This window comes from Carcharodon carcharias, chromosome 33 (genome assembly GCF_017639515.1).
Source record: "Carcharodon carcharias isolate sCarCar2 chromosome 33, sCarCar2.pri, whole genome shotgun sequence".
Taxonomy (NCBI): Eukaryota; Metazoa; Chordata; class Chondrichthyes; order Lamniformes; family Lamnidae; genus Carcharodon; species Carcharodon carcharias.
This window is the reverse complement of record NC_054499.1, coordinates 3,618,674-3,762,852: the sequence shown is the minus strand read 5'-3', so window position 1 is coordinate 3,762,852 and position 144,179 is coordinate 3,618,674. Positions and strand designations below refer to the sequence as shown.

The following is a 144,179-nucleotide window of genomic DNA, read 5'->3' as shown; positions in this document are numbered from 1 at the left end:
GACCATGCTGTAGGTGAGACTGCATTATCTCATAGCTGTGTGGTTTGCTGATGCCTAGTGCTCAGCCTTCATCCCTACAGTTTCCAATTCTTGTGCTCCAAGATAAATGAATAAAGCAGGTGCTCTGCAAAATCAGCCAAACAATTAAATGACTGCTTTAATTTTTCTTTTTTAAAGTGGGCGACAGTGTTCATAGTTAGGGAGAGGCTTGTGGCCGCATTTGCGGAATGAAAAGTTTGGAGTCCCAGGCAGATGTTTGTTATACCAAGTTTCACACAATTGTGGACTGCATTATAACAGGATCCCAGTGTTATTCCAATTGGGAATTCAGGAGAAACTTCTTTACCCAGAGAGCGGTGAGATCATGGAGCTTGCTACCACAGGAAGTGGTTGAGGTGAATTGTACAAATACATTTAACGGGATGTTGGATAAGCACACGAAGGAGAAAGGAATAGAAGGATATACTGCTGGACTGAGATGAGGATGGGTGGGAGGAGGCTTGTGTGGAGCATAAATACCAGCAACTAGCAGGTGGGCTGAATGGTCTGTTTCTATGCTGTAAACTTTATGCAACTCTGTCTTGTAAATTTAGCTGATTAGACAGTGAGGAGTAATAAATTAAATAATAAAAACTCCGGTTTCTCTTTACCATTTATTCTTCACAGGTAAGCTTGCAAAACCCCCACAAACATCAACCCTGAGAGCTGTGGGTGCTGCCTCACCAGATTCTGGTAAAAGTGTAATTGAAGGGGAAACATATGCAAGCCAGCCTGAGCGGATCATTGACAACAATTTCTGTAGAGACAACTTTGGCTGTTCCGCTCCTACAAACCAGCAGGAGAGGTTGCCAACTATTTTAAGAGCAGAACGTTCTAACTCGGAGGAGAGAGAGCCTCTTCGTGGGACTACACACAGCAACACTACACTATCACCAAACAAACAGAGTTGCCGGGCGTTAGAGCAAAGGCAGCATTTCTGCCTTAAAGGTGGCGCCAGCGTCGATATTGTTTCGCAGGAGCCAGTATCCTCACATGGTAGTGCAGGCGAAGTGTCTGCCTCCAGTGATGCTCTGAGTGTGCCTCCTGACGATTTAACCCGGCTGGATTTCACTCAAGATTCACAAGGGAACCGAGTTATCTCGCACAGGAAGGCGACGAGATCACCTGCTGTAAATTGCCCATCGGACAGGGGAACTCCTGTTGTAGGAGGGAAGTCGGATGACTGGCCTCCAGCCAAGTCAGCAATTCTGTGCACGCAGAGTTTCGAAGCAGGGTTATTTGGCCCTCTCACCTCCACGCAACGGACTGCAAACAGAGAAAAGGGGTTATTGAAAAGAAAGGCAGTGGCGCATTCACCCAAGAAAGTAAACTCAGCGCAGGACAAAGGTTTATTTCCAGAGAACAAGGAAAATATCTTTGGGCAACTGATGTACCCAAATTCAGCATCTTTAAAAAGACCCCTGGTGTCACATGGAACCACACCACTCCTGCACCGTCGGAATTCCCTGCACGATGCTGAATCGCTGGCTTTTAAATGGCCAAAAACACCACGCAGTGATCAGAGCACGTTGTCACTTTTATTCAGCCAAGATTCACAGGGAAACAGGGTTATCTCCCACCGGTGCCCAGACAACAGGTGTGGGGTGGCCTTTCCCGACAGCTTGAAGCTCCCATTGGACCATTGCACTAATTCCTTTAGCGGGGGCAAAGGCTGCAGTGTTCCTCCAATTGTGAAGCTGCCTTATTTGCCCTTCGTGGTAGAGCCCAAATATGATGACACATTCTGTCCACAAGCAGATTTACTGTTTACACAAGATTCCGAAGGCAATGCAGTGATCAGACACAGTTAACTCAGTGAATCGACTGTCGTTTTTGTTTTGCTTGAATGCTTTTCTCCCTCTTGCCCTGTAGGCAAATTAAAGACATTATAAAGGAATAAAGATTTTTCTAATCAAACAAAAAATTCTACTTCATGTGTGACATTTGAATTGTGCTGAGATTCAACAAAACTGGTGCGAGAGCAACTGAGTGTTTTTCTATCTGCCTTAGAGAAGCACTCTTTCACAGATGCTCCATTTTTAACCTGGGAATTAATGCGACAAATACCAGATCTATACAGGGTGCAAAAATGCAGGGACGTTTGCTTACCTCTACTTATCTCTCTCCCTATAGTTAAGAATGTCATTTGGGCTGACACCCCTGTGGTCAGTACTGAGGAAGTGCTGTACAGTCAGCGATGATGTCTTATGAATCAGTTGTTAAACTGAGGCCCCGGTGGACATAAAATATCCCACGGCACTGTTTTGAAGAAGAGCAGGAAAATTCTTCCCCAGTGTCTTGGTCAATATTTATCCCTCAGCCAACTTCAATAAAACAGGCTATCTGGTCATTATCACATTGTTGCCTGTGGGAGGTTGCTATGTGCAATTTGGCTGGCATGTTTCCTATGTTATAACAATGACTACACTTCAAAGGCATTGCGTTAGCTATGAAATGCTATTGGACGTCCTGAGCTGCAGCTCTTTCTGAGGCTGGCTGATGTTAGAAGTAGAAAAATGCCACTTTGGCGCAATATATATGAACAACAATGAACAGAAAAAGACTTCCTGGTCCATCCAATAGGAATGTCTTGTGTATCTTCAGTTACTTTGAAGGATTGGAGAAGCCGGGTTGTTCATTTTGAAGAGGAGAATGTTGAGAGATTTGATGGAGGTATTCAAAATCATAAGGTGTCTGGAGAGAGTAGACGGGGAGAAAATTGCCATTTGTGGAAGGATCGTGAATGAGAGGGCACAGATTTAAGGTAATTGTCAAAAGAAGCAATGGCGACATGAGGAAGAACTTTTTCACGCAATGAATGGTTAGGAACTGGAAAGCACTGTCTGACAGAGTGGTGGGGAGACGGTCAATCGAGTGGTTAGGATCTGGAATGCACTGCCTGAGAGTGTGGTGGAGACAGGGTCAATCGAGTGGTTAGGATCTGGAACGCACTGAGAGTGTGGTGGAGACAGGGTCAATCGAGTGATTAGGATCTGGAACGCACTGAGAGTGTGGTGGAGACAGGGTCAATCGAGTGGTTAGGATCTGGAACACACAGAGTGTGGTGGAGGCAGGATCAGTTGAGGCTTTCAAAAGCAAATTGGATCACTACCTGAGAAGGAAATGTTTGCAGGGCTATAGGGAAAAGGCAAGGCTGTGGCACTAGGTAAATTGCTCCTTCAGAGGGCCAGGACAGACATGATGGACTGAATGGCCTGGGCTGTAAGCATCCCATTATCACAATAAACGCACTCCCCACCCCAGCTGCTGTATTCTGGAATGGGGCGAATAAACCTATCCCCGTGTGGGGAGAATGGGTGACGGTCCCTGAAATGGAAGGTGCTGAATCCCTCACGCTGAGTGACACCAGCAGAGTCAGACATTTCAAATCTCTGAGGGGGGAAATAGTAGGATCGCCAGTGAATCTTGATGACAGTGTGAATCATCGTGAACAACAGTGCAAGTCCCCGTGAATAATAAAAGTGAAAGCAAGTCACAGCAAGGAATCATGGCAATGCATCATAGTGAAGTGAGTAATTTATGTCCCGCTGTGTGAAAATGCAAATCTAAAATGAAAATAACTTGACCCATGATTTATTGAACTACAGCAGGAGCCAAACGAAATCAATTTTTCTTTTTCAATTCTCAGTCATAGAATTTCACAGCATTTGGACCATCGTGCATGTACGGGCTCTTTGAAAGAGCTATCCCATTAGGCCTACCCCCCTCCCCACCACTCTTTCCCCCATAGCCCTGCAAATCTAGTTTTTAATTCTGCTGCGTGGGTCCATATTTTAAAAGCTGACCCTGGCTGCTCTACCTGATCCACCTATACTTACACAGTCCAGGCCGTGGGACATGTGCGGGATCTATCTCTCCACCTTCCAGACAGCGCGTTTCAGATCACAACTCGCAGTGTAAAAGAAACTCCCCCCTCTTTCTCCCCTGCACCCCCCCCCCCACCCTCACAACAGCTCTTTTGCTAATAACTCCAACAGGGAATTTGGGAGAAAATTCTTTTACTTAGTGGCGAGAATGTGGAGTGATTGAGGTGAATCTGATGGATATATTTAATAGGAAGCCAGATAGACACATGAGGGAAACAGGAACAGGAGGGTATGCTGATGGGAGTGAGATGAAGAGGGGTAGGAGGAGGCTCATGTGGGCTGAATGGCCTGTTTCTGTGCTGTACCCTTAATGTAATTCTGTGTGTGTCATCTTACTAATTTCTGATTTTTTTTCCCTGAAGAGTGCAGTTTCATGAATGCCACCAGCCTTCAGAACTGTGTGCGGTATCATTCTTTTAAGTGGAGGGGTGTTGGCAAGCTACTCAACCTTGTGAAATCACAACCATGTCCAGTCCCGTAATCATCTTTGCTTAACTTTGACCCAGGTGCACTTTCTTCTGTAACGAGGAACAAGATTTGTGACTGCATCACCACCTCCCCGTCCCCCCGTCCCCCGTCCCTGCCCAACCCCGGCCAACTCTAGGCTAGTGGTGGCCCCCTCTAATCCTGCCCAGATGAGTTTGTATTTACCTGTGACTGTTGTAGCCAACCCACTCTTGTGATGTGATACTGCATCGTTCGAGTGCTACCACCAGGTAGCCTTAGTGAGCTATTTGTTCAAGTTCTCTTCAGTGGCAGTAAATAGTTCATTTGAATTTACTGCAACAACAACTTGTATTATGTAGCGCCTTTCGTGTAAGATGTTACTTCACAGGAACATTATCAGACAAAATTCGACGTCAGACTACATAAGGGAATATTAGACCAGGTAACCAAAAGCTTGGTCAAATAGGCAGGCCTTAAAGAACAACTTAAGGGAGGGAAGTCCAGAGCCAAGACTGCTCAAAACACAGCCTCCAGTGATAGAAGTCGGAGATGTGCAAGAGGCCAGATTTGGAGGAGCATAGAGGCCTCAGAGGGACGTAGGCAACAATCCCGCCATGTTGCCCGGTTATCGGGTATGTGTCAGGCAAGGGACAAACAGGCTGTGCACAGGCAGCGTTCCTTTTAAGATGTGCGGCCACGCAGCAATCTTAAAGGGACTATGGAGTTGGGCTGTGCACAGTGAAGGAAAATTGCAGGGAACGTGGGTTTTAAGGTTGGAGGAGTTTACAGAGATTCGGGTAGGGGAGGGCTGGGGGTGTGAGGCCTTTGGAGGAATTTGAACATGAAGATGAGTATTTTAAAATGGAGGCATTGCTGGACCAGGAGCCAACATAGATCAAGAAGCACAGGGCGTGGAGAGATAGATCCTGCACAGCCTGGACTGTGTAAGTATAAATATATCAGGTGGAACAGGCTGAGTCAGCTTTTAAAATATAGACCCACAGAGCTGGACAAGACCTGGCCTGGAACAGTAGAGACGTGATCTCATTAACTAACCGTGAGTAGGTATATGAGATTAATAGGGATGTGTTATAAATATACTTGGACAAGATAAGGAGCAAGACTGTAATTGATCCATGATATCTTATTGATCAGAAAAATAGATCTTATTGCGCAGACTCATTGATGGGAGATTAACCAGATGTGGTTAAAAACAATTGGACACAGTGGCATTGCATAGTAGAAACTAATCATCCATTTAAATATGGAGAACCTGGGACTCCTTGGGGAATTTTGATCAATTCTTGCTGAGGCTAGCATAGGCAGTTAAAAATGACACATAAATATAGAATACAGCACAGAAGGCCATTCAGCCCATTATGTCTGTGCTGGCTCTTTGGTAGAGCTGTCCAATTAGTCACGCTCTGGTTCCCTTTCACCATAGTCTCAGAATTTTTTTCTCCTTCTGTAAGTTCCTATTGAATCTGCTTCCACCGTCCTTTCAGCCAAAGTGTTCCAGATCACAACTCACCAGTTAAAAATAATAATTTCTCGTACCGCCTCTCGTTATTTTTGTCAATCACACACTTACAACATCTTGAAGGAGTCCCTGGTATGTGAGTAGTGGTACTTATACAAACATACGAAATAGGAGCAGGAGTAGGCCATTCAGCCCCTCCGAGCCTGCTCCACGATTCAACAAGATCATAGCTGATCTGATCGTGGCCTCAATGCCATTTTCCTGCCTAGCCTCCATAACCCTTTGATTCCCTTGTTAATTAAGGATCAATCTATCTATCTCTCTTCAAATATTCAATGACCCTGTCTCCACCGGGGGAAGACAGTTCTACAGACTCACGCCCTCAGATAGAAAATAATTCTTCTCATCTTCGCCTTAAATGGGAGATTCCTTATTTCTAAATTGTGTCTCCTAGTTCTGGTCTCTCCCACAGGTGGAAACATCCTTTCAGCATTTGTCTTGTCAAAGACCTCAGGACTTTATATGTTTCCATAAGATCAGCTCTCATTCTTCTAAATTCCAATGGATACAGGCCCAGCCTGTCCAACCTGTCCTCATAACACCCCCATCCCAGGAATCAGTAGAGTGAACGTTCTCTGAACTGCTTATATCTTGCATACACCGTTAGGAGTTGTGTTTTATCAACTCATTAACTTGATTTAATAGAGACTATCATCCATACTTTACAATGTTTCCTAGTCCCTGAATTTAGTCGAGATATGAAGTGTATGACGATATCCTGTAATACCTCCACGTAAGGACAAGGATCCCGGATATTTTTTAACAGCCTTATCAACTCTTCCAACCACTTGAGCAGATGGGTGGCAACTTTAATTGCTTTAATGTTCGTACCTGAGGTTGGTGCATCCTGAGAGAGACTAGGCAGCACAATAATAAACAGGGCTCTTGTGAGCACACTACATTTTATGAAAACAGTTTCTATTTGATTTCAATACCTGCAACATTTACTGTTTCATTTGCACGTATCTTGGCAACACCCAAGATGTTGCTTTTACTCATGGTAACTTAGTGAGCTGGCCAAAGAAAGCGTCTTAACAATCTGAGATAAGCGCCCCTTCACTGCATCAGGTCGCCTACCCATTTCCCAAACCACTCAGGTTTGGGAAGTTGGTGGAGGCAGTGGTGTAGTGGTATTGTCACTGGGCTAGCAATCCAGAGACCCAGGGTAATGCTCTGGGGACCCGAGTTCAAATTCTACCGCCACAGCAGATGGTGAAATTTGAATTCAATAAAAATCTGGAATTAGAAGTCTTCTGATGACCATGAAACTGCTGTCGATTGTCGTAAAAACCCATCTGATTCACTAATGTCCTTCAGGGAAGGAAATCTGCCATCCTTACCTGGTCTGGCCTATGGGTGACTCCAGACTCTTAAGAGGTTGACTCTTAACTGCCCTCTGAAATGGTCAAGCAAGACACCCAATTGTATCAAACTGCTTAAAAAGCCTAAAAGACATGAAGCCAGATGTATCACCTGGCATCAATCTAGGCACCAGAAATGACAATGAACTCAACTCTGTAAAAGCCTCCATACAAACAATTGGGAGAGCTGTCTCACAGACAAGTCACCTCAAGCAACAACTGACAGTCATATTCCCAGAATCATACCTTACAGATAATGTCCCAGACACCACCATCACTATCTCTGGGTATGTCCTGTCCCACCGGCAGGACAGACCCAGCAGAGGTGGCGGCACAGTGGTATACAGTTGGGATGGAGTTGTCCTGGGAGTCCTCAACATTGACTCCGGACCTCATGAAGTCTCATGGCGTCAGGCCAAACATGGGCAAGGAAACCTCCTGCTGATTATCACATACCACCCCACATCCCCCACCTCAGCTGATGAATCAGTACTCTTCCGTGTTGAACAGCACTTGGAGGAAGCACTGAGGGTGTCAAAGACATAGAATGTACTCTGGGTGGGGAACTTCAATGTCCTTCACCAGGAATGACTTGGTAGCACCACTAGAGACTGATCTGGCTGAGTCCTAAAGAACAAAGCTGCTCGACTATGTCTGTGGCAGGTGTTGAGGGAACCAATAACCTCATCCTTACCAACCTGTCTGCCAAAGAAGCATCCGTCCATGACAGTATTGGTAAGGGTGACAACCGCACAGTTCTGGTGGAGATGAAGTCTCGTCTTCATGTTGATACCCTCCTTTGTGTTGTGTGGCACTACCACTGTGCTAAATGGGATAGATTTCAAACAGATTTAGCAACTCAAAGCTGGGCATCCATGAGGTGCTGTGGGCCATCAGCAGCAGCAGAATTGTGCTCAACCACAATCTGTAACCTCATGGCCTGGCATATCCCCCACTCTACCATTACCGTCAACCCTGGTTCAATGAAGAGTGCAGGAGGACATGCCAGGAGCGGCACCCAAAAGTGAGGTGTTAACCTGTTGAAGCTACAACACAGGACTACTTGCATTTCAAAGAGCATAAGCAACAAGTTATAGACAGAGCTAAGCAATTCCACAAAAAACAGATCAGATCTAAGCTCTGTAGTCCCGCCACATCCAGTCGTGAATGGTGGTGGACAATTAAACAGCTCACTGGAGGATGAAACTCCACAAATATCCCCGTCCTCAATGATAGAGGAGCTCAGCACATCAGTGCAAAAGATAAGGCTGAAGCATTTGCAACAATCTTCAGCCAGGAGTGGAAGATCAATCTCGGCCTCCTCTGGAGGTCCTCAACATCACAAATGCCAGTCTTCAGCCAATTCGATTCATTCCATGTGATATCAAGAAATGGCTGAAGGCAATGGTTATTTGGGCCCTGACAATATTCTGGCAGTAGTGTCATTGAAAAGCAGAATACAGCCACGATTTACATACGGGCATATTGATGACTTGTGTGTTTTTTTAAAGAAATACAGCAATGACACTGAGTAAAAGATGGTCGATAATGTAAAGTGAACACATTTTGGAAAATTCTTATTTGGATTATACTGACAGACCTGTCCTGAAAGAACATGGAATGTTGCACCTGAAAGGGTGTCATGACCTTCTTCAAGCAGACTCACTTGAAAGGGAGATAGGAAAGACACAAAAGACTTTAATCTCCTGTGGCTGTGGAGACAAAAGACTGATTTGTACATCTTAGCAGTCACCCAAAAATCCATCTCCTGTTGACTTATATCTCAGAATGTGGAAATAGTTCTGATACGAATGCAGGACAACTATTTTCTCTCCCGGAATACATTGGGAAAATGGGTTAGAAAGCTAGTTGCAAAGCAGTGCAGTGTGTAGTGGTGCGCTGTGAGAGTGACAGCAAAAGAAGACCAACTAATCACCCCTGCAGTTGCAGGCAAAGTCTCTCTCTCTCTCTCTCTCTCTCTGTTGCTGGAGGCAAGGCTCAGTAAAAGCCACAATCAAAATGGAAATATGACAACTGCTTCAGTTCTCTGCAGAACCAAGTGTCTCCAAACCAACTACAAAACTGCCAAAGTCAACTCTCCGGACTCACCCAACTTAACGGCTGCAACATAACGCCATCTACGCTTCATGGACAAGCCAAGGACTGATTCGTATTTTCTTTTAACTTTTATTTGGACTCATAACATCTCATTTCTGATCTGGGTGTAGTTGTGTTGTGTTTTTGTTATTTTTCTTGGGTTTTAGTAACTAATAAACTTACTCTTTCTTTGACTCAAGAAAGCCTGGTTAAATTGGCTCCTTATAAAAAATAAATACATTTGGACTGGGAAAAGGTATCCAAGGGGGAAGGGAAGCCTTTTAAATTAACCTTGTTGCAACCAACCGAGGGGGTTGAATGAAGAATGGGAGCCAGCTCATTCCTCCTCACCCGGGAGCATAACAAAATTGGGGTCTCAGTTTGGGAAGTTAACAAATTGGGGACCTTGTCCGGGGACCAGTCGTTACAATAGTACTGAAGACTTGTGCTCCAGAACTTGCCATGCCCCTAACCAAGCTGTTCCAGTACAGCTACAACTCCGGCATCTACCCGGCAATGTGGAAAATGGTGATATGTCCTGTACACAAAAAGCAGGACAAATCCAACGCGGCCAATTACCGCCCCATCAGCCGATTCTCCATCACCAGTAAAGTGATGGAAGGGGTCCCCACATTGCTATCGAGTGGCATTTGCTTATCAATAACCTGCTCACTGACGCCCAGTTTGGGTTCCGCCTGGGCCACTCAGCTCCTGATCCCGTAGGCAGGACTAGCCACAGTGCCATGGCAGAGCAATCCTTTTATATATCACATGGTGTTACACTCATTTCATATAGCGCCTAATCTCATTATCAGTCAAGGCAGAGCTGCTGGTTTACTAAAAATACCACAACGCAGTACAAACTGACGTCCTTGCTAATCTACTTCCAACATTTCATCCAAGCTCTGTGTTTGCTTATAGATACTGGGCTGGTCTTCACTGCAAAGCTGTTTTCAATCATAGTCTCACTTTATTTTGTTTCTGTGGTGGTCACTGACACCAGTCAACTGTGAGTGGCAGTTGATGGGAGGCTTTCCTTATAGGTCAAGGCAAGGGCTTGGGAAAATAAACAGGGGTTGATCACATCGTGGCTCCAAAGAGTTGTGGTGATGAAGGGGATATCATAGAGATGAAGAAATTCCCCTAAAAATGTCCCAATGTTTTCAAACTCCCACACCCATCAGCTAATTTTACACTGGTGAGGGATTTCCAGAACAAATGGGTCACAAGCATGATTGCCACTAACATTGAAGAAAGGGTTTCAGAAGAATTTCTTTACACAGAGAGGGAGAGGTGAGATTGTGGAACTCACTGCCGTATGGAATGGTTGAAGCAGAGAGCTCTGGCGCTTGGAAGGTGAAGTGTCTTGCTTAGTATGAGGCAGAAGGAAATAGAGGAACATGAGAGCAAAATAGGAAGAGGTGCATTAGAGAGGGAGGGAGGCTGGTGTGGATTACAAATATGGCCTGTTTCAGTTCTTTGTAATATTTACTTGCAACTCAGGTTAATATAGTACACTCTCATACTTTATTATTGCTCTGTAGCTGATGGGGCAGAGACAGCTTGGCTTTAATAGGCTTTCAATGCCAAAATTTTTCCAGAACAGGTGCGATCCCACAGAGTGAGCCAAATCAGGACCGGATTGCTTTTACCCAGCCACAATCCCAACACAGGTCAGCTGTGGTGCCTCTGAATTAGGTCATGCATTCAGGTACCATTTGAGAAATGAGGGAGTGTTGTATTGTTGAAGGTCAGTACTGAGGGAGTGCTTTACTGTTGGAGGGTGAGTACCGCTCTGTCCGAGGGTCAGTACTGAGGGAGTGCCGCACGGTTGGATGGTCAGTACTGAGGGAGCACTGGGAGTGCTGCACTGTCGGAGGGTCAGTACTGAGGGAGCACTGCATTATCAAAGGATCAGTACTGAGGGAGTGCTGCACTGTCGGAGGGTCAGTACTGACGGAGTGCTGCACTGTTGGAGAGTCAAACCTAGACCTTCCTCTCCCCACCCCAGCACACCTTCCTCTCCACCCCCTTGATGATCATCCATAGCAGCCCTTGGCCAACACTGCGATGTCCCAAAGCAGACCACAGACATCAACGGAGACCTCCCATCTTCCGTGAGCTGCTTTGTGGCGGAGCCACGTCCATGAGCATCCACCCAGCAAGTGATACACGTGTTCCTCCAGGGTCCGGTAGCTGTCGGGCTCCAGCATCTTCTGCTCCTCGGATGTCCGAGGTGTGAGCGAGGCCCTGAGGGTAAGTCCCGACTTCTGCCCGTCACACTTGTCCAGACGCGTTCTGGACCAGAGTGTTTTCCCGCCGACGGGCAGTAAATTTGATGTGGGCGGGGGAGGTGATTCCGGTGGGCAGGCAAGATGATGAGATACAAATACGTTGAAATTCGGTTCTCGACATTGGGCGGCAGGAAAGGCGACCCACCATTGATGGGCAGAGCGGGCTGACTTCAACTGGTTTCACAAAGGCATAAAACCAATTTTTGGCCTTCTTGCCATTTTGTCCACTGACGCCCTCCGTCGGCAATGAGCACAGGAAATTCCGGCCGCAGTCTTTCAGATAAGAATTTAAACCAAGGGCCTCATTTGCCCTCTCAGGAGGAATGGAAAAGAAGAGCAGGATAGTTCCTCCTTGTGTCCTGGGCCAGTATTTATCTCTCAACCAACATCGCTAAAACAGAGGACCTGGTCGCCTATCACCTTGCTGTTTGTGGGAACTTGCTCCGTGCAAATTGGTTGCCACATGTCCTACATTAGACTTGAAAAGTTGGCTGTAAAGCTCTTTGGGATGTTGTGAGGCTCTGAAAGGTGAGGTCGACAGGGGAGCAGTGGCAGATGGGTAGTTCGACTAGAGTTGGTATACCTGTTGCGCTAACCCAGGCTTCCTAAGGTGAATTAAATTGGCAACAACAAAAAAAAAATCAGCATCTTTTGTTTCAGTCTAGATATGATCTGATTTTAATATGTTTGACAAATAGACTTGAGACACAAATATAGGCCAGATTCCAGAAGAAGCATTTAGCCAAAGAACTGTCAGGAGACGGAGGCGGGGGGGGGGGGTGGAATTAACAAAAACAAGATTATTCTCAAATATTTCAGTGACAAATCTTGCATTTGTGGACACTGGGTTTATAATATGCCAATCTTATTCAGAACATAAATCCATGCAGAGACCTTTAAATGAGTAGGCTGGCCTCTCTGTGCAATAATCTGAATGTTGCTGCTCATTTCAGATTATTTCACATCGTCTTTACTCCTCAGCAGTTAATGACATTTACAGAAAGAGATGGAAAGTAGTTTCAATTTTGATTCTTCATGAACCCATATATTTGCATAAGGTACTTACCACGAGTTCAGCTTTGCTATAAATGTGTAGCGCTGTTATATAACCTTATCCTGTTCAAGCAAAGATTAATTTTCATTTTCCCTTGCTTTGCCCCCTTTTTGTGGAAGACGTGCACTAGTTTCAGTTGGAGAGGATGACTTGCTGAGTGACTAACTTAAAGTTGGCCTTTCCTGCTTTTTTTTCTCATTTCCGCAAGGTGTTTGTGATCCTCTGGCATCCTTACCTCAAGTGATCAGCGTCTGACAGGGATACATGCAAATCCAATCCTCCCCTACTGCCCTCCGCCCCACCCCACTCCACACAGAAGGCTACTGAATGGTAATTATGGGCGGGATATTCCGGTGCCACACACCGCGGGACTGGAAATCCCCGCCTGGTCCCATCCAATTATCCGTTCCACCTACGGCAATACCTGCGTCGGACAGGGTTGGAAAACCCCGACCCAGGAATGGGAACCTCGACTAACTTCACAAGATTCACTGGGACCAATTTTTAACCAATTCACGGGACTTGGGCTTCGCTGGCATAGCTAGCATTTATTGCCTGTCCTTAATTGCCCCTTGAGAAGATGGTGGTGAGCCGCCTTGAACTGCTGCAACCTGTGTGGTTCACTGCGCTCACACTATGCCGTTAGTTGCGGGGGAGGGGAGTTCCAGGATCCTGACCCATCAGCGATGAAGGAACGGTGATGTGTGTGTCCAGGTCAGGCTGGTGTGTGACTTGGAGGGCAGCTTGGAGGTGGTGGTGCCCCCATGTTCCTGCTGCCCTTGTTCTTCTAGACGGAGAGAGGTAACGGGTTTTGGGAGGGCTGTGCTTTCTGTAAAAAAATGAGGAAGGAGTGGTGTGAGCATGCCGCGGAGCTGAGAAAGACTCCAGGTGAATTCCCATTTACAGTACATGCAGCAATCAGGCAAAAAACAAACCACAAAGAACATTTTGAATCTTTGCATCTTAACACGTCACGGCGCTATTTCTCGTATCTACAGTCATTCGGTACTTATGGAATTGCTCAGAACTGCTTTCTCCCCACCACTGACCCCCCCAAACCCCAGCAAAATATTTGTCTGAAGCCACATTGGTGTTTCTTTGTTAGAAATTTTCAGCTTGTCAAGCTGAGACAGGTTAATACTGGACCAGTTTGGGCACTCTCAGGGACAGACACATCGAAGTCAGATAGAAGATGATTCGATGCAGAGGAATACTGTGCTTTTAACAAGGGTTTAGCAAGGGTTTTGTCCATAACATGGGATGCGGTGATTTGCAGAATACACTGATATGGGAGAAGGCCACATGGAGTCCACTTTCTTGGCCCCTACTTTACCTCCAAAATGGTGGCAGGAAGTTCATTATAAGCCAGGGGTGCACCATGTGCCAAATTGGTAAAGGCCATTAAAAAGGGGTGTGCAGTGCCTCAAACCTGGAACAGGAATTAGCCCCTTTGCTTAGGTCTGTTTGAAGGCCCATTGGTGTCGTGGGACAATATATCCCTCAAACAGCATTACTAAAAATGGATTGTCTGGTCATTATCACATTGCTGTACGTGGGAGCTGTGCACAAGTTTGTCAACTAACTCATTGCTACTTTGTGCTCCTCGCTGCATCAGAGAACTTAAATTTATAGGGTGCCTATTTTGTCCTTAGGAAATCCCAAAAGTGAAATGACATTGAACTGTAGCCATGTGGGAGGCAATCTCAGCAGCCAATTTGCACACAAGATCCCATAAACAGCAGTGAGATGAATGGCCTTGAAATCTGTCTTGGTCAAAGGGGTAATATTGGTCAGGACACAGTGAGAACATCAAACAGTGCAACAGGCATTTTCACATCACCTCTCCTCAAAAAACCAACTCTTGACCCCACCATCTTGCAAACTGCCATTCCAAGTCCAACCTCCCTTTCCTCTCCAAAGTCCTTCTACATGTTGTTACCTCCCAAAATAGTGCTCACCTTTCTTGCAATTCTGTGTTTGAAACTTAGGTTTCCTCCCTTTGCAAAGTAGCGAAATAGATCTTTTTAAAGTCACAAATGACATCCTATGTAACTGTGAAAAAAGCAAATTTTCCATCTCGTCCTTTCTGACCCCTCCTGGCTGGTCTCCCTCAGACTACCCTCCATAAGCTTGAGTTCATCCAAAACACCGTTGCCCACGACTTAACTCAAACCAATTCTCGTTCCCCATTCCCCCATCACCACTGCACTCTTTGACCTACTCTGGATCCCAGTCAAGCAAGGTCTTGATTTTAAAATTCTCATCCTTGTTTTAAAATTCCTCCATGGCCTTGCCTCTCCCTGTGTCTGTAATGTCCACCAACTTCCCAACCCTCCGAGATCTCTGCATTCTGGCCTCTTGTGCATCCCTAATTTTAATCGCTCCATCATTGGCAGCTGTACCTGCCACAGTCTCAAGCTCTGGAATTCACGACCTAGAATTCTCTGCCTCTCTCTCTCTCTATCTCTCCTCCTTTAAAACATTCCTTAAAACCTAACTCATTGACCAAGATTTTGGTCATCTGAACTAATATCTCATGTGACTCGTTGTCATATTTTGTTTTATAATGCTCCTCTGAAGAGCTTTGGGAAACATTACATTGTAAAAGCACAACACACTTTGTTAAATGCAACAGCTGGAGGCATCAGTGACTTTCCACAAAGTAGCACACAATCCTCCCTCAGTTGTGCACAGGGAGCAACCACTTCTTCAATCTTGCGCTCAGGGTATTGGGAAGATTCAAACAGACACTGGCGTAGTCTATATAAAAATGTTCACTCTTCAAAGCCAAGCCGCTGCTTGTGAAGAGCTTTCAGCCGTCGGCGAGATGTGGCTGTGCAAAGGCGAGGTCTTTCTGCATTTTGCATAACAGCTCCTGGTGTAGTTGGAGAAACTAGTACTAGGGTTGCTAGGGGGAAATGTACCTTTTCTGAACAAGCGTCTCTACGAGGCTTGATATTCACTCAAGTCACACTTTAAACAAAAGCCCAATCTGCAGCTGCAGTCTGCCCAGGGCAGGTGGGCGGGAAAGAAGATCGAGGCATTTTATAAATTCACAGTAAGAACCCGTTTGATTCGGATTACACATTTTCCTATGCTGTCTGCCCACTGAACAATCTTGTTCTGATTCATCGTGTTGAGATGCTGCACTGTGCATCAGTTGCCACTGTTGTGGTGCACCAGATTAAAAATGGAATGATCTGAAATATTTGCATTTCTCCTTTGCCTTTCACAACCACAAAGCATCACAAGAATGTTTTTCGGGCAATGAAACACTATTTGAAGTGTAATCACTATTGTACTGGAGCATAGCCAGCTCCCACAAATGGTAACGTGATAATGACCCAGATCATCTGATTCAGTGGTGTTGGCCCAGGACAATGGAGAGAACTCCCCGGCTCTTCTTCAAAATAGTTGCAGTGGGATATTTAACCTGAGAGGCCTGATGGGGCCTCTGATTTAATGTCTTATCCAAAAGACTGAACCTCAAAGAGTGCAGCCTTGGAGAGTACTGGCTTACTGACAGTACAGCACTCCCTCAGTACTGACCATCCAACAGTGTAGCGCTCCGTCAGTTCTGATACTTTGACAGTGCAGCACTCCCTCAGTACTGACCTTCCGACAGAGCAACACTCCCTCAGTACTGACCTTGCGACAGTGCGGCACTCCCTCAGTACTGACCTTCCAACAGAGCAACTCTCCCTCAGCACTGACCCTCCGACAATGCAGTACTCCCTCAATATTGACCCTCCGACCGTGCAGCGCTCCCTCAGTACTGACCCTTAGACAGTGCAGCACTCCCTGAGTAGTGACCCTCTGACAGTGCGGCACTCCCTCCGTACTGACCCTTAGACAGTGCAGCACTCCCTCAGCGCTCTACCCTCCGACAATGCAGCACTCCCTCAGCACTGACCCTCTGACAGTGCGGCACTCCCTCAGTTTATCTGGATTACGGGCTTGAGTCTCTGGAGTTAACCTTGAGCTCACAATCTTTTGACTCAGAGTTGAGAATGACTCTCTGAGCAGGTGGGAAACACATTGTCTAATGCCATACATACAGATTATTGGAGTGTTGGTTGGTGTCATCTGATCTTAGCCAGGGGAAAGTATGAGGTTTGCCTAATTAACCTCCTAGTGTAGTCAGGGAAGTAGATTAGCTAGTAGCCCTCCACTGCAGTGACTGCCTCTGGATAACTTGTGGTTGCATACATCTAGCCAGGCTTGATACCACTACACAATCGAAAAGCCCACCAACATTCAAACATTTTCCTGGCCCCTCGAATAAAACTGACCACTTGAGCTGTCTGCCAGACAGCTGGTGCTGCTCACCATACCATACGGCAGCTTTCAGCACCTTCAGCTAAAGAGGGCAGTTAACTGGTGATATAAGGACAGCGTCACACTCCAGGATTACACAGCAGCAGCTTAATATCCAGCTAACGCTCGACTTCTCATTCAGTACCCTTGGCAGCTGTGAGTCTTGTGATCCCCTCATCTCCTGCCTCAGAGGGAAGTAAAAAAACTCACGTGGGTCAATCTCAGGAACTTGCCATTGACTGCGAGCAAAAATATAACTAAGAGGAAACAGATTGACATGTACCTCCCTGCCACTGCTGCACACCAACTACCTTACACAAACCTCACTTTAGTATACATGCAAATTGAAACCATAGTATCTTCGGTTAAAAACACTAACCTTTAACCAAGATCTCAACCAAGATATCTTAACCAAGATATATGAAACATTGCTCTATGTTTTAGCAAATGCCATTAATAATCCATGTCAGCCTATGTTATCTGGTGGTCTGTCAGAACCAGTGTGTTATCCAATGTCTATTGTATTCTGTGTATTGTATTAACAGAACCTGCATGTTATCTAGCGTCTGTTGGACTGTTTGGCCATAGCAGATCCAATCACACAGTACGTTGTAAACTAGTGAGCACTGAATACCTCATGATTTGTGATGTCAGCTTATCTTAATTAGGTTCCAGTCAGGAGTGCAGTAGTTCCTCAGTAGTTTGCATCTTGCAGTGTGATGCTCACTTGGTACTGCCCTTTGATAAGAGCAATTGGTAGCTGATTACAGGGCTCAGTAAAGTTCCCTCTACAGGCAGGATTTCCAGTCCCACCAGCGACGAGCGTTGTTGTGGGCCAAATGTGAAAATTTGGAGATCAGCCAAAAGTCAGTTGACTGTTGTCAGCTCTCCAAATTTTCCTGTACCACCCACGATGATGCATGCCTCTCGCAGGACCCAAAAATCCAGCCTACACTGGCCTCATCAATCAATCACTCCCAGGACAGCATGGGGTTAGATACAGAGTAAAGCTCCCTCTACACCGTCCCCATCAAACACTCCCAGGACAGGTACAGCACAGGGTTAGATACAGAGTAAAGCTCCCTCTACACCGTCCCCATCAAACACTCCCAGGGCAGGTACAGCATGGGGTTAGATACAGAATAAAGCTCCCTCTACACCGTCCCCATCAAACACTCCCAGGACAGGTACAGCATGGGGTTAGATACAGAGTAAAGCTCCCTCTACACTTTCCCAATCAAACACTCCCAGGACAGATACAGCACGGGGTTAGATACAGAGTAAAGCTCCCTCTACACTGTCCCCATCAAACATTCCCAGGACAGGTACGGCACGGGGTTAGATACAGAGTAAAGTTCCCTCTACACTGTCCCCATCAAACACTCCCAGGACAGGTACAGCACTGGGTTAGATACAGAGTAAAGCTCCCTCTACAGTGTCCCCATCAAACACTCCCAGGACGGTACAGCATGGGGTTAGATACAGGGTAAGATTCTCTGTACAACTTTGTTCCTCTGGGTTTTAGGGACCACATTTAAATAACATCATTGGAAATAGCTTACAAAGAGAACAATAACATACTGAAACACTTCTTAAAGTTATCTCTTTGACCAAGCTTTTTGGTCTCCTGTGATATTAGCTCCTCAAGTGACTTGACATCAAATTTGTTTGATAATCGCTCCTGTGATGTGTTTTGGGATGTTTCACTGTGTGAAAGATGCTTTATAAATACAAGTTCCTGTTGAACTGAACTGAATCTCATTTCATATTAGATCCTTATGGACAGTAAACAAGGATCTCAAACTTGCTGTATTTGTCTAGGGACCACTGCGATGGGGGAAATGACCCTGTGGATCCCCAACAATCCTACTCCACCCGATTTCACTTATCAACGTAAAAGACCTCATCAGATTTAATGGGAAAAATGGAGCTGCTTTTGATGAGACGCCAATGGAGTCATGTCTGGCTCCATGCTAGATAGCTTCTGTCTCATGTCTGGCTCCATGCTAGAGAGCTTCTGTCTCATGTCTGGCTCCATGCTAGAGAGCTTCTGTCTCATGTCTGGCTCCATGCTAGAGAGCTTCTGTCTCACGTCTGGCTCCGTGCTAGAGAGCTTCTGTCTCACGTCTGGCTCCGTGCTAGAGAGCTTCTGTCTCACGTCTGGCTCCATGCTAGAGAGCTTCTGTCTCACGTCTGGCTCCATGCTAGAGAGCTTCTGTCTCACGTCTGGCTCCATGCTAGGGAGCTTCTTTCTCACGTCTGGCTCCATGCTAGAAACTTCTGTCTCACGTCTGGCTCCATGCTAGAGAGCTTCTGTCTCACGTCTGGCTCCATGCTAGAGAGCTTCTGTCTCACGTCTGGCTCCATGCTAGAGAGCTTCTGTCTCACGTCTGGCTCCATGCTAGAGAGCTTCTGTCTCACATCTGGCTCCATGCTAGAGAGCTTCTGTCTCACGTCTGGCTCCATGCTAGAGAGCTTCTGTCTCACTTCTGGCTCCATGCTAGAGAGCTTCTGTCTCACGTCTGGCTCCATGCTAGATAGCTTCTGTCTCATGTCTGGCTCTGTGCTAGAGAGCTTCTGTCTCATGTCTGGCTCCGTGCTAGAGAGCTTCTGTCTCATGTCTGGCTTCATGCTAGAGAGCTTCTGTCTCTTGTCGGGTTCCATGCTAGAGAGCTTCTGTCTCACGTCTGGCTCCATGCTAGAGAGCTTCTGTCTCACATCTGGCTCCATGCTAGAGAGCTTCTGTCTCACGTCTGGCTCCATGCTAGATAGCTTCTGTCTCATGTCTGGCTCTGTGCTAGAGAGCTTCTGTCTCATGTCTGGCTCCGTGCTAGAGAGCTTCTGTCTCTTGTCGGGTTCCATGCTAGAGAGCTTCTGTCTCACGTCTGGGTCCATGCTAGAGAGCTTCTGTCTCACGTCTGGCTCCATGCTAGAGAGCTTCTGTCTCACGTCCGGCTCCATGCTAGAGAGCTTCTGTCTCACGTCTGGCTCCATGCTAGAGAGCTTCTGTCTCACGTCTGGCTCCATGCTAGAGAGCTTCTGTCTCACGTCTGGCTCCATGCTAGAGAGCTTCTGTCTCACGTCTGGCTCCATGCTAGAGAGCTTCTGTCTCACGTCTGGCTCCATGCTAGAGAGCTTCTGTCTCACGTCTGGCTCCATGCTAGATAGCTTCTGTCTCATGTCTGGCTCTGTGCTAGAGAGCTTCTGTCTCATGTCTGGCTCCGTGCTAGAGAGCTTCTGTCTCTTGTCGGGCTCCAGGTTCAGCCAGCTCCTCTTTGTTTTTAGCTCCACAGGTGTTGAAAATCCAATCTCGCAATTGAAGTTATAACAGTAACATAAATCTTGCTCCGTAAAACTACATTGTGGGGAGATGTGACATAGTGGTAACATCACTGGACTGGAAATCCAGAGGTCCAGGCTCATGCTGTAGGAACATGGGTTCAAATTTCACCACAGCAGCTGGTGGAATTCTAATTCAATTAATAAATCTGGAACATAAAGCTAGTCTCAGTAATGGCGACCATGAATCTATCATTGATTGTTGTAAAAAGCCATCTGGTTCACTAATTTCCTTTAGGGAAGGAAATCTGCTGTCCTTACCTGGTCTGGCCCTACATGTGACTCCAGACCCACAGCAATGGGGTTGACTCTTAACTGTCCTCTGAACTGGTCTCGCAAGCCACTCAGTTCAAGGGCAATTAGGGACGGGCAACAAATGATGGCTTTGCCAGTGATGCCCACATCCCATGAAAGAATAAATCATGTTGTTCTGGCCCACACTTACGATGATTTATGTCACGCTTGCAGCAGCCAGTCTTGTGTGATGTCATGCAAGTGGTGGGGTTAAGGGTTCTGGCCTGTGTTCTCATGTGGTCTTCAGGGGTGGCGTTTTGGGTTAGTGACTTATATTTTGGAACCTGGGGGCCCCTTGCGGACCACACCACACTTTGAGAGACACTACTCTAGCCAGAGTTTGAATCCTGAGCCCAGTGGTGGAAGGCCAGTGCACCAACTCACTTGCTGTTCATGAAATCAATGGTGCAGTATTGGTAACCAAACCACACAAAGTGCTGATGAGTCAATGAAATAGTTAACTGCTGTCTTGAAGTTGCTCCATTGTGGTTAAGCGCAGAACGGAAATATTGTGTGTGTATGTGTGTGTGTGTTTGTGTGTGAGAGAGAGAGAGTATCAGCCAGCCAGCAGGGGAAGGAGAGACTTGTTTTAGTTTCGAGAGAGCTCTGATCCAAGATACATCGTTGTTATGTCGGACACTGGAGTGTGTTTAAGCGTCTGAGAATGAATGAATCAGGGAATGGGACTGCCAGCGAGGTGCACCTCATCGAAGTCAGGGTCTTTGCTTCCGTTACCTCCTTTGTCCTGTTGGCTTTCTTCAACCTTGTGATCAATTACACTATCCTGGGTGAGGACCGTCTGCGATCTCAAGCCAGGTTTGTCTTGCTGTTCCACCTTTTGGTGTCCGGTCTGATCTACTTTGGCCTGAGCAGCACCTTCTACCTCCTCATTTACCTGGAGGTGGCCATATCAGCCTCATCTTGCGTGACCCTCCTCCTGTTCCTCATGATGAGTGGCTCCACCATTCTCCTGACCCTGACGGTGATGGCGGTCGACCGATACTTTGCCATCTGCCATCCACTCAAGTACAGCTCCTTCTGCACCCAGTGCAAAGTCTGGATTCTCAGCAGCCTGACCTGGGTGGTCTCAGCCATCATCCCTCTCATCCTGGTCTCCGAGCATATGAGGAGGGAGCCCAAGCTGGGAGAGACTGAGAGGTGCTCAGCCAGCAACCTTCCTTCCAGCTACAACATGAAGCAGACTTCCAAAATTCTGCTGATCTGCATCTGCACGGTCCTCATACTGTATAGCTACTTCAAAATACTGGTGGAAGGCAAGCGCATTGGTGTGCTGAATCGGCGCAACAAGAGGGCGCGAAGCACCATCTTAATGCATGGGGTGCAGCTGGCGGTATACATAATCCCCACGTTCATCAACTTCATCCTCCATTTGGTAGCACACGCTGGGAAGCTCCATGCAAACACCAAATCCCTCTTTGAGGTGCTAAACTTTGCCTTTTTCAGTCTGGCACAGTGCATCAGCCCTGTCATCTACGGCCTCCGGAAAGAAGAGCTGTGGGAGCTCACCTCCCACAAGTTTCCCTGCTTCCTATGGGATTTCAAGGGAACCCTAGAGTGGCTGGTTCGGACGACCCTGCTCCTGCCCATGAAATCGAGCCCACCAGCTGCAGTCCAGACCTGCTCCGAGGGACTAACCCTGGTGGGCGAGGAGACTGCAGGAGCATGCACTAAGTAACGCTGCCTAACCCGTTTCTAGATGTCCCTTGGGATTTATTGGGATTTTCCCACCTCTCACCAGGCCTGTGCTTGTTCAGCACATAAAGTCCTCGATCTCTGGGAGATGGGCAGCAAGGACTCTGACTTTTATTGCTGGATATTTTTGATAACTGTGACTAAACACGATGACTGAACATTGATGACTAACAACTTCTCTTTCACCTCCCCTAAATCCACCCCCCGCCGAGTCTCAAATAGTTTCTTCCGCTCTTGGGTCAAACACTTCAAAAAATAATTGGAATTACAGTCCAGTGGGGGATTGGGAAGAAAACACTTCAAACTTTAGCTCTTTTAAAGAGCTGGCACTGGCACGATGGGCTGAATGGTTGCCTCCTGTTGTTCTGACTTTCAGAAACTTCAAGAAAAAAATAAAGACCCTGGAGGGATTAAAACAAGGGTTTTAAAAAAATCTGAAGACAGCTTGATTTTCTACATGGAGAACATTGGTTTGGGAAATGGGAGTAAATAAGAGAAACTAAATGCAGTTTTAAGAAGAAAGGTGTGAATGAAGAAAGGCAATTAATGCGGTGAGCTAATTCAGGGCATGATATTAATGTTTTGGATATTTTATGGCTCACAGCTTAAAATAAACACTGCCTAAAAGCAAAGAGCATCAGTGCAAAATGTGAAAACTAACACTGCTTTTGGAGATGTCGAATTCCAAAGGAATTCAATGAAGACAAGGTGGAGATATCTGCACAGAGGGCTGACTAGGAACCGGAGACAACGTTCAAGCTGAACTCCCGGGAATAGCTTGAGATTTTCGGTGATGTTCTGGCGAGTATGAAATGTTTGAGCGTCACGACCTTAAAGTTGTCCATATGACAGTCACTGTGGTGATTTTGCGGATTCGTTCCCCAAAGCGCCTTACAGGAATGGGACTGAGTCTCCACTTGGGGCAATCAAAATGGCTGCCATGCATGCAGGACAACTAAAATGTCTTAAAAACAGAAAATGTAAATATTCAGCAGGCCTGGCAGCATCTGTGAAGAGAGAGAAACAGAGTTAACAGTCCAGGTGGAAAATGTCTTGTTGCTTTGCACCTGTCTTAGGATAATCCAGGAAAATAAAAAAACTGTGCAGAGGAACATTACTTTTCCTGTTGGCTTAATTGAGGCAGGAATTGACACTCTTTTTGTTGTCTTAGACTCAAAACTGCCAATTAGGAAGTCAACAGAACCATGTGCAAGAAACTCTTGGTCTGGGAGCATGCAACTAAGTTAATAATGTTTTCTTTAAGTTGCTGTGAGGCTGTTTCATGTAAAATAAGGTTTGTGTGTTTCATGTATGATTATGTTTTTTTAAGATTAAAGTAATCTGTGAATTGGAACTGCTTCAGGTTACATTGAAATCGGTCACTATTTTCTTTAAGGGATTATATGCTAAAGAAATTGGTGTGTAATTTATTTTGAAGTGGGATGTTTAACGGTCCACTTTTTAACAGTCATGGTTCAGTGGGTAGCACCCTCACTCTGAGTCAGAAGGTTGTGGGTTCACAATCCAACTCCAGAGAGCTGTGCAGGTGAAACACAGCTGACATTCTGAAGGGGCGCTGCACTGTCAGAGGGTCAGTACTGAGGGAGTGCTGCATTGTTGAAGGGTCAATACTGAGGGAGTGCTGCACTGTCAGATGGTCAATACTGAGGGAGCACTGCACTGTCAGAAAGTCAGTACTGAGGGAGTGCTGCACTGTCACAAGGTCAGTACTGAGGCAGTGCTGCACTGTCGGAGGGTCAACACTGAGGGATGCTGCACTGTTGGAGAGTCCGTACTGAGGGAGTGTTGCACTGTTGGACGGTTAGTACTGAAGGAGTGTTGGACTATCTGAAGGTCAGTACTAAGGGAGTGCTGCACAGTTGGAGAATTAGCACTGAAGAAGTGCTGCACTGTCAGAGGGTCAGTACTGAGGGAGTGCTGCACTGTCGGAGGGTCAGTACTGAGGGAGTGCCGCATTGTCAGAGGGTCAGTACTGAGGGAGTGCCGCACTGTCAGAGGGTCAGTACTGAGGGAGTGCCGCATTGTCAGAGGGTCAGTACTGAGGGAGTGCCGCACTGTCGGAGGGTCAGTACTGAGGGAGTGCTGCACTGTCGGAGGGTCAGTACTGAGGGAGTGCCGCACTGTCGGAGGGTCAGTGCTGAGGGAGTGCCGCACTGTCAGAGGGTCAGTACTGAGGGAGTGCCGCACTGTCAGAGGGTCAGTACTGAGGGAGTGCCGCATTGTCGGAGGGTCAGTACTGAGGGAGTGCCGCACTGTCGGAGGGTCAGTACTGAGGGAGTGCCGCACTGTTGGAATGTCAGTACTGAGGGAGTGCTGCACTGTTGGAGGGACAATACTGAGGGAGTGCTGCACTGTCGGAGGGTCAATACTGAGGGAGCACTGCACTGTCGGAGGGTCAGTACCGAGGGAGTGCCGCACTGTCGGAGGGTCAGTACTGAGGGAGTGCCGCACTGTCGGAGGGTCAGTACTGAGGGAGTGCCGCACTGTCAGAGGGTCAACACTGAGGGAGTGCTGCACTGTTGGAGGGTCAATACTGAGGGAGTGCTTCACTGTTGGAGGGTCAATACTGCGGGAGAGCTTTTTAACAGCAACTTGGATTTATAAAGTGCATTTAACATAATAAAATGCTCCCCAGACACTTCACCACAGCACTTATCAAACAAAATTTGACCCCATGCCTTATAAGGAGACATTAGAATGGTGACCAAAATCTTGGTCAAAGAGGTTGGTTTTAAGACGCCTCCTAAAGGAGGAGAGAGAGGTGGAGGGGTTTAGGGAGGGAATTCCAGAGGTTAGGGCCCAGGCAGCTGTAGGCCCAGGATGCCAATGGGGGAGTGGAGGAGTAGTGGGATGCTCGACAGAACAGAATTCCACTCTCCTCACATGAGACTCAGCACAATGTGATACCTCAGTTTCAGGAGTGTAAGCAGCACTTTAGATTTTTTTCACATCGTATATATTTAGGAACAAATTTTAAGTTGTCAGCGTTTCTCTGGGCAATTTATTTTAGACTTTGTTAGCGGTTTGATATAACTGAGTGTCTTGTTGGGCTGTTTCAGAGGGCGTCTGAGAGTCAACCACGTTGCTGTGAGTCTAGAGTCCCATGTAGACCAGACTGGGTAAGGACGGCAGATTTCCTTCCCTAAAGGACATTAGTGAAGATGATGGTGAACCTTTCACATGTAAAAAGTTACATGTTTCTGTAACTTTTGGATTGTCTGGTAGTTGTGTAACTTAGCGTGTCCGTCAGTGTTTCCCTGAGCTTTCCTCCTCTCATCCTGCCCAAAATCTAAAGCCAACAGCCCCCAACCGTCCAACCCACTCTTCCTCCTTCCTGCACTCTCACTGTTAAAATCAGGACTGTCTTAAACTCTTTCCCTAAGAATGTTCTCATCTCATTAATCTCCCTTCCTCCCTACAGGCTTTAAATCAAAACTTCCTTTCATTTTACTGTTACTCCCTGTTTGGCCTCAGATCTCCATCCCTACACTTCTCAAACTTGATGGGGTCCTGCACTCCTGTTTGTTCAGCTAAAGAATCTCCCCATAAGAGGACCTGACTGCTACAGTTACACAGGGTATTGGTGAGACCACTTCCAGAGCACTGTGTATAGTATCAGTCTCCTTATTTAAGGAAATATATAAATGCATTCGAAGCAGTTCAGAGAAGGTTTCGTGGACTAATACCTGGAATTGGCAAGTTGTCTTATGAGGAAAGGCTGGATAGGCCAGGCTTGTATCCGCTGGGGTTTAGTGAGATGGAAGCTGTTAATAAAACAAATTATTTTTTCAGCTTTGTTGTTTAGGAGCATTAACCAGGCAGTGAAGAGCTGTGTAATTGTAATAAGGTTAGTTAATGCAGCATGGCACTCCACTGAACACCTTAAACACAGGTCCCTCTGGTTACTAACCCTCCTGCCAATGGAAACAGTTTCTCTTTATTTACTCAATCAAAGCCCCTCATGACTTTAAACACCTCGATTATATCTCTGCATAATCTTCTTTATTGCAAGAACAACCCCAGTATCTTCAGTCTTCCACAAAGACAGACACACCACAGAAGAAGGCCATTTGGCCTGTCATTCCTGTGTCATAACTGAAGTCCCTCATCGCTGGTACCATTCTTGTAAATCTCCTCCGTACCCTCTCCAAGGCTTGGCATCCTTCCTAAAGTGTAGGTCCAAAACTCTCACATAATGCTCCAGCTTACCCAACACAGACACGATGATCGAAGGGCCTCCTTCTGTGCTGTAAGTTTTCAATGTTTCTATGTTTATGTTTCTGAGACCGAACCAGTGACTTATGAAGTTTTAGCGTACGTTTCTTGTTATTGTCTTCAATGTTTCTGTTAAACCAAGGAGTGTGAGCTTTTCTACAAATTTCTCATCTTGTCCTTCCACCTACTGTATCAGCAAATTATTCCAAAGTGGAATATACAACCTAACCAAATGCCAACCTTTGCCCGTATCCTCACAAGTAGCAGAACAGGAATCAGAAAGGAAGACTTCTATTTATTATGGTGCCTTGTTTCATCTTTCAGAGACATCCCAAAGGGCTTCACAAACAATGAATTAATTAGCAGTGTGGTTACCCAGTCAAGGGTTTTATGCCCAGGGATTTTGAAGGTTAAGGGGATGACTTGATCGAAGTTTACAAGCTATTAAGGGGAACATAGACCAGTTAGGTAAGAGAAACTAGTTCTGCTGATTGGGGAGTTTGAGGCTCTGGGGCAGAGTCTAAAAATGAGAGGCAAACCTTTCAGGAGTGAAATTAGGAAACACTCTACACACAAAGTGGGGTAGAAGTTTGGAACTGTCTTCCGCAAACAGCGAATGATACTGGATCAATTATTAATTTTAAATCTGAGATTGATTGACTATGTGAACCAAAGCTATTTGGGGATGTGAGGTAAAGGCAGTATAGGGAGTTAGGTTACAGATCAGCCATGATCTCATTGAATGTCAGGACCAAGGGGCTGACAACCTCCTTCTGTTCCTGTGACTGTTACTATTTGAGCAAACAAGTCACAGCCATTTTGTGTACAATCAATCTTAGAAATTGCACAGAACAATGAAAGTAATGAACAGTTAATCTTTGGAGGATTGTTGGGTAGGATGCTGGCACAATTCACTGCTCTTCAAATAGTGCAAGAGGATCAATAGCATCCAACAGAACAAGACAAAACCTCAGCTGGATACTCTGGAGACTTCAGTACCATAATCCAGGCTGGCACTTCTGGAGACAGTACTGAGAGCTGCACTGTCGGAGAATCAATACTGAGGGAGCGCTGAACTGTTAAAGGATCATTGGAGATGGCATGATAAACTCTCAGGGGGGTCATTACTGAGGGAGCACCACACTGTTGGAAGGTCAGTACGAGGGAATGTTGCACGGTCAGAGGGTCAGTACTGAGGGAGTGCCGCATTGTCGGAGGGTCAGTACTGAGGGAGTGCTGCACTCTCGGAGGGTTAGTACTGAGGGAGTGCTGCACTGTCAGAGGGTCAGTACTGAGGGAGTGCTGCACTGTCAGAGGGTCAGTACTGAGGGAGCGCTGCACTATCTGAGGGTCAGTACTGAGGGAATGCTGCTCTGTCAGAGGGTCAGTACTTAGGGAGTACTGCACTGTCAGAGGATCAGTACTTAGGGAATACTGCACTGTCAGAGGATCAGTACTTAGGGAGTGCTGCACTGTCAGAGGGTCAGTACTTAGGGAGTACTGCACTGTCAGAGGATCAGTACTTAGGGAGTACTGCACTGTCAGAGGATCAGTACTTAGGGAGTACTGCACTGTCAGAGGGTCAGTACTTAGGGAGTGCTGCACTGTCAGAGGGTCAGTACTTAGGGAGTACTGCACTATCTGAGGGTCAGTACTGAGGGAGTGCTGCACTGTCAGAGGGTCAGTACTGAGGGAGTGCTGCACTGTCAGAGGGTCAGTACTGAGGGAGCGCTGCACTATCTGAGGGTCAGTACTGAGGGAATGCTGCTCTGTCAGAGGGTCAGTACTTAGGGAGTACTGCACTGTCAGAGGATCAGTACTTAGGGAGTACTGCACTGTCAGAGGATCAGTACTTAGGGAGTGCTGCACTGTCAGAGGGTCAGTACTTAGGGAGTACTGCACTGTCAGAGGATCAGTACTTAGGGAGTACTGCACTGTCAGAGGGTCAGTACTTAGGGAGTGCTGCATTGTCAGAGGGTCAGTACTTAGGGAGTGCTGCACTGTCAGAGGGTCAGTACTTAGGGAGTACTGCACTATCTGAGGGTCAGTACTGAAGGAGTGCTACACTGTCAGAGGATCAGTACTTAGGGAGTGCTGCACTGTCAGAGGGTCAGTGCTGAGGGAGTGCCGCACTGTCAGAGGGTCAGTACTGAGGGAGTGCTGCACTGTCAGAGGGTCAGTACTGAGGGAGTGCCGCACTGTCAGACGGTCAGTACTTAGGGAGTGCTGCACTGTCAGAGGGTCAGTATTGAGGGAGTATTAACATTTTTGGAAGGTCAGTACTGAGGGAATGTTGCACTATCTGAGGGTCAGTACTGAGGGAATGCTGCTCTGTCAGAGGGTCAGTACTTAGGGAGTACAGCACTGTCAGAGGATCAGTACTTAGGGAGTACTGCACTGTCAGAGGATCAGTACTTAGGGAGTGCTGCACTGTCAGAGGGTCAGTACTTAGGGAGTACTGCACTGTCAGAGGATCAGTACTTAGGGAGTACTGCACTGTCAGAGGGTCAGTACTTAGGGAGTACTGCACTGTCAGAGGGTCAGTACTTAGGGAGTGCTGCATTGTCAGAGGGTCAGTACTTAGGGAGTACTGCACTGTCAGAGGATCAGTACTTAGGGAGTGCTGCACTGTCAGAGGGTCAGTACTTAGGGAGTTCTCCACTGTCAGAGGGTCAGTACTTAGGGAGTGCTGCATTGTCAGAGGGTCAGTACTTAGGGAGTACTGCACTGTCAGAGGATCAGTACTTAGGGAGTGCTGCACTGTCAGAGGGTCAGTACTTAGGGAGTACTGCACTGTCAGAGGATCAGTACTTAGGGAGTACTGCACTGTCAGAGGATCAGTACTTAGGGAGTACTGCACTGTCAGAGGGTCAGTACTTAGGGAGTGCTGCACTGTCAGAGGGTCAGTACTTAGGGAGTGCTGCACTGTCAGAGGGTCAGTACTTAGGGAGTACTGCACTATCTGAGGGTCAGTACTGAGGGAGTGCTGCACTGTCAGAGGGTCAGTACTGAGGGAGTGCTGCACTGTCAGAGGGTCAGTACTGAGGGAGCGCTGCACTATCTGAGGGTCAGTACTGAGGGAATGCTGCTCTGTCAGAGGGTCAGTACTTAGGGAGTACTGCACTGTCAGAGGATCAGTACTTAGGGAGTACTGCACTGTCAGAGGGTCAGTGCTGAGGGAGTGCCGCACTGTCAGAGGGTCAGTACTGAGGGAGTGCTGCACTGTCAGAGGGTCAGTGCTGAGGGAGTGCCGCACTGTCAGAGGGTCAGTACTGAGGGAGTGCTGCACTGTCAGAGGGTCAGTACTGAGGGAGTGCCGCACTGTCAGACGGTCAGTACTTAGGGAGTGCCGCACTGTCAGAGGGTCAGTACTGAGGGAGTGCCGCACTGTCAGAGGGTCAGTACTGAGGGAGTGCTGCACTGTCAGAGGGTCAGGATTGAGGGAGTATTAACATTTTTGGAGGGTCAGTACTGAGGGAGTGTTGCACTGTCAGAGGTGCTATCTTTCTGATGAGAGTTTAAATTGAGGTCCCATCTGTCCTTTCAAATGGTGATTCAAAGTCCAATGGCACAATTATCCTATTGCTGTTTGCTGTGCACAAGTTGGCTGCCACCTTCCCCACATTACAACAATGGCTACACTTCAAAAGTACTTAATTGGCTGTAGCACATTGAGATGTCCTGAGGTAGTGAAAGGCACTATAGAAATTCAGAGAATAGATGGTGACATACTGGTAATGTCACTGGACTAGTAACCCAGAGGCCCAGGCTAATGCTCTGGGGACATGGATTCAACTCCCACCATGGCAGCTGGTGGAATTTAAATTCAATTAATAAATCTGGAATATAGAGGCAGGCTCACTAATGATGACCATGACAACTATCATCAATTGTTGTCAAAACCCATCTAGTTCACTAATGCCCTTTAAGGAAGGAAATCTGTCATCCTTGCCTACACATGTGACTCCAGACCCAGAAATGTTGACTTTTAAATGGCCTAGCAAGCTATTCAAGGGCAATTAGGGGTGGGCAACAAATGCTGGCCTTGCCAGTCACGCCCACATTCCATGAAAGAATAAAGAAAAATTCTTTCTTAACCAAAGTACAACAACTCCATCAATGCACCGGACTGTCAGAATAGATAAACTGTTGGCTTAGGGTTCAAAGCCTCTGAGCTAGAGGTGAGAGTGCTCCAAACTGATCCAACATAGCAAACAGGAGCAGGGCCTGCTGTCTGATCCCCCTCTCCACTAGATAATGATGCTGTGGCTTATTGGGATAATCCAACTGCACCCCAACCCTCAGCACACTGTCAAACCTAGAACCTCTTTGGTCTGTGGGTCTCAGAGACAGAGGAACATGCACCCACTGAGTCACAGAGGATTTATATTAAACCTATAATGGGACTGTCAATGCGAAGGAGTTCCAGGGGAGCCAGTGGGACTAATTAGATAGCTCTTACAAAGAGCCTGCACAACCACGATGGGCCAAATGACCTTCCTGTGATTAATCAAATTGGCTATATTGTTGAAGGGGCTATTGGGAAAAAGGCAGAAAGGGAGAGCACAAGAAAGAGAAACAGGGCCATTCGACTCTCTTGAGCCTGCTCTGCCACTTAACAATCTTATGGTTGATCTTCTAACTCAACTCCACTGTCCGCCCTATCCCCATAGCCCTCGGTTGCTGAAGTATTGACAAATATCTGACTTGAATGTACTCATGAACTGAGCATCAACGTCCCTCTGGGGCAGAGAATTCCAAAGGTTCACGACCCTTTGAGCAGCGGGGAGGGGTGGGTTTAATTGGGTAGCTTTTTTGGAAAGCCAGCACAGGCAGAATGGGCTGAATGGCTTCCTTCTGAGCTGTATCATTCCATGTATATGAGAAGTGCATTTTTTAATCTTATTGGTGGAAGCAGCTGCCAGTAATTTCTGAGACAAATCTGTCTATTTTTACCATGCACTAAATATACTTTAACACTTCCGCTGGATTGCTTAACTCAGACAGCCATCCACTGGAAAACTGTCAGATCTTTTTCCACTTATAGTGTTCCATTAACCCTTACAAAGGCGGTTTAAAAAAAAACAGCAAGAAAGAATTCACATTAATACAGTGCCTTTCACAGCCTCAGAATATTTCAAAGTGTTTCACCGACGTTGAAGGACTTACTTTGATGAACTGTATTTCTGCATCTTCAGGAGAGGCGAGAAAGCTGAAAGATGAGTGTTTCCCAGCGCACAAGTATCTGGGAGTCTAGCATCAGGCGAGATGTTAAACTAGGGCCTTGTCTGCCCTCTCATTTGGGCATAAAAGATCCTATGGCCACTAACGGAATACGAGCAGGGGAGTTCTTCCTGATGTCCTGGGGCCAATGTTTTGCACTGAACCAACACCGGGAGAACCAGCTTTACTGGTCATTCATCCCAATTTGTGGATCGAAGTTGCTGCCTTACTGCAAAAGTAAATTTTTTAAAAATTCATTAGCAAGATGGGGGCATTGATGGCAAGGCTGGCACTTACTGACCACCCCAATGTCCCTGAGAAGATGGTGGTGAGCTGTCTGCTTGGACCGATCATAGTGCTAGAATAGAGTGCCTAGCCAGGCCACCTCAGAGGGCAGTGAAGAGTCAACTACGTTGGAATGGAATCACGTACCATCCCAGACCAGATAAGGACACCAGGGCCAGGATTTTTCAGTCGGCGTGCGGGGCTGGGCCCGATACGCCAGCGGGTAAAATGACGCGCGATGTTTCGTTCGGTGGGCGTATGCTGGGGTAGGCTGCGCTCCTGCCTATAATCGATAGGCCTATTAAGGCCTTTAACCAATTAGTTAACGCCAAGTTAAAACTGCCCGTCCAACCTTTCGATTGGCGGGCAGGCAAAAAAGCCAAGCGGCCTTTACCTTTTCTTAGGAAACCTCATCCACAAGCGGGATGAGGCTTCCCAAAGCTTTTATGAATTAAAGAAAAGGTTTTCCTGAAAAGTGAAAACATGTCCCATCTTCACGTGACACAGTCACATGAGATGGGGACATGTTTCATTAAATTTTTATTGACTTTTATTTATTATTTTCGATCTCCTTGAGGCAGCTCCGTGCGCCCCAAAGAGCGCTGGTCCCACACTCTCCCTCCTCCCCGCAACCCCCTCCTGCCTGCACAGGTAGTGCTGAGCATTACCGCTTGTGTAGGACGCTGGGCGGGCCTTAATTGGCCTGCCCGCGTGAAATGGCAGTGCGGAGCCGATGGCGGGCAGCAGTCAGCTCCTCGACCGTCCCTGCCTGCTCCCACCAAGCCCGAGCGACGGGGAAAAAAATTCAGGCCCAGGTTTCTGCCCCAACAAACCCGAGTGAATCAATTGCGTTTCGACAGCTTTTCATGATTGATTTTTACTGGGACCAGAATTTTTATTTCCAGTATTTGTTTCAAGCTGAATTCAAATTCTGAAGCTGCCTCATTGTAGAACTTAAACTCGCTCCCTTACAGGATCATAAGTCCAGGCCCCTTAGGTTACTCACACAAAGCGGATTGGTGGCTGCAGATGCTGGAAACCTGAAATAAGTTTGAAAACGCTGGAAGTACTCAGCCAGTCAGACAGTGTCTGTGTAGAGAAACAGAGTTAACATTTCAGATCAATCACCTTTCCCCCAGTTACGTGGTATCACCATGACACCACTGTGCCCAGAAATGGATTGTCTGTGAAGCATTTGGAGGATGTGAAAGGCACTAAGCCAGCGCAGTTTCTTCCTTGATACAGGTAACGTTCTGACTATGTGCTCCCTACACCTTGATCTCCAAAAGTCTGAATGCACCAATAAGAGTCCCCAGTGGAAACATGTCAGAACATTACCATTCTTAACATCTTAGCAACTGCAAACCGCTCTTAAATAGCAAACTCTCATTCTGACAAAGCACATCCCACACTTTATCAAATGTTTAAGCAAATGTGGGTTCATTTTCCATTGTATTATTTCACAGCCCCGTTTGAAAAGTTATCATTCATAACCTCTGCTTTCTACAAACAAACAAACGAACTAGGAGCAGGACTAGGCCACTCGGCCCCTCGAGCCTGCTCCGCCATTCAATAAGATCATAGCTGATCTGAATGTAACCTCAACCCCACATTCCTGTCTGTCTCTGATAACCTTTCACTCCCTTGATTACCAAGAATCTATTTACCTCTGCCTTAAAATATTCAAAGACTCTGCCTCAACCAGCTTTTGAGGAAGAGAATTCCAAAGACTCTCAACCCTCTGAGAGAAAAAGTTTCTCCTCATCTTTGTCTTAAATGAGCGACCCCTTATTTTTAAACAGTGACTCCTGCTTCTAGACTCTCCCACAAGAGGAAACAGCCTTTCCACATCTGCGCTGTCAAGACCCCTCAGGATCTTATATGTTTCAAGCAAGTCGCCTCTCACTTTTCTAAACTCCGGCAGATACAAACCTTTCTTTTTATCATCCTTCCAATCTTTGCTTGTGGTGCAATTGTACCGCCTCGTTTGTGGTATTTCAGTTTGTTATCATTAAGTTTTTGAAAGTTCCTATTGAATCTGTGTCCGCCGCCCTTTCAGGCAGCGCCTTCCAGATCACAACTCGCTGTGTGAAAAAAAATCTCTTCATCTCCCCCTCTGGTCCTTTTCCCGATTCTCTTCAATCTGTGTCCCTCTGGTTACCGACCCTCCTGCCACTGGAAACAGTTTCTCCTTATTTACTCTGTCAAAACATCTATGATTTTGAACGCCTCGATTCAATCTCTACTTAAACTTGAAAGATAACTTTTGAAAGGGAATTGAATACCAAATACCTTAGAACCAAGGATATAATCTCAGGATAAAGGGTTGGCCATTTAAGACTGAGATGAGGAGGAATTTCTTCACTCAGAGGGTGGGTGAATCTTTGGAATTCTTTACCCCGGAGAGCTGTGGAAGCTCAATCATTGAGCATGTTCAAGACAGAAATTGATAGATTTCTGGATAATAATGACATCAAGGAATATGGAGATAGTGTGGGAAAGTGGCATAGAGGTAGATGATCGGCCATGATCGAATTGAATGCCGGAGCAGATTCAATGGGCCGATTGGCCTACTCCTGCTCCTTTGATAAATATTTCAAAAGGAAATATTTGCGGGGACAGAGCAGGGGGTGAGCAGGACTAATTGGATAGCTCTTTCAAAGAGCCAGCACAGGCACAATGGGCTGAATGGTCTCTTTTTGTGCTGTATGATCTCTGGTTCTACCTCCAGTAGAGTTGAGAAAAATAGAAGGAAGAATAAAAGGACCTTCACTTAAAGCTGAAGTCCAAACTGATAAAAGAGAGACTTGCATTTCAACAGTCCCTTTTACCACATCGGTGCCATCCCAAAACACTTCACAGCCAATGAAAGTACTTCGGGAAGCCTAGCCATTGTTGTAACAAAAATAAACTGTAATCTGAATTTGAACATGCCTGTGAATGATTTATTAACCATAAAATGGTAACTTGGCGTGTTATAAAAGCTCCTGACATGGAGGCCATCTCAACAGAGCTGAAGGAAGCTTCAGTTTAAAATGATGAGTCCCATGGGACCAATGTCTCGATGGGAGTAGGAACCAGAACCCTATAATTTGGTTCTATTTTTTAATTGTGGTGGAGACAGGCTGCTGATTCCCGATCTCCCAGGGTTTGTGAGGCCTGCGAATTGTTGAGCTCCACCAGGTCACATGAGCTGGTCTTGGTTTAGCTAAACCTGCAGTTTACTATTATCTCAACTGTTTACACAAGCCTGAGGCCAGAGAGAGAGAGAGAGAGAGAGACATCAGCCTACCCTGGGAAAACTCTTGACCTCTAATTGTTAGCTGCAGCTCAGCTGCCATTAATGCTGTGGGTTTTCCTATTTTACAATGTGTACTTTTAATTCACAGTCTGTTTCTTGGGAATCTGGTTTCTGACTTGCCAGAGAACCTGACTGCGGGAAAACTGTTTATTGACTTCTACTTTGATTGTGCTGTTTTTCTGTGCTTTCACTACCAGCTCATGCTCTCCCACCAGTCTCCCCTCTTCTTGCTCTCCACATGGTCTCTATCTCACTCTTTATGTTTCTGTGTGTCTCTCTGCTCTCTCCAATTCATTGTATCCTAACTATGATATTTTTCTTTCACTATCTGTTGTTCTATTTGTCGCACCCTCTGTCTCATGCCTCACTATCCTCTTTCTTCACCTTCCTCAACTCCTTCCACTCTCTCATCTGTTTATATTGTCCGCTTCCTGATTCTCTCTGCTCCCTCTATCACAGTCTATTTTGATCAGCTGTGGTCCAGTGGGTGGCACTCCCAGCTTTGAACCAAAAAGATTGTGGGTTCAAGTCCCAGGGCAGAGACAGGAGCACATAATCCAGGCTGACATTAAATTAGGATTGGGCAGCGGATGGTGCTGCACTGTAGGAGGGTCAGTACTGAGGGAGTGCCGCACTGTCATAGGGTCAGTACTGAGGGAGTGCTGCACTGTCAGAGGGTCAGTAGTGAGGGAGTGCTGCACTGTCAGAGATTCAGTAGTGAGGGAATGCCGCACTGTCGGAGGGTCAGTACTGAGGGAGCGCCGCACTGTCAGAGGGTCAGTACTGAGGGAGCGCCGCACTGTCAGAGGGTCAGTACTGAGGGAGTGCCGCACTGGCAGAGGGTCAGTACTGAGGGAGTGCCGCACTGTCGGAGGGTCACTAATGAGGGAGTGCCGCACTGTCAGAGGGTCAGTACTGAGGGAGCGCCGCACTGTCAGAGGGTCAGTACTGAGGGAGCACCGCACTGTCGGAGGGTCAGTACTGAGGGAGTGCTGCACTGTCAGAGGGTCAGTCCTGAGGGAACGCCGCACTGTCGGAGGGTCAGTACTGAGGGAACGCCGCACTGTCGGAGGGTCAGTCCTGGGGGAAGGCCGCACTGTCGGAGGGTCAGTACTGAGGGAGTGCTGCACTGTCAGAGAGTCAGTACTGAGGAAGCGCTGCACTGTCAGAGGCTCAGTACTGAGGGACTGCCGCACTGTCAGAGAGTCAGTACTGAGGGAGTGCCACACTGTCAGAGGGTCAGTACTGAGGGAGTGCCGCACCGTCAGAGGGTCAGTACTGAGGGAGTGCCGCACCGTCAGAGGGTCAGTACTGAGGGAGCGCCGCACTGTCAGAGGGTCAGTACTGAGGGAGTGCCGCACTGTCGGAGGGTCACTAATGAGGGAGTGCCGCACTGTCAGAGGGTCAGTACTGAGGGAGTGCCGCACTGACAGAGGGTCAGTACTGAGGGAGCACTGCAGTGTCGGAGGGTCAGTACTGAGGGAGTGCTGCATTGTCAGAGGGTCAGTCCTGAGGGAACGCCGCACTGTCGGAGGGTCAGTACTGAGGGAACGCCGCACTGTCGGAGGGTCAGTCCTGGGGGAAGGCCGCACTGTCGGAGGGTCAGTACTGAGGGAGTGCTGCACTGTCAGAAGGTCAGTCCTGAGGGAGTGCCGCACTGTCAGAGGGTCAGTCCTGAGGGAACGCCGCACTGTCGGAGGGTCAGTACTGAGGGAGTGCCGCACTGTCGGAGGGTCAGTACTGAGGGAGTGCCGCACTGTCGGAGGGTCAGTGCTGAGGGAGTGCTGCACTGTCGGAGGGTCAGTACTGAGGGAGTTCCGCACTGTCGGAGAGTCAGTACTGAGGGAGTGCTGCACTGTCAGAGGGTCAGCACTGAGTGAGCACTTCATTGTCGGAGCATCAGTAGGGAGGGAGCACTGCACTGTGAGGGGACGAGAATGGCGTTAGGTGAACAGCCCTTGGTGTGAGTTAGAATGCAGGCAACAGAGTTTGGGATGGGCTGAGGTTTACAGCGAGTGCAAGTTGGGAGGCTGGCCAGACTATAATGTGTCAAAATATTCAGAAGAGGAGATAAACTGGGAGAGAGAGCGCGAGTGGTGAGGAACAAAGTTTGTTCCTGATACCTAACAACGTGAAGAAATATGTGACAATATTGAAAGTGGCTTTTGAAAATTTGCCAAGCAGGATGTGAGATATGCTGAATATGTATTTGTGTGATTTGTTTTTTTTTTCTCGCCTTATCAACGACATCTTTTGCTGTTGGGTGTTAAATTTACTCAGGCTCTCAGAAAAGCCAAAAGATAGGCAGCACCAATTCCAGGAAGCGAGGTGGCATCTTCGGATTCCAGTAGCAGCGGATGCTCACTTTACATTTTAAAAAATCCCCATTCGTTGTGGGACAACTCCCCCTCGCCTAGATCACCTATCACACCCCTGTGCACCCTGACCCACATTGGCTCCTGTTCCGTTAACACCTCGATTGTAAAATTCTCATCCTCGTGTTCAAATCCTACCGTGGCCTCGCCCCTCCCCGTCTCTGTAGCCTCCTTCGGCCCCTACAACCCTTCGAGATCTCTGCGCTTCTCCAATTCTGGTCCCTTGGTCCATCAACGATTTCCACCGCTCCACCATTGGCGCCTGGCTGTTCAGCTGCCCAGGGCTCAAGCTCTGGAATTCCCTCCCTTCACCTCTCCACCTAGAACCTCCTCTTTGACCAAGCATTTGGTCCACCTGTCCTGATCCTGATATCTCCTTATATGGCTCAGCGTTGGCTTATATTTGATCACATATCAGGAAGCACTTTGGGATGCTATACTAGGTGAAAGGCAGCATATAAATGCAAGGCTTTGTTGTTGAAACATTAAGCTATTCTGTTGGATGCCTGTTGAATAATTCTGTTTTTTCTCACTACTTCCGTATCAGGCCAGCCAGATGAGACTAAAAGATATACAAGAGGGAAGTGAAAGAGGCCAAGCAACAATTAATGGTCAGGCAGCGACTGACTAATAACCAAATGGAAAGCTCAGGAGTGCAAGTGCCTAATGAGAGAAACTAAATTTAGTTGTTTGTCATATGCAAGGATAAATTGCAGAACTCACAACAGGGTGAGCCACTCAAATTTATCCTGATGTACCCTGATCTTGACCCTTTGTGTATAACTTTTAGTTCGAAGTAGATTTGGATGAAGAGCATAAAGGGCTCCCATTCTGCCCTGAAGCCTTTAGGGTCTGGAGGGACTTATCATACCCCTTTGGAAACAGCTGAAAACACACTGCATGATTGAACCAGTTTAAAGTTCCAGTCACTGTTGCTGTGTAGGTGATCGTACATGTGGCCATGTCAAACTCAAAAATCCAAAGCAACATTGAGGTGAATAACTTGTTAATACACAGCAGGACAACTCACTGCTTTTTGAAAAGCACCGTGGGGATCTTTAACATTGATCCAAGCAGGCAGACAGGCCTTCAGTTTGGTGTGTGTCAGTGTAAGTGCTCTTACCTCTGAGTTGGAAGGTCACGGGTTCAAAGATAGGGAAAGGTGAGACCAGGTCAGGATATGAACACATGGAGGATCATTTTAAAATTGAGGCATTGTCACTCCGGGATCAATGTAGATCGGACAGCAGAGGGAGCGATAGGCTAACGGCACTTAAGTCAACAGAGGGTGGAAGATGGGAGAATGGACAGGAGAGTGTTAGAAGAGTCAAGTCTGGAGAGTTTCAGCAGCAGATGGGCTGAAGCAGTGATGGAGACAGATGTTGCAGAGATGGATTCATATTTATAATGGAAGCTAAGGCACCATCACAGGCAGGAGGAAGTAATTACAGTGTGACATGTTTACACAGACAAATCCTACTATTAATGTTGGCACAGGAATTGATAGTGGAAATTTAAACATAATGTGTGTGCCTGGTCCAAATATCCCTTGTGCTGTTCCCCTAAAGACTATACTGCTTCAGTCTTCTGCAAGGAATCAGATGTATTTAAAATAAAATGAGAAAAAGAAGATTGATTAATATCTAAGATTTAGGAACCAGAATCAATGTCATATCTTTTCCTGCATCACTCACTTCCTAGATAGGATCTCTCTGGGCAGATTGATTTGCATTTTAAACATTCAGAAGAGCAATAAAGGTTAACAAAAAAATTTAAGATTATATATGCAGATATATGATCGAGCAAATTGTTGAGTTGAGTCATAACATTAGTGACCCTAAGTGTAAACAGGTCTAGTGAGGAGCCCAGCACGCTGCATCTCAGACCTGGTCCTGTTGGACCTACAAATCACTTTGCATCTGGTGGGCGGGTAGCAGTTCCCACTGGTTGCAATTATATCCTTCTATACTTAGAACGGGCATTCAAATAGCTTGCAAGCCACTTCGAAGAGATTGCAGGTCCCCCAATCTTCCACTTCTGAAAGTGCTGACTAATTCTGGAGTATCCAGTTTGTTACTGTCACCAAGACCTAAATCCCTTGCTCTCAGGCGGTGCTATTATAATCCTATGTAACAAAAGTTAAAATGGATTCTGAAATAAATAGCACCTTTCACCACTTAGAACATCCAAAGGGCTTCACCGCCTATGAAGCACTTCAAGTATAGTCACTCTTGCAATTTGGGAGAAGCGGCAGACAATTTACACTCTTGCCTTCAAGTCGGAAGGCTGTGGATTCGAGGCCCACTCAAGCTGTTTGAGCCCTATAATCTGAGCCAACTCTCCCAGTGCACTACTGAGGGAGAACTGCACTGTCGGAGGGTCAGTAATAAGGGAGCACTGCACTGTCGGAGGGTCAGTACTGAGGGAGCACTGCACTGTCGGAGGGTCAGTACTGAGGGAGCACTGCACTGTCGGAGGGTCAGTACTGAGGGAGCACTACACTGTCGGAGGGTCAGTACTGAGGGAGCGCTGCACTGTCAGTCAGAGGGTCAGTACTGAGGGAGTGCTGCACTCAGAGGGTCAATACTGAGGGAGCGCTGCACTGTCAGAGGGTCAATACTGAGGGAGAGCTGCACTGTCAGACGGTCAGTACTGAGGGAGAGCTGCACTGTCAGAGGGTCAGTACTGAAGGAGTGCCGCACTGTCAGAGGGTCAGTACTGAGGGAGTGCTGCACTGTCAGAGGGTCAGTACTGAGGGAGCGCTGCACTGTCAGAGGGTCAGTACTGAGGGAGCGCTGCACTGTCAGAGGGTCAGTACTGAGGGAGTGCCGCACTGTCAGGGGGTCAGTACTGAGGGAGTGCAGCACTGTCAGAGGGTCAATACTGAGGGAGTGCCGCACTGTCGGAGGGTCAGTACTGAGGGAGTGCCGCACTATCGGAGGGTCAGTACTGAGGGAGTGCTGCACTGTCAGAGGGTCAGTACTGAGGGAACGCTGCACTGTCGGAGGGTCCGTACTGAGGGAGTGCTGCACTGTCAGAGGGTCAGTACTGAGGGAGTGCCGCACTGTCAGGGGGTCAGTACTGAGGGAGTGCTGCACTGTCAGAGGATTGTCCAAAGCCTGCAGACAAATCACTAGAAAATGTACTATTTGGCAACATAAAGCTGATAGTAAGGAAAGAACCTTTTTGAAAAGCATAAAATATAAAATGACCAAGTCACGTTAAATCCTGAATATTACTTTATAATAAAGCCAGACTATGAAAGTAGAAGATTAAAATCAAAGTAGTTTTGAAGCAATACTACGATTATTTTAGGGGGAGATTGTGGCATAGTGGTAATGTCGCGGGACTAATAACCCAGAGACCCAGGTTAAGGCTCTGTGGACATGGGTTCAAATCCCACCATAGCATATGAATTAGGAGCAGGAGTAGGCCACTCGGCCCCTCGATCCTGCTTCACCATTCAATAAGATCATGGCTGATCTGAATGTAACCTCAACCTCACATTCCTGTCTGCCTCTGATAACTTTTCACCCCCCTTGATAACCAAGAATCTATTTACCTCTGCCTTAAAGTATTCAAAGACTCTGCTTCCATTGCCTTTTGAGGAAGGGAGTTCCAAAGACTCACAACCCTGAGAGAAAAAAATTCTCATCTGTCTAAAATGAGTGACCCCTTATTTTTAAACAGCGACCCCTGGTTCTAGATTCTCCCACAAGAGAAAATATCCTCTCCACATCCACCCTGTCAAGACCCCTCTTCCTCTTCTAAAATTCCAGCAGACACAAGCTTAGCCTGTCCAGCCTTTCCTCATAAGACAACCTGCCCATTCCTGGTATTAGTTTAGTAAAGCTTTGCTGAACTGCTTCTAATGTATTTACATCTTTCCTTAAATAAGGAGACTAGTCCTGTACACAATACTCCGGATGTGGTCTCACTAGTGCCCTTTACAACTGAAGCGTAACGTCTCTACTTTTGTAATCGAATCCCCTCATAATAAACAATAACATTCTATTAGCTTTCCTAATTACTTGCTTTACATACATACTAGCCTTTTGTGACTCATGCATTAGGACACCCAGATCCTTCTGAATCTCAGAGCTCTAAAATCTCTTACCATTTAGATAATAAGTTTATTTTTAATTCTTCCTGCCAAAATGAACAATTTCACATTTTCCTTCATTTGCCAGATCTTTGCCCACTCACTTAACCTATGTCCCTTTGTGCTCTTCACAACTTACTTTCCTATCTACCTTTGTGTCATCAGCAAATTTAGCCACCATATCTTCGATCTCTTCATCAAAGTCATGTAAGTAAATTGTAAAAAGTAGTGGCCCCAGGAACGACAGCTGGTGGAATTTAAATTCAATTAATAAGTCTGGTACATAAAGCTAGTCTCAGTAATTGTGGCCATGAAACTATCATCGATTGTTGCAAAAACCCACCTGGTTTGTCCTGTAGGGAAGGAAATCTGCCATCCTTACCCAGACTGGCCTACATGTGACTCCAGACCCACAGCAATGTGGTTGACTCTTAACTGCCCCTCTGAAATAGCCTCAAGGTCATTTCAAGGGGAATTAGGGATGGGCCTTGCCAGCGACGCTCACATCCCAAAAAATAAAGAAAGAAAAATGATTTGGCATACGATGAACTAGAATAGTGTGGCAGGCAGGGCCAGAGAGACCAACCTGCAGGATGTTTAAAACAGAGCTGGGAGGCTGGATGAGTTATCACTGTGAAAGGAAGTGAATTCTGAACATGTCACAGATACACAAGACTTGCAGAGGAAGCAGTTTTATTTAGAAGCCATTTTCTTTTGAATAAAAATCACAAGAATCCAGGACAATGTTTACAAGGAAGAATTAGCAGGCATATTATCACTGAGAGGTGGTGGGGAATCTTGAGGCTTCTGCAATTCTTAGTCCACCCCTTCGCATTCTCACACACACAGGCAGTGCAGATTACAGACTCTGAATGGCATTATGAATCAATGGAGAGCAGCGTCGTTCTACCGCTCAGCAAAAGAGTGAAGGCCGCACTGTGGCAACAACACAAGCTGCTTCCACTTCATACTGATGGTTGGGGGGGGGATGTAGTGTAAACCTGCCTCACCATACAGCAGAACGAAGGGAGACTCATTTCCAACTGGAAAGCCCTAACTCCAGGTTGATGACTATAAGTTATCAGTGCCAGTGACTGCTCTATACTGATGCTATGGTTCGGCTGTGAATACAGCCTAACACTCTGTGATCACAGAATCACACAGCACAGGAGAAGGTCATTTGGTCCATCTTGCTTGTGCCAGCTCTTTGAAAGATCTGTCCCTATAGCCCCACTGCCCCCTGATCTTTCTTCACAGCCTTGCAGATCCCTTCCTTTGACCAAGGATTAGATTATGAGGAGAGATTACATAAAACTGGTTTTATATTCCCTGGAATATAGGTTAAAGAGTGATTTGATTGAGGTGTTAAGCATTTTGAAAGGAATTGATAGGATAGAAAGTGGGAAGTGTTTCTGCTGGTGAGGGAGGCTAGGAAAAGTGCGACGTTATCTTAAAATCAGAACCAGGCCCTCCTGGAGAGAAGTTCAGAAACATGTCTTCATACAAAGGGTGACAGAAGTGTGAACTCTCTCCCTCAAAAAGCAGTAGATGCTGGGGCTCAACTAATCATTTAAATCTGAGATTGATAGATTTTTGCTAGATATGGGTTAAAGGATATGGAGCCAAGGTAGGTGGACGGAGTTAAGGTGCAAATCAGCTGTGATCTTATTGAATTACAGAACAGGCTTGAGGGGCTGAATGGCCCTCCTCCTGTTCTTATGAACTGGAACAGAGTCCTGAGCATCCCACCAGAGCTGGGTTCAGCACAGAGCTGCCAGGGTGAGGGGCTGCAATATATCACAGACAGGGAAGCATGCCTGGGGGAATGGTCTGTGAGGAGGGCCTTATGCCTGGGCCAGTCTTTCTCCCCATGTTCGGGTTAGCCCTGAGCTGGAAGCAGGCTTCCTTATCTCTCCAAAACAAAAACAGAATTACCTGGAAAAACTCAGCAGGTCTGGCAGCATCGGCGGAGAAGAAAAGAGTTGACGTTTCGAGTCCTCATGGTCATGAGGACTCGAAACGTCAACTCTTTTCTTCTCCGCCGATGCTGCCAGACCTGCTGAGTTTTTCCAGGTAATTCTGTTTTTGTTTTGGATTTCCAGCATCCGCAGTTTTTTTGTTCTTATTCCTTATCTCTCCTCTCTGCTCCCAAGCTTCATGTTAAGGAAAGCAAGAAGGAATAAATCAGAGAGTTAAAGCTGACTCAAAAATACACCTGATAAAAAGTCTTTGATTCTTTTAAAAATACAAACAGCTCCAGGAAGAACACTGATTACTATACTGTTTTTATGAGTGATTATCTTACAAAGCTCTGACACATTTATGTGCAGCGTTAGAAATCTGAATTCTGGGTGAACCTTTCCTGAGTATGATCAGTGGCTCCCCAGGAGAGGGGAATATTATTATAGTAATGCTCTCCTGCTAAGTCTGATGAACAGGGCAACAGGACAGGGGACGGACAATCTTCCCACACTCCTCTCCCTGTCACCACCCACCCTCCCTACAGAGGGTCAAATGAACTCTCACACTGGCCCAACCACTCTCTCTCTAAAGTACATACTTGGGCTGCACCCCCAATATTAAACAGATTTTTTCAGGTTTATAGAAGTACGGCTTACGGTTAATGCAGCACTCGTGAATCTATATTTTATAAAACACAGGGGGTTTCAGCCTCCGATCTCACTGGTCTGAGAAGAGCTTGGGAGTGACAAGAGAACAGCCAAATGAGGACCTGCTTGATTTAAGCTTCTCTCATCAATGGTGGTCCTGCTTGTTCTGATCAGCAGGGGGACCGCTGACAATCTCCAGCTGACGGGGAGCTCTGCTTCTTGGACATGACCAGACTCTTGTGAGGTCAGAGAGCCGGGAGGCTGCTCCTGGACCGTGAAGCTGTGAGGAACTCCTGGGAGGGGGATACAGCTTACAGGGGGTGCAAGGAACCATTTGAAACACCGGTAAAAATGTAGAACAAGGTGGAACTAGAGGTTTCTTCAGGGAGGTAGTGCAGGTTCACTGTGCACTGGAACCAAATACCCCTCTCAGCCTCACCTCATATCTCAGATACTGTGGGCTCAAAAAGCATTAAAAAAAAATTCACCATTTTGAGCGATTGATTTATTGTCACACTAAAGGTTTCCAGCTCACTCATTATTAATTTACAGCTTTAAAACCAGTAGATATTAAACATTCGTCATTCATCTGAGAAGTTGCATAATGTTTGGGCCATTAGTGACCTTAAACACTGCCAATTTCCGGCAGAGCGACAAGACCCTGTTGGGACTTTGCATTGAAATGGCATTACCAAATGAGGGCAATTAGGGATGCGCAATTAATGTTGGCCTTGCCAGTAACACCCACATCCCAAGAATGAATGAATATAAAAAAAATCACCTGTACATTCTGAGGGTTCCAGCTGCAGGTATAGCTTTACAAGACAGCAGGAGATACAATAACAGGAGAAGAACCTGCTACAGCTCCTAACAGAGCCTCATCGATAACTTTTCAATTGATGCAAGGGACATTAATTAAGTTCAGGCACCAGTAAACATTCACATCAAATACTCCCAGGACAGGTACAGCACGGGGTTAGATACAGAGTAAAGCTCCGTCTACAATGTCCCCATCAAACACCCCCAGGACAGGTACAGCACGGGGTTAGATACAGAGTAAAGCTCCCTCTACAAAGTCCCCATCAAACACTCCCAGGACAGGTACAGCACGGGGTTAGATACTGAGTAAAGCTCCCTCTACACTGTCCCCATCACACACTCCCAGGACAGGTACAGCACGGGGTTAGATACTGAGTAAAGCTCCCTCTACACTGTCCCCATCACACACTCCCAGGACAGGTACAGCACAGGGTTAGATACAGAGTAAAGCTCCCTCTACCCTGTCCCCATCAAACACTCCCAGGTCAATGTACCCAGACTTCTATCTACCAATACTGTACCCCAGTGTTATACCTTGTTATTGGATTGGTTATTAAAATCCTAGTGATAACGCTCATGTCTACAAGTGCACAGATAAACTTGATTCAAATAGGACAACGTTACTTAAACTTTTGCAGGAATTAAAACTGTAGCAGCACCAATCAAGGCACTCCTGGTTAACAGTCTGAAACTGGGCAGGTGGGATTAGGCTCTGTAATTAAACCTCCAATTCACAAAAAGTGAGGTGCTGGTTTCTAGCAGATGTGGCTGCAGATTTACATTCCAACCTGGCAAGCAGGGGTGTGTTCCCTTCTTAAAATCCCAAGGGATGAGGAGTTACAGTGCCACCATTGCTCACCACCGCTGCTGAGATAGCACGCATGTTTTTGAAGACTTGCTTGGCAGAGCTGGAGCTGAGGGCGTTCAGACTGTCCATAATGCGAGCATAAGCCTAAAAATAAAACATACAAATCCTTGTTACCAGCATATGCACGTTCCCATTTTGTACTGAATACGACACCTGGATATTTAAGGTGATTAAAGGATTCGATAGGGTTGATAGAGAGAAACTATTTCCGCTGGTGAGGAAGTCCAGAACAAGGAGCCAGGCTGTTCAGGTGATGTCAGGAAGCAATTCCTCACACAAAGGGGAGCGGAAATCTGGAACTCTCCCCATCCATCTAAAAAAAAACACTGTTGAGGCAGGGCATAAATTAAAACAGAGACTGATAGATTCTGGCTGGGTAAGGGGATTAAGGGTTACGGAGCTCAGGAGGGTAGTTGGAAGTTAAAATAGATCAGCCATTATTGAATTGAATGGAGGAATGCTGGTCATTGGAGTATTGGAATAGTCAAGTCTTGAAGGTGGCAAATTCAGGGATTGGGGGTTTCACCAACAGGTGAAGTAGCATGAATAGGTTCCGGGCGGACAGGAGTGAAAGCACCAACCTCAATGCACCAGGTTTCACAAAGCAGTTTCTCATGTTGAGCAGTCGCATGTCCCTGGCTCAGAGAACGGGAGGCCCTGTAGGTGACCAAATCAACAACAGTTTTAGACAAAGGTACTTGGCATAATCGAGCTAAACAGGAGCTGTAAAAGACTGAAATAAAAACAGAAATACACAGCTGAATAGAGAAAAGATGGGTTAACATTTTGGGTAGAGACTCTTCTTCGCAGATAGAGGGAACCATTCAGCCCCTCAAACATTTTCCACTATGCAATTAGATCATAGCTGATCTAAATCTTAGATCCATCTACCCACCTTGATTCCAGAAGCCATATTCTCCTTACCCAAATCTATCAATCTCAGTTTTGACTTTCTCCATTTTCCCCCAGTCTTGACAGCTTTTTTCCAGATTTCCACTCCCTTTTTTGCGAAGAAGTGCTTCCTGACATCAACCCTGAATGGCCTGATTCTAATTATAAGGTTCTGCCCCCTTATTCTGGACTCCCAGCACCCCTGCAGAGGAAATAATTTCTCTCTATTTAAGCGTCTTAAGCATTTCGGTTAGATCACACCTTGATCTTCTAAATTCATGTCTATGCAGCCTGCCCTCCTAATTGAAACTTCATTAGCCCTGGTGAATTTATGCTGCACTCATTCCAGGGCCAGTACATCATTCCTGAGGGCAATGCCCAGAACTGAACTCGGTTCAGTAACAAGTGATCTGGTAGCTCAGGATTTACCCTCCCCCTTTTCAGAGGCTGAATGATCAATTGTGCAGTTCAAGCATCTTCCTCGGAGGTTTTCCGACGAGGGTCTATGAGGAGACCCTGGATATCTGCCTCTCTCAGGCTGGGCACATACTGACTGTCACTTGTGCAGCTTCCTCAGACTCGGCTGCACAAACATTATTTCTCATTGCTCGATACTTGGCAAAAAGATAATCTCCTCGATATCACAAACGTGATATGGTTCAGCAGCACAAGCTGCTGCCACATTGCTGATTTAACCTCAGTTTTGATATTTAACGGCCCGCTTTCACGTTGGAATATAAACCACGGACTGAGAGAAAATCAATTTTTTTCCACAGACCCGGCATGGTTAGTCCCATTGTGGACCCTACCTGTATACTAGCAGTAGAACCTCAGTTTGGCTAGCGTAGTAACTAAACAGTCTCTCTTAACTCACCTCCGTATTAACCGGGAAGTTCTCTGGGCAATTTTCCCAGTTAGGCCAATCCTTGCCCTACTTTTTTTTAGTGAACACAGCTCTGCCTCACTGCATTCGATCCTCTCAACTCAGTACGCTAACCATTCTCACTGACTGACTCAAGATTGGGATGATGGTGGCCAGAAGGTGATCATTTTGCAAATAGTACAAAATGTTGTGAAAACAGAATGACACCGCACAGCAAGAGGCCTTTCACCCCACCGTGTCCGTGTCAGCTCCTTGAATGAGCCATCCAATTACCCCCCACTCCTGCTCTTTCCCATATCCCTGCAAATCTTTCCCCCTCAAGTATTTCTCCAATCCTCCCTTTTGAAAGTTCCTATTGAATCTGCTTTCACCGCCCCCTTCAGGCAGCGCCTTCCAGATCACAACTCGCTGTGGAAAAAATCTATTATCTGTACTTTTTGCCAATTATTTAACTCAGTGTCCCTCTGGTTACTGACCCTCCAGCCAGTAGAAACAGTTTCTCCTTATTTACTCTACCAAAACCCCTCATGATTTTGAACGCCTCGATTATATCTCTGCTTAACCTTCTCTGTTAAGGAGAACAATCCCGGCTTCTCCAGTCTCTCTACATAGACCCTCATCCCTGGGGCGCTTCTCTTCTACACTCTCTCTAAGTCACTAACATCATGTTGGGTTCACATGTTGTTTTAAACATAGAAAAAGTTGCCATTAATGGAAACTTTAAGCACAGGAAGAAATTCTAAAAGGAATGAGCAGCTTTGCAAAGTAGATCGACACTGCAGTGCCTTTTAAAAAGAAATTTCCATTCAGCAAGGTGCAAACCACATTTTAAGCTGGTACTGTGTGGGAGGCAGTGTGTGGACAGCATTCTATGGTATGGAGGAGGTGGATGGAAAGAAGGGTCCATATATAATGAGGGTGTCTTCATACTGCAATCAGGTTCAATCCCACTACCGGTGCTGTGTGTTTAGAAGCCAAGGAAAGAAAGAAAGACTTGCACAACGCCCCCGTTATTCTTTTCCATCTACTAGAGGGAGCAGATGGGGCCTTGGTTTTTACTGTCTCACCTACAAGACAACCTGCCCAGCAGTGCTGCAACTCCTCAACACTGACCTCTGGTGCAGCAAATAGGGACAAGCAACAGAGGTCATTTTTGTCCCTGTCTCAGCTCATCTGAAACCCTGACTTATGCTTTTGCTACCTCTAAACTTGCAGCTAGACTATTCCAACAGATTCCAGGCTGGTCTCCCATATTCTCCACACTGTAAGTATGATGTCATCCAAGCCCTGCTGCCCACGGCTTAACTTACACCAAGTTCTGTTTATCCATCAGCCCTGTGCTCGCTGACCTACACTGTCTCCTGGTCAAGCAATGTCTTGATTTTAAAATTCTCATCCTTGTTTTCAAATTCCTCCACGGTCTTACTGCTCCCTATCTCAGTAATCCCCTAAAGTCCCACAACCCTCTGTGATCTCTGTGCTCCTCTAATTCTGGCCTCTTGTGCATCCCCGATTTTAATCGCTCCACCATTGGTGCCCGTACCTTCAGTTGCCTGGGAATAAGTTCTGAGATTCCCTCCCTAAACCTCTCCGCCTCGCTTCCCTCCTTGAAAAAAAAATTGCTTCTTAAAACCAACCTCTTTGATCAAGACTTTGGTCATCTGATCAAATATCTGCTAAGGTGGCTCGGTCTCATGTTCCTGAACGCTCCTGTGAAGTGACGTGGGGCGTCTAATTCTGTTAATTTGCGTGTTAACATCAACAAAAGAGTTAAAATCAAATTTTGGAGCCCAATTTGAAGAAGGATGAAGGTCACAGAGCAGGGGGAACAGAGGGAATCAAGACTTGGCCTTCCCCAACACAAGGTACAGGGAGCCCCCACCACCTCCCCAGTGCAAAAATTGCCTTTTCAGGAAAAGGAAGCTCACAGTGGGACTAATTGGATAGCTCTTTCAAAGAGTCAGCACAGGCATGCTGGGCGGAATGGCTGTGCTGCATGATCCTATCATAAATATTAGAAGCCCAGATTTTTCCAGTCCCTTGATGTGCAGATGATCATCACTGAAGTTGCTCTGATCAACTTTCATCAACAAAGTAAACATCGAAATTTGATTCTTGCCACCTGAAGATTTAGGAATAGTCAGAAATGAGAGTGTGTCCCAGTCAAAGACACACTTGCAAATAGAGAAGCGACAATAAGCGAATCACCCACTCCTGAGTCCTTACCGTGACAGAACAACCACCATGGCGTACAGGTCAATGGCACTGTCTGCTACCCTCTTCAGCAGGAACTGTTCGTCTATAAAAACACGCAAATCATGAGTGTTAGGAGCTGCTCGAGGGCGATTGATTCCTGCCGCTGGAGGAGAGGCTTCTGCCAAACTTGCTAACTTACTGGCGCTCTTATTGCTGAGCCAGAAGCCGGGACTCGATACAACACCATAGACTTGAGCACATAATCCAAACTGACACTGGGCCAGCAGCGAGGGAGCACCGCACTGTCGGAGAGTCAGTACTGAGGGAGTGCTGCACTGTCGGAGAGTCAGTACTGAGGGAGTGCTGCACCATCAGAGGGTCAGTACTGTGGGAGCACCGCACTGTCAGAGAGTCGGTATTGTGGGAGTGCCATGCTGTCGGAGGGTCAGTACTGAGGGAGTGCTGCACTGATGGAGGGTCAGTACTGAGGGAGTGCTGCACTGTTGGAGGGTCAGTACTGAAGGAGTGCCACACTGTCGGAGGGTCAGTACTGAGGGAGTGCTGCACTGTCGGAGGGTCAGTACTGAAGGAGTGCCGCACTGTCGGAGGGTCAGTACTGAGGGAGTGCCGCACTGTCAGAGGGTCAGCACTGAGGGAGTGCCGCACTGTCAGAGGGTCAGCACTGAGGGAGTGCCGCACTGTCGGTGGGTCAGTACTGAAGGAGTGCTGCACTGTCGGAGGGTCAGTACTGAGGGAGTGCCGCACTGTCGGAGGGTCAGTACTGAGGGAGTGCCGCACTGTCGGAGGGTCAGTACTGAGGGAGTGCTGCACTGTCGGAGGGTCAGTACTGAGGGAGTGCCGCACTGTTGGAGGGTCAGTACTGAGGGAGTGCCGCACTGTCGGAGGGTCAGTACTGAGGGAGTGCCGCACTGTCGAAGGGTCAGTACTGAGGGCGTGCCGCACTGTCGGAGGGTCAGTACTGAAGGAGCGCCGCACTGTCGGAGGGTCAGTACTGAAGGAGTGCCGCACTGTCAGACGGTCAGTACTGAGGGAGTGTAGCACTGTCGGAGGGTCAGTACTGAGGGAGTGCCGCACTGTCGAAGGGTCAGTACTGAGGGAGTGCTGCACTGTCGGAGGGTCAGTACTGAAGGAGTGCTGCACTGTCAGAGGGTCAGTACTGAAGGAGTGCTGCACTGTCAGAGGGTCAGTACTGAAGGAGCGCCGCACTGAATGCTGCCCAGCAGCGAAGATAAAAAGGAAGCTTTACGGAAGGACGCAACCTTAACTCTTCTTTATCTACAGAACGTTTGCGCAACTTCAACCTCGGCATTTAACAAATGCTCCTCACCTACAATTCTCTTCCCATACTTCAACAGCAGGTCTTCCGTACAGCCACCAAACTTTTCGATAGCTTTCACCATCTGAAAGACAAACACGGCTGCCATTACCCAAAGGGCACACCTCGTAATGTCAAGCCAGTTAATCAACAGTACAAAGGGAGAGGGAGGAGGCCATTCACCCCTTTGAGACAGTTCCGCCGTGCAATGAAACCATGGATGAGCTATATCTTATCTCCAGCCACCTGCCTTGGCTTCATATCCCTCAATACCCTTGTCTGGCAGAAATCTATCAATCTCAGATTTGAAACGATTAATTGATCCCCAGCATCTACTGCTCTTTTTGGGAGAGAATTCCACAGTCCTACCACCCTCTGTGTGACAAACTCTTCCCCTGAATGGCTCTGAAATTAAGGTTATGTCCCCTTACCCTAGTTTCCACAGCCAGTGGATAATGTTTCTCAGCCCCATCAATCCCTTTCAAAATCCAAAATATCTCAATCAAATCTCCCCCATGTTTTAGGGAACGGAAGCCTAATGGTGTCATAATTTCTCCTCAGGGAGCAGGTCCCCCCAGGTTGTTGAATTTCTAACCAAAAATATCATTTACAAGGCTATTGGAACGTCAGCCTTTATATCAAGGGTACTGGTGTGAATGGGGAGGAAGTGATGCTTCAGTTGTACAGAGCCTTGGTTAGACCCCATGGGGAGTAACTGGGTTCAGGTCTGGGCCCTGTTCTCAGGAAGGAGATATTAGCCTTGGAGGGATGCAGCACAGATTCACCAGAATGATACCAGGGCTCAGAGGGTTAAATTAGAAGTACAGGTTGCACAGACGAGGCTTATTTCCTCTCGAGTGTAGAAGACTAAGCGGAGATTGAATTGAGGAGAGATTAAAGTTGTTGGTGAGGTAGATAGAGCGAAACTGCTTCATCAGGTGTGCGTATGTGTGGGTTGGTGGGGAGGGTGGTTGTGGGGGAGAGTCCAGAACAAAGGGGCATAACTTAACATTAGAGCTAAGCTATTCAGGGATGATGTCAGGAAGCATGCTACCAGTCTCTTTGGAACTATCTAACAGGGGTGTTGTTAGGAAGCCTCTGACTTGAAGGAGAAATGATTTGAGTCAGATTAAAATACCCATCTTTTTTATTTCTTGAAAATCCAGATTTGTTATGGGGAATAAGTAGGACTGTTCCCTCCACCCTGACCCCAGTAACCACATTAATGATTTAAACTGGTGACAATTTAAGGGTGAAATAAAAGCAAAATACTGCGGATGCTGGAAATCTGAAATAAAAATGGAAAAATGCTGGAAAAGCTCAGCAGGTCTGGCAGCAACCATGGAGAGACAAACAGGGTTAATATTTTGAGTCCAATATGACTCCTCGTCAGAACAGTTGCAAACAAAAGTCATATTGCACTTGAAATGTTAACAGTTTCTCTCCACAGTTGCTGCCAGACCTGAGTTTTCCCAGCACTTCTTTATTTTTATTACAATAAGGGTGAATCGGGAAACTTGAGTTAGATCAAGGTGGTCAGGAGAAGCTGAATCAAATGTTATAGTAACAAATCAACAGCAATAAACTCTGCCGTTTATTATTGTCAACTGTGGTGGTGAAGGGACTCTTGGGCGGTGGGGGGGGGGGGGGGGGGGGGGGGGGGGGGGGGGGGGTGGAACCAGGGGGGATCTTTAGCAAAGTTTTCAGCAACTGATATGTTTCACAAGTTTTGTTTCAAAAAAGGAAACATTGACATGTTAAATTAAAAATCTGTTACTCATTTCAGAACACCTTTCAACTCAGCTCTCCACTACAAAATAAAATCGTATTTTAAGTTTTAAAGAACTATCATTTCACAAACCAGAGTAATTCAGAAAGTAACTTAGCTGTGGTTTAAAGGTGGCAAACTCTTGATCATTAGATTGGGGCTTTGAGTCCTATTCAACAGACTTGAGCCCATAATCCAGGCTGATTACTGAAGGAATGCTGCACTGTCAGAGATGACATTTGCCAGATAAAACGTGAAACCGAGTTCCCATTCATCCTCTCGGATTGATGTTAAAGATCCAACGGCCACTATTTCAAAGAACAGGGAGTTCCCCCGGGTGTCCTAGGCCAATATTCGTCCCTCAATCAACATCACCAAAACAGATGACCTGGTCCATACCACATTGCTGTTTGTGAGACGTTGATCTGTGTGTTTCCTGCATTACAACAGTGGCAACACTTCAAAATACTCCACCACTTTGAACCACTTTGGGGTCTCCTGAGGTTATGAATGGTTCTGTAGAAATGTTAATCCTCTCCTCCTTCCCTCACTGATAAGGTTTGTTTTGTTTTTTTCTCATACGATTGAATCCTAAATAAAGATCTTATTTTTTCCCCCAAGCTGGAGGACCTGTGTTGACTGGGTGGGTTCAGCCATTGGATAGCTGAATCACTCCGTGCCGTGTGAGCTGATTTCAGGCCTGTTTGACGGCAGAGTCTGTGCGAACAGTGTCACAGTGACAGTAACGTACTCACCAGCTCCCCGCTCGGTTTCAGCTCTGGGTGTACAATGTTGCCCAGGCTGATGCCTGTACTCAGCCCAGCCTTCCTGCAACAATAGAGGAGACAAAGAGATCAAGTTAGGAAGGGAGAGCACAGGGAATTGTGACTGCCTCATCTTAACACTTCACCCCAGAGTACTGAACAGGGCACCAACCAGTGCACTATCTTCCCCTCATCCTCTGCTGAAGCACGAACCCATGTCGGGCCCCATTCACACTCCAGCACCGGTCACCAGATCCTGTGAATGGGTATACCAGCTCTCTGATAATGAAGGCGTATCAAAGCCAAATCAGATCCTTGGGGGCACTGGATAGCAATCCAAAGTCAGTATCCCGGTTGATTTTTATGCCATCACTTAACCCTTGCACAGTTCCTCAGCTATGGTAAACTAACCCAACAGACAATGGAGTTTGAACTCAGACCCTTTCAGTGTCACCATGGAGCTAACACACATCCTTCCATGTTTCTCAGTTCTGACCGAGGGTGTTTACTAACTATCAGTGAACCTCATGAATCTTCCCTCAACACAATTCTTTTTTGGAGTAACAACTGTACATCAGGCACACCATCAGGTTCAGTTAGGCCCCGGGTTACTGCACTTATTGATTAATGTAGACTTCAGAGGTGTCAGCTGTGGCTCAGTGGGTAGCACTTGCTTTTGAGTCAGAAGATTGAGAGTTTGAGTTCCACACCAAAGACTTGAGCAGATAGTCAAGACTGAAACAACCCTGAATGAGCGCAGCACTGTCAGAAAGTCAGTACTGAGGGAGTGCTGCATTGTCAGGAGGAAATTACTGAGAGACGTCTGCACTATCGGAAGGTCAGCACTGAGGGAGCGCTGCACTGTTGGAGGGACAGTAATGAGGGAGTCCTGCACTGTTGCAGAGACATAATGAGGGAGTGCTGCACTGTTGGAGAGACATAATGAGGGAGTGCTGCACTGTCAGAGAGTCAATACTGAGGGAGCACTGCACTGTCGGAGGGTCAGTACTGTGGGAGTGCTGCACTGTCGGAGGGTCAGTACTGTGGGAGTGCTGCACTGCCAGAGGTTCAGTACTGAAGGAGCGCTGTACTGTCGTAGTGTCGATACTGAGAGTGTTGATAGGATACAGCATTAGAATTTGAAAGGAAAAATCAAAGAAGCGATTTTCTTTGGTGATGGGCTTGAACTGGCCTCTGGCACCAGGGTGGGGTCACTAACCTTCGTGCCCGCTTGTTGAATTCACCTATTAGCAGGGTGGCATTTCCAACAGGATTCTTCAGTGCTCCCTGCAGCCTCTTCAGGTGATTTCCAGCGGTCTGCGTAATTAGGAGCAAGAGTATTAACCAGTCTGTCAGTCACCTTTACATTCACATCCTTCACACAAAAATAGCTTCCCAAATGCTTCAAACAGATAGAAGGGGAAAGGAAACAGAGTTTGAATTATGGTCTTATGGTAGATTTTCAGGAAGTCTTTGGAGGAGGTGTGAAGAGGTCGGAGTTTAGGAAGGTGCCACAGCTTGAGCAGGCGGATGGGATGGTGGGTGGGATGGTGCGGGGATAGAGGGAGGATTGTTGATTGGCAAGAGTTCAAGGCTGTGATTGCAGGTGGAGCAGAGAGGGCGATAGATACAAATCTGAGAGCATTCAGGCACATGTGGATGTTGCAGGAATCGGGAGGATGGGGGCAGCCTCGAAACGCCCACAATGTACCTGCCTTTCTAGCCCATCCTGCTTTCAGAAATCTCTCCGCTCACTTGGGATTTCAGTTCCCCAGCTTCACTACCCTCCGTACGCTCCTACCTTCCTTCTCAGCCATCTTCCTCCTCCACCTTGTAAAAGACTTCTGCTTGTACGATCACATTACTGGGCATACACTCTGAATGTGACTGTTACTAAAAAGAGAGAACCACTGCTGAAGTGTTTTGTCTTGCATTCATTAGGACAAATGCAAGAATGCCAAATTTCAAATGATCACAATTATAGTATAAATTGCTCTGAGCTTTTGAAACTTGGCATTCTTGCGTTTGCCCTGATGAGCAATCCAGAGTAAGAATGATTAACTGCGGGACAGCCAGCGTCAATGGGGCAAGAATGGAGCTGGGCCGGATAGGCTGGAACTAAAGGTTGGCAGGAAAAACTGCTGAACAATGGGCTGCCCTCAAAGAAGAAATGGTTCGGGTACAGTCAAGGTATATTCCCTCAAAGGGAAAGGTAGGGAAAACAAATCCAGAGCTCCCTGGATGAGAAAGGAGATAGAAATTAAGATAAAGAAGAAAAAGTGTGTCTATGACAAGTGTCAGGTAGAAAATACAATTAAGAGCCAAGCTGATTACAGAAGGTTCAGAGGAGAGGTGAAGAAGCAAATAAGAGAAGCGAAGAGGGACTATGAGGAAAGACTGGCAGCCAACATGAAGGGGAATCCCAAAGTCTTCTTCGGCACATAAACAGTAAAAGGTTGATAAAAGTAGGAGCTGGGCTGATTCGGGACTAAAAAGGAGATTTATACATGGAGACAGGGGGTATGGCTGAAATGTTAAATGAATACTTTGCATCCGTCTTTACCAAAAGGTAGATACTACCCAGGCCGTGGTGACAGAGGAGGAAACTCTGTCACTGGAAGGGTTCAAAATTGATAAGGAGGAAATATTGGATATACTTAAAGTTGACAAGGCACCGGGACCAGATGAGATGCATCTAAGGCTATTGAAGGAACATAAACATAAGAAATAGGAGCAGTAGGCCATTCGGCCCCTAGAGCTGAACAGAACGAGACAGAGAGTGGAAATTGCAGGGGCAAGAGCCGTAATCTTTCAGCCTTCCCTAGACTCAGGGGAGGTGCCAGAGGACTGCAGAATTGCAAACATTACACCCTTGTTCAAACAAGATTGTAAGGATAAGCCCAGCAATTACAGACCAGTCAGTTTAACTTCGGCGGTGGAGAAGCTTCTAGAAACAATTATTCAGGATAGAATTAATAGTCACATGAAAAAAATGTGGTTTAATTAGGAAGAGCCAGCATGGATTTCTTAAGGGAAAATTGTGTTTGACTAACTTGCTGGAGCTTTTTGAAGAGATAACAGAGAGGGTTGATTAGGGTATTGCTGTTGACTTGGAGTGCATGGACTTCCAAAAGGCATTAGATACAGTGCTGTATAACAGACTTGTGAGAAAAATTATAGCTCATGGAATAAAAGGGACAGTAACAACGTGGATACAAAATTGACTGAGTAATAGGAAACAGCGAGTAATGATTAATGGCTTTTTTTTGGATTGGAGGAAGATTTGTAGTGGAGTTCTCCAGCCGTCGGAATTGGGACCCCTGCTTCTCCTGATATATATTAACGATCTAGATCTTGGTGTGCAGCGGACAATTTCAAAGTATGCAGATGATACAAAACTTGGAAGCATTGTAAACTGTGAGGAGGACAGTGTAGAACTTCAAGAGGACATAGACAAGTTGGTGGAGTGGACAGATAGGCGGCAGAAAAAATTCAGTGCGGAGAAGCGTGAGGTGATTCATTTTGGTAGGAAGAACATGGAGAGAAAATATAAAATAAGGGGTACAACTCTAAAGAGGGTGCAGGAGCAAGAGGCACTTGGGTGTGTATGTGCATAAGTCATTAAAGGACAGATGGAGAGCAGTTAATAAAGCATACAGTGTCCTGTGTCCTAGGCTTTTAAAAAAAAAACCTTCTGCTCATCTCCCCCTCTCGTTCTTTTCCCGGTTCTCTTCAATCTGCCTCCCTCTGGTTACCGACCCTCCTGCCACCAAAAACACTTTCTCCTTATTTACTCTATCCAAACCATTCATGATTTTGAACACTTCTATTAAATTTCCCCTTAACCTTCTCTGCTCTAAGAAGAACAATCCCAGCTTCTCCAGTCTCTCCACATTAACTGAAGTTCTGTATACCTGGAATAAAAGCAAAATACCGTGAATGCTGGAAATCTGAAATAAAAACAGAAAATGCTGGTAAAACTCAGCCGGTCTGGCCGCCTCTGTGGAGGGAGAAACAGAATTAACTTTTTGAGTCCAATATGACTCTTTGGAACCCGAAACGACAGATTCTGCCACTGAGTTTTTCCAGCATGTTCTGTTTTTATTCATTATACCTGGCGTAGTAGTATTGTTGCTGGAATAGTAATCCAGAGACCCAGGGTAATGCTCTGGGGACTCGGGTTTGAATCCTGCCCCGGCAGATTGTGGAATTTGAATTCAATTAAAATCTGTAATTAAAAGTCTAATGATGACCATTGTCGATTTTTGTAAAAACCCATCTGGTTCACTATGTCCTTCAGGGAAGGAAATCTGTTGTCCTTACCTGGTCTGGCCTACATATGACTTCAGACCTACAGCAATGTGGTTGACTCTGAAATGGCCGAGCCAGACACTCAATTGTAACAAACCACTACAAAGTCACAAAAAAGGAATGAAACCGGATGGACCACCCGGCATTGACCTAGGCACCAGAAACAACAACTGTTGACCCTGCAAAGTTCTCCTTACTAACATCTGGGGGCTAGTGCCAAAATTGGGAGGGCCGTCTCACAGACTAGTCAAGCAACAGCCTGACATAGTCATCCTCACAGAATCATACCTTACAGATAATGTCGCAGACAACACCATCACCATCCCTGGGTATGTCCTGTCCCACCAGCATGACAGACCCAGCAGAGGTGGGGGCACAGTGGTATACAGTCGGGAGGGAGTTGCCCTGGGAGTCCTCAACATCGACTCCATATGAAGTCTCATGGCATCAGGTCAAACATGGGCAAGGAAACCTCCTGCTGATTACTACGTACCGCCCTCCCTCAGCTGATGAATCAGTGCTTCCTTCATGTTGAATATCACTCAGAGGAAGCACTGAGGGTATCAAGGGTGCAGAATGTACTCTGGGTGGGGGACTTCAATGTCGGTAGCTCAGTAGCACCACTATTGGCTGAGTCCTAAATGACATAGCTGCTAGACTGGGTCTGCAGCAGGTGGTGAGGGAACCAACAAGAAGAAAAAACATACTTGACCTCATCCTCACCAACCTGCCTGTCACAGATGCATCTGTCCAAGACAGTATCGGTAGGAGTGACCACCGCACAGTCATTGTGGAGATGAAGTCCCGTCTTCACATTGAGGCTACCCTCCATTGTGTTGTGTGGCACTATCACCGTGCTAAATGGGATAGATTTCGAACAGATCTAGCAACTCAAGACTGGGCATCCATGAGATGCTGTGGGCCATCAGCAGCAGCAGAATTGTACTCGAACACAATCTGTAACCTCATGGCCTGGCATATCCCCCACTCTACCATTACCATCAAGCCAGGGGATCAACCCTGGTTCAATGAAGAGTGCAGGAGGGCATGCCAGGAGCAGCATCAGGCATACCTAAAAATGAGGTGTCAACCCGGTGAAGCTGTAACACAGGACTACTTGCACGTCAAACAGCATACGCAGCAGGTGATAGACAGAGCTAAGCAATCCCACAACCAAAGGATCAGATCTAAGCTCTGCAGTCCTACCATATCCAGTCGTGAATGGTGGTGGACGATTAAACAACTCACTGGAGGAGGAGGCTCCTCAAATACCTCTATCCTCAATGATGGAGGAGTCCAGCACATCAGTGCAAAAGATAAGGCTGAAGCATTTGCAACAATCTTCAGCCAGAAGCGCCAAGTGAATGATCCATCTCAGCATCCCCCGGGAGTCCCCAGCATCACAGATGCCAGTCTTCAGCCAATTCGATTCACTCCACATGATATCAAGAAACAACTGAAGGCACTGGATACTGCAAAGGCTATGGGCCCTGACAATATTCTGGCAATAGTACTGAAGACTTGTGCTCCAGAGCTTGCTGCGCCCCTAGTCAAGCTGTTCCAGTACAACTACAATACTGGCATCTACCCAGCTATGTGGTATGTATAGGTATGTCCTGTACACAAAAAGCAGGACAAATCCAACCCAGCCAATTACCGTCCCATCAGTCTACTCTCAATCATCAGTAAAGTGATGGAAGGGGTCATCAACAGCGCTATCAAGCGGCACTTGCTTAGCAATAACCTGCTCACTAATGCTCAGTTTGTGTTCCGCCAGGGCCATTCAGCTCCTGACTTCATTACTTCAGATACTGAAGCAGTCCATGTCCAAATGCAGCAAGACCTGGACAATATCCAGGCTTGGGCTGCCATTGGCAAATAACATTCGCACCACACAAGTGTCAGGCAATGACCATCTCCAACAAGAGAGAATACAACCATCGCCCCTTGACATTCAATGGCATTACCATCACTGAATCCCCCACTATCAACATCCTAGGGGGTTACCATTGACCAGAAACTGAAATGGATTAGCCATATAAATGCTGTGGCTACAAGAGCAGGTCAAAGGCTAGGAATTGTGCAACGAGCAACTCACCTCCTGACTCCCCAAAGCCTGTCCACCATCTACAAGGCACAAGTCAGGAGTGTGATGGAATACTCCCCACTTGCCTGGATGAGTGCAGCTCCCACAACACTCAAGAAGCTGGACGCTGTCCAGGACAAAGCAGCCGCTTGATTGGCACCACATCCTCAAACATTCACTCCCTCCATCACTGACACACAGTAGCAGTAGTGTGTGTACCATCCACAAGATGCATTGCAGGAATTCACCAAGGCTCCTTCAACAGCACCTTCCAAACATACAACTACTACCATCAAGGGCAGCAGATAGATGGAACACCACCACCTGGAAGTTCCCCTTCAAGTCACTCACCATCCTGACTTGGGAATATATCTCTGTTCCTTCATTGTCACTGGGTCAAAATCCTGGAACTCCATCCCTAACAGCGCTGTGGGTGCACCTACACCACATGGATTGCAGCGGTTCAAGAAGGCAGCTCATCACCACTTTCTCAAGGGGCAATTAGGGATGGGCAATAAATGTTGGCCCCCCCCAGCGACGCCCACATCCCGTGAATGAATAAAACAAAACATTCTGATAAATCTCCTCTGCACCCTCTCAAAGGCCTTTGGTGCCCAGAATTGGACGCAATACACCAGCTGAGGCCTAACCAGCGATTTATAAAGGTTTAGTACAACTTTCTTGCTTCTATAGACTTGTTCTGTCACCTTCATAGGTTTGTGTGCGTGAAGTTGATGTGGTTTTTAATTACAGGCACTTCATGAGAGGACAGGACCATTGGTTTGAGACATTTAGTCATAAATCAGGACAAACTCAACCTTGGTGAGCTCCTCCCTTCACAGCTCAAATTCCAAAACAGAACGATGACAGGCCTAACGTGCAAACCTTTACACTTTCACCAAACTCAAAACATAGCAGGTGAGAGTTTAAGAAGTAAGGGAGCTGGATGGTGCAATTGTTACAAGGGCTTGCGTACTGATACAGCACTGCTCTCTCCCCCAACACCCCCCAATTGCTGATCTTTATCCCAGCATCCCCGCACCATGGAAATCGAGTGGGAATGGGATCAGGCTCTGTTGCAAAGCTCCCTGTCAAATGACGCAGCGACATACACTGCCATGGCAAACGCAAGCAAGAACGGGCTGTGTAGTGGAGGTGGAGTAATGAGAGTGAAGCCCTAGTCAAGAGCACTCCAGCAACATTGAGAGAGACAGATGCAGGGGATCGAGCACATACCTGAATACCATTGAGTGCAACGAAAAGTCGGAGAATATCATTTGTTCCTTCAAAAATGCGGAAGATCCGAAGATCCCTCATCACCCGCTCAACCCCAGCATCCTAACAGCAGATAAAATGGGTCAGAACACATCACTAATCACTGCGGCACCCCCATTTTAGAATTCTCATTGTTGTGTTCAAATCCCTCCATGGCCTCAGCATCCCAACCCTCCCAATGACATCTCTGTAACCCCTTCCAGTTCCACAACACCGTCCTCCCACCCCCACCAAGATTAATGGGATGTCAATTGGTTAATTGAAGGGCATTGATTAAGTTCCTTGAGCACATATAAAGAGAGGCTGCTGGTACACGGCATTAGTATGTAGGAGGCAGACATATACGATGCTGCATTTGGTAAATAAACCAACTATCAAGAATAGGCTTTGTGCCTGGTTTCATACTTCAGCATCTGGCTTGCCACTTAACAAAGATCTCTGGGCTAATGGGATAGCTCATCCAGAAGAACCAGCATAGGTACAGTGGGCCAAATGACTGCCTTCTGTGCTGTAAGATCCTAGTTGTGAGTTCTGGCTGTTTTCTGAATTCTATATTTGAGCCAGCTAACAGTACACAAGACTTGGAGTACTGTGTATGGTTTTACTCTCCTTATATAAGGAAAGGTATACTTGCCTTAGAGTAAGTACAACAAAGCACACATTGATTCCTGGGATTGGAAGGTTTTCCTACGGGGAGAAAGTGTGTGGAATGGGCCTATACTCTCTGGAGTTTAAAAGGATGAGAGATGACCTCATGGAAACATACTAGGTTCTGAGAGAGCTTGGTCGGGTAGATGCTAAAAGGCGGTTTCTCCGGGTTGGAGAGCCTAGAACTAGAGAGCCTAAACTCAGGATAAGGGGTCATCAATTTTGGACTGAAATGAGGAGAGGTTTCTACACTCAGAGGGTTGTGAATCATTGGAATTCTTTACCTCAGAGAGCTATTGATCTCAATCTTGAATACACTCAATAACTGAGTACACTCAATAACTGAGTACACTAAGGGTATCAGGAGTTAAGTAGATAACCCAGGAAAGTGGAGTTGAGCTAGAAGATCAGCCATGATCTAATTGAAGGCAGAGTAGGTTTGAGGGGCCAAATGGCCTCCTCCTGCTCCTATTTCTTAGTCTTTTTGTGACCTTTGCTCTAGTTACAAGACTTCAATATGGACAAGATGGGTACAAAGGCAAAAGACACATTCAGAATCTGGCACTGACCTTCATGAAACCCATTCCGCCCATGAGCTGAATACATTCGTCAGTTACTGTCCAGGCAGCCTCCTGTAGAGAGATAGTGAGCAGGTTTAGTGTGATTGTATTCTGATAATTACACATGTCAGCAGAGTGACACTGTTCCCCGTTAACCCCCCCACCCCCCAACCCACCTCTTAATCTTGGCATTGGGCAGCAGTCGCCCAACCATCAGAGGGGGTGGTTTGCAAACATGAATAGATGTGCTAAATGTATAGCAACAGGCCTGAGCTGAATGGCTGGTGAGAAGACTCACACTTAGCTCACTTGGGATTCCCCAAACATCTTGGGAAATGAAACCGACAGCAAAGAATCACAAGGCACTCGCCCAAAAAAGTGACTGTCAAATGAGGAGAGTCAGCCAGGGCTCAGCGGGTAGCATTCTCATCTCTCAGTCAGAAGGTCGTGGGTTCAAGTCCCACTCCAGAGACCTAACACATAATCCAGGCTGATAATCTCAGTACCAATACTGAGGAAGCGTCGCACTGTCAGAGGGTCAATACTGAGGGAGTGCCGCACTGTCGGAGGGCCAGTACTGAGGGAGTGCCGCACTGTCGGAGGGCCAGTACTGAGGGAGCGTCGCACTGTCAGAGGGCCAGTACTGAGGGAGTGCCGCACTGTCAGAGGGTCAGTACTGAGGGAGTGCTGCACTGTCGGAGGGTTAGTACTGAGGGAGTGCCGCACTGTCGGAGGGTCAGTACTGAGGGAGTGCCGCACTGTCAGAGGGCCAGTACTGAGGGAGTGCCGCACTATCAGAGGGCCAGTACTGAGGGAGTGCCGCACTGTCCGAGGGTCAGTACTGAGGGAGTGCCGCACTGTCCGAGGGTCAGTACTGAGGGAGTGCCGCACTGTCCGAGGGTCAGTACTGAGGGAGTGCCGCACTGTCCGAGGGTCAGTACTGAGGGAGTGCCGCACTGTCCGAGGGTCAGTACTGAGGGAGTGCCGCACTGTCCGAGGGTCAGTACTGAGGGAGTGCCGCACTGTCCGAGGGTCAGTACTGAGGGAGTGCCGCACTGTCCGAGGGTCAGTACTGAGGGAGTGCCGCACTGTCCTAGGGTCAGTACTGAGGGAGTGCCGCACTGTCCGAGGGTCAGTACTGAGGGAGTGCCGCACTGTCCGAGGGTCAGTACTGAGGGAGTGCCGCACTGTCCGAGGGTCAGTACTGAGGGAGTGCCGCACTGTCCGAGGGTCAGTACTGAGGGAGTGCCGCACTGTCCGAGGGTCAGTACTGAGGGAGTGCCGCACTGTCCGAGGGTCAGTACTGAGGGAGTGCCGCACTGTCCGAGGGTCAGTACTGAGGGAGTGCCGCACTGTCGGAGGGTCAGTATTGAGGGAGTGCTGCACTGTCGGAGGGTCAGTATTGAGGGAGTGCTGCACTGTCGGAGGGTCAGTACTGAGGGAGTGTTGCACTGTCGGAGGGTCAGTATTGAGGGAGTGCTGCACTGTCAGAGGGTCAGTACTGAGGGAGTGCTGCACTGTCGGAGGGTCAGTACTGAGGGAGTGCTGCACTGTCGGAGGGTCAGTACTGAGGGAGTGCCGCACTGTCGGAGGGTCAGTACTGAGGGAGTGCTGCACTGTCGGAGGTGCCATGTTTTAGATAAGCCGTTAAATCAAAGGCCCAACTGCTCTCTTAGCTGCATGTAGAGGATCCCATGGCCACTATTCGAGTGTCCAGGGCAACACTTATCCCTCAATCAACAGCATCATTAGAAAACAATTTATATGGTGGTTATCTTGGGACCGTTTGTGGCAGCTTGCTGTGGACAAATTGATATTTACAAATGTGGCTACACTTAAAAAACTGTATTGGCAGCAGGGCATTTTTGGATGGTTTGTGGTTGTGAGAGGCGCTACAGAATTGCAAGTCTTTCTGTTTCATTCAAAAGTGAGTCAGATTGGCATGGTGGTGTGCTAAGAGACTGAGCCGCTCAGTAATGAAACCCCAGTTTGTGCCGCAGTATGGGGCACAATGAGACTAAAAAAGCAGAGTATCTAGATGGTGAGAGATTGCAGAGCTCTGAGATGGAGAGGGATCTGGGTGTCCTAGTGCATGAATCACAAAAGGGTAGAAGCAAGTAATTAGGAAAGCTAATAGAATGTTATTGCTTATTGCGAGGGGAATTGATTACATAAGTAGAGAGGTTATGTTTCAGTCGTACAGGGCATTGGTCAGACCACATCTGGCGTATTGTGTACAGTACTGGGCTGCTTATGTAAAGAAAGATGTAAATGCGTTAGAAGTTGTTCAGAGAAGCTTTACTAGTCTAATACCAGGAATGGGCGGGTTGTCTTATGAGGAAAGGTTGGACAGGTTAGGCTTGTATCCACTGGAGTTTAGAAGAGTAAGAGGTGACTTGATTGAAACCTTTAAGATCCTGAGGGGTCTTGACAGGGTGGATGTGGACATGGTGTTTCCTCTTGTGAGAGAATCTAGAACTAGGGGGTCACTGTTTAAAAATAAGGGGTTGGCCATTTAAGACAGAGATGAGGTGAAATTTTTTCTCTCAAGAGGGTAGTGAGCCTTTGGTACTCTCTTCCTCAAAAGGCGGTGGAAGCAGAGTCTTTGCATATTTTTAAGGCAGAGCTAGATAGATTCTTGATTAACAAATGGATAAAAGGTTATCAGGGGTAGGCGGGAGGTTACAATCAGATCAGCCATGATCTTATTGAATGGCGGAGATGGCTTGAAGGGCCGAGTGGCCTATTCCTGCTCCTAGTTTGTATAATTTTGTCCTGCTGTAAACACACAGTGCGGAGCTCAGAGAAATGCAATCAGTCACTGTGCGCACAGGCCAACCATATGTCCACCTCTTCTCAAATCAGAAGCATATGATTGCATGGACTGTGAATGGTAGATTCTGGGGGAGTAAACCTTGACCAAACGTGAAACCCTTTTTACTGCACTAGAAACGGGGTCACCAGTACTGTTTAAACCTGATTACCCTAGACAGCTTGTCTTAACATGCCGTAACAAGGCAAATACACGGTAATGCTCACACTCGCAAAGATCTTGCTGATGGCAGCTTCAATCTGGAACTCAGTAGCCCCCGAGTCCATGTTTGCACTGATCATGTATGCCATTGACTGTAAAGGAGAAAAATAATTACCATTAGTTTTCACAGACACGACGCTTTACTGCTGCTGTTTCCACTGCGCTTTTGGAGGGTTGGTTCACAGGGAGCACTGCATTGTCAGAGGAGCAGCAATAAGGGATTGTTGTACTATTGGAGTTGCTGCGTTTTGGGTGAAAAGTTAAACTGGGGCCAAGTCTGCCCCTCGGCTGGATGTAACAGTCCCAGCCCATTATTAGAAGGAGGGCAGGGGAGTTCTGCCTGTTGTCATTATCTATCCCTCAACCATCACCACTGAAAACGGATGACCTGGGTCATTATCACATTGCTGTTTGTGAGACCTTGCCGTGCGCAAACTGGCTGCTGTGGTTCCTACATTTTAACAGTGATTACATTTCAAATTGGCTGGGAAGCGGTTTGAGACATCCTGAGGTGGTGAAAGGTGCTGTAGAAATACGAGTTTGTCTGTCTTGTGCCCAAATGTAAACTACAGTCACCGGGTATAAGATTGGCAATAGGAGACATCCATCAGCTTTCCAGAGGACTGAGCCTGTGTGCTGCTTAGCCTGAAGCATTGCCTGCCACTCCCCTTACCTCTGTCACATACTGCAGCATTGCCATGTGAGCAACCTTCTCCTGGATAGCGCCAAAGTTGTGAATCTTGTCCCCAAACTGGGTGCGGTTTGCAGCATGGTCAACCTAATATGGAGGAAAAGAACAGTGTTAACAACACACACGTAGCTTCGGCTTGGATTTACTCTATATGTGACCCAATAAATATCTTGGAAATTATGAAGGCGTTTGATAGGGTAGATGTAGAGAAGATGTTTCCACTTGTGGGGAGGCCAGAACCAGGGGCCAGAAATACAAGACAGTCAATATTAAATCCAATCGGGAATTCAGGAGAAACTTCTTTACTCAGAGGGTGATGAGAATGTGGAACTCGCTACCACAGGGAATGGTTGAGGTGGATGGGAAGCTGGAAAAACACAAAAGCAAGAAAGGAATAGGAAGATATGCTAATAGGATGAGATGAAGAGGAGGCTTGTGTGGAGTGGAAACACCGGCACGGAACAGATGGGCAGAATGGCCTGTTTCTGTGCTGTACATTCTTTATACTAGGATCATACACCACAGAAGGAGGCCATTAGGCCCATTGTGCCTGTGCTGGCTCTGTGAAAGAGTTATCCAATCAGTCCCAATATTTCTTCTCTATTCCTCACAGCTCCGCACATTTTTCCTTTTCAAGTATTTATCCAATACCCCCTTTGAAAGTTCCCACTGAATCTGCTTCTGCCGCCATTTCAGGCAGCGCCTTCCGGGCCACAACTCGCTGCCTAAAAAAACGGAGTCTTCATCTCCTGTCACTGATTCTTTTGTCAATTAACTCGAATCAATGTCCTGGGAAACCCAGTAATGGGATAAAAGCCCCTGCAATTGGATGGGGTTTTTTTTCCTGAAGAAAAATAAAAGCCACAAATGCTTTTCCTGCCTTTCATGAAAGATTGTTCACTCAGTTTTCTGGAAAAGTCACCATCCAACCGGGAATAAATGAGTTAATGTCTGCATTCAGAAAGCAGACAAGGCATTTGGATGTGGTCACACATGGTAATGTTACTGGAGGGGCTTGGATTAATAATGTAGAAAACTAGAGCTCGATGTTCACCAAGGCAGCTGAATTATTTCTGAAACATTTGGAAACAAAACAGCTAGTTTAAAAAAAAAGTGACCAAGAAACTGTTGAATTGTGATTAAAAACCCAACTGCTTCACTAATGTCCTTTCAGGGAAAGAAAACTGCTCTCCCTTGAACAGTCTGGGCCCAATGTGACTCCAGTTCCGAACCAGCAGAGTTGACTCTTTAACTGACCCTGCAAGCCATTCAGTTGGATCCTGGGCAATGCCAACATCACAAGATTAACTTCAAAAAAAAAAGTCTCACACGTCTGTTAACCCAACACTCAATGGTAACAGCAACCCTAAAAGGTAGGATAAAAAATCCTTTCCCCTTTAATACCTCGGCGGCATTACAATGGATATTTTTATCATTCTGCCCAGTGAGTTACATTTTAATCATTACCACAATTTAACAATTTGCATGACATTTATTAGATTTGACACTGATAGCAGTCTATCAAGAACAAATGCGAAACAGGAAACTTCCTCGGTGCACAGTGACTGTGCTGCACAGTTCAAATGACTGCCCTCCAAGCTCTCTGGTTGTGGGATTGTGTCCCAAACTCGTGCCTCACTTAAGACAATAGAGAAAGAAAAGATGTCCGTTTCTAGAGCTTTTTTCACTCAGGGCGTCCCTAAACACTTCGCAGGCAAAGAAGTGCTTTTGTTGAAGTGTATTCAGCACTGTAATATAGGAATGCAGCAGCCAATTTGTGTACAGCAAGTTCCTGCAACCAGCAATGTGAGAATGACTAGACAATTTATTTTTATAAGTGAAGTGGATAAATATCATCGAAGACACTGGGGAGAATTCAACAACACTTCTTGCAAATAGTGGCTAAGCGATTTTACATCCAGCTGTAAGCAGATGAGGTTTTGTCCTAAAGATGATACCTCTGACAGTGCAGCACTCCCTCAGTACTGACCCTGACAGTGCATTTCCTCAGAACTTCCCCTGCAACAGTGCTGTGCTCCTTCAGTACTGACCCTCTGACAGTGCAGCACTCCCTCAGTACTGACCCTTCGACAGTGCAGCGCTCCCTCAGTACTGACCCTCCGACAGTGCAGCGCTCCCTCAGTACTGACCATCCAACAGTGCAGCGCTCCCTCAGTACTGACCCTCCGACAGTGCAGCGCTCCCTCAGTACTGACCCTCCGACAGTGCAGCACTCCCTCAGTACTGACCCGCCGACAGTGCAGCACTCCCTCAATGGCGCCACTGGGAGTAAGTGTCTGCCTGGACTATGAGCTCAAGTCTCTGCGTTTCCTACATTGCAACAAGGATTTCACTTCAAAGAAAGTACTCCATTGACAGTTAAGTGCTTTGGGAAATCCCGAGGTTGTGAAAGGTGCTACAGAAATGCAAGGGCATACAGGGGCGCGGAAAGGAAGAAGCAGCAAAAGAATTGCAATTATAAGGTATATCCAATCAGTAGAATTTATACAAATATAAGCAGATCTTTCAGATTTTATTTTAATTTTGAGAAGCAATTTCAGTAACAGAAACTAGGTCATGTGGAATTGTTACACAAGAGCACGTGTGGTGAACAGGCCTGCAAACCAGATCAGCGTTTCAGGCAGCAAAAACACAAACAAGCAGTTTCCTAAAATAACTGCGCCCCTTGCTCATCCTGTCACCTGACCCAGCTCACAACCAGAGCTGCCACACCAACACTGCTCAGCACAGTTCTCACAGGACAGCTGCACTCAGCTGGGAAACTCCCTGCCCACATGCAGGCCTGAGCGATAAAAAAAAAGAAACATGTACTCCACCCACAACTCCTGCCTCACCAACGTTCACTTCTGAATGTGCTGACTCATTTGAGTGGATAGTCCCCAGGACATTGGCACCCATCCACAATTTTAAACATTCACTCCCTCCCCCACTGACGCACAGTGGCAGCAGTGTGTACCATCTACAAAGATGCACTGCAACAACTCACCAAAGCTCCTTAGACAGCACCTTCCAAACCCACGATCTCTACCACCTAGGACAAGAGCACTAGATGCATGGTAGCACCACCACATGCAAGTTCTCCTCCAAACCACACACATTCCTGACTTGGAAATATATCAGCCATTCCTTCACTGCTGCTGGGTCAAAATCTTGGAACTCCCTCCCTAACAGCACAGTGGGTGTACCTACACCACATGGACTGCAGCGGCTCAAGAAGGCAGCTCACCACCACCTTCTCAAGAGGCAATTAGGGATGCATAATAATATATGCTGGCCCTGCCAGTGACGCCCACATCCCAAAAATTAGTGAAAAATTCTCTCACGTCCTCTGGGATCTAGCATGATCAACTATTAGCAAATGTTAACAAAGTATTCAGTACCAGTGATGGGACAATTACATCCCTGACCCAATATCAAAGCTAATGGACTTTCCAGCTGGAGCCCTGGATTGGGCGCAGGTTTGATCCCTGGTCTCCGCTGAGCTCTGTTAGTGTCAGTGCCACATAGCTCAACAAAATCAATCCTAGGCTTCTGCTCCTGACTGATGACCTGGGACTCCTGCTAGGAAGTGGACAACTCTGAATGTGGACAGGGTTAATGCTGAACACAAACCCAGGGGCAGGGGGAGGGTGGGAAGCAACCCTGGGACATTATTTTCAATAGGGCAGTGTACATCACCTTTACCCACATAAACAAGGTGTCAGTCATGGCTCAGTGGCGAACACTCTCACCTCCAAGTCAGAGTGCCACGGGTTTAATTCCTACTCCAGAGACTTGAGACCATAATTCAGGCTGACATTCCCAGTGCAGAAACTAGGGAATGCCGCACTGTCAGACTTGCTGCCCTTCAGAGGAGACATTAAACTGAGGCACCTTCAGGTGGACTTTAAAGATCCCAAGGCACCATTTTGAAGATGAGCAGGGGAGTTTCCCCCTGTGTCCTGACAAATATTTACCCCTCTATCAGTATCACTAAAATCAGATGATCCAGTCATTATCATATTGCTGTCCATGGGATCTTCCTGTGTGCAAAGTGGCTGCCAGATTTCCTACATTACAACAGTGGCTACACTTCTAAGAGCACTTCATTGGCAGTAAAGTCTTTTGGGATGCCCTGAGGTCAGAAAGGTGCTATAGAAATGCAAGTCTTTCTTTCTTTAGAAGTTAAAAAGGAAAGAGTTTAATTGTTTAGTATTGCTGAAGAGTGAATAACTCTGTGGGATACTAGCCAGTAGGTAGTTGAAGTTGGCCAGCTCTTGCTGTGGAAACAGTTTCAGAGACACTTACTGCCCTGGCAATGACTCCTTTCATTGTCCCAGAGAGGGCAGCTGCCATGCCAAAGCGTCCATTGTTCAAGATGTTCATGGCCACTTTAAACCCACTGCCAACCTCTCCCAGAACATTCTCCACAGGCACCTTAACATTGTCAAAGTGCACCTCTGCTGTATTTGATGCTTTAATCCCCATCTTCTTTTCCGGTGGGCCACTGAAATGAAAGTGCACAAAGACAGTGAGTTCTCGGCAGACGTTAGTGGTGACTACAAAGATAGAGAGCATCTACTTAAGAAGTCATGTTAAACCTGTATAATTCTTTCCTCAGGCAGCAACCGGAAAAATGTGGCCAGTTCTGTGATGGGCACTGTACTTTAGGAGAGATGTCAAGGCTCGAGAGAAGGTGTAGAGGATATTTACTGGAATGATGCAAATGATGCAGGGCAACTTCAGCTAATGCGCAGAGACTGGAGGAAGCCAGGATTGTTTTCCTTAGAGCAGGGAAGGTTAAGGGGAGAGTTAACAGAGGCATTCAAAGTTATGAGAGGTTTTTGATAGAGTAAATAAGGAGAAAACTGTTTCCAGTGGCAGGAGGGTTGGTAACAGATTGAAGGATAATAGGCAAAAGAGGGGGAGACGAGGAGAATTTCTTTTACCCAGCGAGCTGTTGCTTGAAAGGGCGATGCAAGCGGATTCAATAATTGAATAAATACCAAAGAAGGAAAATTGTCAGTGGTATGGGGAAACAGCAGGGGACGTGGGACTAATTGGATAGCTCTTTCAAAGAGCCGGCACAGGCAGGATGGGCTGAATGGCCTCCTGCTGTGCTGTATTATTCTATGCCTGAACTGCTGGTGACAGAGCCACTTCACTTAATTTTCACCATGTCCCCTGGACCTTAAACCAATGACACTCTCGGATCTTCAGTTGCCACGACTGGAATTTTCTCAATGCGTTCCCGATCACAGCAGCCCCTTGGAGCCGGTAATCAACTGTGGCCGCCTGAGCCTTGGGCAGCAGGATGTGAGGTAAACTGATCACTGCCACTGTGCCAGGTTTCCTCAGAGGCTGTTCTTATCAGGATCATGGTTGGAAAAATCTTTTGTGTGGGGTTTGAGTCTGGACAGAAATTATAACGGCAATCACTTTGAAAGAGTTGGTGAATTCAGGAGCGGAGCAGAGGGGTGCTAATCAGTAGGCGTGTGATTACACTAGGGCAAGTTTACACAGTCTGTTTGAATTATAAATGGGGACACAGGCACGGATAAAATTAACGGAAACTCACGCACAGATGACTAGTGGCTAGTGAGTGGCACACTCACTCTGAGTTAGAAGGTCCTGTGTTCCAGTCCCACTTGAAAGACTTGAGCATAAAATAAATGGCTAACACTTCCAGTGCAGTACTGAGGGAGTGCTGCACTGTCGGAGGGTCAGTACTGAGGGAGTGCTGCACTGTCGGAGGGTCAGTACTGAGGGAGTGCTGCACTGTCGGAGGGTCAGTACTGAGGGAGTGCTGCACTGTCGGAGGGTCAGTACTGAGGGAGTGCTGCACTGTCGGAGGGTCAGTACTGAGGGAGTGCTGCACTGTCGGAGGGTCAGTACTGAGGGAGTGCTGCACTGTCGGAGGGTCAGTGCTGAGGGAGTGCTGCAATGTCGGAGGGTCAGTGCTGAGGGAGTGCTGCACTGTCGGAGGGTCAGTGCTGAGGGAGTGCTGCACTGTCGGAGGGTCAGTGCTGAGGGAGTGCTGCACTGTCGGAGGGTCAGTGCTGAGGGAGTGCCGCACTGTCGGAGGGTCAGTACTGAGGGAGCGCCGCACTGTCGGAGGGTCAGTGCTGAGGGAGCGCTGCACTGTCGGAGGGTCAGTACTGATGGAGTGCTGCACTGTCGGAGGGTCAGGACTGAGGGAGTGCCGCACTGTCGGAGCGTCAGGACTGAGGGAGTGCCGCACTGTCGGAGGGTCAGGACTGAGGGAGTGCCGCACTGTCGGAGGGTCAGGACTGAGGGAGTGCCGCACTGTCGGAGGGTCAGGACTGAGGGAGCGCCGCACTGTCGGAGGATCAGTACTGAGGGAGCGCCGCACTGTCGGAGGGTCAGTACTGAGGGAGCGCCGCACTGTCGGAGGGTCAGTACTGAGGGAGCGCCGCACTGTCGGAGGGTCAGGACTGAGGGAGTGCCGCACTGTCGGAGGGTCAGGACTGAGGGAGCGCCGCACTGTCGGAGGATCAGTACTGAGGGAGCGCCGCACTGTCGGAGGGTCAGTACTGAGGGAGCGCCGCACTGTCGGAGGGTCAGTACTGAGGGAGCGCCGCACTGTCGGAGGATCAATACTGAGGGAGCGCCGCACTGTCGGAGGGTCAGTACTGATGCAGCGCCGCACTGTCGGAGGGTCAGTACTGAGGGACTGCTGCACTGTCGGAGGGTCAGTACTGAGGGAGTGCTGCACTGTCGGAGGGTCAGTACTGAGGAAGTGCCGCATTGTCGGAGGGTCAGTACTGAGGAAGTGCCGCATGGTCGGAGGGTCAGTACTGAGGGAGCGCCGCACTGTCGGAGGGTCAGCACAGGGAGCGCCGCACTGTCGGAGGGTCAGCACAGGGAGCGCCACACTGTCGGAGGGTCAGTACTGAGGGAGTGCCGCACTGTCGGAGGGTCAGCACTGAGGGAGTGCCGCACTGTCGGAGGGTCAGTACTGATGCAGCGCCGCAGTGTCAGAGGGTCAGTGCTGAGGGAGTGCTGCAATGTCGGAGGGTCAGTACTGATGGAGTGCTGCACTGTTGGAGGGTCAGGACTGAGGGAGTGCCGCACTGTCGGAGGGTCAGTACTGAGGGAGTGCCGCACTGTCGGAGGGTCAGGACTGAGGGAGTGCCGCACTGTCAGAGGGTCAGGACTGAGGGAGTGCCGCACTGTCGGAGGGTCAGGACTGAGGGAGTGCCGCACTGTCGGAGGGTCAGTACTGAGGGAGCGCCGCACTGTCGGAGGGTCAGTACTGAGGGAGCGCCGCACTGTCGGAGGGTCAGTACTGAGGGAGCGCCGCACTGTTGGAGGGTCAGTACTGAGGGAGCGCCGCACTGTCGGAGGATCAATACTGAGGGAGCGCCGCACTGTCGGAGGGTCAGTACTGATGCAGCGCCGCACTGTCGGAGGGTCAGTACTGATGCAGCGTTGCACTGTCGGAGGGTCAGTACTGATGCAGCACCGCACTGTCAGAGGGTCAGTACTGAGGGAGCGCCGCACTGTCGGAGGGTCAGTACTGAGGGACTGCTGCACTGTCGGAGGGTCAGTACTGAGGGAGTGCTGCACTGTCGGAGGGTCAGTACTGAGGAAGTGCCGCATTGTCGGAGGGTCAGTACTGAGGAAGTGCCGCATGGTCAGAGGGTCAGTACTGAGGGAGCGCCGCACTGTCGGAGGGTCAGCACAGGGAGCGCCGCACTGTCGGAGGGTCAGTACTGAGGGAGTGCCGCACTGTCGGAGGGTCAGCACTGAGGGAGTGCCGCACTGTCGGAGGGTCAGCACTGAGGGAGTGCCGCACTGTCGGAGGGTCAGTACTGATGCAGCGCCGCACTGTCAGAGGGTCAGCACTGATGGAGTGCTGCACTGTTGGAGGGTCAGCACAGGGAGCGCCGCACTGTCGGAGGGTCAGTACTGAGGGAGTGCCGCACTGTCGGAGGGTTAGCACTGAGGGAGTGCCGCACTGTCGGAGGGTCAGCACTGAGGGAGTGCTGCACTGTCGGAGGGTCAGTACTGAGGGAGTGCTGCATTGTCGGCGGGTCAGTACTGAGGGAGTGCCGCACTGTCGGAGGGCCATTGTTGAGGGAGTGCTGCACTGTCGGAGGGTCAGTACTGAGGGAGTGCTGCACTGTCGGAGGGTCAGTACTGAGGGAGTGCCACACTGTCGGAGGGTCACCACTGAGGGAGCACCGCACTGTTGGAGGGTCAGTACTGAGGGAGCGCCACATTGTTGGGAGGGTCAGTACTAACGATGTACCGCACTGTCAGAGTGTTAGTACTGAGGGAGTACTACATTTTTGAAGATGCCTTCACATGAATGAGATGTTAAACCAGGAGCCCAAAACTGCCCTCTCAGGTGAACACAAAAGATCTCATTGCCACTATTACGAAGCAGTGCAGAGTAGTTCTTCTCAGCGACCTGGGACACTTAACCAACTCCACCAAAAACTGAATACCTGGTCATTGTCACATTGCTGACTGTGCGATCTTGCTGTGTGCAAACTGGCTGCCATCTTTTCAACATTACAACAGTGACTATGTTCCAGAGAAAGTACTCAATTGTCTGTGAAGTGTTTTGGGATGTCCTGAGGATATGAAAGGTGCGATAGAAATCCTAGTTTTTTCTCTATGACCGATAGATATATTACTAATTGATCTCCAATGGCCTTGATACTCAATGCCAAGTGTGACATTGAGGGTTAACAAGATTGAGGGGGAGTGATGCTTAGAGTGGGATGTGCAGGTGTCTTCATCACTTTCTGTTTATATTTCCATTCTAAATCCCTGTTTAAATTGTACCTTGTTTTAGCACCCTCCTGCCAGTTGTGGGGGGTTGTGAAATATTTTGCTGCAGGGAGGGTATGGTTACAGTGTGACATGTTTACGTAGGATGGGTGCACTGTAAATGTTGACACAGGAGGTTAGAATGGAATATGTTGACTGGGTGTGTGCAACACAGTCACAACTTTTTACATCCACATAGATTAAACAGGCGCACAATTTACCTTGTCACTCCACCGAATCCCCTCTCTACAATGAAGGTGGTGATTTTGTCCTTTACTTTACCAGTGGCTTCGTCCGTCACTGACGTTTTTGCAAAGACGGTGAAGATATCAGCCAGGCCACCATTACTGCCAAACCACATAGATGAGAATACAGAGTTACTGTCGCATTCATATACACTGGGGCTGCAATAAAACTTTTTAAAACAAACAGCTTTAGCTGGTTCATCAAGGATGTGAAAGCCCAATGGTGACAATACTGGAGAGAGAGAGTTCAATCCCAACCGTAGCAAATCGTGAAACAAAGGCCCATATCTCATTGGCAAAATAACAGTGAGTTTATGACGCATGCCATCATTAATATGCACACAGGCCAGCAAGTTCACCGTGGATTAGATACGCCATGATTCATGAATCATCAGAATTTGCTGGGTGATTTGCACTGTTCGCCCTCAACTCCATGTGCATTTTGTGAAGTTACTGGGGATTAGTGCATTAATTGCCAATGAAACTCTCCACAGGAAGCTAGAACTCGTACTTAACAGCGCGAGTCCTCTGTTAATGATAATTGTTAACACAATACTAATCAAACTCTCCACCCGAGAAAGGGATCAATTTAAATAGTTCAATCTCATTTCTGCAGCTAATAAATTCTTCTTATAAACTTAAGACAAATTACATTTCAAATTTAATTTTTTCCTTTCTCTCCCAATCCAATCTTTCTTTCCCTCTCTTTCTGTACCTGAATGTGACTCTAATTTTCCCAATTCCATCCTCTGTCCATCCTCCACTTCCTTCTCAATCCTTAATCTCACTGGTTAATAGACTCGTAGAAGTTTACAGCTCAGGAGGAGGCCATTCGGCCCATTGTGTCCGTGCCCAAAGATCTGACTGCACTAATTACATTTTTCAGCGTTTGACCCGTGGCCCTGGAGGCTATGGCAATGCAATTGAATATCTAAATGCTTCTTAAATGTTATGAGAGTTTAAGGAGATAGACTGTTGGCCCTGTCATTTACTGGGGCCCCAGAAGCCCTGATTCTCTCGACCTGCTCTTGTCAGTCGCACTTGCAGCAATTTACAGTGTAAAAGATTTTGAGGTGAAGGGTGATGGAGTCCAACTGAGTTCAATATGAGATGTCCCCCTTCAGCGTACATATTTTTCTACTCTCCCTTCATTACTCTTGTGTCAATCTTCAGTCTGCATCCTTTAGTCATCAATTCACCAATGGGTGAAGAATATATTCTACTATTTAGTTTCTCATCACTATCTGTATTCATTTCCAAATGAAAAGGAGGAAGCCATTCAGCCCCTCAAGCCTGGTCTGCTGTTAAATGAGATGCAAGCTAACTCTTTCCACCTGCCTTAGTTTCAAAAGCTGGGCTAGCTAAAATCTACAAATCGCAGACGTAAAATTAACTGGACCGGCTGGGGGGAGAGTCCTATAGACCTACCACTCTATTGTGCAAAGAAGCGTATCTGCATTTAAGGACAACTCACCACTCTGCCAGGTGACCCCACCCCCGCCATACCTGATCCAGATTTTGCCCCCGTTAAGGATGTAATATTTTCCGCAGTTGCTCTTGACGGCTGTGGTTTTGATAGATGCAGCATCCGACCCACTTGCAGGCTCAGTCAGACAGAAGGCAGCAATTGTTTCCCCTGGGGGAAAACAAACTTGCATTTAAACAACATCTTTCATCACCTCAATACATCCTAGTGCACTTCACAGCCAGTGAAGTAGTCACTGAGGTAGCGCAGGAACCACAACAGCCAATTTGCATACATCAAGCTCCCATAAACAGCAACGGCAAATATATCCTTTCTTAGGTAAGGAGACCATAAGTGCACACAATACTGCAGGTGCGGTCTCACCAAGGCCCTGTACAGCTGCAGTAAGATATCCTTGCTCCTGCACTCAAGTCCTCCCGCAATGAAGGCCAAAATACCATTTGCCTTCTTAACTGCTTGCTGCACCTGCATGCTTGCTTTCAGTGATTGGTGTACAAGGACACCCAAGTCCCTTTGTACATCAATATTTCCCAATCTATCACCATTTAACTAATACTCTGCCTTCCTGTTTTTCCTACCAAACATCCACGTTTATCCACGTTATATTGCATCTGCCATGTATTTGCCCACTCACTCAACTTGTTTAAATCATCTTGAAGCCTCTTAACATCCTCCTCTCACTCACATTCCCACCTAGTTTTGTGTCATCAGCAAACTTGGAAATATTACATTTGGTTCCCTCATCCAAACCATTGATATATATTGTGAATAGCTGAGGCCCAGGCGCTGATCCCTGCGGTACCCCACTAGTCATCTCTTGCCACTCCAAAATACCCATTTATTCCTACTTTGTTTCCTGCCTGCTAACTAATTCTCAATCCATGCCAGTTTATTACCTCCAATCCCATGTGCTTTAATTTTACACACTAACCTCTGATATGAGACTTTATCAAAAGCTTTCTGAAAATCCAATTACATCACATCCACTGGTTCTCCCTTATCTATTCTGCTAGTTATGTCTTCAAAAAATTTCATTAGGTTTGACAAACATGATTTCCTTTTCATAAAGCCATGTTGACTTTATCTAATCCCGTTGATATTTTCTAAGTGTCCTGTTATCACATTCTTTATAACAGACTCTAGCATTTTCCCTACCACCCATGTTAGGCTAACAAGTCTGTAATTTCCTGATTTCTCCCTCCCTCCTTTTTTAAATAGGGGGGTTACATTTGCCATCCTCCAATCTGTCAGGACTGTTCCAGAATCTACAGAATTTTGGAAGATGACAACCAATGCATCCACTATTTCCATGGCCACCTCCTTTAGCACCTTGAATGTTGATTATCAGGCCCTGTGGATTTATCAGTTTTCAGTCCCATTAATTTCTCCAGCCCTGTTTTTTCAATAATACTAATTTCCTTCATTTCCTCCTTCTCACTAGACCTTTGGTTCCCTTGTCTTGAGTGTTGTTAAAGCTATACTCATCTAGGCAAGTGGAGAATATTCCTTCACATTCCTGACTTGTGCTTGTAGATGGTGGACAGGCTTTGGGGAGTCAGGAGTTACTTGCTGCAGAAATCCCAGCCTCTGACCTGTGTTTGTAGTCACAGTATTTATATGGCTAGTCCAGTCTAGTTTCTGGTCAAGGGTGACCCCCAGGATATTGATTGTGGGGGATTCAGCAATGGTAATGCCATTGAATGGCAAGGGGTGATGATTAAATTCTCTCTTGCTGGAGATGGTCATTGCCTGGCACGAATGGGGCTCAAACCCATGACTTGAATCTAACCCCGTGCTGCACCTATCCTGTCAGAAGATAAGTGTCAGCCAGGAAGCCATGAGTAACAACAGATGGAATAATTTAAACAAACACTCCCAGGACAGGTACGGCATGGAGTTAGATACAGAGTAAAGCTCCCTCTACACTGTCCCCATCAAACACTCCCAGGACAGGTACAGCACGGGGTTAGATACAGAGTAAAGCTCCCTCTACACTGTCCCCATCAAACACTCCCAGGACAGGTACACACGGGGTTAGATACAGAGTAAAGCTCCCTCTACACTGTCCCCATCAAACACTCCCAGGACAGGTACAGCACGGGGTTAGATACAGAGTAAAGCTCCCTCTACGCTGTCCCCATCAAACACCCCCAGGACAGGTACAGCACGGGGTTAGATACAGAGTAAAGCTCCCTCTACACTGTCCCCATCAAACACTCCCAGGACAGGTACAGCACGGGGTTTGATACAGAGTAAAGCTCCCACTACACTGTCCCCATCAAACACTCCCAGGACAGGTACAGCACGGGGTTAGATACAGAGTAAAGCTCCCTCTACGCTGTCCCCATCAAACACTCCCAGGACAGGTACAGCACGGGGTTAGATCCAGAGTAATGCTCCCTCTATACTGTCCCCATCAAACACTCCCAGGACAGGTACAGCACGGGGTTAGATACAGAATACAGCTCCCTCTACACTGACCTCAACACACTTTTCTGCCTTCTAGGAACTGGGTTTCATAACAGACTCTTACAGATAGCAGAGAGGAGAAACCTCACTTTGGAATGGATTTGAAACCCAGTCTATAGAGGTGAAAAACCAGGGTCTCTCCATTTCCCTAATCCCCAAATGATGAAATGCCAATCCCTCTGCCCTGTGCCCAAACTGCTCAATGCTGTATTACCTGTAGCCAGCTTCGGAAGGTACTTCTTCTTCTGGGAATCGTTTCCAAACAGGAGAATCCCTTTAAAACCGATGGATTGGTGAGCACCCAGAGTGATCCCCACACCTAGGTCATGCATGCCAACAATCTCGACCAGCCGAGCGTACTACCGAACAAAAAACAGCATTCAGATTCTTTAAGTGTCAGGTCACCACCCCACCCAACTGACCCATGCAATAACTCCAGTTGTCCACATGACAGCCCTTGCCCCAGTGAAGGGTTGTATCCTCCCACACACTGGCCTCTGGTTTCTCCATCCTCTAGCGAAGTTTTGGCTCTCACCTTTGCTCGGCAGGTTGGAGGGCACGTGGGGCTTCCAGAGAGAAAAAAAATGGGCTCCCACCATCCTGCAGAGTCTTACAGCACAGGAGGAGGCCATTCACCCCATTGTGTTTGTGTTGGCTCTTTAGAAGAGTTATTCAACTAGTCCCTCTTCACCTCTTACATCATTGTTGTGCAAATTTTTCGTTTTAAGTATTTACCCAATTCCCTTATTGAAAGTTTCTGTTGAATCTGCTTCCACTGCCCTTTCAGGAAGTGCATTTTTACTCACTGTGTAAAAATCACTTCTCACTTCTTCTTCCAATTATTTTAAATCTGTGTTCTTCAGTTACTGACGCTACCACCACTGGAAACAGCTTACTTACTCTACCAAAGCCCTGCTAATTTTGATCGACTCTATTAAACCTTCCCTTAACTTTCTTTGCTCCAAGGAAAACAACACCAGCTTTTCTAGTCTTCCCATATAACTGCAGTCCCTCATTTCTAATCGTCACTTGGTCATCCAGGACTTGAGTGTTGCTGAAAAAACAATGCTGTTGAAGCTTTACATCTTGCACTCATCAGGACAGACACAAGAATACCAAATTTCAAAGGGATCAACCATGTATACTGAATGAGAAAAGGGTACTTTTTAAAAATTAAACACAAGCGTGGGGGACAATTGTTCCCTGGTGCATTCTCCACGGCAACGCTTTGACCAATCAGAGTTGACTTGCCAACCAATCAGCACCCTTTTCTCATACAGTATAACTTGCTGCTCTCTTTGAAATTTGGCATTCTTGTGTCTGTCCTGACAAGTGCAAGATGGAAAGCTTCGACAGCATGTCTCTTCCTTCATTTCTGGTATTGTTCTTCGAAATCTCCGCTCACCCTCTCCAAGGCCGTGACATCTTTCCAAATGTCTGATGTCAGAATTATACACACTACTCCAGTCGAGGCATCCCCAGTGTTTATAACTCTTGTTCTTGTATTCTATGCCTTTTTTCTAAAGTCAAAGATCACGTATACTTTTGTGAACAATTCCAGTTTCTCCATTTTCTCCTGAAATCCCTTATCCGTGGTACCATCCCTAGTAAATCACCTCTGCGCCCTCTCACATGCTGGTATAGTCACTCGAACGAGCTGTCCGAGAAGCAGCTCATGCCACTGGTAACTGCAAGATGGACTGAGAAAATTTTACAGCGTACAACAGGCCCAGGAGACAACAAGGAAGTTACCAGACAATTGTACACTGTTTCTCCAGAAGTTTATCTGAAAATCAGGGAGATGGAAAAATAAAATTTAATAAACCAATTCTCCACTCAGGGATGGGAGTGCAAGGTGTAGGAAGAACTGCAATCCTCACTCCTACTGTATATTGGGCAGGTGAGTGCACACTATCTTTATTTCTGAACATTCACAATTGCAGATCCTACTGAAATATTTCACTTAATCTGCAGAGAGAAAAAAATGATTCAGCTGGAGTACTGCCCTCTAATGGAGAGCATGACATCCCATCAGAGATACAGCTTACTGGCGAGAGGTGATGCAGCTCCTTCAATGGCTTGGTGAGTACACGGGCGGTGTGTGGTACAGAACAATGTGTGCTGCGGGTCTCCGTCTGTGGTCTCTGCTGGGATACTTGTTGCCAAGAAAAGGAAGGCAGTGTGATAGTTATACTCGCCCTCAGCCCCCTGTGTGTATCGGAAGGGTGGAGAAAAAGGGATAAGTAACAGACCAGCCAGTGAACTCTGCCGGATTCCAGTCCAGGGAACCCCTCCCCCGAGTCCAGGTAAAAAGTCGGTGAGCGGGTATCGGGTGGGGACATAATTGACCTCAGCTCTAAGGCACCAAGTGGTTGAATATCTTTCTGACAATGCATCCCAGCGCTGGGTTCAGGAGGGTGGAGGCCATATCAACCCCTCCAACCTGTTTCACCATTCAATTACATTGTGGCTGTAATAACTCTGCCTACCAGTCTTAGCTCTTCAGCCCTTAATAGCCTTGTCCAACAATCAATCAATCTCAGTTTGGACAATTCCAATTGATCCCCAGCCTTAACAGCTTGTTTGTGGGAAGAGAGAATTCTGCATTTCCAAACCTCTTTGTGTAAGGAACTGTGTACAGTCTGGACAGGATTAAAATACCCCATTGTGGAGAGAAAGTTACATCCTTGCTGCTGATGCCTGTACATGTTGCCCCTCTCTGGTTTACCTGTGTGTTGGTGAGTCCCAGTCCCCCAAGTTCAGAGGGCACCTGCAGACCGAATGCCCCCATCTCCTTCAGGCCTTCCATCGTGCTGTCCTCCACTTTCTCCAGAGAGTCGTTGGCTGCTGGGTCATTGATCTCCTGCGGGGAAAAGGATCAAGATGCACATTGGAACGTTTGTTTGTACCCTGACATACCGAGCCCTCGCAAAGACTTAGCCAACTTCAGAAAGCAACAGGCACTACATGCGGGAAGGCCGCCTCAAGCTGCAAACATCATGGGGTGGTTTCCCCATTGAGCAGCAAGGGTGATGAAGTGAGTCTCAGAATGCAGGACAGTGCCAAGGTCAGATAGGGTGGGAGTGGAGAGATGAAGCAGGTAGTGCTGCTTAAGTAGCACTAGGGGCTGGCATGTGGACCATAGAGATTAAGAAGCATGAAGAGTTGCACAGTTTGAAGACCTGTGGAGGGCAGAGGTGGACAGAGCAGACATGGCAGGTTTTAACACAAGGAGCACGAAAAGCATATAGAGCAGAGTATTTGGAATAGAGAAAGAGCAAGAGAGTAAAATTCAGGTAAGCGATGACCTTCGTAACACAGGAGGATGAGAATGATTTGGCTAAGAGCCCCCCAAATAATGAGAAGGCAAGGAGAGTGAAACAAGAGAGGAAGAGGATTCCAGAGCTTGGGGCCCAGGCAACTGAAGGCTGGGTTCAAATCTCCTACATCCTTTGCCTGCAATGGTTTTATGCAACATCGAGCATGGGGCAAAACTCAACGCAGCAAGGGTCAACTAAACTGGCAATCACTCCGAGATTGTGCAGCATAGCCAGAGCAGGACTTCCAGCTGCAGCGGCAAGGGAGGTTAGGTAACATCAGAGTTCGGTTTTCAAAAACCGCATACCAAAAGAGGAGGTCAAGGCTGAGGGGAGGGAGGGGTTACTTATAGAATGATACAGCACAGAAGAAGGAAGCCATTCGGACCCTGGTGCTTCTGCTGGCTCTCGGAAAGAGCTATCCAATTAATCCCACACCCCACGGCCCTGCAGATTTTTTCTCCTTGAAGTATTTATCCAATTCTCTTCCGAACATTACCGTTGAGTTTGCTTTCACTGTGCTTTCAGTCCAGATCACAACTAGTTGGGCAGAAAAAATGTCCCCAAGTGGTGCCAGTTACTTTAAATGTGTCCCCCTATTATTAACAACTTAGGTTTATTGTTACGAAGGTGTAAATGGAGATCTAATCTACATCTAGTCTTGTACCTGTTCTGGCAGTACTCAATATTCCCAGGCCAGGTACGTAGTACAAAATATTAAATTCCCTACTGCTAACGAACTTTACTTTGAAGAATTAAAAGCAAGTTCAAAACAGATAGAACTTGCTCTCAGAATTAACTAGTAAATGACGAATCCAGCAATCTATAGCTAGAATTCCCCTATCCACCGCTGGGTTCTAGGTCTGATTGTGGAGGTAAAGATTGTTCTCCAGCAGCTTCAGCACCAGCAACACTGCCATCAGAACTTGGAAGTTCACATCTGACTTCTCTGCTCTGTTCTTTCAGCTGCCGATGGTCATTTAGTTCAGACGTTGAGTACTCGTGGGCTTCTGAACCTGCCCGATTATCTCTGGGAAATGGATGCAGCGCCAGGAGGGGGTTGGGGGGGGGGGGGTGCTGAATGCCCTCTGCTGGTGGACTCCAGACCTGCAATGTCAGGCCAGGAGTGCCTATTTGTGATTAGAGAGATGGGGCAGAAATTGGGATAAAATTTGACAGATGGGAGTATATAATGCGGGAAAATGTGAGGCTGTCCACTTTGGCAGGAAGAATAGAGAGAAGAGTGTTATTTAAATAGAGAGAGACTGCAGAATGCTGCAGTGCAGAAGGCTGTTGTACGTGAATCACAAAAAGCCAGTATGCAGGGACAGCAGGTAATTGAGAAAGCAAACAATTAACATTGGCCATTATTGCAGGGGTGATGGAGTGCAAAAGTAGGGAAGTCTTAGTGAGACCGTACCTAGAGTACTGCACGCCATGTTGGCCACCTTACTTAAGGAGGAACATACTTGCATTGGAGGCAGTTCAGAGAAGATTCACTTGGCCGATTCCTGAAACAAAGGGGTTGTCTTATAAGGAAAGGTTGAGCAGGTTGGGCCTGTACTCATTGGAGTTTAGAAGAATGAGAGGTGATCTTATTGAAACATAAGAGGGGGCTTGACAGGGTGGATGCTGAGAGGGTGTTTCCCTTGAGGGAATCTACAACTCGGGAGCACAGGTTCAAAATATGGGTCTCCCATTATACACAGAGATGAGGTGGAATTTCTTCTCTTAGAGGGTTGTCAGTGTTTGAAATTCTCTCCCCGGAGAGCAGGGGAGGCTGGGTCACTGAATATATTTAAGGCTGAGTTAGACAGATTTTTTGATCAACAAGGGACTCAAGGGTTATGTGGGGGGAGGGGGGCAGACAGGAAAGTGGAGTCACAGCCACAGATCAGCCATGGTCTTACTGAATGAGGAAACAGGCTCCTGGGCTGAATGGCCCATTCTTGCTACTAACACAAAACAAAAACAGAAACAGAAATACCTGGAAAAACTCAGCAGGTCTGGCAGCATCGGCGGAGGAGAGCACAGTTGACGTTTCGAGTCCTCGTTCTTGCTACTACTTTTTTTAATGTGTGGGAATGTGTGATTCGGTGAGATGGAGAGAGGGAGTGTGATGGTTGTGGGAGCAATATGGCAATGCAAAAGTACGCAAACGCCTGGTGGCTTTTTGTCCATCTGTATTAACTTACCTGGAAAAACTTGCTGACTGGTCCCACTAATTCTCGGAGAAACTGCTCCTGCTCATCACTCAGAACTGTACAAACACACATTCGAGGAGCGTCGTTAGTTTAGCCTTTCAACGAAGGAGCAAAACTCTTTGCTTACATTTTAAAAAACTTGTCCTTCCTCTCTTTCTGATCCTTCCCCCATCACCTGAAGACCCCAGTTCATGCTGGGTGGTGCCCACTGATCATTAATATGCACATCATCATCAGGTGTAGTGCAACACAGGGAGTGTCAAAGAGCTGTCACAACCTGTCCTGATCCTGTCCCCACACATCACAGGAATGAAAGGAGACCGTTCAGCCCCTTGAGCCTGTCTTGCCATTCAATTGAGATCACGGCTGATCTTAATCCTAACTCCATCTACCTGCCGTATCCTTTAATACCCTTAGCCAATAAAAATCTGTAAATCTGGGTTGCAAAACCTCAGTTTTCAATCGACCCCCCACCTCCCAGCTTCAGCAGCTTTTTGGGGGAGTGTGTTCCAGATTCCCAATGCCTTTAATGTGAAGATGTGCTTCCTGAAGCATCACCCCTGAACGGCCTGGCTCCAACTTAAAGCTTCCACCTCTTTGTTCTGGACTCCCTTGTAGTACCTCCTCCCCATCACACCCACTGTCCAACCAAAAGAAATAGTTTCTCCCTATCGACCTGATCAATTTCTTTAATTCTTTTAAATATCTAAGAACAGTTCAATCCCATATCTCTTCCACACAGTGAACAAACTGTAATAAACTTTGAACCCTGCTAACCTAAAGACTCTAAGCTAATGATCAATGCGTTATTTTACTCTGCTTTATCATTTTTTTAAAAATATATTTTACCTGAAATGATCGATTGTAAAAGTCGCCTCAATTCAGCTCATGGCCAGCACAAAAGCTGATTTTCAAATAAATAAACCTTTGTCATCAAACCCCTTGATTGGATCACCCCCTAATCTTCTATACTTGAGGGAATATAAACCTAGTCTGTGTGACCTGTCCTCCTAATTTAACCCTTTTAGACCCAGTATCATTCTGGTGAGTCTGTGCTACATGCCCTCCAAGGCCAATACGTCCTTCCTGAGGTGCGAAACCCAGAACTGAACCAATGCCCGGCAACCGCTTGGATATCAACAGACCATGGCGAGAACATCTTTTACATCTTTGTCCTGGTTAAGGAAAATTCCTCATTCGTACCGGACGGGAAGGGGAACACCTGCTCAGTTTGGAACTGACCCCGAAACATGTTCACAGCAAACGACTTGGATTCCTGCAGTGGCAAGATGAGAAAAAGTTTTACCCGATTTTCCCCTCTGACATGTTCACCGTGCCCCACCATCCGTCATCACCAATTGGTTTTCCCCCCCCTCCCCCCCATAACCCTACCAACCCCCCACCAACCCCCCACCCCACCCCCTGCACCCCACCCCCACAACCTCGTCCTCTCCTGCGGCTTTCATCCCATTCCAGAGGTGCCAGTCAAATCCTCAGGCCCGTTGACCAAGTAACAGATTTCGCTTGCAAGCGCTACCAGACCCGGGCGCTGGTTCGTGCCCTCAGCAAACGTTCCCAACTTTTTTAGCAATGCGTAACTGGGCAGGGAGCGAGGGTTGAAATATCACGGAGCTCAGAGCTCAGGGAGGGCAAAGGAAGTCCTGCATTTCTACAGCAGCCTTTCGCCACCTCAGGAGGTCGCGAAGCACCTCACAGCCAATTAAGCGCTTTTGGATCTTCGGCACTGTTGTAATGAAGGAGACACTGCAGCTGAGTTGTGCACAGGAAGCTCTCACAACTAGCCATGTGACAACGACCAGATCATTTCTTTCAGTATGTTGATTGAAGGCTAAGTATCGGCCCAGGAAGAACACTCATGCTCTTTTATGAAATAGTCCCCTCGGGTTTTACCCATTCGGCAGGTAAGAGAGGGCATGGGTTTAATGTCTTGAGGCCACAATCAGATCAGCCGTGATCTTACTGAATGGCAAAGGTCTCAAGGGGCCAAATGACCAATTCCTGCTCCTATTTCCTCTAATGTTATGTTCAGATACACCAAGAACTGGGTAAAAACGTACCATGGCGACCATCTTCTTGTCCGTTGTGTTTTTTGCGGTGTCAGTTGCTGTTTTCTCCAGTACCGCCTGAGGTAAACAAAAGCAGGGAGAGGGGGGGGGGTAAATAAGGGAATTAAACACAATCAGCTAAAGTGGACACGCCTGGAATGGTATCTGAGAACTTGTAAAAGCTGCTTAAATCCATGTGTTCTGCTCCTTTCACAGACCGTGTACAATCCACTCAGGGGACTTTACCCCAGTGTTTTATCCTGAGGGAAGGTTTCGCCAAGTTTCTCACTAACCTCCCACCCATCTCTACGCGTCCAAGGCTAGTTCAATTCCTTGCCCCGACACGTTCAGTGTCCCAGCAGCTCAGGAAGCATCATGTTCCACGTGGTCCTCAATCATCCTTCTCAATGTTGCTCCTTCAAACTCTCAATCCTGTTCCTGCCCAGCTAATCTATTAATCCGCACACTGCCGGCTGCTTTATCCTGGGGCAGAATTTTCTGCCTGGCGTAGAGAAGGGGGGGGGGGGATGGAGCTGGTGCGGGCATGGGCGATTGGGTCTGCGCCGCCATTTTACACGGGTGGGCCAACTAAGACCTGCCCAGCGCATTTCCCGACTCCCAAGGATAGTGGGAGTGTGTGGGCTGTGGCAGCCGTGCACAGACCACCGGGTCCAAGGGCGGCCCAGCAGTCTGTTTAAAAGAAGGCCTGGGAGCCTCCTGTAGGCTACTCACAATGGCCAGTGCCAGGCCACAGCAGAGGGGTTCGGGTGAACGGGCCAGGCTGGAGGGTTCCGCCTCCCCCTTCCTCCCCCACCCCCGCCTCCCCCCCTTCCTTCCTCCCTCCCCACCTCCCCTCTCCCCCCCCCACCCACCGAAGTCTTAGTGTCGTGACTGTATTGAATCACTGACAACATTTACCCTTTGCTGGGTGGGCAAGCAGATAGTGCCCATGCTGAGGTCAGCCTGAGTGGGTCATGGGGAGCTGAGTTTTCCCCCGCAGCGTGTGTTGATCTGAGTCCCACGTGACTGGTTCGGGGGCAACCTGGAGGAGTTGCACCTGGGTGCAGACTCAGAACTCTAGGACATGTCCTAGTCAGGGTGATGAGATGGTGGAAAGGGAGCTTCAAGTTGGCATGGCAACAAACTATGTGATGCCCTCTGTGCTGCACGTGCTTGCACCTCCTAGCTATGGGAGGAAATACCACGAGGTTCCTAACGTGATGTAGACAGCATGTGTCCAAGGGGACAGTGGGAGGTAGGGAGCAGGCCCAGCATCTTTGAGTGATCGGCAGCAGCGGGGTGAGGAAGCACTGGAGACCTGATATGTCTCACTCTGGTTGGGGTGTGCCGTGTGCGAACAGAGTCCACGTGCAATTTGCCCTAATCAATGCTCTTCTCTCTTTTTCAGGAGAAGAAGGTGCAGAACACGGCCAAGCATGTGAGGCTGGAGGCAGCCAGGCACAGCTCTCCAAACTAAGCCACTTCGAGCAGGAGGCCCTGGAACTGGAGAGGCGCCAGGCACCCAGGTCTACTGGTGTTGGTGAGGCTGGGATGCCAGGGCCAGGCATTTATGCCCAACAGTGAGGTCAGCATTGTCCTCCCAACAGCCATAGCACTGACAATGAGATATTGTTGCAACATTGCTGGACCATTGGCTCTGGAAGGTTGAGCGCATAATGAGCCGGGGGGACAAGGATGAACTTTGTCACTGTCTGCACGGTAACTGATGCACTGTCCTTGTTCTTCCTTTTAGCATCATCAGAGAACGGCCACGAGGAGGAGCAGCAGATGGCCCCTCTCACACCTGAGAGTCCTGAAGTCTCACCTGCGTCACACCAATTCTGCGAGGCAGGCACCAACGCAGATCCTAGCACCTTGGTGGGAATTAGAACAACGACTAGTGTCCGGGGCACAGTGGTGACGGCACTTCACAGTTGCTGGAGGAGCTGGCAGAGACAGAGAGTGCCCATGATGCCAGCAGTTGGAGGGCTGCAGGGGACCAGGCATATGCTCAGTCGGTGACTGATAATGTGCCTCTGGAGTCGTCTATGATGCAGCAGGTACAGGAAATGCGGCCGGGTGTGTGGGAGCATCTGGGAGTGGAGGAATCTACGCGGACGATCGCCGAAGCAAAGAGCCACATGTCCAAGCATCCTCCATGATGAGAGTGGCGACTCTCGTGGAGACCCACCAGGGTTTCCTGGGGAAGCTCTCACATCAGCATTGACCTCAGATGGTCAATGACTTCACCAGCTGGGAGATGGTGCGGGCATCAAACTTCCCAGCTCGTTGCCCATCCATCCACGGTGAGCAGGGAGGTCCGAAGTGACCTATGTTCAGCGCAGCAGTTGCCTGTCGTCTCTGCCAGCTCCTCTCAGGGTGCTCCGGATGAGGGCGGGAGCTCCTCCGCCCCCCCCGCCAGTGACCGTTGCATCCGGTGAGGCTGCGACGACTGGGGAGATGCCAGCTATGGAACTGGCAGCTCCCTCCCAGGCGGGGCCAGCACAGGCTCCACAGGCCAGAGGACGACTGCCATGGTCATCGAGGCCAACAGGACAGCAGAGTCAGCAGGCTGTCTAAGATGCCACTCCGAGCGATGGGGCAGCACCAAGACGTAGCACCCATAAATGAAAGCATAAGGCACCTTAGGCACACCACAGGTTTTTCACTGGTGCTTTTGTGTTGGTCCGAGATGAGGTCCTCATTAGTTCTTTTTGATTGTTAACACTATTGTTTTCTCTTTGTGATAAGTTCTTTTGCTTCACACATTAAATGCAGATGAGTGAACATGGCTGAGGGTGCCTCGTTTCTTCTGCATGTGTGTGGTTGACAAAAGTGTAATGAATGATTTGTTGGACATTCAGCTTTATGTACCAGGACCTTAGTTAGTGCTGTTGACCTGGCAGATTTTACCCTTAGGTGTCGAGTATCGAGGTGGCAGCCCAGGCTTGTCCTGGTGATCCATCTGTGTTGTGCTAGCTGTAGGTTTGTTGGAATAAAGCATTCCGGGTGTCCCTGCCTCCCTGGAGTAGTCCCGGGTCAGTGTCCACCCCCTCAGCATTTCCGTGTGTGTGCTCATCCTCGGACTCACTGCTGGACTCATCGTGTGCAGCCGCAGCCACTGCGTTGACGTCTTCACCGTCCACTGCGTCGCCCCTTTCCAGGGCAAGATTGTGGAGAGCGCAGCGTGCAACCACTAACACCGAGACACGATCTGGGGGGTACTAGAACGCGCCCCAAGTGGTCCAGGCATTGGAAGTACATTTTGAGAAGACCAATGGTTCTCTCCATCACAGCCCTTGTGGTGCTGTGGCTCTTATTGTACCGCTGCTCAGCTTCTGTTCTTGGATGGCAGAGAAGCATCATGAGCCACCTTCTGAGGGGATAGTCCTTGTTACCCAGCAGCCAACCATCCAGCTGGGCTGGGGCACTGAAGAGCCCCGGCACCTGGGAGTGTCTGAGGGTGTAGGCGTCGTGGGAGCTGCCTGGGTACCTTGCACAGACTTGTAGAATCAGCATCCTGCACGTTCATGGAGTGGAATCCCTTCCTGTTGTTCAAGGCACTGGGCTCACCTGCTGGTGCCTTGATGGCCACATGTGTACAGTCTATAGCACCCTGGACGCGGGGGAAGCCCGCAATGGCCGCAAAGCCTGTGGCTCGCTGTATCTAACCGGCATGGTCCCAGCAGAAGTGGCTGAACAGAGCGTCTGTAAACTGCTTGACACAAGTGTGGACAGCTGATTGGGAGACACCACAAAGATCACCCACCGATCCCTGGAAGGAGCCAGAGGGATAGATTGAGGGCAACTGTGACCTTAAGAGCCACTGGCATTGGGTGTGCACCCACACAGTTAGGGGAGACCTCAGGCCCAATCATCTGAGAGATGTAGTTGACTGTCTCCCTTGAGAGTCGGAGTCTCCTTCAGCATTGCATCTCAGACATATTGAGGTAGCTGCTTCGTCGCCTGTATACCCTGGCAGCAGGATAGTGGCGTCTTCTGTGGCCCCTTCCACTTAAGACTACTTCTTGGCCCTGCACCCCTTGTGCCTGCATCTGTCCTCCCAAAGGTGGCTCCCCTGGAGGCTGAATGTGCACTCCTGGCCTCCTCCCCCTTCTAACCCTTCCTTCCTCCAGTGGACAGATCAGATCCCATTCCCAGGCTAAGGGAAGGCTTCCCGAAACCTGCAGGCTCGGAAAAGATTCCTCACTGCAGAGTGCTGACCTGAAAGTTAAGAGTCCAGACCAAGCAGCTGGGATACATTCTGAAGTACTGCAGATCACACAGGCAAGTTTGAAAAACTTTCACCAATAAATACTTCACAGAGCCAGATTCACAACCCCACTGAGCCCTCTTATCCCGCCCATGGATGAGGTTAATACAAATGTCTCCTACCCGTCTGCCCGTTTCGCCCGTGCGCTGACCCGAAGATCACACGGGCGCCGCAAAATTGGCATCGATTGATGACTAAGAGGCCTTAAGTGGCCCGTTAATTAATGGCGGGCGCGCATTGGACATCATCGCACACCCGCCCAGCGACAATATCACGATGGCGCGTGGGACACCCGCCTGACGTCACCGTGCGTCAATTTACTCGCGGATGTGCGGGGCCCGGGTTCAAACGGAAAATTCTGCCCTTGGTATGTGTTCCACATCTTTCACTACTCTGTATGGGGACCTTTAATCTGGTGTCATACTTGCAATCTCCAAAAACTATGCAGCCCTGTGTCCTAACTCGCACCAAGTTCTGTTCACCTCCTATGCTCGCTGGCTTACATCGGTTTCTGATCTGGCAATGCCTCGATTTTAAAATTCTCATCCTTGTTCTCAAATCCTTCCGTGGCCTCACCTCCTCTCTACCTCTGTAACCTCCTCCCCCACAACGCTCCGTGATCTTTGCGCCCCTCCAATTCTGGCCTCTTCGGTATCCCCGATTTCAGCTGCCCGGGCCCTAAGCTCTGGAACTCCCCCCCACCCCCCCACAAGAAACCTCTCTCCTCCTTTAAGATGTTTCTTAAACCTCCCTCTTGGACCAAGCTTTTGGTCATCTGTCCCTCATATGACTTTGTGTGGCTCTGTGTCAAACTTTGTTTGCGAACGCTCCTGTGAAGTGGCTGGGGAAGTTTTATTCTGTTTAAGGTGCTATATAAATGCAAGCTGTTGTTTTGTTTTGCACACAATCACTGTCTAATTTAACTAACCTACATACGTTGATATTATGCTGCATATCAACAGCCTTTTCACATTCCTTCTCAAATTCCCCTACCTTATGAAATCCATTTCAGTTCAAGGAGTCTCTCTTGGTACCACAATCTAGGAACTACCCTAACTGCTGTCCCCTACAGACCCTTCCAATGCACCCTTGTCCATTCAGAGAGCGATTTCCCAGAACATTCCAGTTGTGGCCTTGTCCACGCTCCCACCTGATAGAACTCGTTTGTGTTCACAGTTTTAATGAACAAAAATGTTATTTTGAAAGAAGCTGTGCTTGGTGATGTTTGGGAGCTGCCAACAATATGTTATCTCAAATTAATTGTTATTTTACACGCTCAAGCATTTTAAATCACACAAAGGGCAGTCAGTTATTGCCAACAGGGATACCTTAGTGATTATGTGGTGCTGATCCGGATAAGTTCTTTACCCAGAGGGCGCTGAGAATGTGGAACTCACTACCACATGGAATGGCTGAGGTGTAGATGTATTGAAGTATAGATGTATTTAAGGGGAAGCTGGATAAACAGAAGGGAGGAAGAAATAGAAGGATATGCTGATAGGGTGAGATGAAGAGGAGGCTTCATGTGGAGCAGAAACACCAGCATGGAGATGGGCCGAATGGCCTTTTTCTGTGCTGTCATAGTGTGTAACCATCAACACATTCTATATTCACTTTTACAATTCGCTAACCGCTCTCAGGGGGAGCAGATAGTTTGCATTTTAATTTGCCTAGTAAATTGCTCGTGGTCACTTTGAAGAATACAAGCCTCTTCACGTACTGGAAGGGACAGAAACCTCAGGAATTCACGGTAGAGTGAGTGACCACATCATCTCAGGCAATGATTTACAGGCTGGTCTTCCATGTAATCATGTTTACATCAGCAGCTTCAATGGTAAATATTGACATAACCAAAAATGGTAAAGTTTGTAACTTGCAAGATGGGTGTGTAATTGGCAAATGAACTTCAATATAGATGAAGTGTGAGGTAGTGCGCTTTGGAGGAAGAATAAGGAGGACACAACATACTGGTTGAAAAATGTGTCCAAAAGGGGTCAAGGAGCAGAAGAACCTGGGGACATGGACAGACAAATCATTGTAAGTTGCAAGACATTAATAAAGCCTTAAAAAAAAATCAAATCCGGCACTGGGATTCATTTCTAGAGGAACTGAATGAAAAGCAGAAACCCATTTCAAATCTTGCTTAGACCACACTTGGGAGTACTGAGAGCAGTTCAGTTTTCCATATCAAAAATAAGGATATGGAGGGGGGTTGGTGGGGGGGGTGGGGGCACTGTAGGAGGTGCAATAAAATTTTCTAGAATGATAGCAGTCCTGAGATGTTCTCCCATTCAGGGAAATTTGAATAGAGTGGTGCTCTTTTAGGAAATAAACAATGGAGGGATAATCTAACCAACCACTCCCTGGGTAAAGAGGCTTCTCCTGAATTCTATATTGGATTTGTTCGAGACTATCTTATATTTCTGACCCCTGGCTTTAGTCTTCCCCCCCTCTCCCCACCAAGTGGAAATATCTTTCTGACATCACCCCTGAATGGACTGACTCTAATTATATGGTTCTGCCCCCTTATTCTCCACTCTCTGCAGCAGAGGAAGTAGCTTTTCTCTCTCTACCATATCAAAGCTTTTAATCACATCTTGCATTTATATAGCACCTTTAATGTGGTAAAACATCCCCAGGTGCTTTACAGGGAAGATTAACAAATTTTGACACTGAGCTACATAGGGACAGGTAACCAAAAGCTTGGTCAAAGAGGGAGGTTTTAAGGAGCATCTTAAAGGAGGAGAGGTTTAGATAGGGAATTCCAGAGCTAAGGGCCCAGGCAGCTGAAGGCACGGCTGCCAATGGCGGAGCGATGGAAATCAAGGATGCTCAAGAGGCCAGATTTGGAACAGCGCAGAGATCTTGGAGCACTGTGGGGCTGGAGGAGGTTAGAGATAGGGAGGGGGTGAGGCCATGGACAAATTTGATAAAAAGGATGAGAACTTTCAAACTGAGGCACTGGCAGATCAGAAACTAACGTAAGTCAGCGAGCACAGAGGGTGAACCAGACTTGGTGCGAGTTAGGACACAGGATAGGTTAAGTTTTTGGAGATTCCAAGTATGACACAAGATTAAAGATCCCCCTACAGGGAAGTTAAAAATGTGGAACATATACCAGGATAAAGCAGCCAGCAGTGTGCGGATTAGTAGATTAGCTGGGTAGGAGCAGGATTGAGACTTTGAAGGAGCAACATTGAGGAGGATGATTGAAAACCACTTGGAGCATGGTTGTAGGGCTGGAGGAGGTTACAGAGACAGGGCGGGGAACGAGGCTAAGGAATGATTTTAATACAAGGACGGTAAATTAAAAACGAAGCTGTTGCTGGAACGTGAGCTAGTGTAGATCAACGAGCGCAGGGTAATTGGTGAAGGGATCTGATTCAGGTTTGATTGTGGGCAGCAGAGTTTTGGATGAGCTGAAGTTTCTGGAAAGCAGTAGGTTGGAGAGCAGCCAGCACAGCACGGGAATAAAAAAAAAGTTACAACTCAAGTATGGGAGGACAGAATGTGTAATTGTACTGTTGGGTACTTCATCTCTTTTTTAAAAAGGACCAATTGAAGTGGACACAGTGTGAGAAGCTCACACGCCCACTATTCCACTTCACAGGGTTTACACTGACATCACTAATTACAGCTGTGAGACTTTGCTAACATTACACATAGGAGCATGGCAGGAGAGAGTTCAGATAGAGGATGATCCAGAGACCTGACCAGCCGAACAAGCAGGGAACACAGTGTTAGCACATGTCTATAAAAAGGGCCCCACCCCTGATTTTCAGCTCTTTGAAAAGGGACCTGCCTCATCCGTTTCAAAATAATGTTTGGACTTTGAAGATTCTTTAGGCAAATGGGACCTCCAACACACACTGCAGGTAATAGAATAGCCCACACCAAACTGGCACCAATTTGCTAATGCCAGGTACTAAACTAAAAATATAAAAGCACAGTTATTAGTTAAACAGAGAACGGCTGCACAATTTCGAGCTGCAGAGGGATCTAGGCGTTCAAGTGCATGAGTCACAAAAAGTTAGTATGCAGGTACAGCAAGTAATTAAGAAGGCTAATAGCATGGTATTCTTTATTAAGAGAGGAATTGAACATAAAAGTAAGGATGTTATACTTCAGTTATACAGGGCATTGGGGAGACCACATTTCGAATATTGTGTGCATCTCGAAACATACAAATTGCAAAAAATGGGTTGACAGCTGTTTCCAGTTTCCCTCTGGAATTTGAGCAGCTCAGTCTTTACCATCAGCTGTGTCATAATAACGTCCACCTGAAAGGACAGACATGGCCTCGACTTAGTGTATCATCTAAAAGACAATACCTGAGCAATGAGCTGGAAGTGCCCCTGGGCAAGAGGCTCGTGTCCCTGGAGTGGAGCCCAGTACCTTGACTCAGAAACAAGTGCTACTCACTGGGCCGCGGTTGATACCAGGTACAGAAATGGTGAATCCAGAGCAAGGACGTGCCGGTTAAGACTATGAAACAGCAAATTCAATGAAGTTATTCTTCACAGAAGGACTGATGAACATTTGGAATGAATTGCAGGGTCAGAGAGTGGAGGTAGCTAAATTTGCAGATGACACAAAGATAGGTAGGAAAGTATGTTGTGAAGAGGACATGAGGAGGTTGCAGATGGATATGAATAGGTTGAGTAGTGGGCAAAGATCTGGCAAATGGAGTTTAATGTGGGAAAATGCGAAGTTGTTCACTTTGGCCGGAAGAACAAAAAAGCCGAGTGTTACTTAAATGAGAATGGCTGCATAATTCTGAGGTACAGAGGGATCTAGGTGTTCTAGTACGAGTCACAAAAAGTTACTAAGCAGTGAGAGCTAGTAATTAAGAAGGTTAATGGAATGCTATCCTTTATTACGAGAGGGATTGAGCATAAAAGATATGCTTCAGTTACGCAGGCCATTGGTGAGATCGCACCTCGAATACTGTGTGCAGTTTTGGTCTCCTTATTTAAAGGTGGAGGTAAGTGCATTGGAAGCGGCTCAGAGGAGGTTTACTAGATTGATACCTGGAATGAGTGGGTTGTCTTATGAGGAAAGGTTGGACAGACTGGGCTTGTTTCCACTGGAGTTTACAAGAGTGAGGGGGGATTTGATTGAAGTTTACAAGATCCTGAACGGCCTTGACAAGGTAGATGTGGAAAGGATGTTTCCTCTTGTGGGTGAGTCCAGGACTAGGGGGCACTGGTTTAAAATTAGGGGTCACCCTTTTAGGACAGAGATGAGGAGAATTTTTTTCTCTCAGAGGGTTGTGTGACTTTGGAACTCTCTGACTCAGAAAGTGGTGGGGGTGGGGTCACTGAATATTTTTAAGGAAGAGATAGATTTTTGTTAGGCAAGGGAATCAAAGGTTATCGGGGTTAGATGGAAATGTGGGAATCGAAACACAAACAGATCAGCCATGATCTTAATGAATGGCGGAGCAGGCTCAAGGGGCCGAATAGTCTACTTCTGTTTCTATTTCTTATGTTCTTATGTGGAAACCCTGGAAAAAGTTGGACGAATGATGGGAGAACGTGGCCTGTATTCTCTAGACTTTAGAAGAATGAGAGGTGATCTCAATGAAGCATGCAAAATTCTTACAGGGCTCGACAGGGCAGATGCAGGAAGGATGTTTCCCCTGGCTGGGGATCTAGAACCAGGAGACATAGTCTCAGAATAAGGGGTAGGGCATTTAGGACTGAGATGATGAAGAATTTCTTCACGCAGAGGGTGGTGAATCTTTGGAATTCTCTACCCCAGAGGGCTGTGGAGGCTTGGTCATTGAGTATGTTCACGACAGAGATCGATAGATTTCTACATATTAAAGATATCAAGGGATATGAGGTAGTGCGGGAAAATGGCTTTGAGGTAGAGTTTGGCCACAATCTAGGTGAATGGCGGAGCAGGCTCGAGGGGCAAATGGCCTACCCCTGCTATTTCCTACATTCCAATGGGATCATTTTGATTGGAGGAGGTAACAACACAATGTTTATTTTAGAACCCATCCTCATACCAATCAGTCAGTCTAACCTTGGTGGTGGGGAAGTTACTAGAAAGAGTTCTGACTTGGAGAGACGTGGATTAATCAGGGATGGTCGGCATGGATTTGTTAAGGGAAGGTCGTGTTTGACAAATTTGATTGAATTTTTTGAGGAGATAACCAGGAGTGTTGATCAGGGTAATGCATTTGATGTGGTCTATGGATTTTAGGAAGGTTTTTGATAAACTCCTTCATGGCAGAATGATCAAGAAAGTAAGAGCCCATGGGATCCAAGGCAAAGTGGCACGTTGGATCCAAAATTGGCAGGAAGCAGAGATGATGGTAGAGGGATGTTTCCGTGATTGGAAGTCTGTTTCCAGTGGGGTTCTGTAGGGCTCGGTGCTGGGACCCTTGCTGTTTGCGGTGTACATAAATGATTCGGACTTATATGTAGGGGATATGATCAAGAAGTTTGTGGATGACACAAAAATTGGTAGGTTGGTAAATAGTGAGGAGGATAGACATAAACTGCAGGGGGATATCAATGAACTGGTCAGGTGGGCAGAGCAGTGACAAATGGAATTCAACCTGGAAAAGTGTGAGGTAATGTACTTGGGGAGGGCTCAAAAGGCAAGGGATTACGCTATGAATGGTAGGACCCTCGAAAGTACTGAAGATCAGGGGGACCTTGAAGTGCATATCCATAGACCCATGAAGTTAGCAGGGTAGATAGATAAGATGGTTAAGAAGGCATATGGGATACTTGCCTTTATTAGTCAAGGCATAGAATACAAGAGCAGGGAGGTTATGCTGGAACTGTATAAAACGCTGGTTAGGCCACAACTGGAGTACTGCGTGCAGTTTTGGTCACCACATTATAGGAAGGATGTGATTGCACTGGAGAGGGTGCAGAGGACATTTACCAGGATGCTGCCTGGGCTGGAGGATCTGAGCTATGAGGAAAGATTGGATAGGCTGGGGTTGTTTTCCTTGAAGCTACGAAGGTTGAGAGGGGACCTGATAGAGGTGTATAAGGTTATGAGGGGCATAAATAGGGTGGATAGGAAGACACTTTTCCATTAGCCGGGCGGGGGGGGGGGTGGTGGGCAGAATCAATAACCAGGGGGCATAGATTTAAGGTAAGAGGTAGAAGGCTAAGAGGGGAGCTAAGGTGAAATTTTTTCACCCAGAGGGTGGTGAGAGTCTGGAACTCACTGCCTGAAAGGGTGGTTGAGTCAGAAACTCTCGTAACATTTAAGTACTTAGATACTCACTTATGTTGCCATAGCCCCAGGGCTATGGTCCAAGCACTGGAAAATGGGATTAGTGTAGTCAGATCTTTGTTGACTGGCACAGACAGGATGGGCTGAATGGCCTCCTTCTGTGATGTAGATGTCTATGAGTCATACTGTAACTCATCACTCAACTTGTCTCCATTTATTTCTCGACTCCTAAATGGTCAGAATGCCCAGACTCATCCTGTCTGATTTTTCTCTCTTGCTTCCAAGAAAATGCAGTAGCTTTATTGCAGCCCTCCTTCTCCCTCTTTAACCTCCCTCCTTCATGTTCCCTCTCCGCTCTCCCTCCACCCTCTTTACCCTCTCTCCATATCTCCCACTCCCTCCCTCCCTCTTCTCCTTCCTCTCCCCCTCTCTTCTCCTCTTTCCTCTCCCTCTTTCCCTTCCCTCCCTCTTTCCCCCAACTTCCCCTCCCTCTTTCCTCCTTCCCTCCCCCTCCCTCTTTCCTCCTTCCCTCCCCCTCCCTCTTTCCTCCTTCCCTCCCCCTCCCTCTTTCCTCCTTCCCTCCCCCTCCCTCTTTCCTCCTTCCCTCCCTCTTTCCTCCTTCCTTCCCTCCCCCTCCCTCTTTCCTCCTTCCCTCCTTCCCTCCCTCCCTCTTTCCCCTTGCCCTCTTTCCCCTTCCCTCCCTCTTCCTTCTCTCTTTTCCCTTCCCTGTTTAAGATTGTAGTTGCTGTGACCTCTCCCCTAAATTCCAGCAGCTTGCTCCATTCCACATGGTGCCAGGAGCAGCAAGGACAGGCAACGATGACCTCTCACCCAAAAACCTATACAACTGGGAGCTGAAAGACCCACAGCCAAAGACAAAACATGCGGTCAGCAAGTTCATGCAGACCCATGAACCAGGACACATTGCTCACTCAGATTCTCAGGGTCATTCCCACTCGCCCATGCAGTGCATGTATTTAAAACGTCCATTTTAAAAGGCTGAAAAATTTCTCCTGCCTACAGATATTAACAACAGCTTGCATTTATATAGCACCTTTAACAAGTAAAATTTCCCACCGTACCACAGAGTAATTATCTAGTCATAAACTGTTCCATCTCTACCCCTACAACCCTCTGAGATCTGCCCACTCCTCCAATTTTGGCCTCTCTCACACCCCTCAATTTTAATTGCTCCATCATTGGCGCTCTGGGCCCTAAGCTCTGCAATTCCTTTCCCTTAAACCTCTCCGCTCATGTAATACGCTCCTTAAAACCGACCTCTTTGCCCAAGCTTTTGCTTCCCTGTCCCAATATCTCCTAATGTAACTTGGTATCAAATTATCTGATTACTCCCCTGTCAAGTGGCTTGGGGCATTTCACTGTGTTAAAAGCAATATATAAATGCCCATTGTTGTTGACTCTCCCCATCCCTTTCTCTGACAAGACCAGCATTTGTTGCCCATCCCTAATTGCCCGTGACCTGAGTGTCTTGCTAGGCCAAATCAGGGGGCAGTTAAGAGTCAACCACATTGCTGTGGGCCTGGAGTCACATGTAGGTCAGATTGAGTAAGGACGGCAGATTTCCTTCACTAAAGGGCATTAGAGAACCAGATGGGTTTTTACGACAATCGACAATGGTTTCATGGTCACCATTACTGAGACCAGCTTTCAATTCCGTATTTTTTTTAAATTGAATTTAAGTTCCACCAGCTGCCATGGTGATATGTGTCTCAGTATATCAATGTTTGTGTTTTAAAAAAAAAAAATCAGTAGCGAAATACATTCATTTTGTTTAAAAGCCTCAGGTAATTCAGACACATGTTTTCACCCAGAGTCCTCCTCAGCCCACTACATCTGCACTGGGGCCAAGTAGGTATCTCCCTTTAAATTACTGACAGGTACCCCTCTTACCTGTGTCACCTGAGTGGCATAGGGATGTACATCGTGCATCACAAGGCAGCAAGCTGCAGAGTGCCAAGGGCTGAAAGACACAAGACAGGATATTTAAAGTAAGCATCGAGTTATGCTTGAGATCCCAACACTGGCGACTCCCCCAACTTTCAACTCAAAAGGAATGGCATCATTGCACAGCTGGGTATTTGAACAGAGTTTAAAAGGATTGCATTATACTTTACCGAGGTAACAGCAGATGCACAGCTCGAATGCTGGCGATATAAACCAGCTAAATTCTTGATGCACAAAATGCGCACAGGGGTGTTAGCACATTAAAAACAACTGGTTAATACCTCTATTGTAATAGCAGACAGAAAGCTGTTAAGCCAGTACTAATCACAGTGATTACTGACTTCATCTAGCAAACCATGGCAGGGCATTGATTAAAATATTGCCCACTACTCTCTGAAATACAATCTTACAGACTAATAGAACGTTGGCCTTTGTCTTGGGGGCAGAGGGAGTGGGGGTGGGGGAGACTGGAATACAAAGGGGAGGAAGCAAAGCTTCAGTTCTACAAAGCCTTGGTCTTCTGGCCACCTGGAGTAACAGTGTTCACTTCAGGGCACTGCAGCCTCAGGAAGGATGAGGACTGGTTGGGTGGTTTATATTCCTCTGGAGTACAGGGGACTGATTAAGGGATGATCTAATTGAGGTGATTAAATGGTAGATTGAGGGAAACTGTCTCCCCTGGTGAGGGGGAGTCTCGATCAAAGGGACAAAACCTTCATTTTTTTTTTACTCATTCACGGGATGTGAGTGTCACTGGCTGGGTCAGCGTTTATTGCCCGTCCCTAATTGCCCCTTGAGAAGGTGGTGGTGGTGAGCTGCCTTCTTGAACCGCTGAAGTCCATGTGGTGTAGGTACAGCCACCGTGCTGTTAGGGAGGGAGCTCCAGGATTTTGACCCAGCGACAGTGAAGGAACGATGATATATTTCCAAGTCAGGATGGTGAGTGACTTGGAGGGGATCTTCCAGGTGGTGGTGTCCTTTGTTCTTCTGGATGGTAGAAATTGCAGGTTTGGAAGGTGCTGTGGGAGGAACTTGGTGAATTCCTGCAGTGCATCTTGTAGATGGTACACACTGCTGCCACTGTGCATTGGTGGTGAGGGAGTGAATGTTTGTGGAAGGGATGTCAATCAAGTGGGCTGCTTTGTCCTGGATGGTGTCCAGCTTCTTGAGTGTTGTGGGAGCTGCACTCATCCAAGCAAGTGGGGAGTATTCCATCACATTCCTGATTTGTGCCTTGGTGGACAGGCTTTGGGGAGTCAGGAGGTGAGTTACTCACCACAGAATTCCCAGCTAGTTCAAGGATGAGGTCAGGAAGCACGCTACCAGTCTCTTTGGAACCATTACGTTCCACTCATCATCTGAGGTTGTTAGGAAGCTTACAACCAGTCTCTAACTTGAAAAAGATATGATTTGAGTCAGATTAAAATACCCATTTTTTTATTTTTTGAAAAATCAGATTCGTTATGGGGAATAAGTAGGACTGTTCCCTCCACCCCTCTGACCCCAGTAACCACATTAATGATTTAAACTGGTGACACCAAACTGACACTAAGGGTGAATCGGGAAACTTGAGTTAGATCAAGGTGGTCAGGAGAAACTGAATGAAATGTTATAGTAACAAATCAACAGCAATAAACTCTGCCCTATATTATCGCCAACAGTTGGGGGATGGGAGGACCAGGGGAAACTTTATCAAAGATCTCACCAGGCAACTGATGTTTCACAGAAACGTTTTGTTTCAAAAGAGGAAATGTTGATGTGTTAATTAAGAATTTGCTACTCATTTCAGAATGCATTTCAACTCACCTCTCCACTACCAAATAAAATCGCAAGAAATGACGGTAATTCAGTAAGTATCTTAGCTGTGGTTTCGTGGAAAGGATTGTTCAGAGAAGTTAATAGGGTAGTTAGAAATATTTCCTCGGTGGGGAGAGTCCAGAACAAGGGGACAGAACCTTCAAATTCAAGTCAGGCCATTCAGGGGTGATGTCAGGAAGCACTTCAAAGGGGAGTGGAAATCTGGAACTCTCTCCCCCCAAAAAGCTGTTGACACTGGGAGTCAATTGGACCTCTGTAGACTAAGATCGATCGATCGATGTTTTGTTGGGTTTGGGTATCAAGGGATATGGAGCATGGGAGAATGAAGCTTAGGTTCAGATTGGTGATCTAACTGAATGGTGCTAGAGGCCATGGGGCTGAAAGGTCTCCTCTCCTGCTCCTTATAGCCTACAGGCAACTGATATGCAAATTCCAACACCGCAGAGGACACAGAACAAGCCTGGGAATGATTTGACAAAAATAGTTTCGAATCTCCATCCAGTTTAAACCCAATTGTTCTGCTACACTTTGGGTAAAGGGCTCTTGATTATAAATCATTGAACAAAGGTCACCCAGTCCACACCCAATCACAGAATGATATAGCACTGGGCAAAGCCATCCGAACCCTTTGAAAGATTGACCTAATTAGTCCTGCTCCCCCTGCTCTTTCCCCATAGCTCAGGCAGTGCCTTCCAGATCACAACAACTCGCTGTGTAAAATATAAATCCTCACACCTGCACCGGTTTTTTAAAAAAAAATTCTTAAATCAGTGTCCCTCAGGTAACCCCAATCCTCCAGTTGGTGGAAATTTCCTCTAACTCAAAAGCACTCTGTTCATGGTCAGACTGCTGGCTGTATCACCATGGGGGTGTGCAAATTGACCCACCCCCCTTCTCCCACCGCAAACCCCCCTTCCAACAGGGATCACACTCCGAAAGTACTAAGCTGGTTATAAAACAGTTGAGGACATCTCAAGGATGTGAAAGGCACTATAGAATAGTGCTTTAAAATGTTTTTAAAATATTAACTATAGGCTGCAACCACTGACAAGGACGGTGGTGCAGTTAGGTTATTCTAGTGGTCTAGTGGACCGGATTAATAGTCCTCAGACCACGAGCTCAAATCCTTCTATGGACAGTTTGAGAATCTGAATGCAGATTAAAAATCTAAAAATAAAAAAAAGCCTGGATCAATAAAGAAGTGAGCATCAAAACCCAAACTGGTTTCCATGTCCTTTTAGGGAAGAAATTGGCTGTCCTTAACCACCCCAGTCCCACTCCAACCTGCTTGACTCTTTAATGTCCCATAAAGTCGTCTAGCTAGGGACACGGAGGTGTCAAGCCGCCTACAGTCAGCCCACCATCAGCTTCTCAATGCTAACTTGGTTATGGGGTGATAAATATTGGCCTCATCAATGACGCCCACATTTCATGAATGAATTTTAAAAATTTGTGCGAATTTTTTCATTAGAATCTGTGTTCGTGTTTTTTTTATAGGACTTCGGAGGGCTGAAGGAAGGATGATATGCTTCTGGGCAATGTATCGTCCAACATCACTCTCCCTGTGAGAATTTTCACATCCACCTGAGAGGGCAGGCCTTCGGTGTAATGTCTCATCCAAAAGGGGGGATTTCCAATACTGCAGAACTCCCTCAGGACTTCTCCTTTGATAGTGCCATACTTTCTCAATGCTGAACCTCCCAGTATAGCGGAGTTCAGTATTGACCCTTCAACAGTGCTGCACTCCCTCAGTACCGACCCTCTGACAGTGCAGCACTCCCTCAGTACCGACCCTCTGACAGTGCAGCACTCCCTCAGTACTGACCCTCTGACAGTGCGGCACTCCCTCAGTACTGACCCTCTGACAGTGCGGCACTCCCTCAGTACCGACCCTCTGACAGTGCAGCACTCCCTCAGTACCGACCCTCTGACAGTGCAGCACTCCTTCAGTACCGACCCTCTGACAGTGCAGCACTCCCTCAGTACTGACCCTCTGACAGTGCGGCACTCCCTCAGTACTGACCCTCTGACAGTGCGGCACTCCCTCAGTACTGACCCTCTGACAGTGCAGTGCTCCCTCAGTACTGACCCTCTGACAGTGCGGTGCTCCCTCAGTACTGACTCTCCGACAATGCGGTGCTCCCTCAGTACTGACTCTCCGACAGTGCGGCACTCCCTCGGTACTGACCCTCTGACAGTGCGGCGCTCCCTCAGTACTGACCCCCTGACAGTGCGGTGCTCCCTCAGTACTGACTCTCTGACAGTGCGGCACTCCCTCAGTACTGACCCTCTGACAGTGCGGCACTCCCTCAGTACTGACCCTCTGACAGTGCGGCGCTCCCTCAGTACTGACCCTCTGACAGTGCGGCACTCCCTCAGTACTGACCCTCTGACAGTGCAGCACTCCCTCAGTACTGACCCTCTGACAGTGCAGCACTCCCTCAGTACTGACCCTCTGACAGTGCTGCACTCCCTCAGTACTGACTCTCCGACAGTGCGGCACTCCCTCAGTACTGACTCTCCGACCGTGCGGCACTCCCTCAGTACTGACTCTCCGACCGTGCGGCACTCCCTCAGTACTGACTCTCCGACAGTGCGGCGCTCCCTCAGTACAGACCCTCTGACAGTGCGGCACTCCTTCAGTACAGACCCTCCGACAGCGCCTCACTGCCTCAGTACTGACCCTCCGACAGTGCAGCACTCCCTCAGTGCTGCACTGGAGTGTCAGCCTAGATATTTATATACAAGTGCCTAGAGTGGGACTCAAACCCATGACCTACTGGCTCAGAGGGAGAGGCCATTGCCCACTGTTGGTACACGTAGTCTGTGCTGAAGCACAAACTTAAATAGACAGAAAGTGGCAGCTGGGTATCACTGGTGATTCTGATCACTTGAAACGGTCACACTGTCACTGGATAGCTATCAGAGTGCTGGCTCTGTATTATAGACACACAGGAATCAATTCTTAAGACTGAAATGGCAGAGATCAGCCAGTTGAGAAACTCAGTTACACGGTGGAATTCCATCCTGGATGTTTACTGATTCATCGAGCCATTGGGTGAGCTTACTCAGATTGGAGCAGACTTTGTCCAAATCATACAAATGACAAGTAACAGCAACTGGACTTAGTGATATGTAATTGCTTGTCAACATAGCAAGTTCAATGTTCACCACATTCCATCACTGTCTAGAGCACCTGGAATGATTTGTGTCAAAACAAACATAGCATGAACACTTGGCAGTACAATTACACATTGTGTAAGAGAGATTACCCTGAGTTTATAAAAGTGGGTGCTGTACTGGTGGGGTTTGTTTGTGGCTGTAAAACAGGTACAGTACTGGTGGGGACGGGTCTGTCACTGTATAACACTGGTGTACAGTACAGGCGGGTACAGGTCTTTTACTGTATAACACTGGGGTACAGTACTGGTGGAGATGGGTCTGTCACTGTACATCACTGTGGTACAGTACTGGTGGGGACAGGTCTGTCACTATAACACTGGGGTACAGTACTGATGGGGACAGGTCTATCATTGTACAACACTGGGGTACAGTACTGGTGGGGACAGGTCTATCACTGTATAACACGGGGCTACAGTACTGGTGGAGATGGGTCTGTCACTGTACATCACTGTGGTACAGTACAGGTGGAGACGGGTCTGTCACTGTATAACACTGGGGTACAGTACTGGTGGGGACAGGTCTGTCACTGTATAACACTGGGGTACAGTACTGGTGGGGACAGGTCTATCATTGTATAACACTGGGGTACAGTACTGGTGGGGACAGGTCTATCATTGTATAACACTGGGGTACAGTAGTGGTGGGGACTGGTCTATCACTGTATAACACTGGGGTACAGTACTGGTGGGGACAGGTCTGTCACTGTATAACACTGGGGTACAGTACTGGTGGGGACAGGTCTATCATTGTATAACACTGGGGTACAGTACTGGTGGGGAGAGGTCTGTCACTGTATAACACTGGGATACAGTACTGGTGGGGACAGGTCTATCATTGTATAACATTGGGGTACAGTACTGGTGGGGACAGGTCTATCATTGTATAACACTGGGGTACAGTACTGGTGGGGACAGGTAAGACATAGGAGCAGAAATTAGGCCATTTGGCCCATCAGGTCTGCTCCGCCATTCAATCATGGCTGATAAGTTTCTCAACCCCATTCTCCCACCTTCTCCCCGTAACCTTTGATCCCCTTACCAATCAAGAACCTATCTATCTTGGTCTTAAATACACTCAATGACCTGGCCTCCACAGCCTTCTGTGGCAATGAATTCCATAGATTCATCACTCTCTGGCTAAAGAAGTTTCTCCTCATCTCTGTTATAAAAGGTCTTCCCTTTACTCTGAAGCTGTGCCCTCGGGTCCTAGTCTCTCCTACTAATGGAAACATCTTCCCCACGTCCACTCTATCCAGGCCTTTCAGTAATCTGTAAGTTTCAATTAGATCCCCCCTCATCCTTCTAAACTCCATCGAGTATAGACCCAGAGTCCTCAAACGTTCCTCATATGTTAAGCCTTTCATTCTTGTGATTGTTCTCGTGAACCTCCTCTGGACCCTCTCCAGGGCCAGAACATCCTTCCTGAAATACGGGGCCCAAAATTGCTCACAATATTCTAAATGTGGTCTGACCAGAGCCTTATAAAGCCTCAGCAGCACATCCCTGCTTTTATATTCTAGTCCTCTTGAAATAAATGCCAACATTGCATTTGCCTTCCTAACTACCAACTCAACCTGCAAGTTAACCTTAAGAGAATCCTGGACTAGGACTCCCAAGTCCTTTTGCACTCCAGATTTCTGAATTCTCTCCCCATTTAGAAAATAGTCTATGCCTCTATTCTTCCTACCAAAGTGCATGACCTCACACTTGCCCGCATTGTATTCCATCTGCCACTTCTTTGCCCATTCTCCTAACCTGTCCAAATCCTTCTGCAGCCTCCCCACCTCCTCAATACTACCTGTCCCTCCACCTATATTTGTATCATCTGCAAACTTAGCCAGAATGCCCTCAGTTCCTTCATCTAGATCATTAATGTATAAAGTGAAAAGTTGTGGTCCCAACACTGACCCCTGCGGAACTCCACTAGTCACCGGCCGCCATCCTGAGAAGGACCCCCTTATCCCCACTCTCTGCCTCTGCCAATCTTCTATCCATGCTAGGACCTTGCCTCTAACACCATGGGCTCTTATCTTACTGAGCAGCCTCCTGTGCGGCACCTTGTCAAAGGCCTTCTGGAAGTCCAAGTAGTTAACATCCATTGGCTCTCCTTTGTCTAACCTACTCGTTACCTCCTCAAAGAATTCTAACAGATTTGTCAGGCATGACCTCCCTGTCACTGTATAATACTGGGGTACAGTACTGGTGGGGATGGGTTTGTCACTGTGTCATTATCTTAGCCAGTACTTTAGCTACCTGTCATATGTTTTACATTAATTGGATTTTAAAAAAAGAGCTTCTGTTACTGGGCACATTCACTTTCATACAGTCTGTTTACTGTAGCTCTCTTGACTGTTGGTGAAATGCGAGAGGGGAAATGGACTGAGTGCTTTTTGATTGTTGTATTACTTTCCTCATTACTGAGTGATGGGGGATTATTCAGTAAAGATATGCACAAAGCAGGTTTACCTGGATTGCATGTTTGTGACTGAGAAGTTCTCAACTAAATTAAACACTTGTTGTTAAGCAGGTCAAAAATAGCCAAACCTGAGGCTAGTTAGTTATTTCTGCCAGATAAAGGAGCAGTAGCACTGGGTAGGCAAGAGGCACAGCGAGCGGCACCGGCCAGGGAGGGACACAGCGAGCACACCCCCCCACCCTCTCAGACATGTCACCCCACCCCCCCTTCCCTCTCGGACACGACCTCCCTACCTGGGACACGACCCCACCCACCGCCCCCCCCCCCCCTCCGGGACACGACCCCCACCCCCCCACTCCCTGGGACACGACCCCCACCCCCCACTCCCTCCCTGGGACACGACCCCCACACCCCCACTCCCTCCCTGGGACACGATCCCCATCCCCAACTCCCTCCCTGGGACATGACCCCCACCCCCCCACTCCCTCCCTGGGACATGACCCCCACCCCCCCACTCCCTCCCTGGGACATGACCCCCACCCCCCCACTCCCTCCCTGGGACACGATCCCCATCCCCCACTCCCTCCCTGGGACATGACCCCCACCCCCCCACTCCCTCCCTGGGACACGATCCCCATCCCCCACTCCCTCCCTGGGACACGACCCCCACCCCCCCACTCCCTCCCTGGGACACGACCCCCATCCCCCACTCCCTCCCTGGGACACGACCCCCACCCCCCACTTCCTCTCTGGGACACGACCCCCACCCCCCACTCCCTCCCTGGGACACGACCCCCACCCCCCACTTCCTCTCTGGGACACGACCCCCACCCCCCACTTCCTCTTTGGGACACGACCCCACCCCCCACCCCCTCTCTGGGACACGACCCCCACCCCCCCACCCCCCACTCCCTCTCTGGGACACGACCTCCACCCCCAACTCCCTCTCTGGGACACGACCCCCACCCCCCACTCCCTCCCTGGGACACGGCCCCCACCCCCCACTCCCTCCCTGGGACACGACCCCCACCCCCCACTCCCTCCCTGGGACACGACCCCCACCCCCCACTCCCTCCCTGGGACACGACCCCCACCCCCCACTCCCTCCCTGGGACACGACCCCCACCCCCCCACTCCCTCCCTGGGACACGACCCCCACCCCCCACTCCCTCCCTGGGACACGACCCCCACCCCCCACTCCCTCCCTGGGACACGACACCCACCCCCCACTCCCTCTCTGGGACACGACCCCCACCCCCCACTCCCTCTCTGGGACACGACCCCCACCCCCACTCCCTCCCTGGGACACGAGCCCCCTCCCTCCCTGGGACACGCCCCCTCTCCTCCCCGCTGGATCACGCCCCCTCTCCTCCCCTCCCGTCACCGCTGGGTCACCCCCCCTCTCCTCTCTCGTCCCCGCTGGGTCACCCCCCCTCTCCTCCCCTCCACGCTGGGTCACGCCCCCTCTCCTCCCCTCCCCGCTGGGTCACGCCCCCTCTCCTCCCCTCCCCGCTGGGTCACGCCCCCTCTCCTCCCCTCCCCGCTGGGTCACGCCCCCTCTCCTCCCCTCCCCGCTGGGTCACGCCCCCTCTCCTCCCCTCCCCGCTGGGTCACGCCCCCTCTCCTCCCCTCCCCGCTGGGTCACGCCCCCTCTCCTCCCCTCCCCCCTGGGTCACGCCCCCTCCCCGCTGGGTCACGCCCCCTCCCCTCCCCGCTGGGTCCCGCCCCCTCCCCGCTGGGTCCCGCCCCCTCTCCTCCCCTCCCCGCTGGGTCCCGTCCCCTCTCCTCCCCTCCCCGCTGGGTCCCGCCCCCTCTCCTCCCCTCCCCCCTGGGTCACGCCCCCTCTCCTCCCCTCCCCCCTGGGTCACGCCCCCTCCCCTCCCCGCTGGGTCCCGCCCCCTCTCCTCCCCTCCCCGCTGGGTCCCGCCCCCTCTCCTCCCCTCCCCCCTGGGTCACGCCCCCTCTCCTCCCCTCCCCCCTGGGTCACGCCCCCTCCCCGCTGGGTCACGCCCCCTCCCCGCTGGGTCCCGCCCCTTCTCCTCCCCTCCCCGCTGGGTCCCGCCCCCTCTCCTCCCCTCCCCGCTGGGTCCCGCCCCCTCTCCTCCCCTCCCCGCTGGGTCCCGCCCCCTCTCCTCCCCTCCCCGCTGGGTCCCGCCCCCTCTCCTCCCCTCCCCGCTGGGTCCCGCCCCCTCTCCTCCCCTCCCCGCTGGGTCCCGCCCCCTCTCCTCCCCTCCCCGCTGGGTCCCGCCCCCTCTCCTCCCCTCCCCGCTGGGTCCCGCCCCCTCTCTTCCCCTCCCCGCTGGGTCACGCCCCCTCCCCTCCCCTCCCCGCTGGGTCCCGCCCCCTCTCCTCCCCTCCCCGCTGGGTCACGCCCCCTCCCCTCCCCTCCCCGCTGGGTCCCGCCCCCTCTCCTCCCCTCGCCGCTGGGTCACGCCCCCTCTCCTCCCATCGCCGCTGGGTCACGCCTCCTCTCCTCCCCTCCCCGCTGGGTCCCGCCCCCTCTCCTCCCCTCGCCGCTGGGTCACGCCTCCTTCCCCTCCCCGCTGGGTCACGCCCCCTTCCCCTCCCCGCTGGGTCACGCCCCGCCCCCTCAGCTCCGATATATCCCGATGTTCCAATCACCCTGACAGCGCCTGCCTCCCCAGGGCGGAGATTTCTCTTACTCCCCGGGTGTGGTGCGTTGACGCTGTCGGCCTCTTACCATCTCCGCAGAGCGCGGGCTCGGACCCGCCCGCACAGCCCCGCTGCCACCACCGCCCGGACTCCCAACATCTTCCCTTGGAGCTCAGTCCGATCGCGTCACCACGTACGCACGACTTGAAATGCGTCACTACGCCCGCACATCGGCGGTTTCGTATACACGCACGCCCAACGGTGAACTCCTCATCGCGCACGCACACGGACAATCGTCATCGCGCACGAATCGTGGCGATTGAGTCATCTATCACCCGAAACAGGGTTTGCGTCACCAGCAAACGCAGGCGCATCATAGCCTATGCGTCATCACGCAGCACGCCGGAATGCTGGGTCTTGTAGTCCTGAGCTGAGGGAGGGCGATTGATCCTCAGACCGACCCCCCACTCACTGTCTCAGACCGACCCCCCACTCACTAAATCACACCGACCCCCCCTCACTGTCTCAGACTGACCACCCTCAATGTCTCAGACTGACCCCCCCCTCACTGTCTCAGACCGACCCCCCCCTCACTGTCACAGACTGACCCCCCCTCACTGTCTCAGACTGACCACCCTCAATGTCTCAGACTGACCCCCCCCTCACTGTCTCAGACCGACCCCCCCTCACTGTCTCAGACTGACCCCCCACTCACTGTCTCAGACTGACCCCCCCTCACTGTCTCAGACTGACCCCCCCCTCACTGTCTCAGACCGACCCCCCCTCACTGTCTCAGACTGACCACCCTCAATGTCTCAGACTGACCCCCCCCTCACTGTCTTAGACTGACCCCCCCTCACTGTCTCAGACTGACCCACCCTCAGACCGACCCCCCCCTCACTGTCTCAGACTGACCCCCCCTCACTACTTCAGACCGACCCCCCCCCCCTCACTGTCTCAGACTGACCCCCCCTCACTACTTCAGACCGACCCCCCCCCCCTCACTGTCTCAGACCGACCCCCCCCTCACTGCCACAGACCGACCCCCCCTCACTGTCACAACCCGACCCCCCCCTCACTGCCACAGACCGACCCCCCCCTCACTGTCACAACCCGACCCCCCCTCACTGTCTCAGACCGACCCCCCCTCACTGTCACAACCCGACCCCCCCTCACTGTCTCAGACCGACCCCCCCTCACTGTCACAACCCGACCCCCCTCACTGTCTCAGACCGACCCCCCCTCACTGTCTCAGACCGACCCCCCCTCACTGTCACAACCCGACCCCCCCTCACTGTCTCAGACCGACCCCCCCCCTCACTGCCACAGACCGACCCCCCCTCACTGTCACAACCCGACCCCCCCTCACTGTCTCAGACCGACCCCCCCCTCACTGTCACAACCCAACCCCCCCTCACTACTTCAGACCGACCCCCCCCCCCTCACTGTCTCAGACCGACCCCCCCCTCACTGTCTCAGACCGACCCCCCCCCCTCACTGTCACAACCCGACCCCCCCCTCACTGCCACAGACCGACCCCCCCTCACTGTCACAACCCGACCCCCCCTCACTGTCTCAGACCGACCCCCCCCTCACTGTCACAACCCGACCCCCCCCTCACTGCCACAGACCGACCCCCCCTCACTGTCACAACCCGACCCCCCCTCACTGTCTCAGACCGACCCCCCCCTCACTGTCACAACCCGACCCCCCCTCACTGTCTCAGACCGACCCCCCCTCACTGTCTCAGACCGACCCCCCCCTCACTGTCTCAGACCGACCCCCCCCTCACTGCCACAGACCGACCCCCCCTCACTGTCACAACCCGACCCCCCCTCACTACTTCAGACCGACCCCCCCCTCACTACTTCAGACCGACCCCCCCCTCACTGTCTCAGACCGACCCCCCCTCACTGTCACAACCCGACCCCCCCTCACTACTTCAGACCGACCCCCCCCCTCACTGTCACAACCCGACCCCCCCTCACTGTCTCAGACCGACCCCCCCCTCACTGTCACAACCCGACCCCCCCTCACTACTTCAGACCGACCCCCCCCCCTCACTGTCTCAGACCGACCCCCCCCTCACTGTCTCAGACCGACCCCCCCCCTCACTGTCACAACCCGACCCCCCCCTCACTGCCACAGACCGACCCCCCCTCACTGTCACAACCCGACCCCCCCTCACTGTCTCAGACCGACCCCCCCCTCACTGTCACAACCCGACCCCCCCCTCACTGCCACAGACCGACCCCCCCTCACTGTCTCAACCCGACCCCCCCTCACTGTCTCAGACCGACCCCCCCCTCACTGTCACAACCCGACCCCCCCTCACTGTCTCAGACCGACCCCCCCCTCACTGTCTCAGACCGACCCCCCCCTCACTGTCACAACCCGACCCCCCCCTCACTGCCACAGACTGACCCCCCCTCACTGTCACAACCCGACCCCCCCTCACTGTCTCAGACCGACCCCCCCTCACTGTCTCAGACCGACCCCCCCCTCACTGTCACAACCCGACCCCCCCTCACTACTTCAGACCGACCCCACCCCTCACTGTCTCAGACCGACCCCCCCCCCTCACTGTCACAACCCGACCCCCCCTCACTACTTCAGACCGACCCCCCCTCACTACCTCAGACCGACCCCCCCCTCACTGTCTCAGACCGACCCCCCCCTCACTGTCACAACCCGACCCCCCCTCACTACTTCAGACCGACCCCCCCCTCACTGTCACAACCCGACCCCCCCTCACTACCTCAGACCGACCCCCCCCTCACTGTCTCAGACTGACCCCCCCTCACTACCTCAGACTGACCCCCCCCTCACTGCCTCAGACTGACCCACCCTCAGACCGACCCCCCCTCACTACCTCAGACTGACCCCCCCCTCACTGCCTCAGACTGACCCACCCTCAGACCGACCCCCCTCACTGTCTCAGACTGACCCCCCCTCACTGTCACAACCCGACCCCCCCTCACTGTCTCAGACTGACCCCCCCTCACTACTTCAGACCGACCCCCCCCTCACTGTCTCAGACTGACCCCCCCTCACTACTTCAGACCGACCCCCACCCTCACTGTCTCAGACCAACCCCCCCCTCACTGTCACAACCCGACCCCCCCTCACTACCTCAGACCGACCCCCCCCTCACTGTCTCAGACCGACCCCCCCTCACTGTCACAACCCGACCCCCCCTCACTACCTCAGACCGACCCCCCCTCACTGTCTCAGACCGACCCCCCCCTCACTGTCACAACCCGACCCCCCCTCACTACCTCAGACCGACCCCCCCCTCACTGTCACAACCCGACCCCCCCTCACTACCTCAGACCGACCCCCCCTCACTGTCTCAGACTGACCCCCCCTCACTACCTCAGACTGACCCCCCCCTCACTGTCTCAGACTGATCAACCCTCAGACCGACCCCCCCTCACTGTCTCAGACTGACCCACCCTCAGACCGACCCCCCTCACTGCCTCAGACTGACCCACCCTCAGACCGACCCCCCTCACTGTCTCAGACTGACCCCCCTCACTGTCTCAGACTGACCCACCCTCAGACCGACCCCCCTCACTGCCTCAGACTGACCCACCCTCAGACTGACCCCCCTCACTGTCTCAGACTGACCCCCCTCACTGCCTCAGACTGACCCACCCTCAGACTGACCCCCCTCACTGCCTCAGACTGACCCACCCTCAGACTGACCCCCCTCACTACCTCAGACTGACCCACCCCTCACTGTCTCAGACTGATCAACCTCACTGTCTCAGACTGACCCACCCTCAGACTGACCACCCTCACTGTCTCAGACTGACCCACCCTCAGACTGACCACCCTCACTGCCTCAGACTGACCCACCCTCAGACTGACCACCCTCACTGCCTCAGACTGACCCACCCTCAGACTGACCACCCTCACTGCCTCAGACTGACCCACCCTCAGACTGACCACCCTCACTGCCTCAGACTGACCCACCCTCAGACTGACCACCCTCACTGCCTCAGACTGACCCACCCTCAGACTGACCACCCTCACTGCCTCAGACTGACCCACCCTCAGACTGACCACCCTCACTGCCTCAGACTGACCCACCCTCACTGTCTCAGACCGACCCCCCCCTCACTGTCACAACCCGACCCCCCCTCACTACTTCAGACCGACCCCCCCCTCACTGTCACAACCCGACCCCCCCTCACTACCTCAGACCGACCCCCCCCTCACTGTCTCAGACTGACCCCCCCTCACTACCTCAGACTGACCCCCCCCCTCACTGCCTCAGACTGACCCACCCTCAGACCGACCCCCCCTCACTACCTCAGACTGACCCCCCCCCTCACTGCCTCAGACTGACCCACCCTCAGACCGACCCCCCTCACTGTCTCAGACTGACCCCCCCTCACTGTCACAACCCGACCCCCCCTCACTGTCTCAGACTGACCCCCCCTCACTACTTCAGACCGACCCACCCCTCACTGTCTCAGACTGACCCCCCCTCACTACTTCAGACCGACCCCCCCCCTCACTGTCTCAGACCAACCCCCCCCTCACTGTCACAACCCGACCCCCCCTCACTACCTCAGACCGACCCCCCCCTCACTGTCTCAGACCGACCCCCCCTCACTGTCACAACCCGACCCCCCCTCACTACCTCAGACCGACCCCCCCTCACTGTCTCAGACCGACCCCCCCCCCTCACTGTCACAACCCGACCCCCCCTCACTACCTCAGACCGACCCCCCCCTCACTGTCACAACCCGACCCCCCCTCACTACCTCAGACCGACCCCCCCTCACTGTCTCAGACTGACCCCCCCTCACTACCTCAGACTGACCCCCCCCTCACTGTCTCAGACTGATCAACCCTCAGACCGACCCCCCCTCACTGTCTCAGACTGACCCACCCTCAGACCGACCCCCCTCACTGCCTCAGACTGACCCACCCTCAGACCGACCCCCCTCACTGTCTCAGACTGACCCCCCTCACTGTCTCAGACTGACCCACCCTCAGACCGACCCCCCTCACTGCCTCAGACTGACCCACCCTCAGACTGACCCCCCTCACTGTCTCAGACTGACCCCCCTCACTGCCTCAGACTGACCCACCCTCAGACTGACCCCCCTCACTGCCTCAGACTGACCCACCCTCAGACTGACCCCCCTCACTACCTCAGACTGACCCACCCCTCACTGTCTCAGACTGATCAACCTCACTGTCTCAGACTGACCCACCCTCAGACTGACCACCCTCACTGTCTCAGACTGACCCACCCTCAGACTGACCACCCTCACTGCCTCAGACTGACCCACCCTCAGACTGACCACCCTCACTGCCTCAGACTGACCCACCCTCAGACTGACCACCCTCACTGCCTCAGACTGACCCACCCTCAGACTGACCACCCTCACTGCCTCAGACTGACCCACCCTCAGACTGACCACCCTCACTGCCTCAGACTGACCCACCCTCAGACTGACCACCCTCACTGCCTCAGACTGACCCACCCTCAGACTGACCACCCTCACTGCCTCAGACTGACCCACCCTCAGACTGACCACCCTCACTGCCTCAGACTGACCCATCCTCAGACTGACCACCCTCACTGCCTCAGACTGACCCACCCTCAGACTGACCCACCCTCAGACTGACCACCCTCACTGCCTCAGACTGACCCACCCTCAGACTGACCACCCTCGCTGCCTCAGACTGACCCACCCTCAGACTGACCCCCCTCACTGCCTCAGACTGACCCATCCTCAGACTGACCACCCTCACTGCCTCAGACTGACCCACCCTCAGACTGACCACCCTCACTGCCTCAGACTGACCCCCCTCACTGTCTCAGACCGACCCCTCCTCACTGCCTCAGACTGACCCCCCTCACTACCTCAGACCGACACCCCTCACTGCCTCAGACGACACCCCCTCACTACCTCAGACTGACCCCCCTCACTGTCTCAGACTGACCCCCCCTCACTACCTCAGACCGACCCCCCCCCACACTGCCTCAGACCGACCCCCCTCACTACCTCAGACCGACCCCCCCTCACTGACTCAGACCGACCCCCCTCACTGCCTCAGACCGGCCCCCACTCACTACCTCAGACCGACCCCCCCTCACTACCTCAGACCGACCCCGCCCTCACTACCTCAGACTGACCCCCCTCACTGTCTCAGACTGACCCCCCCTCACTACCTCAGACTGACCCCCCCCCACACTGCCTCAGACTGACCACCCTCACTGCCACAGACCGACCCCCCCTCACTACCTCAGACCGACCCCCCCTCACTACCTCAGACCGACCCCGCCCTCACTACCTCAGACTGACCCCCCTCACTGTCTCAGACTGACCCCCCCTCACTACCTCAGACCGACCCCCCCTCATTGACTCAGACCGACCCCCCCTCACTACCTCAGACCGACCCGCCCTCACTGCCTCAGACTGACCCCCCCTCACTGCCTCAGACCGACCCGCCCTCACTGTCTCAGACTGATCCCCCCTCACTACCTCAGACCGAACCCCCCTCACTGCCTCAGACTGACCCCCCCTCACTGCCTCAGACCGACCCCCCCTCACTACCTCAGACTGACCCCCCTCACTACCTCAGACTGACCCCCCTTCACTGCCTCAGACTGACCCCCCCTCACTACCTCAGAACGACCCCCCTCACTACCTCAGACCGACCCCCCCTCATTGACTCAGACCGACCCCCCCTCACTGCCTCAGACTGACCCCCCATCACTGACTCAGACCGACCCCCACTCACTACCTCAGACTGACCCCCCTCACTACCTCAGACTGACCCTCCTCACTGTCTCAGATTGACCCCCCTCACTACCTCAGACTGAACCCCCCTCACTGCCTCAGACTGACCCCCACTCACTACCTCAGACTGACCCCCCTCACTACCTCAGACCGACGCCCCCTCACTGTCTCAGACTGATCAACCTCACTGCTTCAGACCGACCCACACAAGGCTGACCCCCCCCATACTGACCCCTCTCAGACTAACCCACCCTCACTGCCTCAGACTGACCCACCCTCAGACTGACCACCCTCACTGCCTCAGACTGACTCACCCTCAGACTAACACACCCTCACTGCCTCAGACTGACCCACCCTCAGACTGACCACCCTCACTGCCTCAGACTGACCCACCCTCAGACTGACCACCCTCACTGCCTCAGACTGACCCACCCTCAGACTGACCACCCTTACTGTCTCAGACTGACCCACCCTCACTGCCTCAGACTGACCCACACTCAGACTGACCGCCCTCGCTGCCTCAGACTGACCCACCCTCAGACCGACCCCCCTCACTGCCTCAGACTGACCCCCCTCACTGCCTCAGACCGACCCCCCCCTCACTACCTCAGACTGACCCCCCCTCACTACCTCAGACCGACCCCCCCTCACTACCTCAGACCGACCCCCCTCACTGCCTCAGACTGACCCCCCTCACTACCTCAGACCGACCCCTCCTCACTGCCTCAGACTGACCCCCCTCACTACCTCAGACCGACCCCTCCTCACTGCCTCAGACTGACCCCCCCTCACTACCTCAGACCGATACCCCTCACTGCCTCAGACGACCCCCCCTCACTGTCTCAGACCGACCCCCCCTCACTTCCTCAGACCGACCCCCCCTCACTTCCTCAGACCGACACCCCCTCACTACCTCGGACTGAGCCCCCCTCACTACCTCAGACCAATCCCCCCCTGACTACCTCAGACCGACCCCCCCCTCACTACATCAGACTGACCCCCCCTCACTACCTCAGACTGACCACCCTCACTACCTCAGACCGACCCCCCCTCACTGTCTCAGACCGACCCCCCTCACTACCTCAGACCGACCCCCCCTCACTGCCTCAGACTGACCCACCCTCAGACTGACCACCCTCACTGCCTCAGACTGACCCCCCTCACTGCCTCAGACTGACCCACCCTCAGACTGACCACCCTCACTGCCTCAGACTGACCCATTCTCAGACTGACCACCCTCACTGCCTCAGACTGACCAACCCTCAGACTGACCCACCCTCAGACTGACCACCCTCACTGCCTCAGACTGACCCACCCTCACTGCCTCAGACTGACCCACCCTCAGACCGTCTGCCCTCGCTGCCTCAGACTGACCCACCCTCAGACCGACCCCCCTCACTGCCTCAGACTGACCCCTCTCACTGTCTCAGACCGACCCCTCCTCACTGCCTCAGACCGACCCCTCCTCACTGCCTCAGACTGACCCCCCTCACTACCTCAGACCGACACCCCTCACTGCCTCAGACGATCCCCCCTCACTGCCTCAGACGACCCCCCCTCACTGTCTCAGACCGACCCCCCCTCACTGCCTCAGACCGACCCCCCTCACTACCTCGGACTGAGCCCCCCTCACTACCTCAGACCAATCCCCCCCTGACTACCTCAGACCGACCCCCCCCTCACTACCTCAGACCGACCACCCTCACTACCTCAGACTGACCCCCCTCACTACCTCAGACCGACCCCCCATCACTACCTCAGACCGACCCCCCTCACTGCCTCAGACCGACCCCCCCTCACTACCTCAGACCGACCCTCACTCACTACCTCAGACCGACCCCCCCTCATTGACTCAGACCGACCCCCCCTCACTGCCTCAGACTGACCCCCATCACTGACTCAGACCGACCCCCCCTCACTGCCTCAGATTGACCCCCATCACTACCTCAGACCGACCCCCCCCTCACTACCTCAGACCGACCACCCTCATTGACTCAGACCGACCCCCCCCTCACTACATCAGACCGACCCCCCCTCACTACCTCAGACCGACCACCCTCATTGACTCAGACCGACCCCCCCCTCACTGCCTCAGACCGGCCCACCCCTCACTACCTCAGACCGACCCCCCCTCACTACCTCAGACCGACCCCCCCTCACTGTCACAACCCGACCCCCCCTCACTGCCTCAGACTGACCCCCCCTCACTACCTCAGACCGACCCCCCCTCACTACCTCAGACCGAACCCCCCTCACTGTCTCAGACTGACCCCCCCTCACTACCTCAGACCGACCCCCCCTCACTACCTCAGACAGACCCCCCCTCACTACCTCAGACCGACCCCCACTCACTACCTCAGACTAACCCCCCCTCACTACCTCAGACCGAACCCCCCTCACTGCCTCATGACCGAACCCCCCTCACTGTCTCAGACTGACCCCCCCTCACTACCTCAGACCGACCACCCCTCATTGACTCAGACCGACCCCCCCTCACTACCTCAGACCGACCCCCCCTCATTGACTCAGACTGACCCCCCCTCACTGCCTCAGACTGACCACCCTCACTACCTCAGACCGAACCCCCCTCACTGCCTCAGACCGAACCCCCCTCACTGTCTCAGACTGACCCCCCCTCACTACCTCAGACCGACCACCCCTCATTGACTCAGACCGACCCCCCCTCACTACCTCAGACCGACCCCCCCTCATTGACTCAGACTGACCCCCCCTCACTGCCTCAGACTGACCCCCCCTCACTACCTCAGACCGACCCCCCCCTCACTACCTCAGACCGACCCCCCCCCTCACTACCTCAGACCGACCCCCCCTCACTATCTCAGACCGACCCCCCCCCTCACTACCTCAGACCGACTCGCCCTCACTGCCTCAGACTGACCCCCCCTCACTACCTCAGACCGAACCCCCCTCACTGCCTCAGACTGACCCCCCCTCACTGCCTCAGACTGACCCCCCCTCAGTACCTCAGAACGACCCCCCTCACTACCTCAGACCGACCCCCCCTCATTTACTCAGACCGACCCCCCCTCACTGCCTCAGACTGACACCCCATCACTGACTCAGACCGACCCCCACTCACTACCTCAGACTGACCCTCCTCACTGTCTCAGATTGACCCCCCTCACTGTCTCAGACCGACGCCCCCCTCACTGTCTCAGACTGACCCCCCTCACTACCTCAGACCGACGCCCCCTCACTGTCTCAGACTGACCCCCCTCACTACCTCAGACTGACCCTCCTCACTGTCTCAGATTGACCCCCCTCACTGTCTCAGACCGACGCCCCCTCACTGTCTCAGACTGACCCCCCTCACTACCTCAGACCGACGCCCCCTCACTGTCTCAGACTGATCAACCTCACTGCTTCAGACCGACCCACACAAGGCTGACCCCCCCCATACTGACCCCTCTCAGACTAACCCACCCTCACTGCCTCAGACTGACCCACCCTCAGACTGACCACCCTCACTGCCTCAGACTGACTCACCCTCAGACTAACACACCCTCACTGCCTCAGACTGACCCACCCTCAGACTGACCACCCTCACTGCCTCAGACTGACCCACCCTCAGACTGACCACCCTTACTGTCTCAGACTGACCCACACTCACTGCCTCAGACTGACCCACACTCAGACTGACCGCCCTCGCTGCCTCAGACTGACCCACCCTCAGACCGACCCCCCTCACTGCCTCAGACTGACCCCCCTCACTGTCTCAGACCGACCCCCCTCACTGCCTCAGACTGACCCCCCTCACTACCTCAGACCGACCCCCCCCTCACTACCTCAGACCGACCCCCCCTCACTACCTCAGACCGACCCCCCTCACTACCTCAGACCGACCCCCCCTCACTACCTCAGACCGACCCCCCCCTCACTACCTCAGACTGACCCCCCTCACTACCTCAGACCGACCCCCCCTCACTACCTCAGACCGACCCCCCCTCACTGCCTCAGACTGACCCCCCTCACTACCTCAGACCGACCCCTCCTCACTGCCTCAGACTGACCCCCCTCACTACCTCAGACCGACCCCTCCTCACTGCCTCAGACTGACCCCCCTCACTACCTCAGACCGATACCCCTCACTGCCTCAGACGACCCCCCCTCACTGTCTCAGACCGACCCCCCCTCACTTCCTCAGACTGACCCCCCCTCACTACCTCAGACCGATACCCCTCACTGCCTCAGACGACCCCCCCTCACTGTCTCAGACCGACCCCCCCTCACTTCCTCAGACTGACCACCCTCACTGCCACAGACCGACCCCCCCCCCCACTGTCTCAGACTGACCCCCCCTCACTGCCTCAGACTGACCACCCTCACTGCCACAGACCGACCCCCCCCTCACTGCCTCAGACTGACCACCCTCACTGCCTCAGACCGACCCCCCCTCACTGCCTCAGACCGACCCCCCCTCACTGCCTCAGACTGACCCACCCTCAGACTGACCACCCTCACTGCCTCAGACTGACCCACCCTCAGACTGACCACCCTCACTGCCTCAGACTGACCCACCCTCAGACTGACCCCCCTCACTGCCTCAGACTGACCCACCCTCAGACTGACCACCCTCACTGCCTCAGACTGACCCATTCTCAGACTGACCACCCTCACTGCCTCAGACTGACCAACCCTCAGACTGACCCACCCTCAGACTGACCACCCTCACTGCCTCAGACTGACCCACCCTCACTGCCTCAGACTGACCCACCCTCAGACTGTCTGCCCTCACTGCCTCAGACTGACCCACCCTCAGACCGACCCCCCTCACTGCCTCAGACCGACCCCTCCTCACTGCCTCAGACTGACCCCCCCTCACTACCTCAGACCGACACCCCTCACTGCCTCAGACGACCCCCCCCCTCACTGCCTCAGACGACCCCCCCTCACTGTCTCAGACCGACCCCCCCTCACTGCCTCAGACCGATCCCCCTCACTACCTCGGACTGAGCCCCCCTCACTACCTCAGACCAATCCCCCCCTGACTACCTCAGACCGACCCCCCCCTCACTACCTCAGACCGACCACCCTCACTACCTCAGACCGACCCCCCTCACTACCTCAGACCGACCCCCCCTCACTACCTCAGACTGACCCCCCCTCACTACCTCAGACCGACCCCCCCTCATTGACTCAGACCGACCCCCCATTACTACCTCAGACCGACCCCCCTCACTGCCTCAGACTGACCCCCCCTCACTGCCTCAGACCGACCCCCCCCCTCACTACCTCAGACCGACCCTCACTCACTAGCTCAGACCGACCCCCCCTCATTGACTCAGACCGACCCCCCCTCACTGCCTCAGACTGACCCCCATCACTGACTCAGACCGACCCCTCATCACTGACTCAGACCGACCCCCACTCACTACCTCAGACCGACCCCCACTCACTACCTCAGACCGACCCCCCCTCACTGCCTCAGACCGACCCCCCTCACTGCCTCAGACTGACCCCTCATCACTGACTCAGACCGACCCCCACTCACTACCTCAGACTGACCCCCCTCACTACCTCAGACTGACCCCCCTCACTGTCTCAGACTGACCACCCTCACTACCTCAGACCAACCTCCCTCACTACCTCAGACCGACCCCCCCTCACTGTCACAGACCGACCCCCCCTCACTGCCTCAGACTGACCCACCCTCAGACTGACCCTCCTCACGGCCTCAGACTGACCCACCCTCAGACTGACCCCCCTCACGGCCTCAGACTGACCCACCCTCAGACTGACCCCCCTCACTGCCTCAGACTGACCCACCCTCAGACTGACCCACCCTCAGACTGACCCACCTTCAGTCTGACCCACCCTAGACTGACCACCCTCACTACCTCAGGCTGACCCTCCTCACCGCCTCAGACTGACCACCCCTCACTGTCTCAGACTGACCCTCCTCAGTGCCTCAGACCGACCCCCCCTCACTACCTCAGACCGACCCCCCCCCTCACTGTCTCAGACTGACCCCCCTTCACTACCTCAGACCGACCCCCCCTCACTACCTCAGACTGACCACCCTCACTACCTCAGACCGACCCCCCCTCACTGTCACAACCCGACCCCCCCTCACTACCTCAGACCGACCCCCCCTCACTACCTCAGACCGACCCCCACTCACTACCTCAGACTAACCCCCCCTCACTACCTCAGACCGAACCCCCCTCACTGCCTCATGACCGAACCCCCCTCACTGTCTCAGACTGACCCCCCCTCACTACCTCAGACCGACCACCCCTCATTGACTCAGACCGACCCCCCCTCACTACCTCAGACCGACCCCCCCTCATTAACTCAGACTGACCCCCCCTCACTGCCTCAGACTGACCACCCTCACTACCTCAGACCGAACCCCCCTCACTGCCTCAGACCGAACCCCCCTCACTGTCTCAGACTGACCCCCCCTCACTACCTCAGACCGACCACCCCTCATTGACTCAGACCGACCCCCCCTCACTACCTCAGACCGACCCCCCCTCATTGACTCAGACTGACCCCCCCTCACTGCCTCAGACTGACCCCCCCTCACTACCTCAGACCGACCCCCCCCTCACTACCTCAGACCGACCCCCCCCTCACTACCTCAGACCGACCCCCCCTCACTATCTCAGACCGACCCCCCCCTCACTACCTCAGACCGACTCGCCCTCACTGCCTCAGACTGACCCCCCCTCACTACCTCAGACCGAACCCCCCTCACTGCCTCAGACTGACCCCCCCTCACTGCCTCAGACTGACCCCCCCTCAGTACCTCAGAACGACCCCCCCTCACTACCTCAGACCGACCCCCCCTCATTTACTCAGACCGACCCCCCCTCACTGCCTCAGACTGACACCCCATCACTGACTCAGACCGACCCCCACTCACTACCTCAGACTGACCCTCCTCACTGTCTCAGATTGACCCCCCTCACTGTCTCAGACCGACGCCCCCTCACTGTCTCAGACTGACCCCCCTCACTACCTCAGACCGACGCCCCCTCACTGTCTCAGACTGACCCCCCTCACTACCTCAGACTGACCCTCCTCACTGTCTCAGATTGACCCCCCTCACTGTCTCAGACCGACGCCCCCTCACTGTCTCAGACTGACCCCCCTCACTACCTCAGACCGACGCCCCCTCACTGTCTCAGACTGATCAACCTCACTGCTTCAGACCGACCCACACAAGGCTGACCCCCCCCATACTGACCCCTCTCAGACTAACCCACCCTCACTGCCTCAGACTGACCCACCCTCAGACTGACCACCCTCACTGCCTCAGACTGACTCACCCTCAGACTAACACACCCTCACTGCCTCAGACTGACCCACCCTCAGACTGACCACCCTCACTGCCTCAGACTGACCCACCCTCAGACTGACCACCCTTACTGTCTCAGACTGACCCACACTCACTGCCTCAGACTGACCCACACTCAGACTGACCGCCCTCGCTGCCTCAGACTGACCCACCCTCAGACCGACCCCCCTCACTGCCTCAGACTGACCCCCCTCACTGTCTCAGACCGACCCCCCTCACTGCCTCAGACTGACCCCCCTCACTACCTCAGACCGACCCCCCCCTCACTACCTCAGACCGACCCCCCCCTCACTACCTCAGACCGACCCCCCTCACTACCTCAGACCGACCCCCCCTCACTACCTCAGACCGACCCCCCCCTCACTACCTCAGACTGACCCCCCTCACTACCTCAGACCGACCCCCCCTCACTACCTCAGACCGACCCCCCCTCACTGCCTCAGACTGACCCCCCTCACTACCTCAGACCGACCCCTCCTCACTGCCTCAGACTGACCCCCCTCACTACCTCAGACCGACCCCTCCTCACTGCCTCAGACTGACCCCCCTCACTACCTCAGACCGATACCCCTCACTGCCTCAGACGACCCCCCCTCACTGTCTCAGACCGACCCCCCCTCACTTCCTCAGACTGACCCCCCCTCACTACCTCAGACCGATACCCCTCACTGCCTCAGACGACCCCCCCTCACTGTCTCAGACCGACCCCCCCTCACTTCCTCAGACTGACCACCCTCACTGCCACAGACCGACCCCCCCCCCACTGTCTCAGACTGACCCCCCCTCACTGCCTCAGACTGACCACCCTCACTGCCACAGACCGACCCCCCCCTCACTGCCTCAGACTGACCACCCTCACTACCTCAGACCGACCCCCCCTCACTGCCTCAGACCGACCCCCCCTCACTGCCTCAGACTGACCCACCCTCAGACTGACCACCCTCACTGCCTCAGACTGACCCACCCTCAGACTGACCACCCTCACTGCCTCAGACTGACCCACCCTCAGACTGACCCCCCTCACTGCCTCAGACTGACCCACCCTCAGACTGACCACCCTCACTGCCTCAGACTGACCCATTCTCAGACTGACCACCCTCACTGCCTCAGACTGACCAACCCTCAGACTGACCCACCCTCAGACTGACCACCCTCACTGCCTCAGACTGACCCACCCTCACTGCCTCAGACTGACCCACCCTCAGACTGTCTGCCCTCGCTGCCTCAGACTGACCCACCCTCAGACCGACCCCCCTCACTGCCTCAGACCGACCCCTCCTCACTGCCTCAGACTGACCCCCCCTCACTACCTCAGACCGACACCCCTCACTGCCTCAGACGACCCCCCCCTCACTGCCTCAGACGACCCCCCCTCACTGTCTCAGACCGACCCCCCCTCACTGCCTCAGACCGATCCCCCTCACTACCTCGGACTGAGCCCCCCTCACTACCTCAGACCAATCCCCCCCTGACTACCTCAGACCGACCCCCCCCTCACTACCTCAGACCGACCACCCTCACTACCTCAGACCGACCCCCCTCACTACCTCAGACCGACCCCCCCTCACTACCTCAGACTGACCCCCCCTCACTACCTCAGACCGACCCCCCCTCATTGACTCAGACCGACCCCCCATTACTACCTCAGACCGACCCCCCTCACTGCCTCAGACTGACCCCCCCTCACTGCCTCAGACCGACCCCCCCCTCACTACCTCAGACCGACCCTCACTCACTAGCTCAGACCGACCCCCCCTCATTGACTCAGACCGACCCCCCCTCACTGCCTCAGACTGACCCCCATCACTGACTCAGACCGACCCCTCATCACTGACTCAGACCGACCCCCACTCACTACCTCAGACCGACCCCCACTCACTACCTCAGACCGACCCCCCCTCACTGCCTCAGACCGACCCCCCTCACTGCCTCAGACTGACCCCTCATCACTGACTCAGACCGACCCCCACTCACTACCTCAGACTGACCCCCCTCACTACCTCAGACCAACCTCCCTCACTACCTCAGAACGACCACCCCTCACTACCTCAGACTGACCCCCCTCACTACCTCAGACCGACCCCCCCTCACTGTCTCAGACCGACCCCCCCTCACTGCCTCAGACTGACCCACCCTCAGACTGACCCTCCTCACGGCCTCAGACTGACCCACCCTCAGACTGACCCCCCTCACGGCCTCAGACTGACCCACCCTCAGACTGACCCACCCTCAGACTGACCCCCCTCACTGCCTCAGACTGACCCACCCTCAGACTGACCCACCCTCAGACTGACCCACCTTCAGTCTGACCCACCCTAGACTGACCACCCTCACTACCTCAGGCTGACCCTCCTCACCGCCTCAGACTGACCACCCCTCACTCTCTCAGACTGACCCCCCTTCACTACCTCAGACCGACCCCCCGCATTGACTCAGACCGACCCGCCCTCACTACATCAGACCGACCCCCCTCACTACCTCAGACCGACCCTCACTCACTGCCTCAGACCGACCCCCCTCACTACCTCAGACCGACCCCCCCTCATTGACTCAGACCGACCCCCCCCTCACTGCCTCTGACTGAACCCCGCCTCACTACCTCAGACCAACCTCCCTCACTGTCTCAGACCGACCCCCCCTCACTGCTTCAGACTGACCCACACACAGGCTGACCCCCCCCATACTGACCCCTCTCAGACTGACCACCCTCACTTCCTCAGACTGACCACCCTCACTGCCTCAGACTGAACACCCTCACTGCCTCAGACTGACCCACCCTCAGACTGACCACCCTCACTGCCTCAGACTGACCCACCCTCAAACTGACCACCCTCACTGCCTCAGACTGACCCACCCTCAGACTGACCCCCCTCACTGCCTCAGACTGACCCACCCTCAGACTGACCACCCTCACTGCCTCAGACTGACGCATCCTCAGACAGACCACCCTCACTGCCTCAGACTGACCCACCCTCAGACTGACTCACCCTCAGACTGACCACCCTCACTGCCTCAGACTGACCCACCCTCACTGCCTCAGACTGACCCACCCTCAGACTGACCACCCTCACTGCCTCAGACTGACCTACCCTCAATCCCTCAGACTGACCCACCCTCAGACTGACGGCCCTCGCTGCCTCAGACTGACCCACCCTCAGACCGACCCCCCTCACTGCCTCAGACGACCCCCCCCCTCACTACCTCAGACTGACCCCTCCTCACTGCCTCAGACCGACCCCCCTCACTGTCTCAGACCGACCCCCCTCACTGCCTCGGACCGACCCCGCCCTCGCTACCTCAGACTGACCCCCCCTCACTACCTCAGACCGACCCCCCCTCACTACCTCAGACTGACCCCCCCTCACTACCTCAGACCGAACCCCCCTCACCGCCTCGGACCGACCCCGCCCTCACTACCTCAGACTGACCCCCCCTCACTACCTCAGACCGACCCCCCTCACTACCTCAGACCGACCCCCCCTCACTGCCTCAGACTGAACCCCCCTCACTGCCTCAGACTGACCCCCTCCTCACTACCTCAGACTGACCCCCCTCACTACCTCAGACTGACCCCCCCTCACTGCCTCCGACCGACCCCCCCCTCACTGTCTCAGACTGACCCTCACTCACTACCTCAGACCGACCCCCCTCATTGACTCAGACCGACCCCCCCCCTCACTACCTCAGACCGACCCCCACTCACTACCTCAGACTGACCCCCTCACTACCTCAGACTGACCCCCTCACTACCTCAGACTGACCCCCCTCACTACCTCAGACTGACCCCCTCACTACCTCAGACTGACCCCCCTCACTACCTCAGACTGACCCCCTCACTACCTCAGACTGACACCCTCACTACCTCAGACTGACCCCCCTCACTACCTCAGACTGACCCCCCTCACTACCTCAGAACGACCACCCCTCACTACCTCAGACTGACCCCCCTCACTATCTCAGACCGACCCCCCCTCACTACCTCAGACTGACCCCCTCACTGCCTCAGACCGACCCCCCCCTCACTGTCTCAGACCGACACCCCCTCACTACCTCAGACTGACCCACCCTCAGACTGACCACCCTCACTACCTCAGGCTGACCCCCCTCACTACCTCAGACTGACCCCCCTCACTACCTCAGACCGACCCCCCTCACTACCTCAGACCAACCCCCCCTCACTACCTCAGACTGACCCCCCCTCACTGCCTCAGACTGACCCCCCTCACTACCTCAGACCAACCCCCCCTCACTGCCTCAGACTGACCCCCCCTCACTGCCTCAGACTGACCACCCCTCACTGCCTCAGACTGACCCCCCTCACTGCCTCAGACTGACTCCCCCTCACTGCCTCAGACGGACCCCCCCTTACTGTCTCAGACCGACCCCCCCTCACTACCTCAGACCGAGTCCCCTCACTACCTCAGACTGACCCCCCTCACTATCTCAGACCGACCACCCCTCACTGCCTCAGACTGACCCCCCCTCACTGCCTCAGACTGACCCCCCCTCACTGCCTCAGACGGACCCCCCCTCACTGCCTCAGACTGACCCCCCTCACTATCTCAGACCGACCCCCCCTCACTGCCTCCGACTGACCCCCCTCACTACCTCAGACCGACCCCCCCTCAGTGCCTCAGACTGACCCCCCCTCACTGCCTCAGACTGACCCCCCTCACTGCCTCAGACTGACCCCCCTCACTGCCTCAGACTGACCCCCCTCACTGCCTCAGACTGAACACCCTCACTACCTCAGACCAACTCCCCCTCACTGCCTCTGACTGACCCCCCTCACTACCTCAGACCAACCTCCCTCACTACCTCAGAACGACCACCCCTCACTACCTCAGACTGACCCCCCTCACTACCTCAGACCGACCCCCCCCTCACTGTCTCAGACCGACCCCCCCTCACTGCCTCAGACTGACCCACCCTCAGACTGACCCTCCTCACGGCCTCAGACTGACCCACCCTCAGACTGACCCACCCTCAGCCTGACCCAACTTCAGTCTGACCCACCCTAGACTGACCACCCTCACTACCTCAGGCTGACCCTCCTCACCGCCTCAGACTGACCACCCCTCACTGTCTCAGACTGACCCCCCTTCACTACCTCAGACCGACCCCCCTCATTGACTCAGACCGACCCGCCCTCACTACCTCAGACCGACCCCCCTCACTACCTTAGACCGACCCTCACACACTGCCTCAGACCGACCCCCCTCACTACCTCAGACCGACCCCCCCTCATTGACTCAGACCGACCCCCCCCTCACTGCCTCTGACTGAACCCCGCCTCACTACCTCAGACCAACCTCCCTCACTGTCTCAGACCGACTCCGCCTCACTGCTTCAGACCGACCCACACACAGGCTGACCCCCCCCATACTGACCCCTCTCAGACTGACCACCCTCACTTCCTCAGACTGACCACCCTCACTGCCTCAGACTGAACACCCTCACTGCCTCAGACTGACCCACCCTCAGACTGACCACCCTCACTGCCTCAGACTGACCTACCCTCAAACTGACCACCCTCACTGCCTCAGACTGACCCACACTCAGACTGACCCCCCTCACTGCCTCAGACTGACCCCCCCTCACTGCCTCAGACGGACCCCCCCTTACTGTCTCAGACCGACCCCCCCTCACTACCTCAGACCGAGTCCCCTCACTACCTCAGACTGACCCCCCTCACTATCTCAGACCGACCACCCCTCACTGCCTCAGACTGACCCCCCCTCACTGCCTCAGACTGACCCCCCCTCACTGCCTCAGACGGACCCCCCCTCACTGCCTCAGACTGACCCCCCTCACTATCTCAGACCGACCACCCCTCACTGCCTCAGACTGACCCCCCCTCACTGCCTCAGACTGACCCCCCCTCACTACCTCAGACTGACCCCTCCTCACTGCCTCAGACCGACCCCCCTCACTGTCTCAGACCGACCCCCCTCACTGCCTCGGACCGACCCCGCCCTCACTACCTCAGACTGACCCCCCCTCACTACCTCAGACCGACCCCCCCTCACTACCTCAGACTGACCCCCCCTCACTACCTCAGACCGAACCCCCCTCACTGCCTCGGACCGACCCCGCCCTCACTACCTCAGACTGACACCCCCTCACTACCTCAGACCGACCCCCCCTCACTACCTCAGACTGACCCCCCCTCACTACCTCAGACCGAACCCCCCTCACTGCCTCGGACCGACCCCGCCCTCACTACCTCAGACTGACCCCCCCTCACTACCTCAGACCGACCCCCCTCACTACCTCAGACCGACCCCCCCTCACTGCCTCAGACTGAACCCCCCTCACTGCCTCAGACTGACCCCCTCCTCACTACCTCAGACTGACCCCCCTCACTACCTCAGACTGACCCCCCCTCACTGCCTCCGACCGACCCCCCCCCTCACTGTCTCAGACTGACCCTCACTCACTACCTCAGACCGACCCCCCTCATTGACTCAGACCGACCCCCCCCCTCACTACCTCAGACCGACCCCCACTCACTACCTCAGACTGACCCCCTCACTACCTCATACTGACCCCCTCACTACCTCAGACTGACCCCCCTCACTACCTCAGACTGACCCCCTCACTACCTCAGACTGACCCCCCTCACTACCTCAGACTGACCCCCTCACTACCTCAGACTGACCCCCTCACTACCTCAGACTGACCCCCTCACTACCTCAGACTGACCCCCCTCACTACCTCAGAACGACCACCCCTCACTACCTCAGACTGACCCCCCCTCACTACCTCAGACCGACCCCCCCTCACTACCTCAGACTGACCCCCTCACTGCCTCAGACCGACCCCCCCCTCGCTGTCTCAGACCGACACCCCCTCACTACCTCAGACTGACCCACCCTCAGACTGACCACCCTCACTACCTCAGGCTGACCCCCCTCACTGCCTCAGACTGACCCCCCCTCACTGCCTCAGACTGACCCCCCCTCACTGCCTCAGACTGACCCCCCCTCACCGCCTCAGACTGACCCCCCCTCACTGCCTCAGACTGACCCCCCCTCACTACCTCAGACCGACCCCCCCTCACTGCCTCAGACTGACCCCCTCACTACTTCAGACCGACCCCCCCTCACTACCTCAGACTGACCCCTTCACTACCTCAGACCGACCCCCCCCACTACCTCAGACTGACCCCCTCACTACCTCAGACCGACCCCCCCCACTACCTCAGACTGACCCCCTCACTACCTCAGACCGACCACCCCCCTCACTGCCTTAGACGGACACCCCCTCACTGTCCCAGACCGACCCCCCCCTCACTATCTCAGACTGACCCCCCTCACTGCCTCAGACCGACCCCCCTCACTACCTCAGACTGACCCCCCTCACTATCTCAGACCGACCCCCCCTCACTACCTCAGACTGACCCCCCTCACTACCTCAGACCGACCCCCCTCACTACCTCAGACCAACTTCCCCTCACTACCTCAGACTGACCCCCCCTCACTGCCTCAGACTGACCCCCCTCACTACCTCAGACCAACCCCCCCTCACTGCCTCAGACTGACCCCCCCTCACTGCCTCAGACTGACCACCCCTCACTGCCTCAGACTGACCCCCCTCACTGCCTCAGACTGACCCCCCCTCACTGCCTCAGACGGACCCCCCCTTACTGTCTCAGACCGACCCCCCCTCACTACCTCAGACCGAGTCCCCTCACTACCTCAGACTGACCCCCCTCACTATCTCAGACCGACCACCCCTCACTGCCTCAGACTGACCCCCCCTCACTGCCTCAGACTGACCCCCCCTCACTGCCTCAGACGGACCCCCCCTCACTGCCTCAGACTGACCCCCCTCACTATCTCAGACCGACCACCCCTCACTGCCTCAGACTGACCCCCCCTCACTGCCTCAGACTGACCCCCCTCACTACCTCAGACCGACCCCCCCCTCAGTGCCTCAGACTGACCCCCCCTCACTGCCTCAGACTGACCCCCCCTCACTGCCTCAGACTGACCCCCCCTCACTACCTCAGACCGACCCCCCCCCTCAGTGCCTCAGACTGACCCCCCCTCACTGCCTCAGACTGACCCCCCTCACTGCCTCAGACTGACCCCCCCTCACTACCTCAGACTGAACCCCCTCACTACCTCAGACCGACTCCCCCTCACTGCCTCTGACTGACCCCCCTCACTACCTCAGACCAACCTCCCTCACTACCTCAGAACGACCACCCCTCACTACCTCAGACTGACCCCCCTCACTACCTCAGACCGACCCCCCCTCACTGTCTCAGACCGACCCCCCCTCACTGCCTCAGACTGACCCACCCTCAGACTGACCCTCCTCACGGCCTCAGACTGACCCACCCTCAGACTGACCCCCCTCACGGCCTCAGACTGACCCACCCTCAGACTGACCCACCCTCAGACTGACCCCCCTCACTGCCTCAGACTGACCCACCCTCAGACTGACCCACCCTCAGCCTGACCCAACTTCAGTCTGACCCACCCTAGACTGACCACCCTCACTACCTCAGGCTGACCCTCCTCACCGCCTCAGACTGACCACCCCTCACTGTCTCAGACTGACCCCCCTTCACTACCTCAGACCGACCCCCCTCATTGACTCAGACCGACCCGCCCTCACTACCTCAGACCGACCCCCCTCACTACCTCAGACCGACCCTCACACACTGCCTCAGACCGACCCCCCTCACTACCTCAGACCGACCCCCCCTCATTGACTCAGACCGACCCCCCCCTCACTGCCTCTGACTGAACCCCGCCTCACTACCTCAGACCAACCTCCCTCACTGTCTCAGACCGACCCTCCCTCACTGCTTCAGACCGACCCACACACAGGCTGACCCCCCCCATACTGACCCCTCTCAGACTGACCACCCTCACTTCCTCAGACTGACCACCCTCACTGCCTCAGACTGAACACCCTCACTGCCTCAGACTGACCCACCCTCAGACTGACCACCCTCACTGCCTCAGACTGACCTACCCTCAAACTGACCACCCTCACTGCCTCAGACTGACCCACACTCAGACTGATCCCCCTCACTACCTCAGACCGACCCCCCCTCACTACCTCAGACTGACCCCCTCACTGCCTCAGACCAACCCCCCCCTCACTGTCTCAGACCGACACCCCCTCACTACCTCAGACTGACCCACCCTCAGACTGACCACCCTCACTACCTCAGGCTGACCCCCCTCACCGCCTCAGACTGACCCCCCCTCACTGCCTCAGACTGACCCCCCTCACTACCTCAGACCGACCCCCCCTCACTGCCTCAGACTGACCCCCTCACTACCTCAGACCGACCCCCCCTCACTATCTCAGACTGACCCCCCTCACTGCCTCAGACCGACCCCCCTCACTACCTCAGACTGACCCCCCTCACTATCTCAGACCGACCCCCCCTCACTACCTCAGACTGACCCCCCTCACTATCTCAGACCGACCACCCCTCACTGCCTCAGACGGACCCCCCCTTACTGTCTCAGACCGACCCCCCCTCACTACCTCAGACCGAGTCCCCTCACTGCCTCAGACTGACCCCCCCTCACTGCCTCAGACTGACCCCCCCTCACTGCCTCAGACGGACCCCCCTCACTGCCTCAGACTGACCCCCCTCACTATCTCAGACCGACCACCCCTCACTGCCTCAGACTGACCCCCCCTCACTGCCTCAGACTGACCCCCCCTCACTACCTCAGACCAACCCCCCCCCCTCAGTGCCTCAGACTGACCCCCCCTCACTGCCTCAGACTGACCCCCCCTCACTGCCTCAGACTGACCCCCCCTCACTACCTCAGACCGACCCCCCCCCTCAGTGCCTCAGACTGACCCCCCCTCACTGCCTCAGACTGACCCCCCCTCACTGCCTCAGACTGACCCCCCCTCACTGCCTCAGATTGAACCCCCTCACTACCTCAGACCGACTCCCCCTCACTGCCTCTGACTGACACCCCTCACTACCTCAGACCAACCTCCCTCGCTGTCTCAGACTGACCCCCCCTCACTGTCTCAGACGACCCCCCCTCACTGTCTCAGACCGACCCCCCATCACTGACTCAGATCGACCCCCACTCACTGCCTCAGACTGACCCCTCATCACTGACTCAGACCGACCCCCACTCACTACCTCAGACTGACCCCCCTCACTACCTCAGACTGACCCCCCTCACTGTCTCAGACCGACCCCCCCTCACTACCTCAGACTGACCCCCTCACTGCCTCAGACCAACTCCCCTCACTACCTCAGACTGACCCCCTCACTGCCTCAGACCGACCCCCCCTCACTACCTCAGACTGACCCCCTCACTGCCTCAGACCGACCCCTCCTCACTGCCTCAGACTGACCCCCCCTCACTACCTCAGACCGACACCCCTCACTGCCTCAGACGACCCCCCCCTCACTGCCTCAGACGACCCCCCCTCACTGTCTCAGACCGACCCCCCCCTCACTGCCTCAGACCGATCCCCCTCACTACCTCGGACTGAGCCCCCCTCACTACCTCAGACCAATCCCCCCCTGACTACCTCAGACCGACCCCCCCCTCACTACCTCAGACCGACCACCCTCACTACCTCAGACCGACCCCCCTCACTACCTCAGACCGACCCCCCCTCACTACCTCAGACTGACCCCCCCTCACTACCTCAGACCGACCCCCCCTCATTGACTCAGACCGACCCCCCATCACTACCTCAGACCGACCCCCCTCACTGCCTCAGACTGACCCCCCCTCACTGCCTCAGACCGACCCCCCCCTCACTACCTCAGACCGACCCTCACTCACTAGCTCAGACCGACCCCCCCTCATTGACTCAGACCGACCCCCCCTCACTGCCTCAGACTGTCCCCCATCACTGACTCAGACCGACCCCTCATCACTGACTCAGACCGACCCCCACTCACTACCTCAGACCGACCCCCACTCACTACCTCAGACCGACCCCCCCTCACTGCCTCAGACCGACCCCCCTCACTGCCTCAGACTGACCCCTCATCACTGACTCAGACCGACCCCCACTCACTACCTCGGACTGACCCCCCTCACTACCTCAGACTGACCCCCCTCACTGTCTCAGACTGACCACCCTCACTACCTCAGACCAACCTCCCTCACTACCTCAGACCGACCCCCCCTCACTGTCACAGACCGACCCCCCCTCACTGCCTCAGACTGACCCACCCTCAGACTGACCCTCCTCACGGCCTCAGACTGACCCACCCTCAGACTGACCCCCCTCACGGCCTCAGACTGACCCACCCTCAGACTGACCCACCCTCAGACTGACCCACCTTCAGTCTGACCCACCCTAGACTGACCACCCTCACTACCTCAGGCTGACCCTCCTCACCGCCTCAGACTGACCACCCCTCACTGTCTCAGACTGACCCTCCTCAGTGCCTCAGACCGACCCCCCCTCACTACCTCAGACCGACCCCCCCCTCACTGTCTCAGACTGACCCCCCTTCACTACCTCAGACCGACCCCCCCTCACTACCTCAGACTGACCACCCTCACTACCTCAGACCGACCCCCCCTCACTGTCACAACCCGACCCCCCCTCACTACCTCAGACCGACCCCCCACTCACTGTCTCAGACTGACCCCCCTTCACTACCTCAGACTGACCCCCCCCTCACTGTCTCAGACTAACCCCCCCTCACTACCTCAGACCGACCCCCCCTCACTACCTCAGACCGACCCTCACTCACTACCTCAGACCGACCCCCCCTCACTACCTCAGACCGACCCCCCCTCATTGACTCAGACCGACCCCCCCCTCACTGTCTCAGACTGACCCCCCCTCACTACCTCAGACCGACCCCCCCCTCACTACCTCAAACTGACCACCCCCTGACTACCTCAGACCGACCCCCCCCTCACTACCTCAGACCGACCCCCCCTCACTGCCTCAGACTGACCACCCTCACTACCTCAGACCGACCCCCCCTCACTACCTCAGACCGACCCCCCCTCACTGTCTCAGACCGACCCCCCCCTCACTGCCTCAGACCGACCCCCCTCACTACCTCAGACTGACCCCCCTCACTACCTCAGACTGACCCCCCTTCACTGCCTCAGACTGACCTCCCTCACTGCCTCAGACTGACCCACCCTCAGACTGTCCACCCTCACTGCCTCAGACTGACCCACCCTCAGACTGACCCCCCTCACTGCCTCAGACTGACCCACCCTCAGACTGACCACCCTCACTGCCTCAGACTGACCCATTCTCAGACTGACCACCCTCACTGCCTCAGACTGACCCACCCTCACTGCCTCAGATTGACCCACCCTCAGACTGTCCGCCCTCGCTGCCTCAGACTGACCCCCCCTCACTACCTCAGAACGACACCCCTCACTGCCTCAGACGACCCACCCTCACTGCCTCAGACGACCCCCCCTCACTACCTCAGAACGACACCCCTCACTGCCTCAGACGTCCCCCCCTCACTACCTCAGACCGACCCCCCTCACTACCTCAGAACGACCACCCCTCACTACCTCAGACTGACCCCTCCTCACTACCTCGGACCGACCCCCCCTCACTGCCTCAGACCGACCCCCCCCTCACTGCCTCAGACGGACCCCCCCTCACTGCCTCAGACCGACCCCCCCTCACTACCTCAGACTGACCCCCCTCACTACCTCAGACTGACCCCCCTTCACTGCCTCAGACTGACCCCCCCTCACTACCTCAGACTGACCCCCCTCACTACCTCAGACTGACCCCCCTTCACTGCCTCAGACTGACCCCCCCCTCACTACCTCAGACCGACCCCCCCCTCACTGTCTCAGACTGACCCCCCCTCACTACCTCAGACCGACCCCCCTCATTGACTCAGACCGACCCCCCCTCACTACCTCAGACCGACCCCCCCTCATTGACTCAGACCAACCCCCCCTCACTGCCTCAGACTGACCCCCCATCACTGACTCAGACCGACCCTCACTCACTACCTCAGACCGACCCCCCTCACTACCTCAGACCGACCCCCCTCACTGTCTCAGACCGACCCCCCCTCACTACCTCAGACCGACCCCCCTCACTACCTCAGACCGACCCCCCCTCATTGACTCAGACCGACCCCCCCCTCACTGTCTCAGACTGACCCCCCCCTCACTACCTCAGACTGACCCCCCTCACTGTCTCAGACTGACCACCCTCACTACCTCAGACCGATCCCCCTCACTACCTCAGACCGACCCCCCTCACTGTCTCAGACTGACCCCCCTCACTACCTCAGACCGACCCTCACTCACTACCTCAGACCGACCCCCCCTCATTGACTCAGACCGACCCCCCCCTCACTGTCTCAGACTGACCCCCACTCACTGTCTCAGACTGACCACCCTCACTACCTCAGACCAACCTCCCTCACTACCTCAGAACGACCACCCCTCACTACCTCAGACTGACCCCCCTCACTACCTCAGACCGACCCCCCCTCACTGTCTCAGACCGACCCCCCCTCACTGCCTCAGACTGACCCACCCTCAGACTGACCCTCCTCACGGCCTCAGACTGACCCACCCTCAGACTGACCCCCCTCACGGCCTCAGACTGACCCACCCTCAGACTGACCCACCCTCAGACTGACCCCCCTCACTGCCTCAGACTGACCCACCCTCAGACTGACCCACCCTCAGACTGACCCACCTTCAGTCTGACCCACCCTAGACTGACCACCCTCACTACCTCAGGCTGACCCTCCTCACCGCCTCAGACTGACCACCCCTCACTCTCTCAGACTGACCCCCCTTCACTACCTCAGACCGACCCCCCGCATTGACTCAGACCGACCCGCCCTCACTACATCAGACCGACCCCCCTCACTACCTCAGACCGACCCTCACTCACTGCCTCAGACCGACCCCCCTCACTACCTCAGACCGACCCCCCCTCATTGACTCAGACCGACCCCCCCCTCACTGCCTCTGACTGAACCCCGCCTCACTACCTCAGACCAACCTCCCTCACTGTCTCAGACCGACCCCCCCTCACTGCTTCAGACCGACCCACACACAGGCTGACCCCCCCCATACTGACCCCTCTCAGACTGACCACCCTCACTTCCTCAGACTGACCACCCTCACTGCCTCAGACTGAACACCCTCACTGCCTCAGACTGACCCACCCTCAGACTGACCACCCTCACTGCCTCAGACTGACCCACCCTCAAACTGACCACCCTCACTGCCTCAGACTGACCCACCCTCAGACTGACCCCCCTCACTGCCTCAGACTGACCCACCCTCAGACTGACCACCCTCACTGCCTCAGACTGACGCATCCTCAGACAGACCACCCTCACTGCCTCAGACTGACCCACCCTCAGACTGACTCACCCTCAGACTGACCACCCTCACTGCCTCAGACTGACCCACCCTCACTGCCTCAGACTGACCCACCCTCAGACTGACCACCCTCACTGCCTCAGACTGACCTACCCTCAATCCCTCAGACTGACCCACCCTCAGACTGACGGCCCTCGCTGCCTCAGACTGACCCACCCTCAGACCGACCCCCCTCACTGCCTCAGACGACCCCCCCCTCACTACCTCAGACTGACCCCTCCTCACTGCCTCAGACCGACCCCCCTCACTGTCTCAGACCGACCCCCCTCACTGCCTCGGACCGACCCCGCCCTCGCTACCTCAGACTGACCCCCCCTCACTACCTCAGACCGACCCCCCCTCACTACCTCAGACTGAAACCCCCCTCACTACCTCAGACCGAACCCCCCTCACCGCCTCGGACCGACCCCACCCTCACTACCTCAGACTGACCCCCCCCTCACTACCTCAGACCGACCCCCCTCACTACCTCAGACCGACCCCCCCTCACTGCCTCAGACTGAACCCCCCTCACTGCCTCAGACTGACCCCCTCCTCACTACCTCAGACTGACCCCCCTCACTACCTCAGACTGACCCCCCCTCACTGCCTCCGACCGACCCCCCCCTCACTGTCTCAGACTGACCCTCACTCACTACCTCAGACCGACCCCCCTCATTGACTCAGACCGACCCCCCCCTCACTACCTCAGACCGACCCCCACTCACTACCTCAGACTGACCCCCTCACTACCTCAGACTGACCCCCTCACTACCTCAGACTGACCCCCCTCACTACCTCAGACTGACCCCCTCACTACCTCAGACTGACCCCCCTCACTACCTCAGACTGACACCCTCACTACCTCAGACTGACACCCTCACTACCTCAGACTGACCCCCCTCACTACCTCAGACTGACCCCCCTCACTACCTCAGAACGACCACCCCTCACTACCTCAGACTGACCCCCCTCACTATCTCAGACCGACCCCCCCTCACTACCTCAGACTGACCCCCTCACTGCCTCAGACCGACCCCCCCCTCACTGTCTCAGACCGACACCCCCTCACTACCTCAGACTGACCCACCCTCAGACTGACCACCCTCACTACCTCAGGCTGACCCCCCTCACTACCTCAGACTGACACCCCTCACTACCTCAGACCGACCCCCCTCACTACCTCAGACCAACCCCCCCTCACTACCTCAGACTGACCCCCCCTCACTGCCTCAGACTGACCCCCCTCACTACCTCAGACCAACCCCCCCTCACTGCCTCAGACTGACCCCCCCTCACTGCCTCAGACTGACCACCCCTCACTGCCTCAGACTGACCCCCCTCACTGCCTCAGACTGACTCCCCTCACTGCCTCAGACGGACCCCCCCTTACTGTCTCAGACCGACCCCCCCTCACTACCTCAGACCGAGTCCCCTCACTACCTCAGACTGACCCCCCTCACTATCTCAGACCGACCACCCCTCACTGCCTCAGACTGACCCCCCCTCACTGCCTCAGACTGACCCCCCCTCACTGCCTCAGACGGACCCCCCCTCACTGCCTCAGACTGACCCCCCTCACTATCTCAGACCAACCCCCCCCTCACTGCCTCAGACTGACCCCCCTCACTACCTCAGACCGACCCCCCCTCAGTGCCTCAGACTGACCCCCCCTCACTGCCTCAGACTGACCCCCCCTCACTGCCTCAGACTGACCCCCCTCACTGCCTCAGACTGACCCCCCTCACTGCCTCAGACTGAACCCCCTCACTACCTCAGACCAACTCCCCCTCACTGCCTCTGACTGACCCCCCTCACTACCTCAGACCAACCTCCCTCACTACCTCAGAACGACCACCCCTCACTACCTCAGACTGACCCCCCTCACTACCTCAGACCGACCCCCCCCTCACTGTCTCAGACCGACCCCCCCTCACTGCCTCAGACTGACCCACCCTCAGACTGACCCTCCTCACGGCCTCAGACTGACCCACCCTCAGACTGACCCACCCTCAGCCTGACCCAACTTCAGTCTGACCCACCCTAGACTGACCACCCTCACTACCTCAGACTGACCCTCCTCACCGCCTCAGACTGACCACCCCTCACTGTCTCAGACTGACCCCCCTTCACTACCTCAGACCGACCCCCCTCATTGACTCAGACCGACCCGCCCTCACTACCTCAGACCGACCCCCCTCACTACCTTAGACCGACCCTCACACACTGCCTCAGACCGACCCCCCTCACTACCTCAGACCGACCCCCCCTCATTGACTCAGACCGACCCCCCCCTCACTGCCTCTGACTGAACCCCGCCTCACTACCTCAGACCAACCTCCCTCACTGTCTCAGACCGACCCCCCCTCACTGCTTCAGACCGACCCACACACAGGCTGACCCCCCCCATACTGACCCCTCTCAGACTGACCACCCTCACTTCCTCAGACTGACCACCCTCACTGCCTCAGACTGAACACCCTCACTGCCTCAGACTGACCCACCCTCAGACTGACCACCCTCACTGCCTCAGACTGACCTACCCTCAAACTGACCACCCTCACTGCCTCAGACTGACCCACACTCAGACTGACCCCCCTCACTGCCTCAGACTGACCCCCCCTCACTGCCTCAGACGGACCCCCCCTTACTGTCTCAGACCGACCCCCCCTCACTACCTCAGACCGAGTCCCCTCACTACCTCAGACTGACCCCCCTCACTATCTCAGACCGACCACCCCTCACTGCCTCAGACTGACCCCCCCTCACTGCCTCAGACTGACCCCCCCTCACTGCCTCAGACGGACCCCCCCTCACTGCCTCAGACTGACCCCCCTCACTATCTCAGACCGACCACCCCTCACTGCCTCAGACTGACCCCCCCTCACTGCCTCAGACTGACCCCCCCTCACTACCTCAGACTGACCCCTCCTCACTGCCTCAGACCGACCCCCCTCACTGTCTCAGACCGACCCCCCTCACTGCCTCGGACCGACCCCGCCCTCACTACCTCAGACTGACCCCCCCTCACTACCTCAGACCGACCCCCCCTCACTACCTCAGACTGACCCCCCCTCACTACCTCAGACCGAACCCCCCTCACTGCCTTGGACCGACCCCGCCCTCACTACCTCAGACTGACACCCCCTCACTACCTCAGACCGACCCCCCCTCACTACCTCAGACTGACCCCCCCTCACTACCTCAGACCGAACCCCCCTCACTGCCTTGGACCGACCCCGCCCTCACTACCTCAGACTGACCCCCCCCTCACTACCTCAGACCGACCCCCCTCACTACCTCAGACCGACCCCCCCTCACTGCCTCAGACTGAACCCCCCTCACTGCCTCAGACTGACCCCCTCCTCACTACCTCAGACTGACCCCCCTCACTACCTCAGACTGACCCCCCCTCACTGCCTCCGACCGACCCCCCCCCTCACTGTCTCAGACTGACCCTCACTCACTACCTCAGACCGACCCCCCTCATTGACTCAGACCGACCCCCCCCCTCACTACCTCAGACCGACCCCCACTCACTACCTCAGACTGACCCCCTCACTACCTCAGACTGACCCCCTCACTACCTCAGACTGACCCCCCTCACTACCTCAGACTGACCCCCTCACTACCTCAGACTGACCCCCCTCACTACCTCAGACTGACCCCCTCACTACCTCAGACTGACCCCCTCACTACCTCAGACTGACCCCCTCACTACCTCAGACTGACCCCCCTCACTACCTCAGAACGACCACCCCTCACTACCTCAGACTGACCTCCCCTCACTACCTCAGACCGACCCCCCCTCACTACCTCAGACTGACCCCCTCACTGCCTCAGACCGACCCCCCCCTCGCTGTCTCAGACCGACACCCCCCTCACTACCTCAGACTGACCCACCCTCAGACTGACCACCCTCACTACCTCAGGCTGACCCCCCTCACTGCCTCAGACTGACCCCCCCTCACTGCCTCAGACTGACCCCCCCTCACTGCCTCAGACCGACCCCCCCTCACCGCCTCAGACTGACCCCCCCTCAATGCCTCAGACTGACCCCCCCTCACTACCTCAGACCGACCCCCCCCTCACTGCCTCAGACTGACCCCCTCACTACTTCAGACCGACCCCCCCTCACTACCTCAGACTGACCCCTTCACTACCTCAGACCGACCCCCCCCACTACCTCAGACTGACCCCCTCACTACCTCAGACCGACCCCCCCCACTACCTCAGACTGACCCCCTCACTACCTCAGACCGACCACCCCCCTCACTGCCTTAGACGGACACCCCCTCACTGTCCCAGACCGACCCCCCCCTCACTATCTCAGACTGACCCCCCTCACTGCCTCAGACCGACCCCCCCAACTACCTCAGACTGACCCCCCTCACTATCTCAGACCGACCCCCCCTCACTACCTCAGACTGACCCCCCTCACTACCTCAGACCGACCCCCCTCACTACCTCAGACCAACTTCCCCTCACTACCTCAGACTGACCCCCCCTCACTGCCTCAGACTGACCCCCCTCACTACCTCAGACCAACCCCCCCTCACTGCCTCAGACTGACCCCCCCTCACTGCCTCAGACTGACCACCCCTCACTGCCTCAGACTGACCCCCCTCACTGCCTCAGACTGACCCCCCCTCACTGCCTCAGACGGACCCCCCCTTACTGTCTCAGACCGACCCCCCCTCACTACCTCAGACCGAGTCCCCTCACTACCTCAGACTGACCCCCCTCACTATCTCAGACCGACCACCCCTCACTGCCTCAGACTGACCCCCCCTCACTGCCTCAGACTGACCCCCCCTCACTGCCTCAGACGGACCCCCCCTCACTGCCTCAGACTGACCCCCCTCACTATCTCAGACCGACCACCCCTCACTGCCTCAGACTGACCCCCCCTCACTGCCTCAGACTGACCCCCCCTCACTGCCTCAGACGGACCCCCCCTCACTGCCTCAGACTGACCCCCCTCACTATCACAGACCAACCACCCCTCACTGCCTCAGACTGACCCCCCCTCACT

The 144,179-nt window shown here is 51.5% G+C and overlaps 4 protein-coding genes and 1 long non-coding RNA gene across 9 annotated transcripts in view; 3 read left to right on the top strand and 2 right to left on the bottom strand.

Annotated features, from left to right (window-relative positions):
* Nucleotides 1-1,948, top strand: part of LOC121272326 — a 20,701-nt gene extending 18,753 nt beyond the window's left edge. For all 3 annotated transcript variants that reach the window (XM_041178941.1, XM_041178942.1, XM_041178943.1), the window contains exon 4: nt 667-1,948. In XM_041178941.1, the coding sequence (XP_041034875.1) occupies nt 667-1,850 (1,184 nt within the window). In that variant the 3' untranslated portion in view covers nt 1,851-1,948. The remainder of the gene's footprint in view (nt 1-666) is intronic.
* A 17,341-nt stretch (nt 1,949-19,289) lies between these two features.
* LOC121272207 (apolipoprotein A-IV-like) lies at nt 19,290-20,459 on the bottom strand. The gene has a single exon (XM_041178733.1). The coding sequence runs from the start codon at nt 20,457-20,459 to the stop codon at nt 19,290-19,292; it is 1,170 nt and encodes a 389-aa protein (XP_041034667.1).
* A 714-nt stretch (nt 20,460-21,173) lies between these two features.
* Nucleotides 21,174-23,732, top strand: zgc:194312 (uncharacterized protein LOC794943 homolog). Its single transcript, XM_041179019.1, has one exon. The coding sequence runs from the start codon at nt 21,334-21,336 to the stop codon at nt 22,363-22,365; it is 1,032 nt and encodes a 343-aa protein (XP_041034953.1). The 5' UTR covers nt 21,174-21,333; the 3' UTR covers nt 22,366-23,732.
* A 21,962-nt stretch (nt 23,733-45,694) lies between these two features.
* acadvl (acyl-CoA dehydrogenase very long chain) lies at nt 45,695-110,933 on the bottom strand. 3 transcript variants are annotated; one of them, XM_041178986.1, is made up of 20 exons: nt 110,794-110,932; nt 100,623-100,692; nt 87,245-87,310; nt 86,370-86,442; nt 85,158-85,222; nt 82,374-82,508; nt 79,860-80,004; nt 77,197-77,326; nt 75,667-75,792; nt 70,952-71,150; nt 66,626-66,730; nt 65,958-66,044; nt 62,928-62,990; nt 61,672-61,773; nt 55,258-55,355; nt 54,030-54,102; nt 51,519-51,591; nt 50,201-50,273; nt 46,782-46,857; nt 45,695-46,284 (listed from the first exon to the last, which is right to left on the bottom strand). In XM_041178986.1, the coding sequence occupies exons 1-20, from the start codon at nt 110,862-110,864 to the stop codon at nt 46,147-46,149; spliced, it is 1,968 nt and encodes a 655-aa protein (XP_041034920.1). In that variant the 5' UTR covers nt 110,865-110,932; the 3' UTR covers nt 45,695-46,146. The 3 variants fall into 3 exon arrangements, with proteins under 3 accessions (XP_041034920.1, XP_041034921.1, XP_041034922.1); XM_041178987.1 differs by lacking the exon at nt 87,245-87,310; XM_041178988.1 differs by lacking the exons at nt 85,158-85,222; nt 86,370-86,442; nt 87,245-87,310 and having other exon boundaries at nt 110,794-110,933.
* LOC121272349 lies at nt 81,650-104,326 on the top strand. Its single transcript, XR_005941872.1, has 3 exons — nt 81,650-81,727; nt 102,466-102,525; nt 103,992-104,326. It is a non-coding gene; the product is annotated as an uncharacterized LOC121272349 (long non-coding RNA).
* Nucleotides 110,934-144,179: the final 33,246 nt, after the last annotated feature.

What these genes read in the sequence shown, in the direction of transcription:
- LOC121272207 (XM_041178733.1), bottom strand. Translation starts at nt 20,459, where the DNA reads ATGAGCCTGGACCTCTGGATTTCCAGTCCAGTGATGTTACCACTATGT.
- zgc:194312 (XM_041179019.1), top strand. Translation starts at nt 21,334, where the DNA reads ATGAATGAATCAGGGAATGGGACTGCCAGCGAGGTGCACCTCATCGAA.
- acadvl (XM_041178986.1), bottom strand. Translation starts at nt 110,864, where the DNA reads ATGTTGGGAGTCCGGGCGGTGGTGGCAGCGGGGCTGTGCGGGCGGGTC. An exon ending in AAGGAGTCATTGCCAGGGCA is followed by an intron (nt 66,731 to 70,951) that starts GTAAGTGTCTCT and finishes CCTCCATATTAG; the next exon opens with GTTGACCATGCTGCAAACCG. An exon ending in TGAAACCGAGCGGGGAGCTG is followed by an intron (nt 51,592 to 54,029) that starts GTGAGTACGTTA and finishes TTTGTCTTTCAG; the next exon opens with ATGGTGAAAGCTATCGAAAA.